The 108,142-nt window shown below is 42.7% G+C and overlaps 2 protein-coding genes, 1 long non-coding RNA gene and 1 pseudogene across 12 annotated transcripts; 2 read left to right on the forward strand and 2 right to left on the reverse strand.

Annotated features, from left to right (window-relative positions):
- Nucleotides 1–9,157: 9,157 nt before the first annotated feature.
- LOC147357549 (uncharacterized) lies at nt 9,158–12,698 on the reverse strand. The gene is made up of 4 exons (XM_086339563.1): nt 12,504–12,698; nt 11,577–11,688; nt 9,692–9,745; nt 9,158–9,447 (listed from the first exon to the last, which is right to left on the reverse strand). Exons 1-4 carry the CDS (start codon nt 12,623–12,625, stop codon nt 9,307–9,309), a joined length of 429 nt encoding a protein of 142 aa, XP_086195689.1. The 5' UTR covers nt 12,626–12,698; the 3' UTR covers nt 9,158–9,306.
- Nucleotides 12,699–12,752: 54 nt separating this feature from the next.
- On the forward strand, nt 12,753–21,120 carry LOC147357550 (uncharacterized). The gene is made up of 3 exons (XR_015141925.1): nt 12,753–13,009; nt 18,304–18,466; nt 20,339–21,120. It is a non-coding gene; the product is annotated as an uncharacterized LOC147357550 (long non-coding RNA).
- A 19,252-nt stretch (nt 21,121–40,372) lies between these two features.
- DDX6 (DEAD-box helicase 6) lies at nt 40,373–72,134 on the reverse strand. Of its 10 annotated transcripts, none has more exons than XM_086339566.1 (15): nt 71,896–72,054; nt 71,400–71,688; nt 67,951–68,420; nt 64,889–64,952; nt 63,902–64,006; nt 55,945–56,074; nt 54,927–55,073; nt 53,675–53,769; nt 51,610–51,732; nt 51,048–51,176; nt 49,932–50,048; nt 48,592–48,655; nt 46,284–46,385; nt 45,681–45,887; nt 40,373–44,677 (listed from the first exon to the last, which is right to left on the reverse strand). In XM_086339566.1, the coding sequence occupies exons 3-14, from the start codon at nt 68,148–68,150 to the stop codon at nt 45,712–45,714; spliced, it is 1,452 nt and encodes a 483-aa protein (XP_086195692.1). In that variant the 5' UTR covers nt 68,151–68,420; nt 71,400–71,688; nt 71,896–72,054; the 3' UTR covers nt 40,373–44,677; nt 45,681–45,711. The 10 variants fall into 10 exon arrangements, with proteins under 10 accessions (XP_086195692.1, XP_086195691.1, XP_086195690.1 ...); XM_086339573.1 differs by having other exon boundaries at nt 41,574–44,677; nt 45,705–45,887; XM_086339565.1 differs by lacking the exon at nt 71,400–71,688 and having other exon boundaries at nt 71,896–72,134.
- LOC147357552 (CBY1-interacting BAR domain-containing protein 1 pseudogene) lies at nt 71,511–98,202 on the forward strand (annotated as a pseudogene).
- The last annotated feature ends 9,940 nt before the right edge of the window (nt 98,203–108,142 follow it).

A 108,142-nucleotide genomic window follows, 5' to 3' on the forward strand; every position in this document is an offset into this window, starting at 1 on the left:
AGGTCCCTTTCATGGCCCCGAGGTTCCCACCTCAGGGGGTTACCATTTCCTTTAACATTTCAAACAGAAGGGCTCAAGATTCTGTCCCAGGTACAGTGTGAAAGCCCGGGACCCTTGTGATTATCTACCAGGAAGGCTGTGGGAGCACAGGCAGGAGGAAGACCTACCATGTTCAGGACATTTCCTGCGGGTATTGAAGATGACATAGGAGTTTGCCAAGGAAATGGACTGGAGACCATTCCAGTGTTGGCAGTGGCAGGGCAGCTGCGAGAAGCTCAGCCTGGCCAGAGAGACCTGGGGTTGGTGCAGGGGAGGGAAGCGAGGCAAGGCCAGAGGGACGTGTTGGCACCAGCCTGTCGGGGACCTTTGCCAAAGCCAAGGAGGCAGCGGGTTCCAGTGAGGGAGCTGGCAGAGAAGCCTGTGAGCCGAGGCAGCAGGATTTGATTTGCTGTAGGAAGCTCCCCGCTCGGCACCAGGGCAGGGGTGGGAAGGGGCGGGTGAGGAGGCGGCAGCCCAACCCAGGACCCCTGCCTCAGGCCCGAAATGATGGGGGGTCAGGTGGGGTGGGAAAGTGGTGCTGCCAGCCGGCCCCGCTTGCGTTTAGTGCTCATATGGCCTTGCCTTTGTGACTTGGGCTCGCTGCCCAGAGCGGTGGTGCCTGCTCGCTGTTCGCCCCCGGACGGGGTGGCCAGGCCTGTGCCTGCCCTTGCCAGCACCCCATCCTTCCCACCCCAGGAGTCCTCTGCTCTGCGGGCTCACCCACCTCCTTCCTGGCACCCCGGCCTCCAGATGCTCCCTTTACTTCCTTGAAAGTTTTTTCTTGTCATTAAATAGACACAGCATAAATACAAGCCATTTCAACCGTTTTTAAGCGCACAATTGGACTTACATCACATTCATGATGTCTGGCAACTATCCCCGTTATTTATTTCCAAGCCTCTTTGTTTTTATCATCCCAAACACACACTTTATAACCTCTAAGCAGTCACTCCTCAATCCTCTCTCCCCACGACCCCTGGAAACCACTATTCCACTTTCTGTCTCTATGAATTTGCCTTCTAGACGCTTTATGTAAGTGGAGTCATACAGCATTTGTCATTTCATTAGCACGTTTTCAAAGTCAGCCTATGTTGTCGCATGTATCTGGATTTCTTTCCTTTTTTTTTTAAGCTGAATAACATTTCATTGTATGTTTAGACCACATTTTCTTTTAGAGACAAGTGTGTTTGGGGGAATTCCCTGGCAATCCAGTGGTTAGGACTTGAGCTTTCACTGTTCACGGGCCTGGGTTCGATCCCTGGTTGGGGAATTAAGATCCTGCAAGCCTAGCAGAGCCAGCAAAGCAAAAACAAACAGCAACAAAAAAGTAGAGATGAGTGTATTTTTTAAACACTTTATTGAAGTTGATTTACAATGTTGTGTTAATTTCTGCTATACAGCAAAGGGAGTCAGTTACACACATAAACACATTTTTTCTTATTTTTTTCCATTTGGTTGATCACAGGATGTTGAATGTTTGTTTCTGTGCTATGCAGCAGGAGCTTGTTGTTTCTCCGTTCTACATGTAATAGTTTGCAGCTGCTAATCCCACATGCCCAGTCCATCCTTCCCCGACCTCTCCTCCCGCCTTGGCAACCACAACACAGTTCTCTATGTCTGTGAGCCTGTTTCTGTTCCACAGATAAGTTCCTTTGTAGACCACATTCTCTTTAACCATTCGTCTGTCATCGGACATTTGGTTCACTTTTACTTTTTGGCTATGTGACTAATGCTGCTATGAACACGGGCATACAAATATCTGTTCCTGGCCTTGCTTTCAGTTCTTCTGAGTATGTATCTAACAGTGGAGTTGCTGGATCATCTGTTTAATCTATGCTTAAATCTATATTTATGCTTAAATCTATATTTATCTTAAATCATATATTTATTAATATGCTTAAATCTATATTTATCTATGCTGGTCAATCTATATTTAATATTTGAGGAGATGTCAGATTGTTTCCCACAGCAAGTGGATTTTATATTTTCCCACCCTGGAGGCAGGATGGCTCCACTTCCTCCACACACTCCCAGCACTTGTTACTTTCTGTTTGTTGTTTGTAACGGCCACCCTAAGGGGTGTGCGGTGATGTCTCATTGTGGTTTTGATTTGTGTTTCCCTAATGATTACTGATGCTGAGCATTTTTTATGTGCTTATAGGCTGTTTGTTTATCTTCTTTGGAGAAATGTGTAGCCAACTTTTTTGACCTTAAAAAATTTGTAGTAAGCTTTGAAATCAGGAAGTGTTAGTTCTCTGACCGTGTTCTTCTTTTTCAAGATGGTTTTAGTTATTTGGGGTGTCTTTCAATTCCATGTGCATTAGAAGATGGCCTTGTCCATTCCTGCAGAAAAGGCTGTTGGAATTTTGATAGGAATTGTGTTGTATCTGTAGATCCCATCAGGTATTCAGGGTATCTTAACAATAGTAAGCCTTCTTACTCCCAAACTCTGAATGCTTCTGCATCCATGTAGATCTTTCTTAGATTCAGCAATGTTTTTTAGTGTTCAGCATACAGGTCTTCCATCTCCTTGGATAAACTTATTCCTGAGTATTTTATTCTTTTAGATGCTATTTTTTTTTTTTAGATGCTATTTTTAATGGGATTCCTTTTCAAGTTTCTTTTTCAGTTTGCTCTTTGCAAATGTATAGAAACTCAATTGATTTTTGTCTGTTATCTCGTACCCTGAAGCTTTATTGAATCTGCTTATTAGATCTAGTAGCTTTCCTATGGATCCTTTGGGATTTTCTATATGTAGAATCACATCATTTGTGAATAGAATATTCCTCCTTTTCAATTAGAGTGACTTCTATTCCTCCCCCCCGCCCCCCGACCCACCCCGCATTTTACTCTGGTTAGAACTCTGGAATAGTGTTGGATGGTGAAAGTGAACATCTTTGTCTTGTTCCCTGATTTTAGGGGAACGTTTCCAGTCTTTCACCATGAGTGTGCTGCCAGATGTGGGTTTTTCATAGATTCCCTATATTATACTGAGGAAATTTCCTTCTATTTCTAGTTTTTAGGTTTTTTTTTTAATCACGGATGGGTGTTCCGTCAGTCAGAGTTGTGTCTGATTCTTTGCGATCCCGTGGACTGCAGCACGCCAGGTCTCCCAGCCCATCACCAACTTCCAGAGCTTGCTCAGACCCAAATCCTTCGAGTTGGTGATGGGTGTTGAATTTGGTCAGATGGCTTTTCTGCATCAATTAAGGATCATGTGGGCTTTTTCCTCCAACTTCTCTGGTGGCTCAGGGGTAAAGAATCTGCCTGCCAATGCAGGAGACACACTTTGGATCCCTGGTTCAGGAAGATCCCCTGGAAGAGGAAATGGCAGTCCATTCCAGCATTCTTGCCTGGGAAATTCCAGGGACAGAGGAGCCTGGTGGGCTACATGCAAGTCCATGGAGTTGCAAAGAGTCGGACACCACTTAGCGACTTAACAACTATTAATGTTACACATACTATTAATGTACTTATTGGTGTTACATTAAGATTCTTATGTTGAAGCACCCTTGCATTCTCCGGGTAAATCTCACTTGCAATGTGTATAACCCTTTAAATATGCTGTTGGATTTGGTTTGCTAGTATTTTGTTGAGGATATTTTCATCATGTGCATAAAGGATATTGGATCATAATTTTCTTGTGATATCTTTATTTGGCTTAGGTGTCAGGTAATGCTGGTCTCATAGAAGGAGTCAGAAAGTGTTTTTTCCTCTTCTGTTTTTGGAAGAGTGTGAGGAAAGATCGGTGTTAATTCTTTAAATGTATGGTAGAGTTCACCACTGAAGCCCTTGTTCTTGGACTGTATTAAGGTTCTCCAGAAAAACAAACAAACCAAAAAGAAGAAAAGAAAACAGGGAGATACGAGAGAGGGAGAGAAAGGATTTATTTTAAGGAATTTGCTTACATGATGAGGGAGGCTGGCAAGTCCAAAATCTGCAAGATAGGCCAGCAGGCTGGAGACCCAGGGAGGAGGTGCAGTTCAAGTCTACAGACTCTGTGCTGGTAGAATTCTCTCTTTTTCTGTGGAGGTCGGTCATTTTTCTATTAAGGCCTTCAACTAATTGAGGGTAATTATCTTATGGAGGGTAATTTACTCAATGTCTACTGATTTAAAGGTTGCTACTGCTGCTGCTGCTAAGTCGCTTTAGTTGTGTCCGACTCTATGCGACCCCAGAGACGGCAGCCCACCAGGCTCCCCGGTCCCTGGGATTCTCCAGGCAAGAACACCGGAGTGGGTTGCCATTTCCTTCTCCAATGCATGAAAGTGAAAAGTGAAAGTGAAGTCACTCAGTTGTGTCCGACTCTTAGCAACCCCATGGACTGCAGCCCACCAGGCTCCTCCGTCCATGGGATTTTCCAGGCAAGAGTACTGGAGTGGGGTGCCATTGCCTTCTATCTCACCTAAAAAATATATTCACAGAAACATCTAGAATAATCTTTGACTTCATATCAGGGTACCTTGGCCAAGCTAAGTTGACACCTAAAATAACTATCACACAGAGTTTTATATGTTGAAAGGTTTTAAATTATAATTGCAAAGCATAGACATTACTTTGCCGACAAAGGTCCTTCTAGTCAGTTCAGTTCAGTTCAGACACTCAGTCGTGTCCATGGACTGCAGCATGCCAGGCCTCCCTGTCCATCACCAACTCCCAGAGTTCACCCAAACTCATGTCCATCGAGTCGGTGATGCCATCCAACCATCTCATCCTCTGTCGTCCCCTTCTCCTCCTGCCTTCAATCTTTCCCAGCATCAGGGTCTTTTCAAATGAGTCACTTCTTCGCATCAGGTGGCCAAGGTATTGGACCTTCAGCTTCAGCATCAGTCCTTCCAAAGAATATTCAGGACTGATCTCCTTTAGGATGGACTGGTTGGATCTCCTTGCAGTCCAAGGGACTCTCCAGAGTCTTCTCCAACACCACAGTTCAAAAGCATCAATTCTTTGGTGCTCAGCTTTCTTTATAGTCCAACTCTCACATCCATACATGACCACTGGAAAAAACCATAGCCTTGACTAGATGGACCTTTGCCAGCAAAGTAATGTCTCTGCTTTTTAATATGCTATCTAGGTTAGTCACAGCTTTTCTTCCAAGGAGCAAGCATCTTTTAATTTCATGGCTGCAGTCACCATCTGCAGTGATTTTGGAGCTCCCCAAAATAAAGTCTATCACTGTTTCCACTGTTTCCTTATCTATTTGCCATGATTGATGGGACCAAATGCCATAATCTTTGTTTTTTGAATGTGTAGTCAAAGCTACATTTTTTCCAGAAGTCATGTATAGATGTGAGAGTTGGACCATAAAGAAAGCTGAGCACTGAAGAATTGATGCTTTTGAACTGTGGTGTTGGAGAAGACTCTTGAGAGTCCCTTGAACTGCAAAGAGATCAAACCAGTCCATCCTAAAGGAAATCAGTCCTGAATATTCATTGGAAGGACTGATGCTGAAGCTGAAGCTCCAATACTTTGGCCACCTGATGCGAAGAAGTGACTCATTGGAAAAGACCCTGATGCTGGGAAAGAGTGAAGGCAGGAGAAGGGGATGACAGAGGTTAAAGTGGTTGGATGGCATCACCAGCTTGATGGACATGAGTTTGAGCAAGCTCCAGGAGTTGGTGATGGACAAGGAAGCCTGGCGTACTGCAGTCCATGGGGTCGCAGAGAGTCAGACATGACTGACCAACTGAACTGAACTGAACAACTCGTTATAAATCTGTTCACAGGTTCTGTTTCTTCTTGGATCAGTTTAGGCAACTTGTGTGTTTCTAGAAATTTGTCCATTTCATCTATATTATCTTATTTGTTGGCATACCTTACTTGTTCATAGTATTCTCTTTATTTTTGTAAGGTCTATAGTAATGTCTTCATTTCATTTCTGATTTTAATGATTTGTGCCTTCTGTCTTTTTTTTCCTTTGTCAATTTTTGGTTCTAGTAAAAATTTTGTCAATTTTTTTTAAAGAACCAATTTAAAAAAATCATTATTTATTTATTGGCAAGGAGGTGTGTTGGGAGGGAGGAACCTGTCCCCTCCCTGGCAGTCATACCTCATCCTGGAAGGTTGGAAAAAAGTGTCGCTGGGTCCCGGTCACTGCGGAAATGCACACCAAGTGGATCGACACCAGGCTGTGTGCCTGTGGCCCCAGCAATGAGTCCCTGCTGCCCAGTGGCCCCGTGCATCCCACTCACTCAACTGCCAGTTATCCTATCTCTTTCCTTTTTAAATGTGGACCTGTGCAGCTTCCCTGGTGGCTCAGATGGTAAAGACTCTGCCTGCAATGCGGGAGACCTGGGATCAATCCCTGGGTCAGTCAGATCCCCTGGAGGAAATGGCAACCCACTCCAGTATTCTTGCCTGGAGAACCCCATGGATAGAGGAGCCTGGTGGGCTGCAGTCCATGGGGTTGCAAAGGTCGGACCACGACTGAGCTGTAATTTCCCTCCAAGCACTGCCTTTGCTTCATCCGATAAATTTTGGTGTTTCGTGTCCTTGTTTTATTCATTTGTAAGGATTTTCTAATTTCCCTCATATTTTCTCCTTCGATTCTTTGATGGTCTAAAAAGTGTGTTATTTAATTTCCATGTTTGTGGAAGCAGTTTTTGTTTCTGTTGCAGTGTTTTTATTTCAAGCATTTATTTTTAATTCTTTTTAAGAATGTCCATCTCTCTGCTCACCGTGACCCATCTCTTTCTTGCAGGGTTACTTCTTTCATGAGAGCCCTTAGCATATCAATCATATTGTTGTTTAGCACAGGGAACTATAGCCAATCTCCTGGGATAAACCGTAATAGAAACGAATAGAAAAGAATGTATCCATGTCTGTGTCTAGGAGTCATTTGCTGTACAGTAGAGATTGGCACAATGTCGCAAATCAATTATACTTCAATTAAAAAGTTCCAGGCTCTGCTCTACAAGCGGCAAATCAGTGGAGGGTGCTCTGGACACGAGGACAGTGAAAGTGAAAGTGAAGCCGCTCAGTCGTGTCTGACTCTTTTCGACCCCATGGACTGTAGCCTGCCAAGCTCCTCTATCCATGGGATTCTCCAGGCAAGAATACTGGAGTGGGTTGCCATTTCCTTCTCCAGGGGATCTTCCCGACCCAGGGATCAAACCCATGTCTCTGGCATTAACAGGTGGATTCTTTACTGCTAAGCCACCAGGGAAGCCCAGAGTTGTTTTTAAATTCCTGGTCTAATAGTTCCTACATCCTTGTTATATCTGAATCTGATTCTGGTGCTTTCTCTGTTTCTTCAAACTGGTTTTTCTTTTTTCTTTTAGTATGCTTTGTAATTTTTTGTTGAAGGCTGGACATGGTATACTGGGTAAAAGAAACCTAATAGTTACTCCTGCAGAAGTTTTGACTTGCAAGGTTTTGCTCTGGTAAGTCGTGATTCTCTGTACCCACTTGTCTCTCTGATTTGGGGGCTATCAATTTGCCCTGTTACTTCAATCTCTGACCGATCTGAGAGTTGTTAATTTTCAGTGTTGTTAAAACAGACTGATGACTTCCAAGTTCCTTATGTGCTGAACTAAAAACTGGAAACCCTTGTTTGGTTTTTTAAAAATAATAATTTCTCTATATTCTTTATTTGGTGCAACACTATCATGTACTTCTTTTTAAAAAACATATAAAGGAGTCTGGAGGTTAACCTTTTTTTAAATTTATTTTTTTAATTGAAGGATAATTGCTTTACAGAACTTTACTGTTTTCTGTCAAACATCAACATGGATGTTATCTTTTTAAAATTAAATTAATTGCTTAATTATATTTTTGGCTGCCCTGGGTCTTCATTGCTGTGCACGGCTTTCCCTAGTCGTGGAGAGCGGGGGCGGCTCTCCAGTTCTGGTGTGTGGGCTTCTCACTGCAGGGGCTTCTCCTGCTGGCTCTAGAGCATACAGGCTTCAGCAGTTTCGGTGCACGTGCTTATTTGCCCCGCAGCACATGGGATCTTCCCAGGCCTGGGATCCAACCCATGTCCCCGGCACTGGCAAGCAGATTCTTAACCACTAGACCACCAGGGGAGTCCTATACGTTACTTCTTTAAGTATTTTACCTCCTTGGACATACTTATAGTGGTCACTTTGAAGTTTTCACTTTTAACTCCACATTTGTTCACTCTTACAGGCAATTTCTCTTCTCTGCTTTGTGTGCATGTGTGATACTTGTGTCTTTGCATGTCTCATAATTTTTGTTGTTGTTGTTGGGAAATAGACATTTAGGATAAGATAGCAGTGGCACCCCACTCCAGTACTCTTGCCTGGAAAATCCCATGGATGGAGGAGCCTGGTGGGCTGCAGTCCATGGGACTTCGAAGAGTCAGACACGACTGAGCGACTTCACTTTCACTTTTCACTTTCAAGCATCGGAGAAGGAAATGGCAACCCACTCCAGTGTTCTTGCCTGGAGAATCCCAGGGACAGCGGAGCCTGGTGGGCTGCCGTCTATGGGGTCACACAGAGTCGGACATGACTGAAGCGACTTAGCAGCAGCAGCAGCAAACCGGGGGACTATCTCCCTTTCCCCATGCCCCTCAACCACGGCTTGTTATTATTATCTGTATGTGTATTTGTGGAGTGACTGCCTAGTTTATTTTAGTGAAGGCTATTTCCCTCCCTTGGTGTTAAGCGTATGTTGCTTCTAGGAGGCTCAGCTTTGATTATACCCTTAGTAATCCTGGGATGACAGTGATCTTCCTTTCTTCCCCTGAGTACATTCAGCTGATAAAATAACTGCTGGCTGATTGCTCTATTTTAAAAAATCTCTAAAGACATAAAATGATCTAGACTAATGCTTTCAAATTTGAACTTCCCTGAAGGGCTAGTTTAGGAGGGCAGTGTTTGACACTGTTCTGATTCCACTTCTTGGGACTTGTGTCCCCTGGTTTCAAGGACCCCAGGCTGGGTGATTTTAAGCATTTTCAAGCATCTCAGCAAAACAATAATGCAGTTTTGGACTATGTGTTTGGGAGGCCTGGTTGTGAGCGGCATGGAGTTGGGGTTCGTGGGAAAGGAGACTAGGTCTGATTCATGATGCAGCATTTCCAGCCTATTAAATGTTCCAGGACAGATCCAGAGCCCAACCATGACCCCCAGATCCTTGCCCTGCCCCCACTCCGTTATGACCAAGGACTGGGCTGGGGGAGGGGACAAGGAGGGGGTGGGGTGAGCTTTCCAGGGATAAAGGATCCAGGCGCAGGAGAAGGTAGGGACACGTGTGGAGGTTGAATCGGCAGGAGCTGCAGCCAGATGGGGACCTGAAGGCCCGTCACTGTGGCAGGAGGCTGAGCAGGAGGGCAGCTGCGAGGCAGTGGGGCGCCAGCAGAGCGGTCTGGGCCCCTGAGCTCAGCCGGTCCCCATAGCGGTCCAGCAGCATCAGAGCCACACCATTGGTCCAGCCAAATCCCTCCTGGAGAAAGGTAAGGTCCATGGGGCAAGACCCCTGGGGCAGGCCCCCAAGTCCTCTTATGGGTTGTGGGATCCCCACCTAGAGGCCCAGGCCCCCCAGCCCCAGGGGTACCAGGGAGCACCAGTCGGGCTCCTCCCTGGGATGCAGCCTCCACAGAAGAAACTGAGGCCCAGAGAGGGGAGGTCATGGCCAGTTATGGGGACAGTACAGCCCCGAAGCTCCCTGGAGGATGTGGCCCACTCACCTGAACTTCATACTCCCCTCCACCACCTGGCTGTCCACCGTTGCTGATGTCATACTGAGGACAAGAGGATGAGCTTTAAGGTCAAGCCCTGCCCCAGCCCCCAACCCCAGGCCTCTAGGGAAGCAAGCAATGGGAGCCCCTTACAGGGAGAAGCTGCTCTGGCCAGCGGCTGAGCCCTGCAGTGCCCAAGAATGACCGCCAGGTGCCGCCACTGCCCCTGAATGTGCTGGGCACCGGCTTTGCAAAGTCTGACAATTAATTCCCCCATCTCGTTCTGGGCAGGAGGACTCTGAGGATCTTCTCATACAAGGCTTTTTTTTTTTTTTTTTTTTTAAGTCTTTTTCTGTTTTTTAATTTTTATTTTATATTGGATTACAGTTGATTAACAATGTTGTATTAGTTTCAGGTGTACAGCGAACTGATTAAGTTATCTATTCTTTTTTCAAGTTCTTTTCCCATTAAGGTTATTACAGAGTACTTAGCAGAGTTCCCATGATATACAGTAGGCCCCTGTTGGTTATCTGTGTTATCTATTTATTAAAAATTGGAGTATAATTGCTTTACAATGTTGTGTTTCAGCTTATATATATCCCTTCTCTCTAGAGCCTCCCTCCCTCCCACCCAGCCCCGATCCCACCCCTCTAGGTTATCACAGAGCGGAGCTCCCTGTGTCATGCAGCAGCTTCCCTCCAGCTCTCTATTTTACACATGGTAGCGACTTCACTTTCACATTTCACTTTCATGCATTGGAGAAGGAAATGGCAACCCAGTCCAGTGTTCTTGCCTGGAGAATCCCAGGGATGGGGGAGCCTAGTGGGCTGCCATCTATGGGGTCCCATAGTGTCGGACACGACTGAAGCGACTTAGCAGCAGCAGCAGCAGTGTATATATGGCAATGCTATTCTCGATTTGTCCCGTCTTCTCCTTCCCTCCCTGTGTCCACAAGATCATTCTCTATGTCTGTGTCTCTATACCTGCCTTGCCAATAAGTTCATTAGTACTATTTTTCTAGATTCCATAAATATGTATTAATGTATGATATGTTTTTCTCTTTGACTTACTTTACTCTGTATGACAGACTCAATGTTCATCCACATCATTACAAATGACCCAATTTCGTCCCTTTTTACTGTTAAGTAATATTCCATTGTATGCATGTACAACATCTCCTTTATCCATGCATCTGTGGATGGACATTTAGGTTGCTTCCATGTCTTAGCTATTGTAAACAGCACTGCAGTGAACATTGGGGAACATGTATCCCTTTGAACCATGTTTTTCTCTGGATATATGCCCAGCAGTGGGATTGCAGGGTCATATGATAGCTGTATTTTTAATTTCTTAAGGAACCTCCATACACCCGCTCCAGCATTTATGGTTTGTGGGGTTTTTGGTGATGGCCATTCTGGCTGGCGTGAGGTAATATCTCATTGTAGTTTTGATTCACATTTCTCTACTAATCAGCGATGCTGAGCATCTTTTCATGTGCCACTTGGCCATCTGTATGTCCCTTTTTTTTTTTTGGCTGGGGCAGGTAGTGTATGGGATCTCATTTCCCAGGCAGGACCCAAAATCGCCAGAGCCCCCAACCCAGGGAAGCAGATGTCTGAACCTTATTCTCCCAAGGATTGGAAGAGGCCCAGGTGCTAAGACCTCCTTCCTGGAACCAGAAGCCAAGCTGCTCTTAGTCTAGGTTGGCTTAAGGAGAGCGGAGGGTTGGTTCCCCTGACAGGTGGGGGCAGGAGTAACTGCTGAGAGGCTGAGAGAGCAGAGAAGCTAGAGAAAGGCCTCTGCATCCTTTGTTCTCGCCTCCCGAGTGCCAGGGAGGCCGAGCCTCTATCCTCGTGGGGTTGAGGTGGGGTAGGCCCCATCCCTGCCTCCCTACCTCTGATGACCAGGTCCTGCAGGGGGGCCCAGGCATTGGGGAAGTCCCATTGCTGGCCTGTCTTCTGGAGAGAGGTCGGGATTCCATACTGGTAGGTGAGGATCCGGCTGTCCTAGAAGGTTCCAGACATTATCATGGCTGTGGGTGGGGGCTGGACAGGGAGCCAAGAGGCTGGGCCCTCCTAAAGCCAGGTGACCCCTCCGGGGCCTTCTCTTCTCGGCTCACAGCCGCCCCCTTGTGGCCGAAGTGGGACCTGCAGGCTAAGACACTGGGTGGAGTTGGGATGTGTGGCTGCCACTTGCCAGAGGTCACAGGTCAGAGTCAGGGAGCAAGCAGGTGGTCCTGCCCCGGTGTAGCAGCCCACCATGCTGCCTCCTCACCTCCAGGTATTTCAGAGCCTTATCCACATCGTCCAGGTCAGACAAGCAGCCGGCCCAGAGGAGTGTGGTTAATGCGTAAAACTTACAAATCTTTGACGCTGAAGGACATATTAGAACCAGTCACCTTTCTCCTCGTCTCACAGGACAGCTTTCAGGGTGACCTAGCTCAGTTTCTGTAAATTTCAGTATTTCACAGCCTGGGAGTCATTCTCCTGGTGGCACTGGGTTTAGAAGGAGTAACCAGGGCCCCTCCTCGGACCCTACAGATACTCTCTACAAAGAACTGAGCAGGAGGAGGGCAATCTACTTCTAACTCCTCACCTCCTCCCTGAAGCCCTCCCTGCCTCCCCCAGGCAAACCGAGCTCATCCTCCACCCCCAGCTGCCCCGTCCTGCCCTTCACACCCCTTCGGACCCCGTGGTGACTGTTCACTCTGCTGCTGGGCTCCCTCTTGCCTGAGCTCCTGGGGCCAGGCCTCTGCTCAGGAACCATAATTGCTCCCTCTGATTCTGGCCCAGGCCTGTGCTCAGCATGGTCTGTTACGCACTTTCTCCCCTTTGGCTGAGGCTCAGAGAGGGCAGCCTTTTGCCCAAGGCTGCACAGCTCCTGTCCTCCAGCCCGGCCCCAGGGCCCTGGCACCCACTGCACAGAGCGCAGCTCCTGGGTCATGCATGTGCCGGCTTGGGCTGCTTCCTCACCAGCCCCCACTCAAAGGGAAAAACCTGAGCCCCATCCTCTGCTCCCCTCCAAATCTCCAACAGGCTGGCCTGTCTCCCACTAAACCCCCTCACCTGTGTAGTGCTGGGAAGGGATGAACAGAAAACACCTGACGTAGAGCAGCGAGCCCTGCTCTGACGCTCCCGCGCTCTCCCCGGGCACGCTCATCCACGTCTGCCTCACTGGAGAAAGCTGTTGGGGTTTCATCCACACCTGGGCCAGAACTGGGGGCCCTGAGCCTCTGGGCCTGGCTTCACGGTGGCCACAGAGATTTGGGGGGCACTGGGAGCCAGAGGAGACTGCCACCAGCTGGCTGCTAATCCTGGCTGCTGTATGGTGAGCACTGGGGTGCCGGGCTGAGGGGGTCCAGGCTCCTGCACACCGCTGCTCTTGCTGGGATTCTAGAGGCTGGCACGTGGGGGCCAGCAGACCAGACTCCCCATGGCCCAGGCCTGGACCAAGGCCACACGGCTGAGCAGCGCCAGAACCGGAGCCCAAGCCCGGGCTGCAGGGCCACCAGCCTCCGCTCCACACGGGCCCAGGGTGCCCGTGTCCTCTCTCCTGACTCCAGGTGAAGCCAGAGGTCCTCAGCCACCCCGAGCAGTTCTCGCTGATCTACTCAAGACACCCTTTATTGTGCCCGATGGGCGCTTTGTGGAGTTCCACTGGTGGCAAATGGCCGGGGACTGCAGGGGTGAATGAGGGGTTAATGGGGTGGGCGCCCTGACGTGGCCAGGGTATGCAGGACAGAGGGTGGCAATGGGTGATGCCTGAGCTCTCCTCCCCCAGGGACTCCTTGGGTGATGGAGGCTCTGCTCCTCTCTGAGGTGCCCGAGATGGTGAAGAGCATGCTGCAGAACTGACTCCCTGAAGTGGGCACCCCTCCCCATGCTGCCCCACAACCCCCTTCCTGAGACCTCCCAGGGCGGGGCTGGGGCGGGGCATCTGGGCTGAGGTGGTGCCCATCCCGGCTCCACAGCAGGGACCACATCGACACCTTGGCCTTAGAGCTGGACTTTTTTTTTGGCTGTGCTGGGTCTTAGATGTGACATGTGGAATCTTTCACTGGGGCACGCGAACTCTTAGTTGTGGCATGTGGGATCTAGTTCCCTGACAAGGGGTTGAACCTGGGCCCCCTGTACTGGGATGCCTGCATGGGTCAATCTTAGCCACTGGACCACCAGGGAAGTCCCTAGGGCTGGACTTTTGGGCTAAGAACAGGAGCATCTCCGTGAGCTCCGGGAGAAGAACTATGTCCTGAATCGCTATGAAGTCCCTTACGGGGGCCCCAGGGGAGAACCCACCTGGCCAGCCTCTCAATCTGTTGTATGTTCACTCCGGTTTGAGTGTCAGGACTTCCCTGGGCAGGAGGGTGGGGGACTGAGTCCCACCTCTCAGATGGTGAGCTGATAGCCCTGGGCGATTCAGGGCTGTGGCTCCCAGCTGAGCCAGCCTCCTGCCTGGGCATGGAGGGCCTAGAGCCCCAGTGCCAGGCCCCTCCGGGCTCCAGGAGTGCCGGTGACTTAGCTCCTCCTCTCAGATCGTGTGGGCTCCCAGGAAAGGGGTGTTGATCTGTGCTCTGGGGGCTGGATCACATCGACCCAGATGCTCATGTATCCTGGGCCAGGCCCTGCTCTGGGCCATACCTGGGGCAGGAGAGGCCCCAGAGGACCATGGGAGCAGGCAGGACACCACTGAGACCGGGGGCAGGGGCTGCATTCTGGTAGGAGGAGAGCAGAACACCCTGGCACTAGCTTCTTTGTAATTCAGCCTCCAGCCTGCACAACGCAGCACTGCCCCTCCTCCCAGAGCCAGGCCTGGAGCGAGACAAGGGAGCCTCAAGTCCCCCCCCCCACCTGCTCAAACCACAGCCACCTGTAGATCAAAACACGTCTTTTTTAAAATCCTCAGCTGCCTGAAAGATGTACATGGTTGGGGGTGGAGCTGAGACTACACACACGCGGTGGGGGGACTCCTGAGCGCCCTCAGACTTTGCACGTTTCTGCATTTCTGCACACGACAGCGATTTTTGCAGAAAGGTTGTGGAGGGTGCATCTGGGCCTGGCACCAGCCTGTGGCAGCTGTCTGTGGCTGCCTTTGTCCACCCAGGATGCCCAAACTCTTGTTCTCACCTCAACCACTGTGGCGGCTTCCTTTCCCCGTGAGAACAGGGACTCCCACAGCGCACAGAGGACTGGCCGTCTCCCTGCCTGGCCTTGAGTTCCAGGGCCACTGCCCAGTATTAGCAAAATTCACAGGCTCCCAGGTGATCCACTCAAGTCACACACCCTTTCTCCTGCCCAGGCTCTGTAATTAAGGGTATTAGCAATGTTTGTAAATCTCCATGAGAGAGGATTTCAACCAGAACTGGGCCCCAGGAGCCCCTGATTGAAGCCATTCAAGGCTGTGGGCTCCTGAGCCGCTCACTCTGCCATTCCAGGTCATCTGTGTATCACCTGAAGGTTTTGCTAGCCACAAGGGGTTGCAGACTCAAATTCCAGGACACAATTATGGGATGTAGTTGAGACTAAGGAACTCTAACTATGCAAGGAGGAAGATGCTTAGTGGGGCTGGGGTGACCAGAAAGCACATTCCTTTTTAAAAATTTGATTAATCAATTAATTACTTTGGCTGCTATGGTCTTAGTGGTAGCACTCGAAATCTTTGCATCATGCAGGGTCTTTCACTGTGGCGCACAGAATCTCTAGTTATGGCACACGGGCTCAGTAGTTGCCATGTGCTGGCTCAGATGCTCTGTGGCAGCTGAGATTCCTGGGACCAGGAATTGAACCTGTGTCCCTGGCATTGCCAGGTGAATTCTTAACCACTGGACCACCAGGGAAGTCCCCGGAAAACACACTCCTGTGTAACTGGGTCTCTGCTTCTGGCTAGTGTAGGGGAGTGTGGGGTCCTTTTTGCTAGATCTTCCAATTTCTCAACATAAGATGGAGATCCATAGTTTACATGAAATATTCCAATTTGTAAGTGTCTCGATGTCCCAAATTCTGACTGTACCTCTAGAAGTGCAAGCCTGTGAGTAAGTGAGGAGTAGGAAGAAGGAGACCTGAGCCCACTATAGGATTCCCTTTTCCCCACTGCGTCCAGAGCCCCACTGTTGAATGAGTCAGCCTGGATGCTCACTCCAAGTCATGTGTTGCCCTTAACTGTGTAATGTAATGTGTGTGTGCACACTCATGTCCAACTCTGCGACCCCTTGGACCACAGCCCACCAGGTTCCTCTGTCCATGGAATTTTCCTGGCAAGAATACTGGAGTGGGTCACCATTTCCTACTCCAGGAGATCTTCCCGACCCAGAGACCAAACCCACATCTCCTGTGTCTCTTGCATTGTCAGGTGGATTCTTTACCACTGAGCCACCTGGGAAGCCCTTTATAGTGAGATACTCTTAATACGTAAGGATGGAGATCCTTAATACGTAAAGATCTCTTGCAAATCAAAAAGGAAAAGTAATATTGTCATGCTTGGAAAAAATCTATAGAGTGACTGGATGGCCAAAAAACATGATGCTCTGTTCATTCTTTTTCTGGATCTGGTTCAGCTCTCAGCCCACAGGGACACAGCTCCTCACTGCCCTCTGTGCTCTGACCTTAGATGTTCTCAGCCAGGTCTCACCACTTAACTTGTCTGTCTAGTCCTTCTTGGCACATTTACAAGCAGATGCGTCACTGGTGGGAAAGATAATACTTAACTTATTCAGCTTTGGTTTTGCAGTGAAATGGCAGGCTACGTGGGGGAAGGACTGAGAGGGGGAACCCGAGAGGCAGCCCAGGCTTCTCTCAGCCCTCTCAGTAAGCCAACTCTGGCCCAAACTTGCACCCTCACGCAGTAAAATTGCTGCTCGACCCCCATTCTTGGAAGGCAGCTGGCAGGGGTGGGGGGTGAGTGGGAGGGGGAGAAAGGTTCTCCTTGCCTTGGTCCCAGAGTATTTCTTTGAGGAAGAAATACTGGTTTCCTTCTGTACTCTTCCCAGGGTAGCGATGTGACCAGCTTTTCTGAAGAGGTTGATTTCCCAGGCTCCCCTGTAGTGAGGGGTGACTGGGGACCCAGTTCTGACACACGCAAGTGAAAGCCACTGGAAGAGGCTCCTGGGAAAGCTCCTTCAGAGGAGAGACTCGGCCAGCTCTGCTTTTGGTCCTCTGCCCTTCCCCTTCCTGCCTTGAGCACAGATGAAGTGCTTGGATCTGCAGAAGCCACCTTGCAACCACAAGGCAATGAACGCAAGGCTGAAAACCAGAGGCTTAGATGGCAGAGCAGAAAGATGGAGAACCTGGGCTTGGGTTGTGCTGTGAGTCACACAGCCTTGTGTGCATGTTTTAGTCACTCAATTGTGTCCAGCTCTTTGAGACTCCACAGGTTGCAGCCCGCCAGGCTCCTCTGTCCATGGAATTCTTCAGGCAAGAATAGTGGAGTGTGTTGCCATTTCCTACTCCAGGGGACCTTCCCCACCCAGGAATCGAACCAGGGTCTCCCCCACAGCGGGCAGATTCTGTACCGTCTGAGCCACTTGGGAAGCCTTTATGGCCCTGGGCTCCCCTCAGATGAGAAAAAAAAAATGATTAGTTGTTTAAGCAGCTGGTGTTCAGATTTCTGTCCCTTCTGGCTGACTCCAGCTCTGGCAGGTCCTCTTCCAAGGCGTTCCGGTCAGTACTTTCTCCCTCATTCCTAGCTCAGTGCCCTCCTGGCCCGGCAGGGTGGCAGTGCCGCTGCCTGCCTGGCCTAACCTCAGTCCAGCTCTTTGTGGAGGGGCAGATCAGTCCAAATAGGACCAATCCCAGCACACCGTCCGCACAGTCTTGGAACCGAACCCCAGACCCCCTGCGTCCTCATCGGCACTTGTGCCAACAGCTCCTGGCCTCCCCACGGGCAGTGGAGCCGGGGTGGTGTGTGACTACGGATGGAAAGTGACGCTTGCAGCTCTGGGGGTGCTGGCGATGTTCTGTTTCATGACCCACGACAAGGTGTTTGGTTTACATGATCTGTTCACTATCGTTTGTGTTTTATGGACGTTCCCACTTTGCATCTTAATTCACAGTAAAATCATTTGAAAATTTCAGAGGCCATTGGTCAGCTGGATTTGGCCTATTTGGACAGGAGGGGGAGGGTCGGCGGTGGCCGCAGGCTGGACGGTCCAGCAGCGGCCTGAAGAGCCAGCAAGTGGCACCTCCTGGGGAGGGGCAGGGTGAGCGGGCAAGACTGAGCCTTCCATGGAATTGAGTGTCAGCCAGTTCATTCTCTTAGAATAGCTGCACACCTGCAAATCAGCAGTTTCTGTTGTGGTGAGAAGTATTAAAAAAACAAATGAAAGGGCGAGCTTGCCTCTGACACGCCAGACGCACGGCCCCGAGACTCATGCCACCGTCTGTCACCGCCCACGCGCCTTCCTCGATCCGTGCTGCTGGCACATGTAGGGCCCGTGACCTGTGACCCCACTCCAGCCCCCCAGGGCCACGGAGCCAAGCCTGCCTCTGAGTGGGGGTCTCAGTCACACACGGGCTCCCCGTACGGGCAAGTCAGGTGACCATTCTGAGCCTCAGTGTCCTCATTTGTGAAGTGACGCTATTATCTCTCCTGCAGGCGTGTTGTAAAAATTAGACGTGATGTGTTTTCAGGTACAGAGAGTCAGCCAAGGGCAGCGTCTGCTGTGTTTGTGAGTGGAGATGCCCTAGTTTAGTCCATCCCAGCAGCGGAGGGGAGGGAGCGGGACTGTTCTCTTCGAGGCCCCCTGCGGGCTTCACACCTTGTGGATGAGGGTCCCCGAGGGCTCGAGGGAAGGTAAGGTTAAGCTTCCCTTAGCCCCCACCCTCCCCTGGAAGACCTCCTTGTCAGCCACTCCCCATGAGGCTGTCCTTCCAGACCCTTCAGCTCTGAGCCTTGTATGACACAAACCTGCAGGGGGTGGTAGGCCAGCAGGTGTCCAGCGGAGTGAGCATCGTGCCAAGAAGAACTGGTGGTTGGACAAGCAAAGACCAATCTCCAGGCAACAAAAGAGGGCTGTTCTGGGGGCCTCGAAATCTGGGTAGAGTGAAGGGTGGCAGGGAGGCTGCTCAGAGCCAGCCACCCACAGCGGCCTGCAGCCCAGCATGGGGCCGTGGAGACCCTGGACTGGAAGGCTTCAGGATTCCCCGCAGAAGGCCTCCTGCGGCGCTCACAGCCCAGGCTCATGGCTTGTTAATGGCTGCATTCCTCAGGCTGTCTCTCTGCCGCTCCACTTCTGGGGTTTCCTGCAAGAAGGATGTGGTTTGGTCAGCCTGGAAAGGATAGGCCTGGAAGGATCTTCTGACATTGAAAGTTCCAGGCTCTACAAAGAAAGACATGTGGATGGCCATTAGGCACAGGAAAAGATCCTCAACATCACTAATTATTAGAGAAATGCAAATCAAAGCTATCTCACACTGGTCAGAATGGCCATCATCAGAAAGTCTATGAGTAACAAATGCTGGGGAGGGTGTTGGAGAAAGGGAACTCTCCTACAGCTTCAGTGGGGATATAATTTGGTGCAGCCACTATGGAGAATCGTATGGAGAGCCCTCAGAAAACTAAAAATAGAATTACCATATGACTCAGCAATCCCACGCCTGGGCATATACCTGGACAAAACTGTAATCAAAAAGATACATGCAGTCTAAGTTCATAGCAGCACTGTTCACAGTAGCCAAGATATGGAAACCTAAATGTCTGATGAGTGGATAAAGAAGATGTGGTGTATATATATACACAATGGAATAGCACCCAGCCATTAAAAAAGAACAAAATAATGCCATTTGCAGCAACATGAATGGACCTAGAGATTATTACAGTAAGTGAAGTAAGTCAGAAAGAGAAGGCCAAATACTGTATGATATCACTTATATGTGGATTCTAAAATATACCACAAGTGAACCGGTCTACAAAACAAACAAGACTCACAGACATAGAGACCAGACGTGTGGCTGCCAAGGGGGCGAGGGGTAGGGAGAGGGATGGATCGGAAATTTAAGGTGGGTAGATGCAAACTATTGCATTTAGAATGAGTAAACAAGGCCCTACTGTATAGCGCAGGGAACTATAGCCAATCTCCTGGGATAAACCGTAATAGAAAAGAATGTATCCATGTCTATGTCTAGGGGTCATTTGCTGTACAGTAGAGATTGGCACAATGTCGCAAATCAATTATACATCAATTAAAAAGTTCCAGGCTCTGCTCTACAAGCGGCAAATCAGTGGAGGGTGCTCTGGACACGAGGACAGTGAAAGTGAAGTCGCTCAGTCGTGTCCCACTCTTTGAGACCCCATGGACTGTAGCCTATCAGGGTCCTCTGTCCATGGGATTCTCCAGGCAAGAGTTCTGGAGTGGGTTGCCATTTCCTTCTCCAGGGGATCTTCCCGACCCAGGGACTGAACCTGGGTCTCCCGCATTTCGGGCGCACCGTTTACCGTCTGAGCCACCAGGGAAAGTTAATTCCTAGGTCTGAGTCTCCAAAGAGGCGATGGGTCTGTGTGGGGCAGATGGGGCTGAGTCACGACTCCTCCTTAGCAGGCATACCTGGCACCCTGTACTTCAGCTTACGAGAAACTCAAAGAGTATTGAAAAGTTGGGAGTGTAATGGCAAGAAACACGTGAATGCCTGCCACCTGACTTTGCCCTGTTTTCGTCTTTGTTTTTAGAGCTGAAACAGGTCCCTGCTTGCATTCCTGACCCTCCCAGGCATCACCGCTCTTCTGAATTTGCAGTGTCCTATTCTCATGCACGCCTTCATACTTTTGCTGTATGTATCGACAAACCACATGTAGTATTAGCTTTGCATGCTACCTTTCACTGTGGTAAAACACATAAAATAAAATTTCCCATTGAACATTTTCACCGTGGTTTATTGCACGCTTCAGTGGCACTAAGTACATTCCCATTGTTGGGTAACATCACCACTGTCCAGCTCTAGAAATTCTTAATCTTCCAAAACTGAAACTCTGTGTCCATTAGTCAATAAGGTTCCTATTCCCTGCTCCCCCACAACTTCTGGAAACCATCATTTTACTTTCTATCACAATGAATTAATGGTTCTTGGTATGAATAGAATCATATAATGTTTTCCTTTTGTGTCTGACTTATCTCACCTAGCATAGCATCTTCAAGGTTCCTGTATGTCGTAGCATGTGTCAATTTCTTTCCTTTTAAAGGCTGAGTAAATTTCATTGCATATGTCAGCCACGCTTTGTTTATTCATTCATTGATGGACATTTGGGTTGTTGCCACCTTTTGGCAACTGTGAATAATGCAACTGAACACAGGTATTTAAGTATCTGTTCAAGTACTTGCTTTCAGTTCCTTTGGGGACATACACAAAAATGGAATTGTTGGATCATATGGTAATTCTGTGTTTAATTGTTTGAGGAACCCCCTACTGCTTCGCTTGTTTTAAAATCTTATGTACTATGTATGGAGGGTATTGTACTGTGTCATTATCAATTCATTGCTTTTTTTTTTCTTTGGTGCTTGCATGTTTCTCAGTTTCAGCCGTATTAATACATAGATCTAATCTGAGAATCTGTGTCCTTTAACTTACAAGTATTGTCATTACTTGGACTTATTTTTACCATCTTATTATCTTGTGCTCCTCGATCTTCTCATGGGTGTTTCTTTTTTGTTTTTCTCTTGTTTCCTATATCAATCGAATCTAGTGAGCCTTTTTTATTTTTTTATCTGTTTTATTTTTTGGCGGGACCACTCGGTAGGCAGGACCTGAGTTCACCACGCAGGGATAGAACCCGTGTTCCTTGCATTGGTAGGCAGATTCTTAACCACTGGACCATCAGGGAAATCAGAGCCTCTTTTGTTATTTTTTTCTACTTTTATTCCTTCCTTCTTTCATTCATTTTCTTGGAAATTGTAGGTTTCATTCCTACTCTTTAGGGCTCCTCTCCCCTTCTTTTCACATGTACAGTGATTCTAGTTAATTAGGAACATGGCCGTCCCCTGATGGGGGAAGGGCCCTTGGAATACTTCGATCGCCTCCTCCACCTTCCATAGCACCATCCAGGGTTGTGGGTCTGCCTTAGTTTTCACACCTCCAACTCACTGCCATCACAGTTGCAGTTTTCCACGGTTGGTGTTTATATCCATTTACCCACATGTCTACCAGAGTGTATTTGCTCTCTTCATTGCTTTTTAAAAAAAATTTAAGTGTAGTTAATTTTTAATATGTTAGTTTCAAGTGTACACCAAAATGATTCAGTTGCATATATATATATATATAATTTTTTTCTTTTTCAGATTCTTTTCCATTACAGGTTATTACAAGACACTGAGTATAGTTCCCTGTGCTAAGCAGTAGGTCTGTGTTGTTGCTCTTCACGGCTTTTTTACATCTCACACCTTCTGAGTTCCATTTCCTTTCTCTTAAAATAAATGTGCTGGCAGCCCTAACCCGGTGATGTTATGGTGAAGTCTTTTCCGTCTTCATCTGAAAGGTCTTTATTTCACTTTCACTCCTTGCGTTGGGTTGTCAGCAACGCTGGCCACCAAGTTCTGTCCATCCCTGTGATGGCCATGTCACTCCTCCCAAGGAGATGGAGTTTATTTCCCCTGCCCTTAAACATGGGCTGGCCTTGTGACTTGCTTTGATCAGTAGAATGTGGAAGTGACCCCGTGCCAGGTCCAGCCTTAGGTCATAAGAAGACTGACTGATTCCACTTTTACCCAGTTGGGGTCCAAGCACCATGAAGCTAAGCCCAGTTGCCCCACTGAAGAGATAGAGGGGGCCTGGAGCATGACGATGACAAGGGGCCAGAGAGTCACCTGCAATCCCACCCCTTCCGCTGAGGGCCTTCGTGTGAGTGAAGCTGCCTCGTTTCTTCCAGTCTCAGATGGGCCACCCTAGACAAGGCCACACAGAAGGTAAAATGAGCTGTCCCCCCTCTGTCAAATTACAGAACTGTGAGTGAATACACAGGGGAGGTTGCCTTAAGCCACTATATTATGGAGAGGTTTGCTATGCAGCAAGAGCCAACTGGAGCCCTCTTGAGTGGTATTTTAGGGGAGTTTGAACTCCAGGGTGAGATAGTTTTTGTCAGCACTTTGAATGTAGCATGCCTCTGACTTCCGTCTTCTGTTCTGCCATCGAGAAGGCTGCTGTGAATTGTTTTCCTGTGTAGGTAATCTGTCAGGTGGTTTAAAATCATCTGTCTCCATTGGTCTGCAGTTTCTCTAAAACATATCTAGTAGAGTCTCCTTTTTCTTTTTCCTGTCAGAAATTATGCTGATATTCCTGCTTCTGCCTTCTCTTCCTCTTACTCCTACAAATATTTTTGGAGTATGTATTATGTGCTAAATACTATTCTAAGTGTTGGGAATTAAACTGTGAACAAAAGAGAGGAAGACTCTATTCTCATATGGGGGGGAGACTCTGTTCTCAGTCACAGCCTGAGAATGACGCCAGCGTGCAGAAGAGCAGAGCTGAGGTTTTGGGAAAAGCAAAACTTGAATGCATGGTTGAAACCTGCATCGTGCCATACCCAAAGGCAGCCCTACTCATTATATTTTCAGTAACATAGCGATCATTGCCCCTTGTTTCTTTCTTTTCTTTTAATAAATATTTTTAAATTATTTTGTTTATTTATTTACTTTTGACTACATTGGGTCTTTGTTGCTGTGCTCAGGCTTTCTCTAGTTGCGGAGAGTAGGGGCTACTCTCTAGTTATGGTGTGAAGCCGTCTCACTGCGGTGGTTTCTCTTGTTGCAGAGCACAGGCTCCAGGGCACACGGGCTCAGTAACGGCAGCCTGTGGGTTCTAGAGCACAGGCTTAATAACTGTGGTGCACAGGCTTGTTAATAGTTGCTCCTCGGCATGTGGGATCTTCCCAGGCCACGGATCCAACTGGTGTCCCCTGCGTTGCAAGGTGGATTCTTAACCACTGGACCACCAGGGAAACCCTGCCCATGGTTTCTTAAGATAGTTTAAAAAAAAAAATTATTTAGCGGCACCAGGGCTTGGTTGCGGCGCGCAGGATCTTCGCTGCCGTGCGGGATCTTGGTTGCAGAGGACAGGCTGGACTCCCCCGTTGTGGCGCTCTGCCTCGGTAGTTGTGGTGCGTGGGCTTAGTCGCTCCACAGCATGTGGGATCTTAGTTCCCCTACCAGGGATCGAACTCGCATCCCCTGCATTGCAAGGCAGATTCTTAACTACTGGACCACCAGGGAAGTCCCTTAAGACAGTTTTAAATGGATTTTTATGCCATTTACAAGTGAAACGGTACTAACTGATACCTATCCCAGCCCAGCCTGATCCAGATGTCCTTCCTCTGTGAAACTTTACATCCATCTTTTCATTTAATTTATTTTAAAATTAATTAATTGAAATTTCTGTTTCTATTTGATCTTGTTCCAAAAAAGAAAGAAAAAAAGATATAAGTACATTAACAAAGATGGATAAAACACAGGTAGCATAGTTTAGAAGTGTTACTATTCTTACCAAACCTGAAGAGGCATATGTTTCATTAACTCTGAAAAATTATCAATTGTTATCTCTCAGTAACGCCTTGGCCATTCTCTTTTGAAATTCCTGTTAGACAAACGGTAGACCTTCTCATCTTATTCTTTGCGTCACTTAACCTCTTTTTCGTAATTTCTATTTCTTCTTCTTCCTCTGGGTAATATTCTTAGACCAGTTTCCCAATTCACTATTTTTCTCTTCATTTGTATTGAATCTGGTGTTTAGCCTATTTATTGAATTGTATATTTCAGTTATTTTTTCATTTCTGGAAATTCTATTTGGTTTTTTTACATCTATTCATAGTATTTTATTCTTTTCTTATGCTTTCAATGCCTTATATGCATCTAGACATTTTAATGATATCTATTGTATAATATCTTTAGTCTTCATATAACATCTCAGATGCTTGAGAGTCTAATTTTGAGGTTAAGTCCGCTGAGTCTTTCATTATGATGGCTTATTTCCTCTTCCTTTCTTTTTTCCTTTCTTTCTTTCTCTTTCTCTTTTCCTCCCTCCCTCCCCTCTCCCCCCGCCTCCCTCTCTTCCTTTCTCCTTTCTTTCTTTTTTGTAATCTGGGTTGCAAGCTCATGTTCAGTGGGGCTTTATCCTTTGGGATTCCATGTGATCTGGGTTGAGAGCATGATATTCCAGAGTTACTTTGTGATTGCTTCTTTTAGGAACCCCAACAGTATCACTCACTATGAGAAGTTTTTTTTTTTTTAATGTTATTCTCTTGTCTTGTTGCTGGATCCTATTTAAATAATTATGAAGACAGCATCAACTCAAGCCCCAAACAGGAAACACAGACCTATGTTTAGAAATTCTAAACAGGAGAATTTCATTTTCTACCCAGAACCCAAGCTGAGACATCCTTTTTTGCTATGTTCCTGGACTAGGGAAGATTTGCTTCCCCAGATCACCTTTTCATTGAGGCTGTAACTCTCTGAGGACTATGGATCTAGGTGAGGACTCAGCTCCATCTTTCTACTTCACAGCCCTTGGGTATTATTGATTACCTTGCAGGGTAATTTTCTAAGTGATACGAGAACTAGAAGCATGTTCTGTTCTACTGAAGTGCCTCCGAAGGGGCTCCTGGAGGCTCCTGGATGGGGGCTGGTCATCAGAAAGACCAACCAATGATGAGAAGCTTGGAATTTTCAGCCCCACCCTCATCTTCCAGAGAGGAGGCAGGGGCTGGAAATGAAGTTAATAATTGATCATGCCTATGTCAGGATGCCTCCATAAAATCCCAATAGTACATATGGAGCTTGGAGAGCTTCCAATTAGTGAACATATGCACACGGGGAGGTTCTTTAGCAAATTTATTAAACCCAAAAAGGGGGATTGTTGAACTTCAGATCAATGCCAGTTAGTCAGAAGCACTGGCATCTGAAGAGTGTGTGTGTGTGTGTGTGTGTGTGTGTGTGTGTGTGATGGTGTGGCAGTCTTGTGGGACTGAGCCCTTAAGCTGTGGGACCTGATGCTATTTCTGGCTAGTGTCAGAACTGAGTTAAATTGTAGGACAAAAGCTGAGCGCCGAAGAATTGATGCTTTTGAACTGTGGTGTTGGAGAAGACTCTTGAGAGTCCCTTGGACTGCAAGGAGATCCAACCAGTCCATTCTGAAGGAGATCAGCCCTGGGATTTCTTTGGAAGGAATGATGCTAAAGCTGAAACTCCAGTACTTTGGCCACCTCATACGAAGAGTTGACTCATTGGAAAAGACTCTGATGCTGGGAGGGATTGGGGACGGGAGAAGGGGACGACAGAGGATGAGATGGCTGGATGGCATCACTGACTCGATGGACGTGAGTCTGAGTGAACTCCGGGAGTTGGTGATGCACAGGGAGCAAGTCACAGGGAAGGATTCATGAGGCCCCCTAGGGTCTGCCCACCACAATGTATTTATCATTTCATATCATTATGTATTCTATTAATGCTTCCATGCAATGTTAACAGCCTCACCACATTCTATTATATGGATGGACCATGAGTTAATCAATGCTTTATCATCAGACTCTGAATAAACATAAACATTGAAGTTTATTCTTTTTTCCTATTACAAACAATGCTAGAGAGAATGCCTTTATACTGATTTCATTATAAACAGTAGTATTATTTCCTCGGAATAAATTCCTCCACATGGAATTGCAGGGTCAAAGGATTCACAGAAGGTTTGGCTTTGGAGGCAACGAGCCTGCTTGTAGTAGAGGACAGTTCTCAAGCGGTAAAGTGAAGCGGCATGGGTTAGAGGTGGTGATGGCCATGGTGAGGAACTCGCTCTCACTTGGAAGTCGAATAACGCCCATGCTCTGAAAAGTGTCTGCTTTGTGGTTGCACAGCCTGCCCCGTAGAAGGTAGGCAAGAGTTTGTGTCTACAGTCACACATTCAGGTGTCTTGATTGTAGGTGAAGCTGAGACCAAGAGCTCTCCTGTCACAGCTGCAGCTGAACCACTGTCCCTGAGCACAGCTCACATCTGCCCGCGGCCCTTGGTTTGTTTGTGTTCATCCAGAATGAGTGACCGCCAGTGGGTGTGAGCCGGCCTCTCAGTCTCCCTCATTCCACCTGTCCCAGAGAGGAGCCCAAATGTAATAACTTCCTGGCAGCATGGGTCCCCAGGTATCACAGCACCTTAAACAATTTGGACTCCTTAAGCTTAAACAATTTGGACTCCTTTAAGAAAAGGAATCAAATTATGAATGCGAAACTAGGCGTAGAGCTGTAGAGAGGCTTGGGTTTATGCGTCATTGCCTTGGCAGGAAACCCACCCCTGCTGGCCACAGCTAGGTGAGCCCTGCCTAGAGTTCGATTCTGTTTATTTCCAAACATCTTAAATTAGATATGTTTCCTCCTTGCCTTTTGTGGTGTATCAACATTTAAGAATTGAGCAGGACTTTAATAAAATAGTCATTTGGAGCAAAACCTCTCCTGTTTAACCCTCTCCAGTGAAACCACTGACATGCATGACGGGCACACACACGGTGTCAAAACCCACTATTCTTGTTTGAAGTGCAGAGTCTGGTGCAACGGGAGGGTGATTTTCTAGCATTTATTGAGTCTGCCCCAGGCACTGTGGAAGGTCATTTCATTGTCTTATTTCACCCTTTTGCCTGCCATGGCTCAGACAGTTCTAGGGGCTCAAAGCAGCTCCCATTTAAGGGCAGAAAATGCCAGGACACCCCAAGTTGACGTTCAAACACAAAACCGTTAGAGCAATTGTGACATAAATCCTACTGCATCAGTCTGTCTCCCAACAGGAAACAGATGGCACATTCAAAATAGGATAATTTGAGGAGGGTTTATTTACAAAAAAAAGATGTGGGTATTGGGGAACCACAAGGATAGGGCAGTAACCCAAGTTTAGGAGCAGCCAGGCATGGCCATCATGAGGCTGGCAGTGGGTGGAGGAGAGCTGTGCTTCAAGCCTGTGGTGAGAGAAGTCGTGGTCATTGGTTGAGGGACTCGGCCAGCTCAAGGAGAGGGAATAAGTAACTGACCACATTCTATTTTCTCTCTCTCTCTCTGATCTCCTGTTGAGCTCTGCCAGGATGCTGAAGACACAGGATGTGGACCATACAGATCAGCCTCCTGGGTCAGAGGGCATGGCGAGGGGGATGTGGGGTGGGGTGACAGGGGGTTCTGGAGGGGCAAACAAAAGATATATGGCACAGTCCACCCCTTTGGCCCTCAGCATCCACTCTAGACCTTTGTCCACAGGAAAATTTTGTTTCCCCAACACAAAGGACTCATAAAGTCCCATCAGCTACTGTACCATCTTGGGGTGATGCCAGTTAGTTATGCTTCCAGCTGAAAGCACTGGTGTTCTTCAGATAAGGTAAGAAAAAGAAATAGTTGTTCATCAAATGTGGCTGCTGCATTCCCATCTCTATAGCTGACCCCAAGACCAAGGTAATCTTAGTTGCCTTCTTACACCTTCCATTCTCTGCTCTCCTTAACCTCTGACAGGATGTTTCTGGACAGGGTTCTTTTCTTTTTTTTGGCCTCGTGGAATGTGAGATCTAGTTCCCCAACCAGGGGTTGAACTGGAACCCCCTGCATTAGAAGCGTGGAGTCTTAACCCCACTGGACCACCAGGGAAGTCCCGAAAGGGGCCACTCTCATCTCCAGCTCTTGGTTCTTGGACCCGTGCATCTTGCCTATGGGGAAATGGCCCTATATATTGGCAACAGTTTAGGCGTGTACTGTATCTCGCAGGATGGCACCCCAGTCCTGCAGGATGCTGCCCCGGTCCTGCAGGACGCTGTCTCTCAGCAGGTGATTCCACCATCCCATCAAGGCAGAGTCTTCCAGGGTGCTGAGTGAGACCAGGAGTGAATCCTGAGTCTCACTACAATCAATAAACAAAGGGGCAGTTGGTGTAAACCTCCTGTAAGTTATCAGAACCATAAAGTAACACAATCATGTCAAATGAAGAAAAATGTACAACCTAAAAGTTGTAAGTTGTGTTTTGCTAGGGGACCTTGCTGAGGACCATAGCCTCTCAGATAGTTTGGAGGAACTGCTCCAAAGAGGTAAGAGAGGAAGCAGGATATATAGGAGATTTTGCTGAAACAAACGTGTAGTCAAACATTTAAAGATGACAATTAATCACAGAAAACAGGCATCTCAAGTTCATGGTTTTAGTGCTTTTCTCTGTATGGAAAGATGCAAGGGTCTGGGTTCATGGAAATTATTCCTTATGCTTGTTAACTGTCTAGGGCCATGTATGGTCAGGCCACTCAAGATGGCTGTTTTCCTGCTGTCTGTACATCTCCTGCTTGACCAGACCCTGCTTCACTCACGTGACTATCCAATCCTCTTAATTACAGGGCTTAATCAGTAACTATCAACATGCTTGCCCCCTGCCCTAGCCGCTGGTTTCCCTGGTAACTGATGAGCCAACCTTACGGCAATTCCCCCTATAAATGGTAGCCTCCGTCTCCCCTGAGTTGTGAACGTCTAGCCAGCTTCCACCTGCTGTACACAAAGTGGGTGTCACTCCAGGACCTTTTGCTTCAAAAGTGTAAGATCCCCTATCTAATAACCCACTGATGTCTCTGTCACTGTTTCTGGGTTCTTTGGTCTCCAGGCTGGGCAGTTATTATACAAGGTTTTCAAGCCTGCTACGTGGAGCCCAAGAGACAGGTCAGCCAGGAGGCCAAGGAAACTCCCTTGAGCGCTGACATGTCTAGAAATAAGGACGGGGAGCAGAAAGTTGTGGGGACAATCCCAAGGTGGCTCTCCACTAGCACGCGGGGCTCTGTGGCAGCTGACTGCCGTGAGAGACGTATTTCTCTTCCATTATATTCACAATATCCTGTTAACCTCAGAGTCTCAGTCTAGTTTAAAGGCAGCAGCCTTGTGCTGGTGGTTCATCTGAGTGCACAGGGATGGCTAGTGAGTACAGATAAAAGGCAAGGACCTGTATAATCTAAAAAACACAGGCATACTCCCCCGCTTCCTCCCGTATAACTAATAACATACATTTGCTGGTACATTGGTCACAAGTGATGAACCAACATTGATATATTATTAGTACCTAAAGTCCATGCTTTATTCAGATTTCCTCAGTCTTTCACTTACTCTTTATTTCACTTACTTCTTTATTCCAGAATCCTACCTTTCATTTCGGAGAAGGCAGTGGCACCCCACTCCAGTACTCTTGCCTGGAAAATCCCCTGGACGGAGGAGCCTGGTGGGCTGCAGTCCATGGGGTCGCAAAGAGTTGGATACGACTGAGCGACTTCACTTTCACTTTTCACTTTCATGCATTGGAGAAGGAAATGGCAACCCGCTCCAGTGTTCTTGCCTTGAGACTCCCAGGGACGGGGGAGCCTGGTGGGCTGCCGTCTATGGGGTCGCACAGAGTCGGACACGACTGAAGCGACTTAGCAGCAGCAACAACCTTTCATTTAGTTGTCACACCTCCTTAGGCTTCTCTTGGCTGTGACAGTTTCTCAGACTTTTCTTGTTTTTGACGCCTTTGATAGTTTCAAGGAGTACTGGTCAGTATTGGCCAGGAACATTTTTAGAATGTCCCTCAAGTTGGAGTGTCTGGTGTTTTTCTCGTAGTTATGTTGGAATTGCGGGTTTGGGGGAGGAAGAGGACAAGTGCTGTCCGCATTGCGTCATTTCAAGGGTACATACTGTCAACATGGCTCTTTACTGTTGATCTTGACCTGAATCACCCGGCTGAGTTATGTTTGTCCGATTTCTCTGCCATCAAGTGATTCTTTTCTTCTCTCCTTTCATTCTTAAAGAATGGAGAAGGTTCAAAAGTTTTAGCCTGGTTTCAGTTCAGTTCAGTCGCTCGGTTGTGTCCAACTCTTTGTGACCCCATGAACCGCAGCACACCAGGCCTCCCTGTCCATCACCAACTCCCGGAGTTCACTCAAACTCATGTCCATCGAGTCGGTGATGCCATCCAGCCATCTCATCCTCTGTCGTCCCCTTCTCCTCCTGCCCTCAATCTTTCCCAGCATCAGGGTCTTCTCAAATGAGTCAGCTCTCCACATCAGGTGACCAAAGTATTGGAAATTCAGCTTCAACATCAGTCCCTCCAATGAACACCCAGGACTGATCTCCTTTAGGATGGACTGGTTGGATCTCCTTGCAGTCCAAGGGACTCTCAGGAGTCTTCTCCAACACCACAGTCCAAAAGCATCAATTCTTTGGTGCTCAGTTTTCATTATAGTCCAACTCTCACATCCATACACGACCACTGGAAAAACCATAGCCTTGACTAGACAGACCTTTGTTGACAAAGTAATGTCTCTGCTTTTCAATATGCTGTCTAGGTTGGTCATAACTTTCAAGGAGTAAGCATCTTTTAATTTCATGGCTGCAGTCACCATCTGCAGTGATTTTGGATCCTGGTTTATGTATGTCCAAATGCCCCATCCCACATCTCAGAGGGCTCCTCCCTCCCCATCAGATTGTGTAACATGAGAAATCTGGTAGGCCGTGCATTCCAGTGGGTCCTGTGGTTCTATAATTCTTGCAGTCAGACCCAGGTCTTGGTCTTCAGTTTTATGTGCCCAAGGACCACATATGACTCCTTCAAATCTTCCTTAAGGCCTTCTGCTTCTTTCTGCATGCTCTATTTTTTTTAAAGAGCTTTCTCTGCTAAGTCATTTCAGTCGTGTCCAACTCTGTGCGACCCCATAGATGGCAGCCCACCAGGCTCCCCCATCCCTGGGATCTGAGGCACAATTGACCTACAATAAACTGCACATATTTAGAGTCTGTAATTTAGTATTTTAACAAGTGTATACCTGTGAAGCCATCATCACAATCAAAATACTGAACACATCTATCACTCTCAATGTTGCCTTGTATATCTTTATAATCCTCCCCTCCTTCCCACCTCTTCCCCAATAGGCAACAACTAATCTGCTTCTTGTCCCCAAGAGCTTACATTTTCTAGAATTTATTTTGTGTTTTTTTATTTTTTTAATTAAAATATAGTTGATGTCCAGTATTGTTAGTCTTTAGGAAGACTACATGATTCTGACATTCGCTTACAGTAGGAAATGATCCCCACAGTGAGGCTAGTAACCATCTGTCCCCATACAATGTTATTACAGTATTACTGACCATGCTCCTTATACTGTGTATGCCATCCCATGGTTTGTTTATTTTGTAAGCAAGGATTCGTATCACTCAATTCCCTTCACCCCTACCCCCACTGCCTTCCCCTCTGGCACGTGCCCGTTTGTTCTCTGTATCTTTGTCTGTTTCCATTTTGTTTTATTTTTTAGATTCCACGTGTAAATGAGACAAACAGTATTTGTCTTTCTCTGTCTGATTTATTTCATTTCGCATAATACCCTCTGAAAGTGTTAGTCACCTTGTCCTGTCTGACTCTTTGTGACCCCTGGACTATATCTCTATCCATGGAATTCTCCAGGCAAGAATACTGGAGCCATTCCCTTTTCCAGGGGACCTTTCCAACCCAGGGATTCAACCCAGGTATCCTGCATTGCAGGCAGATTCTTTACTGTCTGAGCCACCAGGGAAGCCTCTAATACCCTCTAGATCCATCCATGTTGTTGCAAATGGTAAATGTCCTTTTTTCTGATTGAGTAATAATCCATTATGTGTGTATGTGTATTTCAAGTGTTTATCCATTCACCTATCAATGGACACTCAGATTGCTTCCTTATCTTAGTTATTATAAATAATGTTGCAATGAACATTGGTGTGTATATATCATCTTGAATTAGTGTTTTTGTTTTCTTTGGGTAAATAAATACCTAGAAGTGAATTTGCTAGATCATGATGTAGTGCTGATCTTAATTTTGGGGGAAATTGCCATACTGTTTCCACAGTGGTTGCATCAATTTAAAATCCCACCAACGGTGCACAAAAGTTCCCTTTTCTTCACATCCTCGCCAACTTCTGCTGTTCGTCCTCTTTTTGATGATAGCCATTCTGGCAGGTTTGAGGTGATAATCTTATTGTGGTTTTGATTTGCATGCTTACTTGTTATTAATTAGTTGTCAGGCATTATTAATTTTAGTTTGGGTGCTGGATTTTTTTATATTCTCATAAATATTCTTGAGTTTTTTTTTTTCTGGGAAGCAGTTATTTTGGAAAAAGTTAAATCCTTTGGGGTCTTATTTTTTTAATTAAAAATTTTTTATATTTATTTATTTGACTGTGCGGGGTTTTAGTTGCAGCATGTATGATCTTTGAGCTTCATTGATGCATGCAGAATCTTTAGCTGTGGCGTGTGGGATCTAGTTCCCTGACCAAGGATCAAACCTGGGTCCCCTGCACTGGAAGTGTGGAGTCTTAGCCATGGACCACCAGGGAAGTCTCAGTTCTTGCTTTTTAATATGCATTGCTGCTGCTGCTGCTGCTTGGTTGCTTCAGTCATGTCTGACTCTGAGTCACCCTACTGCCAGGCTCCTCTGTCCATGGATTCTCTAGGCAAGAGTACTAGAGTGGGTTGCCAGGCCCTCCTCCAGGGGATATTCCTGACCCAGGGATGGAACCCAGTCCCCTGCATTTTAGGCAGGTTCTTTATCACTGAGCCACCAGGGGAGCCCTTAAGACGCATTTGGTGGGGACTTATCAGCACTCTAATGATTACTCATTACTACGGCAAGACCTTTCTCAGTACTCTACCCAATGCCTCATGAATCAGGAGGTCTGCCTGGTGGGTACAGGCACTATTTCCAACCCTGTGTGAGCTCTGGGCACTGTACCCCCCTAATCCTTTTGGGTGGTTCTTTCTCTGGTCTCAAGTAGTTTCCAGGCATGCTTGGGCAAATCAATGCTCAGCCAAAGACTCAAGGGGGATCCTCTGCATATCTCTGGAGTTCTTTTTCTCTGCAGCTCTCTCCTCTCTGACACTTTGTCCTATAGTCTCCATCTGCTCGCTCTTCTCAGAATCTCAGCTCTGTTTCCTCAAGCCATGTATCTTGCTGGGTTCCACTTGGGTTCCCTTCCCTGCATCAGAGCTGGAAAGCTTTCTCAAGGCAGTAAGTTGGGTGTTCATAATCACAGGGCTCATCTTGCCTTTCTACATATGGTCAAATGCTTAATAATGCAAAGGAGACATTTGAAAAATCTAGGTTTTGCAGCCATGGGCAGAAGTAGCATCTATCCACAAATCCTGTTTGTTCATTCAATAGTTATGGAGCCTCCATCTTTGGGTTTCACTGTCTTTCATCTCCTGGTGTCTTAAACTATTGCCTCATGTATTGTCCATTGTTGGCTGCTTTAGGAAAGGGAGTAGATTTGCTCACCATTACTCTATCTTGGCAGGAAGTCTTGGAAGGCAGTCCTCTTCTACTGCCCTCACTGGCAAGTTCCTAATTGTGTTTGCATGCATGTGTGCTAATTCGATCAGTTGTGTCCAGCTCTGTGAGACGTTATGTACTGTCACCCACCAGGCTCCTCTGTCCATGGGATTTCCCGAGAGTGGGTTGCCATGCCCTCCTCCAGGGGATCTTTCTGATCCAGCGATCAAACCTGACCTTTTCCATCTCCTGCATTGGCAAGTGGGTTCTTTACCACTAGCACCTGGGAAGCCCCAGTTGCATTTTTATAGCCTTTAATTTCTTCTCTTCCCCTACATGGTCTGGTGGTTTAGTTGCTAAATGGTATCCAACTCTTGCGACCCCATGGTCTGTAGCCTTCCAGGCTCCTCTGTCCATGGGATTCTCCAGGCAAGGATACTGGAGTGGGTTGCCATTTCCTTTTCCAGGGGATCCTCCCAAACCAGGAATCGAATCTGGGTCTCCTGCATTGCAGGCAGGTTCTTTACTGACTGAGGTACTACAAAGGAAGCTTATATGGTCTCAGTTCAGTTCAGTTCAGTCGCTCAGTCGTGTCTGACTCTTTGTGACCCCATGAATCGCAGCACGCCAGGCCTCCCTGTCCATCACCAACTTCCAGAGTTCACTCAAACTCATGTCCATTGAGTCAGTGATGCCATCCAGCCATCTCATCCTCTGTCATCCCCTTTTCCTCCTGCCCCCAATCCCTCCCAGCATCAGAGTCTTTTCCAATGAGTCAACTCTTCGCATGAGGTGGCCAAAGTACTGGAGTTTTAGCTTTAGCATCATTCCTTCCAAAGAACACCCAGGACTGATCTCCTTTAGAATGGACTGGTTGGATCTCCTTGCAATCCAAGGGACTCTCAAGGGTCTAGAGCCCTATATTAGCCAGGCTTAAATCGAGGAAGCAGAACTACAATGGATACTATAGAATGAGGAATTTATTAGAGGAATTAGGCTTTACTCCAGTGGTTTCCAGCATATGTTCCCTGAATCAACAGCATCAAGCCTCAGCATTACTTGGAGGCTTGTTAGAAATACAAATGTATAGGCCCCACCACAGACCTATAAACTCAGAAGCTCTGGGGGTAGACTCAGAAAGTTGGTTTTAATAAGCCCTCCAGGTAATTCAGATGTCTGAAGTTGGAGAGCCACTGTTTTACATAATTGGAGGAGAAACTGGGGAAGTAATGGTCCAAATGAGGCTATTAAAAAAAAAAAAAAAAAAAACAGGGGAAAATCACTAATTGACTCCCTTAATCACTAGTTTGAGTGAACAAATTAGTGCATTCACAGCCAAGTGGTCTGGCAATAGATCTGTGTTGCTATTGGTCAGCAGAGCTACCAATAAGGAAAAAGAGCTGGACATGAAGCAAGAACAAGAATGTGCAGCAAAAATAAAGAGCAAGGGGAAATTGGAACTTTCTGGCACCTCTCTCATCACCTCTGACCATGATAACCTTCAGATTGTGATTCCTGCTGCTTCAGTTTCACCTTCCAAATACTGTGCAAATTTTCTTTTGGCCAGCTCTGATTCTGAGCCAAATAGGGAAGGGAATTGTGGGAAATTTAATTTGAGCTTAACCAAGTTAGTATATCACAAATCTACCAAAGTAGAACTTAACAAGACAGGAGATTCTAGGAAAGGTAGTTGCAGGTTAGCTAAATGGACAAATTAAAAAAAAACAAACCACAACATTCCATCTCATGTTAATATGACATTCAGTCACTTCTATTAACCATTTTTTTTAAATTTTATTTTATTTTTAAACTTTACAATATTGTATTAGTTTTGCCAAATATCGAAACGAATCCGCCACAGGTATACCCGCGTTCCCCATCCTGAACCCTCCTCCCTCCTCCCTCCTCCCTCCTCTACCCTCCCTCTGGGTCGTCCCATTTTTAGCTTCCAAATTTAAAAATTAGCAAAATTATGCATCTGATTAAATACTCCACTGTCCAGCAGAAAATCAAAAGCATTCTAACCCTCTCCCAAAAGAGGATACAAATTCCTATATGTCATTTTATATTTTCAGGCAAGTTCAAGCCTTTTCTGGTGGGTCAAAACCCTTTTTGACACTTATTAATAAATCTTGTCTTCGATGGTAGGAGAATGAGAGGAGAAAAAAATAACTAGTTGATACATACCTAATAGATTTGTAATAAAATAAGGAAGAAATACTCATAAATATTATAATCTTCATTTCTACAACTAGTCATGTGGTCATATGGTATCAATAACTTTCTTCTTCCACTACCCATTCCGCATGTCCTTTGTCCTCTGCAAGTATCTTGGATAATCTTGATTCTCTGCCTTGACCCAAACCTTCTGAAGAGTCTGGACTATTACTAATCCAGTCTTTACTAGATTATTGTAGTTTTCCATTAACTTTTATCACATTATAAGGTATATTGAAAGTAGCCCCAGGAGATTTGCATTTCAGACAAAGTCTTCCTTGCTGTCTCTGTGTAATCACAACCCAATTTCTCCCTTTCAAATTAGGGTCACAAAGCAGCCTGTTGGTTGAGTAGCAGGAGAAGTCCACAGTAGGCAGAAGTCCAGTGTGGCAGGCTCAGTTTCCAGTTTGATGGAACTTCTGATGAGTTCTCTGGAGGAAGCATTTCTCTCTTGGGAATTAAGACCTCTGGTTTGTAATCTATTTTATATATAGTAGTATGTATATGTTAATCCCATCCTTCTAATTTATCCCTCCCCACTCTTACCCCTTTGGTAACCATAAATTGTTTATATTTGTGGATCTATTTCTGTTTTATAAATAAGTCCATTTGTATCTCTTTTTTCAGATTCCACATGTAAGTGATACCATATGATATGCCTTTGGCTTACTTCACTTAGTATAACTGGTAGATCCATCCATGTTGCTGCAAATGGCATTACTTCATTTTTTATGGCTAATATTCCATTTTATACACACACACACACACACACACACACACACACACTCACATTCATACCATATATTCTTTATCCATTCCTCTGTTTATGGATATTTAGGTTGCTTCCATGTTTTGGCTATTGTAAATAGTGTTTCTATGAACATTGGGGTACATTTATCTTTTTTAATTAGAGTTTTCTCCGGTTATGTACCCTGGATCAGCATTGCAGGATCCTATGGTAACTCCATTTTTAGTTGTTTAAGGAACCTCCATACTGTTTTCCATAGTGGCTGCACCAATTTAGATTCCCATCAACAGTGTAAGGAAGGTTCCTTTTTCTCCATACCTTCTTTAGCATTTAGTGTTGGTAAACTTTTCAATGATGGCCATTCTGACTGGAGAGAGGTGACCCTCATTGTAGTTTTGATTTGCATTTCTCTAATTAGCAATATTGAGCATTTTTTTCATGTGCTTTTTGGCCATCAGTATATTTTCTTTGGAGAAATGTCTTAGATCATCTGCCCATTTTTCAATTGGGTTTGTTTTTCTGTTGTTGAGTCGTATGAGTTATTTGTATATTGTAGAAATTAATCCCTTGTCACATCATTTGCAAGTATTTTCTCCAAGTCTGCAGGTTTACTGATTGTCACAGACCCTTGATTTTCCTGTCTCACCCTTTGCCTGCACTTATTCCCATGGTACTACCAACGAAAATCCGAACTGTGATGCCACCACATCCACGAACAGCCCATCCACCAACCCTGCTAAGGAGGTGATCATTGAGCTCACCAAATATAAATAACCCAATGCCAGAATCTCATTTTAAGAGTCTCTTTTCTGGGACCACTTCTGGTACCAATTATTCTGTCTGGGTCCCAACAAGAAACAGATGGCACACTTGTAGTAGGAAAATTTGAGAATTTATTTTCATCGTGCCTATTTACAAAGCTGTGGGTGTAGGGAAAATCTACCAAGGGGAGGGAACCAGAAAATGGAGGCAGGGTGACACTTAGCTGCAGAGATCTCCAGGTGAGGAACAAAGCGGCTAGAGGCATCTTGTGCATGCGTGCGTGCTAAGTCACTTCAGTTGTGTCCAATTCTTTGCCATCCAATGACTTCAGTTGTGTCCAATTCTTTGCCATCCAATGGACTGTAGCCCACCAGGCTCCTCTGTCCATGAAGTGGGTTGCCATGCCCTCCTCCAGGGGATCTTCCAGACCTAGGGATTGAATTACTCTTTTCTGTCTCTTATATTGGCAAGCAGGATCCTCACCACCAGGGAAGCCCTGAGGCATCTTACAGGCTGGGAATTAAAGGAATACAAACTCCCTCTTTGGGCTTCTCTGGTGGTTCAGACGGGAAGAATCCGCCTGCAATGTGAGACCTGGGTTCAATCCCTGCGTTGGGAAGATCCCCTGGAGGAGGGCATGGCAACCCACTCCAGTATTCTGGCCTGGAGAATCCCTATGGACAGAGGAGCCTAGCAGGCTGTAAGTCCATGGGGTCGCAGAGTCAGACATGACTGAGCAATTAAGCACAAACTCCCTTTCATCTAATTTCCTATGGGAGTCTCTGGGGAGTAAACCCAAATGCAAGCCAGCAATCGGGAAATATTTATGTGGCTCATCTTAGGCTGGACTGTACATACCCATTCTTTGAAAAGGCTGGTGGCTTGTCTGTCATTTCTTCAGTGTATTGTAGTGAAAACTGAATTTACAACTTCCTTGAAAGTTGGCAGACCTCTGGCCTGCAAGGAGATCCAACTAGTCAATCATAAAGGAAATCAGTCCTGAATATTCATTGGAAGGACATGCTAAAGCTGAAACTCCAATACTTTGGCCACCTGATGCGAAGAACTGACTCATTTGAACAGACCCTAGGAAAAGATGCTGGGAAAGATTGAGGGCAGGAGGAGAAGGGGACGACAGAGGATGAGACGGTTGGATGGACATGAGTTTGAGTAAGCTCTGGGAGTTGGTGATGGACAAGGGAAGCCTGGCATGCTGCAGTCCATGGGGTCACAGAGTTGGACACAACTGAGTGAACTTTGACTCCTCTTGCTTATTTAACTTATATGCAGAGTACATCATGAGAAACGCTGGGCTGGAAGAAGCACAAGCTGGAATCAAGATTGCTGGGAGAAATATCAATAACCTCAGATATGCAGATGACTCCACCCTTATGGCAGAAAGTGAAGAGGAACTCAAAAGCCTCTTGATGAAAGAGGAGAGTGAAAGCTGGCTTAAAGCTCAACATTCAGAAAACTAAGATCATTGCATCTGGTCCCATCACTTCATGGGAAATAGATGGAGAAACAGTAGGAACAGTGTCAGACTTTATTTTTCTGGGCTCCAAAATCACTGCAGATGGTGATTGCAGCCATGAAATTAAAAGATGCTTACTCCTTGGAAGGAAAGTTATGACCAACCTAGATAGCATATTCAAAAGCAGAGACATTACTTTGCCAACAAAGGTTCGTCTAGTCAAGGCTATGGTTTTTCCTGTGGTCATGTATGGATGTGAGAGCTGAAGAATTGATGCTTTTGAACTGTGGTGTTGGAGAAGACTCTTGAGAGTCCCTTGGACTGCAAGGAGACCCAACCAGTCCATTCTAAAGGAGATAGGTCCTGGGTGTTCTTTGGAAGATATGATGCTAAAGCTGAAACAGTACTTTGGCCACCTCACGTGAAGAGTTGACTCATTGGAAGACTCTGATGTTGGGAGGGATTGGGGGCAGGAGGAGAAGGGGACGAGAGAGATGGCTGTATGGCATCACCGACTCGATGGACCTGAGTTTGAGTGAACTCCGGGAGTTGGTGATGGACAGGGAGGCCTGGTGTGCTGTGATTCATGGGGTCGCAGAGTTGGACACGACTGAGCCACTGAACTGTTCTTTTCTAAAGCTGTTATGGCAGTTTGCCTTTCCACATGCATTTTACAATCAGCTTTTGTCATAAAGCTTGCTGGGGTTGACTGGAAGGAAATACAGGGAACCTATAGATGAAACTGGGAAACGGACAAGAGAGCTGTAGTACATGGGTTGAAGACTGTATCTTCAGGCCTGATTCCTCTCACCAGCGTTATCTTGCAGTTTTCAGCATACAAGTCCTGCACATACCTTGTTACACCAGTCTTTTGGGTGCACAGGTGAGGATGTCGGGTCCAGCTTTGTCTGCTTTTCTCCAATTACTGAGGTCTTTTGATTTCATCAGAATTTGTAGTTCTCAGAATACAAATTCTATTCACTAATTTTGGGGGGCAGGTTCTAAACAATTCTAGGGAGTAATTACTGGCAGTTCTCCAACATACTGTGGACCAACTCCCCTTTCCTGTTCTGTTTAGGCTATGAAAAATTAAATGCAAATGGAGAGACAGCCCTAGGGCTGGACAAAGGTGCTCTCAGATTTTATTGAACTGGGCTCAGAGGAGTAGTGCTGAGTCTTCTTGCTTTTCAGAATGTGAGTTGTTTAACTAAAATGACTTCAAGATTGAACTGCTGCTACTAAAGACACACCACACACATATCTGGAGTTCCAGTGGGCTTTTATTGAGATAAATTAACAAATCAAGATTTTATCCACCATCTTTTCTTTTAAATTCAGCAGACTCTGGTCAATATTATGTGTACATACAACGTAAGACATTCCAACAAAAACACAGCCCCACTGGAACATTTGCCAATTAACAGAAAGCCAATTTTCCCATTCCCCAGATGTTTTCAAAATTGAGTCCCAACTGTTCACTTCTCAGTGGAACTGGTCCCTTGTGGCTAGGGACACTGGTATCCTGTTTTTACTAAACAAAAAATAACTTGTCTTCGTTTTGTTTCAAAAAAGGGAATAGTGACTTTGTTTTCTCCAAGCACCCCTCCCCCACAACCACTGGTTAAAATACAGTAGCCTGTATCTTAATAGCCCAACCCTACCCCCTCCCTTGCCCTGCCCAGTACTGTCTACTGGAGAATTTAAATACACTTCTGTTGGAATCTGTCAGCTATGGAGGGGCACAGTCCAGGTGCCAGGCTAGCTCCCTCTGACCTCATGAACCTTTGGACACTTAACTCTTTACCTCAAAGATGAGTTTTTAGATCAGAAAGAAGTGGGTTTTCTTTGGAAGTTAAAAAACAAAAACAAAACCCAAAAAACTAAAGGTATGAAGTAGAACTACAGGCTTAAAAGGTCCACTAAAGTCACCAAGAAGTTGACTGCATCAGCTCCCATGAGGCCAAAAATTTTTGGCTTGACAAAGGTATTTTGCCAGAAAAATGATTCTACAACAGCTTAAGATACACAGAACACTGAAAAAAGTAGCAAATAAAAACAACATGGCTTAATTCCCAAGAATTTATTTCATCTTTTTGTTACTCATCTATAGTAAGGTCAGGAGTGTGACTAAAGGCAGTTTCTGATGAGGTCATGAGCTTCCAAAGTGTTTCTAAATCCTTAGTGCAGATACCCTCCCTCTTGGGGCAAAGTAACCTCCCTCCCACCCCTATTAAAAAAGAAAAAAGAAAAAAATTAAACCAAGTGATCAGAATGAGATGTTTTGATTCCAACAATGTACACTCAAGGCTTTGTGCTGAGTTGTCTGGTTCTAATCCAAGCATGATGGTATCAAACACAAAGCACAAGGCAAAGGAAAGATGCTCCCATCTCATTCTGAAAACAAATACTGACAACCAATCGCCTCCCCCCTCCCCCCCGCCCCTTGGGGCCAACCTGTAATGATGCTGGGACCAACCTGAAAATGATTTAGAGATTCTATTTAGGTTTCTCTCCCCCTTACTTCTTCCCATGGAAGATCATTTTAGAATAAATTTATTCCATTCCTAAGGGAAAAGGCAAGAAGGTTTCTCCATCGGAATGTAAGGAAGAGAGAGACAGCAAGCTGTGTAACAGTCCATAACTCATTACACGACTATATAACCACTGGTTAAACCAGGAGCTGATTGTAATTTAAATATTAAAAATAAGGGGAGTAGTTTTTATCCAAATGAACCACTGGAAAAATATTACCATTACTTAAACACCCAATACTGGAAGGAACAGAAAAACAACTAATAGTAACAATGCTCCTTATTTTAAGGGGGAATTGAAGAAAAAAAAAAAAAGACTAGGCTTTGACCTAGTTCGTAGAGCATCTTTCCATTTAACAATTCCTATTCAAGAGTCAAGCACCAAAACTGGACAGCTGCCTGTATAAGACTGTGTCCAATAGTGGTGTCCCAGATAGTTTTAAGTGCCACTCCTCATCAGAGGCTGTACTTCAGTAATACTTTCCATTTAAAGTCTGTGCTTTTAGAGGGACCCACAGGCACGTGGCACCAGGCAGAGCACAGTCTGAGGATGGCGAGAGACTGCGCTGTTGTTTAGTCACCCACTCTCTCTCTAGCGAGACACAAAATTGCGTTTATGAACTTTCCTTGTTTTTCTTCTATAATGAATGATCCCTCTTATCTCGCAAGAGATGGGGGGGGGAGAGAGAGCTGCATCAGTACAAGGGCAAGATTTTTTGGTCAAAAGTTGATGCCTTTTAAGTTCCCTCCCCCCACCCCTCCCTGGGAAAAGGTTACTTTCTTAATTAGGCCTTGCATTTAGTAACCAACATTGGCTGGAGACACAGTGTGGCTTGGATACCAGATAAATGAGTTATTCTTTTTTGGGTTTGTACTGTGCAGCTCTTGCTACAATTTTTAAGGAGTTAGGGCTATGTCTGATCAGGAGGCATCTGCAGGATTTTGATCCTCAAGGAATTTTGGAATTACAAATAATTTTGCTTAGAACTAGGCAGAGTCAAAAAAGCAACTTTGAATAACTGACTTCTTTATCCAGATGAGTTAAGCATGAAAGTTTATGTAAGACATATCCTGGAATATTTTAGGGTTTTAAAAGACAATGACAAATGAAAACCAATTTTTTTTTAAATTTTTTTTCTTTTTTTTTTTAATCCTAGATGCCTCCTGATTGACCTAGTATACTGGGTTAAAAGGGAATTAAAAACATTAAAAAAAAAGTTCACTGGTATTGATTCATCTCACTCCTTTTGCCTGGAGATCAGGCCAAACATCAAGCATGTTGGGAGGGGCACAATTTAAAGCAACACTATTGACTGTAAAGCATTTGCCAGCAATTTACAATGCAAAATGACAGGTAATTCTTGTCACAAAGCAAGAGAATGGCAAGCAGCTTTCTGCAGCATGAAAGTTAACAGCTCTCAGGGGTCGCCCGTTCCTGCAAGTTTATGTATCAAGGTGGGCAGAGGGCAACACACAAAAGTACAGGAGGTGATCCACAGAAAGTAAGCCCCAGAACTGCTGAAGTTACCAAAGCTGGTACTGGCTAATATTCTGAAATGCAAATCCATGCTTTATACATATACTGCTCAAAGACACTGCCGCTCAATCATATCCCCACACTGCAAGGCAAATTCTTTGTCCCCTTTTGCAGAGCTTGAAAAGTTTCTCAAACTTTTAAAAAAGGCTGGCGGGGAACAGTATCAGAGAGAACGTCTCAAAAAAATAACATCTTGAATTACAGGTTTCTGAAGCTTCCCTGTGCTCTCTGTCAGGCCTACTCCAAAGGTACTATGTGAGACAGTGTGGCAGCAGTGAACCGCAGACCTCTGGGTCTCTTTTCCAATGTAGGATTCCTGTAGAGGTCTGCTCTCTACAGTAAGAAGCCAAAATACTTTTTAGATTTAGTGTTGCGGAAAACTGAGCCCCTCTCATCTTTAGCTGCTCCCATAATCACTCTAATCCCCTTAATCCCAGCAACCTTCATCCAAAAAAAAAATATATATATATGTATATATATATATATATATATGAACCCAGAAAAAAAACCTATTTACAAAGTTTATACAAGTATACACACCCAATTTTCTATGGGACACGCTCTGCCACAGAGGAAAGAGGGTCAAAGGCTCTGACATGTCTACACATCAAGTGCCATAACTGCTAATGGAGGCGTATGTAAACCAGTCTTTAGTGTTCTGCTATAGAGCACAAAAGGCTTGTCATATGGCTCCTGCGATGATAGACTGCTCTTTCCTTTGGGAGCGATGATGTTGCATCTACTCAGCCCAGAAGAAATTTTTACTTGGGATTGTTTTTTTTGTTAAATACATGTATTTACAGTGCGGATGAACTGCAGTTGCATATCAACTCCTCCACATAAAGAAAAAGAAAATGGTGTTTAACATTACTAATACGTTTCATCTTCCAGCCCTGGGCTTGAGTATCGGGTAGAAAGGGAAGAGAAGAGACTTCAACTTGAAACCAAAATGAAAAGACGAAAATTTTTAAAATAAAGAAAAAAGAAAAAAAATACTATTGTTGATTCCTTGGGCTGTGTCTAAAAGATGATATTCTGAATGGTCTCATAGCATAAGGCACTTCGCACAAATAAGTAATAAGCTCTTCAGGCTTAAAAACGGATGAGTAACCAGGGAGAAGTTGAAATGCACTCAAGAGTCAGCTGTTGGAGAATTTTGAAATCGTAGACAAGCTTGTGTTCATCAAGGTTCTTCTCTTTTTAGGGTTTCTCCCCTTCTTTCTCTTCCTTCTTTGTCCCCCCTTCCCCAGAAAAATTTTTAAAAAACCAGCAGTTAGTGCAACTAATGTTCAGTCAGCACACAGTGCAAACAAGTGGAACAAAAAAGGTAAATTCCTTTTCAGCTTTTCTCTTCACCAGTTAAAAAAAAGAAATGTCTGAGCTCATAAGTCTTCATAGTTCCAAAATAAAAGAAGATGAAAAACCCACAAAGAGAAGAGCATTCCCCCCAAAATCGATGTGTCACAGATCCAAACGAGCCTTCCATAGTTTGTCAAAACCTAAAGAAAAAAGAAACCTAAAATTATCGCCAGTAAGCAATATAAACTAGGACACACACACACGTGAAGCACACATGAAGTAGGCGTTCACAAGTCCATCCCAAATGCTCTCCATAATAGCTTCTACTGAGCCTCTTTACACACTACAGAATCAGCTCAGGATTAAGGAATTTCCACTGGACATCCCAGAGACAGAATGAAATCCTGAAAGTACTGGTAGCAGGCAGTAGTCATCTGTGACAATTTTAAAAAGTTTTTTTAAATCCTATATGAACTCAACAGCCTGTCAGTGTACTAGCATACGTGAGCTAGTTTTTGTCCAAGAGTTTTGTGTTTGACAAGTAAATTAGGACAAAAGGTTAAAGTGAAGAGTTAATTTGGAGACTCTAAAAATAATGGGTAAAACGTTAACTGCTAATTTGAAAACTATCATCTCTGAAATCAGATTTTCCTCACAGGAATATTGGCTGTTTTGGAGGGTTTTTTCCTATGTTAATCAAGCCTTGTTTTAAGCATTTCTTCCCGAGTCCTATAGTCAACACAAGATGAAAAGGTGGATGCATGTGAGTCCAGCGGCCATTTAAAGTAAGGCAGTTAGTTATCCTCATAACCTGCTTATACCTTTACAATAAGGTTTTACAGATAATTTAACCTATTAAGGTATCCATTAGAAATTAAGAGTGAATGCTAACAGATGACTGAGTGATAAAGGAAAAGAGCAAAAATATTTTCATGTTCAAAATTGCTAATTTTTTTTGCTTCCATTATTTTAGAAGTCTGAATTTGTCTTAAGTACTGTTCATATACATTACTTAGGAAGACAGCATTCAAGAACTGCATTTATGGACTGGCCAGTAAGATCACTTCAACTGAGATACTTCCTGTTTACTGCCATTTATGTCAAGAGGTATTTCATCTTTTATGCTAATTGTATACGGTAGGACATCGCATCCCCCCTGGGGGAAGAGGACCTTGATCTCCTTCCTGGAAACATTATGCTTACTTGGCTATTTTCTCAGGTACACACATGCTTGTTAAGCTTTCTCATCTTCTACAGGCTCGCTGTGGTATTCTGCCACATACAGGCTCTTGTCAATGTTGCTTGGGATAGGTTTGATTTCTGTTCCCAGCTGCTCCTCAATACTTTTCAGGTTGAAGCGATCATCATATGTGATCAAGTTGATGGCTAAGCCAAGATGACCAAAGCGACCTGACAAAAAACAATTCTAATTAATGAGTTAAATATGGGAGTCAATGTGCAAGTACTAGTCTCTGTGGTAAATCCATATAGGATTAATGTTTTTATTTAGTGCCACTCATTCACAGCCTAAAGTAATAGTGTCAAAAGTTGCCAAAATACACAGTATAAAATACAAACAGTACAGTTACAAAAGTGAGGTTCTAATTTGTAAATCTTAAATTAGGCATCAGGTTATGTTAACTTAAAAATAAATGTTCTGGAAGAATTAGAAATTGATACATCAAAAAACAAGTTTAAATTCACTATTTTAATTGCTACCACACTCTACTTCACAAAAGGAACAAAATTTAGTGATTAAACTTCTCAAAAAACTTCCACAAAGAACATCTCCTTCCTTTTCCTCACCTGATCTTCCAATACGATGGAGATAGGTCTCTGCCAGCTTTGGGAAGTCAAAGTTTATTACCACATTCACAGCTTGTATATCAATACCTCGGGTAAACAAATCTTTAAAACAAACAAACAAAAAAACTCCATTATATCCTTCAATTTGGTGTCATAATACTCTTTAACATTTATTTCTAAAGGAACCTAAGCTTCACTCACTTCATGCAGTAATTCAAAAGGATCTGTAAATTACTGGCATTATTTCTCATGTGCATTAACCATAAGCAGCTTTCTGTTCACAAGTTACCTTTTCCCAGTGTTGTATCAAAGTTTTAAAAAATGGTCTGAGGTAACATAGTGCAAATCAAGGAAGGCTGAAAAAGATTATACACTCAAAAATGAGCTCCCAAGTATAATTTTCTTCACTCTATTTTTAAGTATTTAATTCAAGGTTAATAAGTTATTTTTAAAGTTCATTGCATAATGGAGAATACTTTAAAACAGAGGCAATCTACCAGCAGTAATTTATACTTTGTTCAGATTTCTTTAATCCCATTCTGCTGAATGATTTATAACAGGTCTGAGGTAAGCTAATATGCAAGACTATCCCTTCTACTTTTTTCCAGTCCCACAATTATTATGCTAATTTAGGCTTTGACAAATACACGCAGACACAACTCCAATAAGTTCAATAAGCTAATAACTAGGTTTCCCTGCACTTCTCAGCTCCACACGTCAAAATAATCCATGATGGTCAGACAAGTATTTCTAATATACTGGTTTGAATTTGTAACTTGTTATTTTCAACTGTCTCCAGATAAAATTTAAAATTGACATTCAAAGTCCTCTGTTCTATATTTTGGTTGTAACACATCTCAAAACTTCGACTATACCAACCTCACCCACTATACTTCTTTAAACTATCTTCTTAGCAATCTATAGATTACTTTTTATGCCAGGCCCCTAATGAAATATTCCTTCTTATCCAAGTCTAAAACTCATCTATAGCCTATAAATTACAATTTCATATTTTCTCAGATCACCTCAGCTAGTTATTTCCCTCTCCTATGAAAATTTAGGGTTATTTAATGTATATACCTCACACTTGCAAATTACTTTTACTCCCTTGGAGATCTAGCCCAATGCCTGTTTTTGTCAAATTTTACTGCCACATAGCCATGGCCATTTGTGAAATATACTGCCACTGAGGTAGAACAGCAGAGTCAAGTCACTTGTAACACAGACCACATAGTATGCAAAGTCTAAGATATTTACTACATGGACTTTACAGAAAAAGTTTGCAGGCCCAGCCTGAGGTTCTTAATGTCATCTTTTTATCTCTGATTAAACAACTACTCCTTGAGAGGGGTGGTACTTTGTATGTATTTACACATGTTACACATAAATGTTCAGTACTTATTTAACGATGTATTTGCCCACTGTTCTGAAAAATGAGAAAGAAGAAAGCACTGGCACTTCAAAACTTATCTGAGGGCAGCCTCAGCAAGTTAATGTAACCACAGCAGTAATTCCTAACAATGTGTGAGTTCTGTAAGTACCACCAACTCTTTCTAGGGGAAAAAAAGTATTTTTCCTTCTCAAGTAAGGAAATGGTTAATGGCAAACGGCACCTTTCTTCTTGTCTGTACAGCTGACCCTTGAACAATCAGGAGTTAGGGTCTCAGTTGAAAGTCTGCATATAACTTTATAGTTGGCCCTCAGAACCCATGCATTTCTGTATTTATCTCTGTGTATAGCTCAAAAATTAAAAAACAAAAAACTAGGTTCTTCCCTCTATCCAGAAACCTAGTTTAGATTATAAACCTAGTATCAATACTAAGACTATATTCCCAGTGTACAGACAGGAGGCTACTGAATCTAACTGTCCACACGCACCCCCAGTCCGCTTTTCTTTATGTAGTGAAATACACCAGAACACAAACTAGTCTGATTCTGGCAAAAGAAAGAAAGGCCATAATAAACATCCAAAACATAGTTTCTTAACATAATTCATTTTGCATATGCTAATAGAACTCACTCCTATATGCTAAAACTATTTAGAAAATACACAAACTCCAAAACTGGTTTAATAGGCAGAGATTAGGTAGGAGTGCCAAAATAAGTGTTTTGCAGTTTCAGGTACGGAACCTAATTTCAAAAGTTAACTACAAAAAAAAAAGTTACCTACAGCTCATTCTCAACTTCAGAAATTCTAGAAATGGTAGGAGAGGGAGCTGACTATGTAAGCAGCTTCACTGCAGGACAGGACCGAGAAAGAACAAAACTAGGAAGAAAAACAATGGGTAAAGGAATAGAAAATACCTACCAGTGCAAACAAGATTGCGGCATAAGCCATTTCGAAAATCATGAAACACACGATTTCGATGTTCCTAGGAATAAAGCAATGCATTTATTTGATTACAGCTCACACAAGCCTCCAAATTTCCATCATTTTTTTCTCCTACCCAAGCAGTTTCTTTATATCCAAATTTGTTTTCATGAATGAGAAAGGAGCCACATTCAATATACATTAAAAACAAAAGGTAGGAGAAAAAAAAAGTCTCCCGTGGGAATTAATAAGCAACAAATATACATGTATTCATATTATCTCAATTCTTAAAGGTATTTTTTTTTTGCTGGTGTGGGTTTTAAGTGACAATATTCACCATATTTACTTCTAAAATGTTTCAAATAAAAGATGCCAAAAGTTTAGCTTAACTGAAACATCTACTACTCATCTTTTCAGTTATTATATACAAAAGCTAAAAATAACTACTTTTCAAGTTAAATAAAAATGAAAACACACTAACTCAAGCAAAATCAATAAATCTACCATCTGGCAAACTGGTCTTTCTTTTCAATGCAATGTTCCTCCACTCTGAAATATTCTCTTCAATTGTATACACCATTTCTTGTGATAATTTTAATATTAGGTGCCTACATGATGGCACCTGCTGATCCATGACAATAAGCTTCTTTGAAAACCATATGTGAGCTGATTAAGTTCTTAACCTGTCAGACTACAGAAACTGCTTTCCTATCATGAAATTTCACAATGTTAATTAGCACATACAAACACAATATGTTGATAGTTTTGAATTTATTTTCTGTTAAATCAAGTTCTGAAACAGATTACATCCTTTTTCTAAAGGCAAACAATAAAGAGAAAAAGATGAACCTGAGAAGGTACACAGATAAACTAGAACCTTCTACAAACCTTCCAAAACTGTGGCTGAAAGTCACACATAAAGTGGCCTCCGAAATGTAGTATAACTGAAGACACTAAATTTTAAATAGTTTAATGTTGCTAGTGGTTACTGTACTAAACACTAGCCCAAATCTAAGATTATGGGGAAGGAAGGGAATAAAATCTCACATTTCTATTATGCTTGGCAACTGAGAAACTATTCATTCATACACAATCTCAATCTTCCTAAAACCTTGTGAAGTAAGGTTCTTCACATAACAGGGGTAATAATATACTATTACCCCTGTTTATAGTTAGGAAACCTTACCCCACAGAAGTTAAAATGAAGGGTCCTTTGCCTACTAAACAGTAATTTATTCTTAAACTCAGGGCACTTGGAAGAGCATTAAAACAAAATTCAAGAAATATTCAGAAAAAGCTTAAAAAAAAATCTATGTAAGTACAAGTTTTACACTCACCTGCCTCATTTTAGCATGGATATAGAAGCAAGAATAACCCAGTTGAGAAATCTTCTTGGCTAGCAATTCAACTCTCTGAGAGGAGTTACAGAAAATAATCGACTGGTTTATCTGAAGCTGAGCACAGGAGAGAGAGAAAAAAAAGACATAAGAAAGAAAATAAAATATTGACAAACAAATGTTGAAAACACTAAGAATTATAATCTCATGACACAGGAAATGCAAAACTATAAAAATTTTAAGTACTATTCATTTAATAGTAGTTGCAGTTAAGCACAGTTAATATACGACCACTCCCTCCAGGGGAAATAGAGGGTTAGGTTCCTGTGAGGAACTCGTAACTTTTTTCATCAATGGGTCAACAGATAATCTGGTTTTATGCATGTTACTGAGTATTTTTTGGCTGCACCACATGGCTTGCAGGATCCCAGTTCCCTAACCAGGGATCTACCCAGATTCCCTGTATTGACAGTGTGGAGTCTTAGCCACCCGACCACCAGGGAACTCACCCCATGTGTTACTGTTTTAAAGACACCTTATTTACTCATGGCCAACAGCACTATAACTCAGGTCTTTATGAAGTTTATCTAATACATTATCTCTTCTTAGGAGCACTGGACAACATGTCAGCACTATGCCTAAGGACCATTTAAAACAGTGGAATCAAGAAAAACGCACAAAAAAGTGGGGAATGTGGCATTAAATAGACTGTGAAAAAGGTGTTCATTTCTGAGCTCAAACAAGAGGGCAGGGATAAACAGCATGAAGTCTCAAATTTTTCACGTGTGTCTTCAAAGAGCATCTGAGTACTGACCTCAGGGTGACAAGAAAATTCTGGCAAGTAGGCAAACTTGCAAAAACACATCTACTTAGAACAATTATAATTACTGAGAATAATGGGATTACCTATAATTAAGGTCAAATTATTTTAGAATCAAATTAAAAGTGCCTATGACCTGTCAATGATACAGTATCAGCTTCAGATCAACAACTGAAACTACCTTTTAGGAAAAACTAAGGACTTTTTTTCCTGAAAATGATGAGAAAACTGATACAACTGTTTTATCGAGGTTAAGAAATGGATAACATTCAGCAGTTGAAGTCTAACTGGCTCACCCTGGAGAAAAGTGTGTTGAGGCAGTGTACTTTTTGGCGCTCAGTTACATATGCGTAGTACTGGGTTACTCCCTTCAAAGTTAGTTCCTCCATCAGGTTAATCTCATAGGGTTTTTGCAAATGGGAATTCTGAAGGAAAAAAAAAAAGTCTTATAGTTAAAGCAGAGTTTATTTCTTTAAATAAACTTTAACTCAAAATATATCCTCATACATGTCTGTCTGATAAACTTTTTTTTTTTATAAACTCTTAATTGAAGGGATGCAGCTCTTTAAAATATATAATCTGCCATTACCATAAAATGGGAGATCTAACGTTCAGATATACAGCTAAGTTATTACTATTTTGTACTTTAAATATAGGATTATGCTATAATCAATTTATCTAGCATCAATGGCTATGTCAGACACCAGCTTAATGAACAAGTAAAAATCAAAATACTTTTGTTATCTTAAAACTTGAAACCAGCATAAAATATACACTAGTAATATAATGTAATTATGGATAAAAGTACACTCATGGGCAACAGGAAGGTACTGCTTCTAAGTACAGATTTATACTCACCATGAACTTCTGTACACTAAGAGGGAAAGTAGCAGAATATAATAAAATCTGTCTGTTTTTAGGTAGCGTGAGAATAATATCCTCCATTATCTGCACAAAATCCTGTGACAGCAACTTATCTGCCTGCAGTACAAAGAAAAGATGATCTTAAACAAAATGAAATCATGTCTAAGGTTTCTGGTTAATAAGGAATCATTCCAGCAAGAGAGTTCACAGAATGTTCCTGGCTGTAAACATTATATAGTCCAAAGGCACCAACACACATTCAGTGATACAAAAAGGGGAAAGTCTGTAATACTGATCTAAGGGAAGAAGACTCCTAGACAGACATAATCCTTATTCCCATAAAAAATTTTAATGTGATTTCCATTAAAGAGACAAAATCACTACAGATGGTGACTGCAGCCATGAAGTTAAAAGACGCTTACTCCCTGGAAGGAAAGTTATGACCAACCTAGATAGCATATTCAAAAGCAGAGACATTACTTTGTCAACAAAGGTCCGTCTAGCCAAGGCTATGGTTTTTCCTGTGGTCATGTATGGATGTGAGAGCTGAAGAATTGATGCTTTTGAACTGTGGTGTTGGAGAAGACTCTTGAGAGTCCCTTGGACTGCAAGGAGATCCAACCAGTCCATTCTCAAGATCAGCCCTGGGATTTCTTTGGAAGGAATGATGCTAAAGCTGAAACTCCAGTACTTTGGCCACCTCAAGAGTTGACTCATTGGAAAAGACTCTGATGCTGGGAAGGATTGGGGGCAGGAGGAGAAGGGGACGACAGAGGATGAGATGGCTGGATGGCATCACTGACTCGATGGACCTGAGTCTCAGTGAACTCCGGGAGTTGGTGATAGACAGGGAGGCCCAGCGTGCTGCGATTCATGGGGTCGCTAAGAGTTGGACACGACTGAGCGACTGATGTGATCTGATGGTGTTAGAAGTACAGGCTACAGCATTAAACTACCTGTGTTTCAAACTTTTCAGGGATACAGTTTTTTGAGGCAGAAGCAGGGTGTATTTCCCTTTGCCTGGGAAATAATAAAAGCTATCCTTTTCTACTTCACCCACTCACACACACAAACAGAAAACTTGCCTCCTTCAATATTATCTATGTTGGGAGGTTTCTTAACTACTATTTCAGTTTCTACAATTTAAAAATCAAGATGTCTTCTTATTGTAGGAATTACTTTATGGGATAACTACCTTATAGGATTGTTGTAAAAATTCAATGAAAAAACACATAAAGCACTTAGTGCTAACACAGCCACTAATAAATGTTCTCTCTCATTACTCAAAGATAAAAACCTGTTTCAAATTAGACCAAGAGGAAACAGATCCAGTTATCTTAAAACAGACCACATAGGAAAATAACTTCATTTCAAAACACCAACACTGGGGGGTGTGGGGGTGCTCAAGGAGAGAATGTACACATACTTGGAGCCTGATGTACAGCAAAAACAACACAACACTGTAAAGCTATTGTCTTTCAATTAAAAATAAAAAAAAAACCCCCAAACATCAACACTGACTGCATATACATATAAAACACTTGCTTGCTAGGTCCCAAGAATGCAGAGCTGAGTAAGTTCTCAAAGGCACTTATAGTCTGGTGAAAGAACACATATAACAGAGACAAAAAAACAAACAATACAAAGCTGGATATGTTAAATAAGGGGTTCTTAAGATGCCTTTTTTTTAACATGCTTTTTAAGATGAATCACAAAATAAAGAGAGATGCAGAATGGGCTTGGCTTTGAGGTTATTCAAGAGAGATGCAGAATGGGCTTGGCTTTGAGGTTATTCAGTGACTTCTCACTGCAAAATAAAAATAAACTGACTTCCCTAAGAAAAAGACACAAGGCTGAATTATTCCTATAAATACCTATCATCTATTGCTTTTAAAAGGCAAAACATGTTTTAGAAGCAAGTTAGTTTGAACAAACCAACAAGAGTAGTGAATTTACTAGAAGGTCTTAAACACAAAGAGGTTATGCTTCATTCACTGGCAGTTATAAACAAAGCCAAATCAGTACAGAATAGTATGTTTCCAAATGAAAAAAACGTTACCTCATCCAATACTATCATCTGGACATGATCAACTTTTGCTACGCCTTTCTTGATAAGATCCAGGATTCTTCCAGGGGTAGCTATCACCACATGCACTACACAAGATTAGAAAATATGTATTTTTATTAATTTTAGTTGGGGCAAAAAGGATACAGTAAAGGTTTATCACATACATATTTTATCAGAAACACTGCTGCAGGAATAATACAAAGAGGCCAAGATGTGTTTTAGAATATGGATTTCCATCTCATCTTCAGTTGGCTAGAGAATACCAGTTAGTTTCACCTGTGCATGCAGTGGGCTACAGCTTTCCAATTCACCTGTTCCAAATAAGGAACATAGTTCTTTGCCTGAGGGAAACCCCCAGGGAAAAACAAAAAGTATGCTGAACTTTTGATACAGCTGCTGCTGCTGCTAAGTCACTTCAGTCGTGATACAGCAGCTTGCCTCTAATCTATTAATAGATCAATGGTCTGCAGAAGACTGTAACAGGATCAAGTAAGATGATCATTTTTAATTAACAAGGCAGTACAAAGAATATAGGAATTAAACTAATCAAGTAACAATCATATATAAAATCCTGACTAAAATTCAATGTATAACTTTAAGTGGATTTCAACTCTTGCTGTTTTCTTTTTTCACTAAACAATGTTATCATAGAGAGCTCTTCATGAAAATGAATACAGATCAGCTGCACTCTTTAATGGTATGTGGCATTCCATTCAGTCTATACCCCAATGTATTCAGCCAAATTTCCCTGATATTTAGTTTGCTCCAGTTTTTCAGTATTACAAACCACACTGCAGTAAACAACTTTGCATTTGTCCAATTATTTCTTCAAAAAAAGATCATTAAAAACATACATTTATAATTTTGAAACATAATGCCAAATTGCCCACCATAGAGATTGTATCAATCTATATCCCCATGTTGCAAGACAACAAATTTCTTCACAAATGCTTATTACTGGTTACTAGTTAACCTTTCCAATCTTAATTAATCTTGTCAATCAGATAAGTAGAATATCAATTTACTGTCTTTATATGCAATTTAAAAAATTATTAGTAAGGTTAAATATCCTTTCAATGACTAAAATAATTTTTTTCTTCTTGACTGAAATGGTCATTTCCTTTGTTTATCTACTGCAATGTTTGTTCCCTATTTTAAAAACAATTTTAATAAATTACTGAAAGGAAACACTTGTGTGTCAAATTACAGCCAGCAAGCCAGCTTACATCCAATCACTTCCTACCTGTGTCATCAAGCCTCATTATGTCATCCCGTAAATTGGTTCCTCCTGTGGTTGCCATCACTTTGGCCCCTCCCATGTGTTTGCTGACCTGGATGCAAATTTGACTGACCTGTAGAGCAAGTTCTCTAGTGGGAACAATCACCATTGCTGGAAAATATCAACAAACAGAAAAAAGGAGAGAGAGGAAAAAAAAAAGCCATGTATTAAAGAGTTTAAGAAGCTATAGAAATATTGCCTCTTATAATCGAGACACTCAAATGAATAAATTTCAAAAAAAGAACCTATTATAGTGCACCAGATTTAGACTTTTCCTCAGTAACAATGCTATACAATTCTTCTACTCCTCCTGGTTACAAAGCCTTAAAGGGTTCTTTGAGTTCGCAATTATTAGCTCAAAATATATTAATATTTTAGTAAGAGATCACTAGTTAAAATGCCCAAATAGGAAACTCCTGCTGCCCAGGTCTATTTATATCATATGAACATAATAGGAAGATGGCAGAATTATTATAGATCAAGAAAGCATGGGGAGAAAAAAATGGAAAATTTTAGAAAAAGCTTTAGAGGTGAAAACATAGATCTACTGGGTACAGCTATGGAAATGTGTTTCTTCCCTACTGCTTAAGATTTTAAAATCCCCAAGCCACAAGGCTTCAGAGAGAAAAAGTTCCTGCTTTTACAAGGAACTCTGCAGACACAGCTGTCACAAGAAACATTCTAGTTCCATAGTTTTAAGTATCTATTTCAGATAATTTAATTTCCCTATCCATAGGACAAATTCTTATTTTGCCTATCTCACTGGAATGTTGTTGTAACTGTATAATATGCAAAATAACCTTAAAAACTAGAAATCTCTTTTTAAAAAGTTAGGAATCATTTTTATAAGACAACCAGGCCAAAAGCTGTGAAAAGGGTAAATATTAATTTCAGATGATTTAAGTTCTGACTGAGTAAAGATGGTAATATCTTCTATATAGCTCCAAGATTTAAATCACCATTTATAGTTTAAACAACTAACCTTGTATATTGTCCTTCTTCAGGTCTAGCCGTTCAAGTAAGGGAATGAGGTAGGCACCGCTCTTGCCTGTTCCGTTTTTTGCTCTAGCTAAAATATCCCTACCAGATAAAGCAATGGGAATGCTCTCCTCCTAGAAGAGATCGAACAATGCTTATTACTTGTATGCATTGTTAATAACAGTACATAGGCAAGTTCTTCTCTCAAACACACTGAAAGTATATAAAGTTCCTTGGTATTGAAGTATTTTACAAAAGTAAAGACCAAATAAATTAGCAGGACCAGTCAACATCACCGTTAGTATCAACTGACATTTATCAGAACTACTCATAAAATACATACTAAATTTAGTAATAAAAACCTTTGAGTTTGTATGAGCAAACAACATACATGATGTTTGTGAGCATCAACAACAGAAAAAAGAGGAGGAACTTGGGATGACACAATAAACACATAGAGGAAAATAAGCAGAGGACATTTCACAATTAAAAACTGGAAGAAAAAACAGCACAAACAATATTCAAAAGAAGGACTATATGATATTCTGAGACTAGTAAACCAACTTGACCACAATGAAAAATTGTAGGTTGGACAATTTTATTCCTACATAAATAGGACTCAGCTGGAAAAGTTTAGTCTTGGGTCCTATCTTTTTTTAAAATTGTATTACATAATGACCAATGTCTGTCTCGCAGCCAACTTCTGTCCTGAGATGTGCCCTAACTTCTCGTTTTCAAATTTGGCCTACTCATGTGTGCTTGCATGAGTGTTTTGCAGAAGATAATATTTCTTATTAGGGCAAATTTCCTAGACAATAGCAAAGGATTCTCAACAATTACTAAATATTAAATACACATATACAGAGAGAAATTAAAAAAGGTAAAACAGGTATGAACAGAGGAAGCAGAACACTTCTATTTCTAAAACTATTTTAATTTCTACAACTAGAAAATTAGAAAAATAAATTAGGAAAAATATTCATAATCACTATAATAATCACTATAATTAGTTCTTTCTATGCTTGAGCTAATGACCAAAACAAATGTCTAGCAATTTAAAACTGTTACTGGAGAAATACCCAAGTCATAAGCATCATGACTTTCATTTCCTACCATGATACTTATTTTAGAACCCCAATCACAGGGGTCAGATGGGTTCCATATAATCAGAATAACTAACACTGTTGCCAGAACAACTGTGAAAATAGTTCAGTGACAACACTCTGTTATCTTACTCCGACAGCCAGCATTAAACAGTCTGCTTATTATGTAGGGTGAAGCAGGTCAAAGAAGAAAGTCTTGGTTTGACCCTCTGGTCTTAAATCCTTCCTTGCTTGAGCACATGTGTTACTCAGTCATGTCTGACTCTTTGTGACACTGTGGACTGTAGCCCGCCAGGCTCCTCTGTCCACAGGATTTTTCAGGCAAGAATATTGGAGTAGGGTGCCATTTCCTCCTCCAGGGATCCACATCTCCTACAGCTCCTGCTTTGCAGGGAGATTCTTTATCCCTTGAGCCATAACTCTGAGTCAACTCTATTAATCTTCAGTTGTCCCGAAGGGCAATTATCACATGGGTTCAATCTCTGTTATGGTTTTTAAACAGGTTACCAGTATACCACTCAGTTCAACAGCAGAAAAAGACTTTCGTCTCTCAGTGACTTCCTGAGTCAGGTCCTTTAAAAGGATAAGATATCTCAATGAAGTGAGACAGGATAGAATTAGATTGGGGGTGTCCTAATTCCTTTTTGGGGTTTACATTATGACTTAAAGGCCACTGACTTCTATTTCTCTGCTCTTTGACAGGACTTATGTTCTATAGAAACAGAAACTGTTTAAGGATAGGGCTTTAACAAAGTAAGCTAGCTAGCCTGTAAGTTAAGATGCACTGTACTTTGTTTCTTATGGTGGCTATTATGATTAGCAGTCAGAGAATTCAGTATATTCACACTGTCTCTTACCACTGTTTGCTAGGAAGATTAAACAATATGAAGTGAGAAAATTCAAATCAGATTCAGACAGCTTTGAAACTCAAGAGAAGTCATGGGGAACTGCCAGGGAGAAGAGAAGGAGAAAGGAAGCTAAAAATTTTAAAAACTTACTGTGATGGGTACTACACTTAGATATTTAATGTTAATTATATCCTTTCAAGTTAGGTTACTTTTCGTCTTACGAATGGCAAAATGGATCCTCAAGATTGTTTTGCACAAGGTGACTAAGCAAGAAATGCTAGAATCAGGATTTGAACTTAGGTCTGCAAATAAGAGAAACTAGAACCTCATACACTACTAAGTAGAATACATAGCCATTTTGGGAAATAGTCTGGCAGTTCCTCAAAAAGATAAAAAATTACCATATGAACCAGCAATTCTAGTCCTAGGTATATACCCAAGAGAAATGAAAATACTCCACAAAAAATTCTATATACATCAGTGTTCAAAAGAGCATTATTCCTAATAGCTAACAGTGGACACAACTCTACCAACTGAAGACTGGATAAACCAAATGTGGTATAGCTATATAGTGGGATATTATTCAGCAATAGAAAGGAATAAAGTACTGACACATGCTACAATATGGAAGAATCCTAAAAATATGCTAAGTCAAAAAGCCACAGCTGAGTCACAAAGAGCATGAATTTTATGATCCCATTTACATGAAATTGTCTAGAATAGGTCAATCCATACAGACAGAAAGTAGATTAGTGGTTGCTTAGAGCTAGGAGAAGAAGGGTAACTATTAAGTTTCTTTTTGGTGAAAATGTTCTTAAACTGATTGTAGTAATTGGCTGCACAACTGTGAATATAAAAAAAAAACCAAAACAAACCAACCACTGAACTGCATTACTTAAAATGTGTAAACTGTATCTCTGTGACCAATACCCTAAGGCAAAAAACAAGCATACAAAACACCACCAGAACACAAAAATCGAAAATAAAAAAAATCCCACGAACTTAAAGGTATGTCTGATTCTGCCACTTTCCAAAGTCCATGTTCCAGTTCCACTGTAAGATCTAGGGACTGAGCCAGTATGTATTTATTGTGTTTTAATAACCCTAGTATCCATTTCCCTTTCTTTGCTGTTGTTCAGCCACCCAGTCGTTCGACTCTCTGTGACCCCACTGACTGCAGCACACCAGGCCTCCCTATTCCTCACCGTCTCCCTAAGCTTGCCAGAGCTCATGTCCATTGCATCGGTGATGCCATCCAGCCATCTCATCCTCTTGACACCCCCTTCTCTTTCTGCCTTCAAGCTTTCCCAGCATCAGGGACTTTTCCAATAAGTCGGCTGTTCGCATCAGATGACCAAAATACTGGAGCTTCAGCATTCAGGGCTTCTCTGGCGGCTCAGATGGTAAATAATCTCCCTGCAGTGCCAGAAACCAGGCTTCGATCCCTGGGTTGGGAAGATCCCCTGGAAAAGGGAATGGCTACCCACTCCAGTGTTCTTGCCTGGAGAATTCCATGAACAGAGGAACCTGGCAGGCTACAGTCCATGGGGTCTCACCCGACTGAAAGACTAACACTTTCCCTTTCTCAGTAGCACCCTAAACTTTTTTCTGAGGAATTACGTTCTCTCCAGTCCCCAATGGATAGTCTAGTCAACTTCCGCAGCTAAATGGAGACACCAATTGCTTTTTAATTCCTAGGGTCAGTTGAACTTAAATCTTAGTTTCAGGGAGAACAAAATGGATACTGTGGAGGCAGTTATGATTAAGGTATCTACTGCTCCCTAGAAAAAAAAGGAGATGGAAGACAGTAATTTCAAAAATAGTATCTCCAGCCTAAGGAACACACTCCAGTTTTACCATAGTATCCAATGAAGACATGCATTTTTGAGAATTTAATAAAACAATTCTTTTAGCCATAGTAAATTCTGTTAGCAGGAGGAATGAATTACAAAAGAATTAAGAATGTTCTAACTCTTTACTATAAATTTGATAAATGACTAATTAGACTTGGTTAATGAAATAATTCCTAAAAATAACTTGAGATTCCCAATTTAATATGAAATTTGGTTGCCAAAGTTAACTTCTGTTTTCTCTCAAACTACCTGCTATTCCATCACCTTCTTATCTATAAAGTCCTCAAAAGTTGTGCCTAAAGTCTGGAAACAGCAAGAACTGTCATCTTTCAATCATCTCCAAGTTAATATAAGGTTTTGCATTGTTAAACAGAATAAAACTGTAGACTCCTAGGTACTCCAAAAAAGGCTCTGTTACTGTAGAGCTACGCCTTTAAAATGGCACGGTTATGGTACTGTGCATAGCATTCAGACCTAGAACTAGACTCACAGATGGCTGTAGCAAAGAAAGATGTGTGGAACCAATCTGTAGTGTATCTGGTTCCAGCTTGTCGGTGTAAAATTATATCCTCTCAAAAGAAGATTTTAAGTGCCTAATTTTCCAAAAATCTTATACCATAGCCAAAGTGCAACCAAGTTTCATCTCTAAAGGAGGTGACACCCATCAAAAGGCTTTTATATTTGGAGAGAAAAAAATGCCTGGATAACACGGTAAAACTAAGTACTATACAAGACAACAGACACATTTTGGGGCGGGGGGAAGAAAAAAGAAAACAATGACAAGAAAATAAGTAAGGAGAAAAGTTAGATAAAAATAGTAGAAGAATGCCACTCATGAGGCTGGATTTCACTAGAGAACCTCTAAACTTATTTTTGAAGTCCTAGTATTTATGGTTTGTTACACCGAGTCTAAAACACGTTATCTTATATTTTCCATGGATTCTCAGACAAAGCAATACTATAGGAAAAGTCAATGTGAACGGCAGTCTCAGGTATATATAATACCTTACATTCATACTGTGCTTGCTATTTCAAAATATACTTTGAAGCACTACAGATTCGTTTCTACCATTGCAATCGAGTCACACAAATATTTTTGTTTCCCAGGGCATACAAAAATTATGCTTACATTATACTCTAGTCCATTCAGTGTGCAGTAGCCTTGTGTAAAAAAACAACATACATACCTTAATTTAAAAATACTTTAATACTAACCATTATCTGACAACACAGGGTTGCCACAAACCTTCAATTTGTTTAAAAAACAAAAAGACAAATGCAGTATCTGCAAAATACAATAAAGCAAAGCACAGTAAAATGAGGTATGTCTGTACATTACATTTGATCCTCACAAAAAAAAACCCTGTGAGGGAGTTCATTTCTACCTTACAGAAAAAGCCATATGGTAGACTGGCTAAGTGGCTGGAGAGTTACTTGCCTATATGCCGTATCAAACTGAGGATGCAAATAACAAAGTGAATTTAAAATTTTAATACAAAGGTGTGAAACATGAGACATTAAGGGTCCATCAAGAATTACGTCTGCTAAATGAACCATATTTTTTGATAAAACTACTACATAAAATAAAAACCTGTAACATTTATTGAGCATTTATCTCTTGCCTGGAAAATCCCATGGACGGAGGAGCCTGGTAGGCTGCAGTCCATGGGGTCGCGAAGAGTCAGACACGACTGAGCGACTTCACTTTCACTTTTCACTTTCATGCACTGGAGAAGGAAATGGCAACCCACTCCAGTGTTCTTGCCGGAGAAGCCCAGGGACAGGGGTGCCTCATGGGCTGCCATCAACGGGGTCGCACAGAGTCAGACACGACTGAAGCGACTTAGCAGCAGCAGCAGCCACTGTACTAAGGATACTAACATGAGTTGCCTCACTTCATCTTTACAACAACTCTATGGTATACACTGCTGTATCAACTTTATAGGCCAGAAAGTTGAGGCTTAGAGACATCTCAAATAATCAACTTGGAAAGCCGCAGAGCTGGATTCAACCTGGGCAACCTGAATGCAAAGCCAGTACTCTCAAACAGTTCTCTAGACCAAGTTCACCTACAGACATCTGTTAATCGTAATTTCATCAAAACAATACAACTGAGGGCCTATTTCCTGCCACACACCTTGCTAAGTATAGAGTTACAAAGTGGAACGATTCAGTAGAAAAGTACCCATAAAACTTTTCATTCCTATAGATAAAACAGATTAACACGAACTACATTATAAAAAAGCAAATTCCTAAATATTTTTGGTCTCTGCACTCAGACTGCCTAATGAGGTATAACTTTATCTTCATACTTTTTCCAACCACAACAAAATTCTTCTAGTTTGTCCACAAAGGCACTCTCATTCCTAGGCAATCACTATTCTAGTTCTCCACTTGGAACATGGATCATTTCTTCCAGGTTGTTCCATTTTCTCCTAATGTCTACATATACGTGCCCATTATATCACACTCAAATTACCTGTATAATTAGCAGTCCTTTCCATCAGACTCTGAGTGCAGGAACCCTATTTATCTTGTTTATCATAACACCCTCAGGGTCTAACACTTTCTAGGTCACTTGACACATGCTTGTTCAATGAAAAAGTGCTCAATGATGTCACAGAGTTTGTCCTGAGTACAGCTTGGATTTGACAGCTTCAACTTATGTGAAGACAAAAGACACATCAAATTTGTATGTAGGTCTACATACGTGTGTATATATACATATATTTCCTTGCTCTTTCCACTTAAAGAATGCACCTAGTGTTTAGATCTTGGTCTCTAATACTATTCCCAACTAACTGGAATTTGAGTTCTTTGGAGAAACAGCTGATTCTGAGGCTGGGGAAGCGTAGCTGTACCGATAAGCTTGGCATCATGATATACCACCAAAAAGTGCTCAAGAAAAATGAAGGGGGAGGGAAAGGTAAAAAGACAGAGCACAGAGTTCAGTGACACTGCTCTATATGATCCTATAATGGTGGATACACGTCATCATACATTTATTCAAACCCACAGAATGCACAATATCAACAATGAACCCTATTGTAAACTACGGACTTTGGGTGATAATATGTCAACATAGGTTCATTAGTTTTAACAAAAACTGCTCTTGTGGGGAATGCTGATAATCAGGGAACCTATGCATGAATGTCACCAGGGATTTATGAAAAATTTCTTATGCTCAATTGCTATAAACTTAAAACTGCTTTACAAAATAGTTTATCAGAGGAAAAAAATCAAAGAGGCACATTACAAAAAACAAAGGAACTGGCTTGAAGGAGCTCACACTGGCCAAATATGGGACAATTCAAGCACAAAAATACCATTTAATAAAAAAGGAATTTATGAGTTACACTGATAATATACAGATACATCAAGGAGGAATTAGGGGAAAATTCTGATGAACAGTATATTGGCATTGCCTTAAATCCTCCCCACAGGCTGTTAGTTTCAAGGGGAGGGGGCAGGGCCGGAAATACGTAAAAATCAAGATACCATTTTGAAAGAGTAATCAAAATTAAAATCACCCTTGGAATAAATGAACACTGTAACTCCGAAAGTGACTTCTGCAGTATTCTGGCTAAGAATGCATAACTTAAATCAAATCACATGGAAACAGGAGACAAACTCAAAATGAAAAATGTTCTACTGGAATAAAAAAAGGAAGGGAGTTCTAGTTTTCACATGTCAATGTCATAAAAGACACCCCCTCCCCCCACCAAAAAAAAAAAAAGAGTAGGGAAAAACTTAACTATTAAAAGAGATGTAACAATTACATGCAATATCTGATCCTAGGATGGGTCCTGTACAGAAGAAAAAAAAAATACTTTAAGACAAAATTTGGGACCCAACTAAAAATCAGACTACAAATGACAGGTGAGTTAGAAATACTGCATTAAAACTGACTGAACATAACTGTACTATGTTTGTTCAAGAGAATATCCCTAGTCTTAGGAAATACACAGTGAAACATTTAGAGACAAAGTGCCAAGATTTTGTAACTTACCCTTTTAAGGTTCAGAAAGTGTGTGTTCATGTACAAGCATACATACATGTGCGCACACGCTGGAGAGCAATACTGGTTCACTAAACCATCAAAAAGTATGCAACACTTAATTCATAACATTACATAGGAGGTAAAAAGGGGAATATACCTGAATAGGAGATGGCTTTTCCCAGCCCATTTCAAAAATTCCCATCAGCAACTCCCGTTTCAAACAGTAATCTTCAAACTCATTTCCTTTTGTGGAGGTCACATCCTGGTCAAACAAAAACAGACAAGCATCAAACGAATGAAGTACAACTGTGTTCCTTTAGTAATTACCATGTTTAAGAAAGTATCTGAGAGACTAATTCTTTATCCCATTTAAAAAAATATATGCAGATTAGTTCTCTGTCCTAATCTACAGTTCAACTATTTCCGAAAAACAGCCACTCTAACACAAATCAGCCATTTAAAAACTATGTTTTGGGGAAAGACCAGCCACCCTGTGGTCATTTTCTGCTAGGGAGTGATGGAATACTGCTATTTCTATACAAGTACCAGGCTGTGAACTGTAAACCACAAGGTGTAAAGTCAAAACCTAGTTCTACCATGCACTGCCTACAAACATCCTAGTCTAAACCAGAGTTTTTCAAGCCCAGCACCATTGACATTTGGGCCAGAATACTGTTTGCTCTAAGGGGGCTGTCCTGTAGCATATCCTCAGCTGTGATAACTTATTGCTAAATGCTTCTGAGGGGACAAAAATCACCCTTGGTTGACACTGCTGGGCTAAGAGAACTAACCTCTCAACTTCAGTTTTTCCATCCACAAAAGGTGGATAAAACCTAGCCTGAATCTTATTGTGCTTCTAGAAACAAAAGAGACTTTTGAGAAAATGCCATGAAAACTATGTGTTCCACAAGTGAGATAAGATACACATATGTATAAACACAATATTTAATATGGATACACATTATTACCAATTCCTCCAAATAGTGGAAATTTTTGGCAATTAATCATATATAAGCTATACAATTTCAACCACTTAAACTTACTTAAGAGTAAACATACAGTGCCTACTATCATCATCAAGTAGCTACTTCACTTTTAAGAGTTTCCACATCATTTTTCCACTTGAATGTTACAACCAACTTACCGAAGTTTTGATTCTTAGATCCTTTGGAGGGAGTTTTAAAGTCTTTTTCCAGTCATCACCAGGTCTAGAGAGAATACAGTAAAAATGAAGTATCAGAGTTCACAGCATTACTTTCTAAAACACAAAGGTAATTCATCTTGATAATAATTTCTAAAAAGCACACTAATATATTGCCATTTACTTAAGAATACAGGTAACAACAGAGATAAACAACTCCAGAAAAAATACTCTTTCTTACAAAGCACAACAATCTAGGGAGAACTTAAAAAATCAAGAATGGAAGGAAAAAAAGATATCCATCCTCTTCAAGAGAAGCATGTTGTATACAGTTCAACTGTTTTCAAAACTGGTAACCCATGTGTTTTGTCTGACCTAAAATAGTACTACTTCATTTAAAGTTGCCAACATTAAAAAACTAGGATATTTTGTATAAAGTTGATTCTGGATTTTCTTGTGGGGGGGGGTGCAGGGCGGAAAGCTTTAGCAGCAACACTGGTTCCAAATTTCCACATAGCAACAGTTTGATAGGCGTTAGTAGCTAGAGTTTAAAATCAAGCACCTGATGCCTTTAAGTAGGTCAAGTCCCCTCTCATCTGGCAGTCCCCTGTGCTGATGCTGCTGCTAAGTGTCTGACTCTGTGCGACCCCATAGACGGCAGCCCACCAGGCTTTGCCATCCCTGGGCTTCTCCAGGCAAGAACACTGGAGTGGGCTGCCGTTTCCTTCTCCAATGCGTGAAAGTGAAGTCGCTCAGCTGTGTACGACTCTTAGTGACCCCATGGTCTGCAGCCTACCAGGCTCCTCCTCTAAGGGATTTTCCAGGCAAGAGTACTGGAGTCTGTTGCCATTGTCTTCTCCGGCAGTCCCCTATAGGCATCTGATTTTGTAGCTCCTGGTGACTAGTTAAAACCAAAGAATCTATAAAGTTTCAGACTTCAGTTCAAGCCTTGACTCTTCTACGTATCCGTTCTGTGACCCTGCAACAGTTACTTTTCTAAATCTCCATTCTCTTATATAAAATGAGATAAAAAATTATATAAAATAGCTTCTATAAAGCACTCAGCACAGTGCCTGGAAAAATTAGCTGTTAATAAAAAACACCTCTCAATCTTCTTTAATGGGGATGCTTGAAACCATGAAAGAAAAAAATTTTCTTTTTGGTCATGTAAAAACTTCAAGTAATATAATATCCAAAGCATCTAACAGAAAAAAGACTGTCAATAAAGCAGACAATGCTTTCAACTGTCTTTTAAGTTTTCACTGATTTAATGATAACAGCTCATAATTAAAGCCCCCCTCAAACATCTCGAGTATTCATTCAGGAAGATAAGGACATATTTTACTTAAAGCTTCATCCCACATAATCCAAGATACTCTATCACAGGAAACTATTTGCCACCAAATCCAAGAGTTCTAAAGCTTTTCACCCCAGTCTATAATACCACACCAAAGTTTCTGAGCATTTTCAGTTGAACATCCTAGTAGGCCAGCTTGTCACATTGTCAAATTCACTAAACAGTGGATAAAAATGCATACGATACAATGCAAAATCTTCCCACAAAAAAATTTATCATCTTAGAAAGTTAAAAATTTTTTAAATGCGAGATTAACTAACAGAGACAGGTATTAACTATCTCTGAGACATGGGATCTAGGAGTCTTCACAGAAAAGATGGTATTTCAACTGAAATTTAAAGAGTCACAGAACTGAAAAAAACCCATTTATCTAAGAAAAGCAAAAAAAAAAAAAAAAAAAATGGCAAAATCCACTGCAGTCTCAGAGGTTAAACATTAAATGCTCTCAAAATGGAATAATGCAGCTTTATGTTTCAAATTAAAAGTAGACTAAATGTTGCTAGTCTATTCATATTTTGTCAAGACGAACTGCAATTTAGAAAACATTTTTGATTTCTATACCAATTAAAGTATTCACCTCAAAAATAATAATATGCATTAATGCCAATTCTCCCAGTGATCAAATGAATTCTGTTGAAAATTTGGGCTATTTTTCTTTAGTAAATGCTTCTTTTAAGCATGAAAAAGACTTAGATTGTAATAAAACACATACTTTTTGAGTTTCATCATATTTCTAGAGGTTAAATCAACTTACACAGCTAGATTCTTAACAAAGACAAATACCAAATGGGTCAAGATTCTTAATTGTTAATTTTCTATTAAACTGATTCTTTGGAATCATAGTCACCATTCACAAACTTTAAAGTGTACACTTACAGATGACAGCCTGCTGCTGCTGCTAAGTCACTTCAGTCGTGTCCGACCCTGTGCGACCCCATAGACGGCAGCCCACCAGGCTCCCCCAACCCTGGGATTCTCCAGGCAAGAACACTGGAGTGGGTTGCCATTTCCTTCTCCAATGCATGAAAGTGAAAAGTCAAAGTGAAGTCACTCAGTCGAGATGACAGCCTACATGCTTTCAAATTTAAAAGAAAAATATTCCATAGTAAAATAAGGCTCTTAGTTTTTAAAAGTCTTCAAAGAGGTTTGGGACTATTCAGAGATGTGTTCCAAAGAGTTCAAAGTCCTGAGTTCCCCAACTGCTTGTTATTTTGTGTATGTGTAAAAGGAGAAAGCGTATTTTAAAAATAAATAAAATAAGACAGAAAAGCAAAGTGTCATAGACTAAAAGTTATGGATAAATTTTCTGAGTACTTTTGAAGTTCAGAAAGCTGGACAAGTCTTTAAGATTGGCTTTAACTGCCATTCACATTAGGATAAAGTCAAGTTATCACACTAGGAAAAAAGCCATACTGGCAAAAACCAGATAAATCTGAGCTCATTATGAAAGCCAGAATGTTTCAAAAAATATTCTATGCAAAATATATATTATCCATGCCTATGTTTGTTACTTAACGAACCTGAATTAATTATGACAGAGATACATTCTTCTATCACAAATACCTATTGACCATAAACAGTCAACTGTCCTCTATTCACAATCAAAATGGTTAAACTAAAATGATATACATAAAGTAGTCAACAACAAACTAGCAAAATATACCTCCTTGGTCCCCCAAGTGTGTTTATTATTTATTCTAACACTTACTTAATAGTGGTGGTCATACTCTGTGCTTGCTGCTGAGTGCCATTATTGATTGTGTTGGTGTTTTTCAGCTGGTTCATCTGTTGCTGAGTCTGTGTGCCCCCTCCTCCGGGGCCACCACTGGGCTTCACAGGGCCCCTCAGCTGACCATTTTGACTGGACAGACCCATTATAACAGGGTTCTCTGTTCTGGCCGTGCTCATGCTGTATTAATTTTAAGGATGTCTCTTTCAAACTTCAAAACTTTTGAAAGTCAGTAGAGAAACTGTAATAACAGTTTATTAGGCTCTCCAAAACGAAGAGATAAATATAAGTCTTGCTCAATATATGAGTCCTTTATTGCAATGCAGGCAAGCACCTGTAAGTCTCTGAACGGTAAGCAGCAGTAACTTGCTCTCATGCACGAATCAACTCTTTATTTTTTAAAAAGCCCTCTAACAAGGTTGAGTTATGTATCTGAATCTCACTTCAATCTGAAACAAAGAAAAAAAGTTAAATCAGTAAACACAGTAAATTTTGGGGGAAAAAAACAAAACAAAACACCCCTTTGTTGTTTCCATTTGAAGAACTCCTTTAGAAGCACTCCCTTCTTTTAAAGAATTAAGGATACAGCTGCATGTAGATCAAATCACTATCCAGGATAGGAAAGAGGATATAAAAAAAATGAATTGCTTCAAAAACCAAACCTGCACTGAGACAGATCTCATTTAAATTGTCAGTTCAAAGCAACCCAGAAAATATCAGGTAGAACAATACTGTGATTAAATTAGCATTAGCTGTCATATGATAATCTCTTCCCTTCAGATTCCTCCCCGAAGAATTCTCTGAAGTCCCTGCCACCTCTAAAAGTCAATGATTCATTACATTCAATTGCATTACAACTCAATGAAGAATGGCACAACTTAATTAATGTAAATCTACAAAGGAACAAGGCAAAACAATTCATTCATTTTTTTTTTCTTTTTCTGACAACTGAGAATCCTTGGAAGAGTTGAGCTTTTGATTTCACTTTGTGCTTTCAGAAAAGCATTATGTACGCCCTTATGAATTTCAACCAAAGAAGTTAAACCTGAAGAAAACTACATTTTCTTTTCCCCCCTAAGTTTTTGTCCTTTAAAACAATAACTAAAGCAGTCAAGGGACATAAATACGTCTACACGTCAAAATCTTCTGTTCAAAAAACAGCCAAGAAAACCTTTAGCTATCTTAAGTCTGACTACTACAGAACTGTTACATTTTAAAATATAACACTTTTCAAAAGTATGTCTCAACTTGAAGTAGCAATTTTTTAATTAAAAACAAAAAAAAAACCCCAACACTCCACAAAAAGGAAACTGTTTTTCAGTCACAAAGTCTCACTCAACTCTCTGCCACCCCACAGACTGCAGCATGCCAGACTTCCCTGTCCTTGACTATCTCCCAGAGTTTGATCAAACTCATGTCCATTGAGTTGGTGATGCTATCTAACCATCTCACCCTCTGTCGCCCCCCTCTCCTCCTGCCCTCAATCTTTCCCAGCATTAGGGTCTCTTCCAATGAGGAAATTACCTGTGCTTAAAAAAAAAAAAACAAATCTGTGAAAGAATAAAGACATTACTAACTTTAACCAAACTTTCTAGGACACCCAGAGTACTGATTAAGTTATTTTTAAAAATTATTCCCCAAATAAAATTATTTTTTTTTTAAAGTAAGACCTTAATTTCACAACCGCGGGTGGGAGGGAATAAAGGCCTACTCTGGTGTGTTAACACCTTTATATTTCTTACCGAAAATACAGTAGCTAATTAATTACTGTTCCTTCTGCCATACGCCAAAGCTACTCAAACAATACAAATTTTAAATTCTTTGATGTCTTTTTTTAAATTGAAAATAAAGTTGCTCAAAAGCAAATTCTGATTATCACATACACAAAGTTGTATATTTTGAAGTCATCCAGAGACTGACTGACCTCTTAAGCAGGGTAGTTAACAGCCACCTAATTTCAGTTCAAGGTAGTAGGTGGTTTCCTGTATTGACAGGTTTATATATGATCAGCGATATCACCTATTTCACACCCGAAGATTACTTATTTGCAAAGCACTAAGAGGATAAATAGGGCAACTTCTAAAGATTAAATGGTATATTACTGTCTATCATGCACATAAGACCTCGTATCTCCCTAGAGCCAAAATGTGACTATGTGAGAACTGCTCCCCTCTTAATTAAGCTGCACTGCAGCTTTACGTCTCAGGAAAAGAAATATTCCTCCTACCCCTTCCCAATTTAGATTTCCAAGTTGTATTTCTATATTTTCAAAAATACGAACGAAACAGAGACTAGTTGGGAGGGAACCCTAGCGGAGTTAATTACAGCACTTCCCAGACGGTAGTTAGCGACTGACAGTTTCACACCCAAAACAGTCTCGTCATCTCCAAAAAGACCTTTTGTTTGCAAATGCAGCGCAGTTTCTCTAAGCTCGGTCTGCAAGTTGGAGTGACTGTTCTATTTTGAAGGGGCAAGGGGACTGAGAAAGAGAAAGGGGAGTGAGTGATAAAGGAAAGAAGCTAATGATTTTGATTTGCAAGCAAATAATTGCTTGTTCCCCTCCCCTTCATACCCCGCTCCAAACCCCTACACACTTCAAGTCAGCTCCCTGGGCCCATAAACACAAAAGGGTTGGGGCCCTGCAATCGTATCTGCGCAACCAGAGCAGAGAACCAGCTCCACAGCTAGGGAACAATAGGGACTCCCCCCAAAAGAGAAACCTTTAAGTCAGACAGCCCCTTCTTTCCTCCGACATTCGGAGGCTCCATAATCACCCCGTTATCGACCTGCAAGGCCTTACTCCGTCAAGCAGCCGGTCCTCTTCCAAACTGAGCCCTCCGCTACAGCATATCCCTGCCGCCCCCTATAGGGCCGCCTCGTACCCTATAACCTCCGCCATCTCCCTAAATCCTTGCCGCCCCCTACGGTCCCACCCTCCCTCGTCACCCACAAAACTCCTCTGAGGAACTCTCTCGCTCTTCCTCCGGACCCCGCTGGGCACAACACTGCTCTGTGCTACTCCTCCCGGCGCCCCCACCCCACAGCTGGCGCCCGCCGCCCGCCTTTCTCCCCGAGGCCCGGCCAGGCCTCAGGCCTCCGCCTCAGAGCGCCCCCCACGCCATCCTGGGGGCTTCCTGCAGCCCCCGCGACACGGCCGACCGCCACCCTTCCACCTCACCCCACTCCCCGCGGCTCAGGCCCGAGTCCTACCACCGAGGCCACTCCCGCTCGGCACCCTCGGTCCTTTATTGTTGACTCGAAGCTCCCAAAATGGCGGCGGCTCCTTCCTCCTCGGAAACCTCCGCCCGCCCCCACCCGGCCCCTCGCTTCGGCCTCCTCCCGCCCCCGCCCCGCCCCCGCTCGGGGGGGGCAGCTCCGGCCGGCCTGCCTTTGCCCGCCCGCTCGCTTCCCCGGCTGCTCAGTCCTACCTCCGCCGCTGCCCGCTCTCAAGGCGCCGCCGAAGCCGCCGCCCGGACTGAGCTAACTCGGCTCCCCCGCCCCCTCAGTCGCCGACCGCCCCCCCCCCACCCTTTCTCCGCATGGCGGCCGCCGCGGCTCCTCCTCCGCGCAAAATGGCGAGCGCCCAGCTGCCGCGGCTGCACCCGTCGTGGCTCCTCGGCCTCCGTTGCTTCGCGTCAGGAGAAATCCGGGCCGAGGAGCCTTCCTCAGGAGAAAATGGAGGGCAGTGTTTTTCCACCGACGGGGAGCCTGCGGGGGCTGAAATGGAGGGGAAGTTGAAAGGGAAATATGGATCCCTTCAAAGAGAAAGGAGAACTGCCTTTCCACAGCTAAGGAGAAATGATCCGGGAATGGTGGGTGGTAAGAGTCTCCCCCCAAAGTGGAAGTCAAGGGCTTGGGACCCGAGGAGGATCTGCTTATTCCTGACCAAGGACCCGCTAGCGATTCGGGGACGAGAGAGCTGACCTGACATCTCTCGCGGGCCAGGGAAGCTGCTGCAGGTCCAAAGGGGCCGCGTCCGAGCCCCTCCGGGGCGCGCCTTCATCCAGGAACGCGCGGAACCAGTGGTCCGGAGGCGCCGGCACGCACCCGGGTGTGGGGACTGGAAAGGGGACCGGCCGGGACGGGTGCAGCAGGGAGAACCCCGGGGAGAGCGCGGGGCGGGGGCCAGGGGGCGCTGTGCGCGGGCGGGCGGGGGCGGGGGTGGAGAAGGCTGTGGGAAGAGTTGGGCGGGGGTGGGGTGCTGGGTAGCTGGGGTGCGACCAGGGCAGGAACCCAGAAAGCGAGCTTCGGAGAGGGAAGTGGGAGACTAGAGCAGCGATCCACGCTTTCTCAGCACTAAAGGGCAATTCTCAAAGAGAGGGAACCAGGGAGGCCGAGCCTCCCCAGAAGGAAGGAAACGCCGCTAGAGCCAGTTATGATGGGAATAGGAGTTCTGTACGGAAATGAACTAGAAGACCAAGCGTAATTCTTTCCCCAGCCTGACCCTCATCAGAAAGATATTTATGTATTTGTTCCCATAATTTTCATATTCTAGTGTCTCCGTTTATCCTTAACAGAAGTAACAGGAATGCAGTCTTGTTCCAGGTAAAACAAAAATCGGAAGCTAGCAAGTTGGCTAGGTTAAAGGAAAATAAAAACCTGGGTCTCACTCAACTGAGAGACAATATACCGGGCAATGACCAGACCATAGGTTCACAACAGAACTCCGACCCACAACCTCTGCTGAAACCAACACGCGAAGCCAAACCACAACCTCTGCAGTGATCAGCTCAGAATGAGCCAGACTCGGTCATTGACTTCCAGCTTCCCTAATCTTTGCCTGTGTTTCCAACTCTGGACCAATTAGAGAAAGCCAAATATGTTCCCCTAAACCAATCACGTTAGACTCCCCGCTTCTAGTTAGCCCGCCTCCAGCTTCCCCGAGTTAACCTCCAATCAGAGCAAACCCTGAAGCCTCCTTCACCCATCCCCACCCGCCCCTTTATTTTTAACTGTCGGCGTGTGAGTCCCCAGCTAAGTGAAGGTGGCTGGCTCTCTTACTGTAGCAAGCTTTGAGTAAATAACTTGTTCTTATTTGGTGGTCTTTTTTGTTTCCACACAGCCAAAGAAGAGGTGTTAAAGAAATGTGAAAAGGCTGTTGTTGAGATTTTTTTTTAACGGTCCTTTTAACAGTTTTTTGGTTTTGGTTTTTTTTTTTTAATTCTAAATTTGTAGCATGTGGTCGCCCACCCAGCTTTTAAAAAACCCACTCATCTAAAGGAAATAACCAACATCTTGAGTCCATACCGGAGAGAGAATGGCTAAGTGGTTGTTTAATAAAATGTTGAGGTCTGAGGCCCCACTGTCTTTCCATGTAGCAGGAATGTGAAGTGGAGGAGGACACGAAGTGAGTAGGAGGGAGAGGAGCCTAGGGATTTAAAACAGGCTACAGCCTACTCCGGTCTCTTTCTCCTAGACCTCTCAAAAAATGAGACCAGCCAAGGGAAAGGGGTTTGTATTCACAAATAAATTCTTACCTTTAAAGGGGGCCTGGCTGAGGTCATGACGAAAACCAAAAGTGAGAAGGCAACCAAGAGTAGAACATGAAATAGCTGCCCGTTCTCACCTAGGAATCCTGCCAGGGCTAACACCTTTAAAGATTCTGCATGATGTTTTTATAAGATCTCCTTCCGAGTTATTTATGTCAGCCCTTTTCAGTTCTCTGTGAGAAGTATGGACTGTATAGAATCAAATTATGAAACCTTAGATCTTTTCTCGGTTCAGTTTACTGATTGATGGATCCAATTCAACTATCTCAATACCGTTTTTCTCTCTAGTTCAAACAGATTAACAAAAATGATAGAAAATATGACACCTCATACACATTATAAAATTTATATTTAAAAATATTACATAAATCCAACCCTTTGGCCTTATTGAGTATAATATATTGGGGGATCTGTGGTAAATATGGTTTACTGAGGGTGTGCTATCCCCAGTGAGGTCACCTAATAATGTGTTTCCCAAAATGTATTGGTCATTTTTATTTTGTTTTTAGTCACTCTCACTTCCCCCTACTTTTTTTCAACTATGAAGCTGAAAGCTGAAGTGTTAGGCCTGGATTGTTGGCTGGCTCCTAGAGAATCTGTCTGTAGGAAAGATACCTTAAAAAAGAAAAAGATTCACAAATAGAATTGAGGTTTTCAGTATCTCCGTTTGAAACAACAGGATGTGTGTGTGTGTGTATAAGAATGAGATGCAACTGAAAAATACTACCTGGAATTCAATCATAGTAATGGGCCCTCCCAGCAAATACTGTTTGCCAGCTTCACATCTTGCCCTTGGCTATTTACTGAAAAATAACTAGACAAAAAATTTCAACTATAATTTATAATATTTAGAACCTAGAATTCTAAGTAATTTAAACCTGGAATATATACATCTGTGATACTATCTTAAAAACCCAAATGCTTTCAACAGGCTAAAATGGGTTTCATACTTTTGCTTTCTATAAGATTTTTTTAAGGAAGCGTGATGGTTTTTTTAAAAACTCAAACTGTAAGCAAATATATTCATTACCCAGAAGAAAAAAGGTTCATCCACACCACAGCCTAAAGAAAATGACTATATCACACCTGGCTAAGCTTTCTAGTACAGCATTTTCCTTCCTTCATGATTTGAATTAAAATGTTCTGATTTTCCAAAAGAAAGTTCAAAAAAATTCTTTTCCAAATTTGCTTGAGCAACATCTAATAATTACTAACTAAGGCTAATGAACCCAAAGAGCCAAGTACCATTTTCTTTGGACTTTAGAACTGGTAAAATTTGCCTCTTTGATTTATACACCAGAAGAAAATGAAGTAGCGTCAGCCTACCGAGAGCTTAGCAAAGATAGCCTCAGAGAAGTGCAAGTTGTGTGCCATGGGTACTTATTCATGTCTGACTCTTTGCAGCCCCATGGACTATAGCCCACCAGGCTCCTCAGTCCGTGGGACTTTCCAGGCAAGAACACTGGAGTGGCTTGCCATTTCCTCCTCCAGGAGATCTTCCCAATCTAGGGATTGAACCATGTCTCCTGCTTTGGCAGGCGGATTCTTTACCACTGAGCCACCAGGTAAGCCCTGGTGCAAGTACTCACCGAAGTTAATGCCTATAAAACAGACATCTTTAATCACTGAGAGAGCACACCGGGCACATTTTGTTGGAATAAATGTTCCAGAGTAAACTCAAGTTGAAAAGTAGGAAAACAGTATTAAAAACAAGGAGGAAAGTGAGTGCCTTAAACACATTTCCCCCAAACTACCATGTTTGGTCTGCAGAATTTTATTCCTTTTGACAGATAACATCTCCGCCTTCCCTGGGTACCACAGCCAGCTAGCTCAACTCACCTGAGGTGTCTTCTGACCTCCTCAGGTCCCAGGATTATTTATGTTCTGTTCATCACTCAGAGAACTCTAGCTGTAAATTTACCCTCTTGAGTTTTCTTTACTTACACCAGCAACTTTAACTTTCATTAATTTGAAAACAATGTGTGACTGGAAAGATCCTGAAATCTGGAAACTGATTCTTTAGGTATGATTTTAATTTGGTTTACTCAGATCAAGAAAGAATTGACACTGTCCCATCTATGATGTCTTGGTCTTCTCAGGTACTTTCTGAGTTAGCTTGGGGCAGTTGCTAACCGGTGATGTTGATGGGGACCCTGGCAATCCCATGGAATTGTTGCTATGTGCATGGTGCCTCCTTTGTACCCAGGACCTTGTAACAACATTATATTTCTGAATAACCTTCTCTGCCACAGTAGTTACGATCATGACAAAGTGCCTGGGCCTGATTTCCTGCCTCTAGTCAATTTGCAGAGCCTTCTATTGATCCTTGAAAATAGAACTATGATCTTAGGTACGAGTCCTGGGAAGATAGCCTAGAGCTGAGGGCTGGGCAGTCTGCAGCCCTGAATACCATGGGTGGGTGAAGTCACATCTGTGGCTTCCAGGACAAGACAGGGAACAAAGGAATAAAAAGTATTCTGTGCAGAGGTTTCCTCAGTGAACTTTCTGGCTCTTTACCTGCTTGATGAATTTTAAAGTTATTCTTTATCATGTCAACCACCTCCTGAATAACCCCTTGCATGCACGTGTGCATGCCCAGTTGTTTCGGTATGTCTGACTCTTTGCGACCCTATAGGCTGTAGCCCACCAGGCTCCTCTGTCCGTGGAGCTCTCCACGCAAGAATACTGGAGTGGGTTGCCATGCCCTCTTCCAGGGGATCTTCCTGACCCAGGGATCAAACCTGCGACTCCTGTATTGCAGGTGGATTCTTTACCACTGAGCTGCCGGGAAAGCCTGGTGAATAATCCCTATCTCCCAGTACCTTTTCACCACATGGCATCTACATTCTCTTGAAAGATTAGGCCTGTCAGTGTGCCTCTCCAGTCTGATTTCCCACTCTCTCTCCAATGCCTCTGTTGCTCTGGTCTCCTCAGGACCCATTCCCTCACCTTCCATTGTTTCCCTCGGAAACCCTCTCATCTCTTTTCCTCAGGGCCAATCTCAAGCCCATTCAAACCAGTAGATTCCCACAGGCTCCTATCTTCCCTCCTTTCTACTTCCTGCCCAATCAGAGCTTGGGTTCTAGAGTCAGTCAGATCTGGGTTCAAATTCCGATTCCGCCACTTGTTAACTCCATAAACTTGGGAAACTTTCTTAACATCAGAGCTTCAGTTTCCCCAATTATAAAATGGGGGAAATTGGACTTAGAGCTGCGGTGAGTGCTCAATCGTGTCTGGCTCTTTGTGACCCCATAGACTGTAGCCTACCAGGCTCCTCAGTCAGTGGGATTTCCCAGGCAAGAATAATGGAATGGGTTGCCATTTTCTACTCCAGAGGATCTTCCCGACGCAGGGACTGAAATCATGTCTCTTGCATCTCCTGCTTTGGCAGGTGGATTCTTTACCACTGAGCCAACTGGGAAGTCCTAGGACCTAGAGCTATGTGAGACTAAATGAGAATTTGCATGTGCTGTGCTGTGCTTAGCTGTGTCCCACTCTGCGACCCCATGGACTGTAGTCCACCAGGCTCCTCTGCCCGTGGGATTTTCCAGGCAAGCATGCTGGAGTGAATTGCCATTTCCTTTTCCAAAGAAATTGTAGAAGTTGCTTTATTTTTGTAGTTGGTAGATAGCCTCAAAAACCAATTATGTGGTGTTGCTATTATTGGCTTATCGACTTTCATCTGAACCTCAGCTTTTTCTTTCAGATTAGGCAATCTGTGGTGGGCCCATCAGTTCTCTTCCCCCAGCCTCTATTCTCTTTCAGTTTAGTGCCTTACCAACCTCAGTAAACAAGAGCCATGCTCCTGTTTCACAGCTTCTACTCGGGGAATGTTGGTGCTAGAGAGAGCCCTGAAACCAAGCTAATTGGCTCAACAACAAATTCTTGCTTCCACACATCAGCTGAGCCCTTTCTGAGGCCCTAGAAACTCTCTCTGGTAGTTCGCAATCAGGGCTAATCATTAGTGTCAACACAAGCACTTTTGAAAACATGGGTGCCTGGGTCCCACTCAGAGGAATTAAATCAGAACCCTTGGGGCAGGGGTCCAGTATAATTTTTTGCTTTAAAGTTCCCAGGAAGAGTATAATGTAGTCAAGGATGAGAATCGCTGTTGGGCAAATTTTCTCCCACAGCAGCATTCCAAACTTTTTCTTCTATTCATACTGCTGCTGCTGCTACTGCTAAGTCACTTCAGTCGTGTTCGACTCTGTGGGACCCCGTGACAGCAGCCCATCAGGCTCCACCGTCCCTGGGATTCATTCTCCAGGCAAGAACACTGGAGCAGGTTGCCATTTCTTTCTCCAATGCATGAAAGTGAAAAGTGAAAGTGGAGTTGCTCAGTCGTGTCCGAGTCTTAGTGACCCCATGGACTGCAGCCTACCAGGCTCCTCCATCCATGGGATTTTCCAGGCAAGAGTACTGGAGTGGGGTGCCATTCGCCTTCTCCATCTTCTATTCATAAGCCCACCTTAAAATCAAAGATGTTCCATAGACACTTCATTAACTTTCCACCTCCCACAACAGACTTCTGTTGATTCTGTCTTGGAGGATAAAGTATCACATTTCCTATCTCTAGAGTCTCTTAACTGTCACATCTTTGTTGTTTTTGCTATTTAGATGCTCAGTTGCATCCTACTCTCTTGGGACCCCAGGGACTGTAGCCCACCAGGCTCCTCTGTCCATGGGATTTCCCAGGCAAGAATACTGGAGTGGGTTGCCATTTCCTTCTCTAGGAAATCTTCCCAATCCAGAGATTGAACCTGCCTCTGTTGCACTGTTAGGTGAATTCTTTACCACTAAGCCACCAGGAAAACCCCCCTTCACATCTATCCCTTTTAAAATAAAATATACCGATGGTAACTGCCTTCATTTTTTTTTTTAAATTTTATTTATTTGGCTGCACTGGGTCTTAGTTGCGGCATGTGGGATCTAGTTCCCTGATCAGGGATCAAACCCAGGCCCCCTGCTTTGGGAGCACAATCTTAGGCAGTAGACCATAGTTCTTCCTCTTAACTTGAACCTGAATTCCTGTCCAGATTTTTCTTGATTCTAAACAACAAACAAAAATAGTCTTCCTCACTTCCATTACCTGAGTGAGAGGAGGGAGGAGCTAGCATTTACCTCGGGACTGACACTGCTGGGTGACACCATCCAGTTATGAAATCCTACCTGTCCTAGCTCTGGGGTATCACTTCCATCTCTCCTCTTCCATTATTACTGCCACTGTCCCAATCCAGGAGTTTTTTTCTCTTGCTTGGATTATTTCAATAGCTACCTGGATTTCTTGCTTTAACCTCTTTCCCTTGCTAACCCACCTTATACACTAGCATCGGGGTAATTTTTCCAGTCATATCAGTGTTCTGTTCAAGTCTCTTTAGTGATTCTCTATTGCCTACAGAATAAAATTTAAATCCCCTCCTTTCTTTTCACACTAAGTAGGGAGCCTCTGGAACCTCCTCACTCTAAACCTCATGAATGTGAGGCTGGTCCTACTGACCTGCAGATCACTGAGGTTAGACTCTACTTGAAAAGTGAAAAGTGAAAGTGAAGTCGCTCAGTCGTGTCCGACTCTTAGTGACCCCATGGACTGCAGCCTACCAGGCTCCTCCATCCATGGGATTGGATCTCTACTCTACCTGAGATTTTTTTTTTTTTTTTTTGTCTTTCAATTTCTCGATTCTTCTCATCATTCAAATTTCAGCTTAAATGTTATTGCCTCTGAGATGAACATGACTTTTTTTTTTGTCTGTGTCATGAGGCTTAGAGGGTTTTAGTTTCTCGAGACCAGGGTTGGAGGCCAGGCCCTTGGCAATGCAAGCGCAGAGCCCTAATCACTGGAACGACAGGGAATTCCACTGACTGTGCCTTTATAAATAGTCTGCTTCCCCATCCTGGCTTTCCTGGTGGCTCAGTGGTAAAGAATCCGCCTGCCAATGCAAGAGACACGGGTTCGATCCCTGGGCCAAGAAGATGCCCTGGAGAAGGAAATGGCAACCCATTCCAGGATTCTTGCCTGGGAAATCCCAAGGACAGAGGAGCTTGGCGGGCTACAGTCCATGAGGGTCACAAAAGAGTCAAACACGACTCAGTGACTAAGCAACTTACCCCCTCACTCTTTACCACATTAAGCTGCCTAAAATTATTTTGTTTGCCTGTTTATTGCCTGTGCCTTTGTTTGCATGTTTATTGCCTGTGGCCTCCCAAGCAGCAAGCCCAACTCAGCCCATTTCTGGTTTCACTGATGCATCCCAATTGCTCTTTTGTGCTGGCCACCACTTCAAGCTCTTTCCCTGCTGAGATAATACAACCTGGATTGTTCAGAGTAGTCTGTGTTTAATGCCTGGATTGCTCCACAGTCATTATTAATAGTGTTTCTGTTTTTTCTCAAAATTATTCCAACTTGGACAATAAATTATACAACCACTGTTATTTATAGCCTTGACCATAGCCATTTGTGGTTGTGTGCTCTCGCTTCAGTTGTGTCTGACTCTTTGTGATGCTATGGACTGTAGCCCACCAGGCTCCTCTGTCCATGGGATTCTCCAGACTAGAATATTGGAGTAGGTTGCCATGCCCTCCAGGGGTCTTCCCGACCCAGTAATAGAACCTGTAGCTCCTGCATTGCAGGTAGATTCTTTACAGCTGAGCCACGGGGAAAGCCTTCAGAGCCATTTGTACATATGTCTTATTTCTAAGCTCACTGAGGACAGGAAGCAAGTCATGTTCCTATGTCTTTCATCAATAACACATCGTAAAGTATTTTGTATAAATATAGTAGAAAGCTCAGAAAGTGTTTGTTAAATAAGACTGGCTGATACATTAAAATATCACATATGTGGAGAGTCTAGCAAAATATCTAACACATTCTAAGTATGTTAGGTTAAAACAAAAAAGATCAATATATGTTGGTTTCCTTTGCCCCAGTTGACTCCAAATGTCCTGTCTCCCAAGCTCTTTGTTGAGAGGCTGTGCCACATAATTTAGTATCCAGTTACACACTAGCTAGTTTGCTTTTATTGAGTTTTTTTTGTGTGTGTGTGATCATATTTCTTCTACTAGATTGGAAACTCTTTGAAGGCAAGCATCATTGTCTTATAATTCTCTATTCCACATAGCAAAACTAGTTCATGTTTATAAACTTGTTGATCACTAGGATTCTCCACACTCATTGGCTGGTAATTTGTAGGAAAGAGTGAAATGATGACCATGGTAGAGGTATCAGTTTAGGTGCCAACAATCAGAGGCACCAGGGTTGAAGATCACTTTCCCTCTTTGTAGATGATGCCTCTTGTGTTCTTCCAGCCAACAAAAGTAGGAGGAGTAGGAAATCCTATTCCTAAGGATTTCAGTAACATTTTCAGAGTATAGGTTCAAAAGATCAGGTAATAGTTATGCAAAAGCATAGTTGTCTTTTGGAAGTAGGGGAAGAATGAAAACTATGCATAGTGTTGAGACCTGACTTTGGAGTATGAGCTAGGATTGAATTCCTCAGCTATTTAACCTCCCTAAACCTGTTTTCTCATCTGGAAAATCAGGATGATACCTCTGTCTCTGGGGTGGTTGTGAGAAGAGTACATGAGAAATAACACATAAAATGCTTAGCAGAGGGCCTAACTTATTGCAAGCCTCAGTAAACAATAGCTATTTTTATAATGGGTGATCTAGGTAGCTAAAGGTTTCGATGCTAAAGGTGGGGTAGCTAAAAATATGATCGCTATCGAATTTTTAGTTAAACCTTGTTTCTAGTGTCAGTGACAGCTGTAATTCTTTACCTGTTTATTCATTCAACCATTTATTCTTTTGTTCATTTATTCATTGTTCATTCGTTTATTCTATGCCAGATACCAGGATTCCCTGGTGGCTCAGACAGTAAAGTGTCTGCCCACAATGCAGGAGACCCAGGTTTGATCCCCAGGTTGAGAAGATCCCCTGGAGAAGGAAATGGCAATCCACTCCAGTACTCTTGCCTAGAAAATTCCATGGACGGAGGAGCCTGGAGGGCTACAGTCCATGGGCTCGCAAAGAGTCGGATACGACTAGGCAACTTCACTTTCTTTCATGCCAGATACACAATAAAATGTTTATGAAATATTGTTGAATAAGGGTGATGTGAAGAAAGAAATAGGTGAGGAAGATTAAGAGGTACAAACTTCCAGTTACAAAATAAAAGAGTTGTGGGTGTGAAACGTTCAGTGCGGGGAATATAATCAATAACTATGTTCTTTGTAATGACATATGGTAACTAAACTTATTGTGGTCATTTTGAAATATGTAGAAATACCAAATAACTATGCTGTGTAATAGAATGAACATAGTCTTGTAGATCAATTATACTTCAAAAACAAACAATTAGGATTGACATATGTACACCACTATCTACAAAACAGATAACTAATGAGAACCTTTTATGTAGCACAAACAACTTTACTTGGTACTTTGTAGTGACCTAAGTGAGAAAGAACTCCAAAAAAGAGGGGATATATGTATACAGGTGGCTGATTTACTTTGCTGTCCACCAGAAATTGACACAGTGGTGTAAAGCACCTATCAGATCAGATCAGATCAGTCTCTCAGTCGTGTCCGAGCAACTATAGTCTAATAAAAAACAAACACATAAACCCATAGTGAAAAAAGTTCAGATTTGTGGTTACCAGAGAGGCAAGTTGGGGCAGGAGGAATTGGATGAAGGCAATCAAAAGGTATAGACTTCCATGCATAACATAAATAATTACTAGGAATGTAGTGTACGATATGATAAATATAATCAACACAGCTGTATAGTGTACAAGAAAATGGTTAAGAGAGAAAATCCTAAGAGTTCTTATCACAAGAAAAATTTTTGTTTCTATTTCTTTTATTTTATATCTGTAGGCAATGATGGATGGTCACTAAACATTTCATGATGTATGTAAGTCAAATCATTATTCAGTATTCCTTAAACTTATTCAGTGCTGGATGTCAATTATAAATAATTATAAATAAAGCTGGAAGGAAAAAAATTCAGTTACAATTAAAAATGTCGACTTATTTGTTGCCTTACCAATAGCTGAGAAAAGAAGAGAAGCTAACAACAAAGGAGAAAAGGAAAGATATACCCATCTGCAGACAGAGTTCTAAAGAATGGCAAGGAGAGATAAGAAAGCCTTGTTAATCAAACAATGCAAAAAAAAAAAAAAAATAGAGGAAAATAACAGAATGGAAAAGACTAGAGATCTCTTCAAGAAAATTAGAGATACCAAGGGAACATTTCATGCAAAGATGAAATATCCAATAAAGGACAGAAACAGTACGGACCTAACAGAAGCAGAAGATGTTAAGAAGAGATGGCAAGAATACACAGAACTATGCAAAAAAGTTCTTAATGATCCGGATAACCACAATGGTGTAATCACTCACCTAGAGCCAGATATCCTGAAGTGGGAAGTCAAGTGGGCCTTAGGAAGCATCATTATGAACAAAGCTAGTTCAAATCCTAAAAGCTATTTCAAATCCTAAAAGATGATGCTGTTAAAGTGCTGCACTCTATATGCCAGCAAATTTGGAAAACTCAGCAGTGGCCAGAAGACTGAGAAAGGTCAGATTTCATTCCAATTCCAAAGAAAGGCAATGCCAAAGAATGTTCCAACTACCACACAATTGTACTCATCTAACATGCTTAGCAAGGTCATGCTCAAAATTGTCCAAGATAGGTTTCAACTGTACATGAACCAAGAACTTGCAGATGTTCAAGCTGGATTTAGAAAAGGCGGAAGAACCAGAGAAAAGAATTCCAGAGAAACATCTGCTTCATTTACTAGGCTAAAGCCTTTCACTGTATGGATCCCAGCAAACTGTGGAAAATTCTTAAAGAGATGGGAATACCAGATCACCTTACCTTCTTCTTGAAAAATCTGTATGCAGGTCAAGGAGCAACAGTTAGAACTGAACATTGAACAATGAACTGGTTCAAAATTAGGAAAGGAGTATGTCAAGGCTATATATTGTCACTCTGCTTATTTAACTTATATGCAGAGCACATCATGCAAAATCCCAGACTGGATCAAGCACAAACTGGAATCAAGATTGCCAGGAGAAATATCAATAACCTCAGATATGCAGATGACACCACCCTTATAGTAGTAAGCAAAGAGGAACTAAAGAGCCTCTTGATGAAAGTGAAAGAGGAGAGTGAAAAAGCTGGCTTAAAACTCAACATTCAGAAAACTAAGATCATGGCATCTGGTCCCATCACTTCATGGGAAATAGATGGGGAAACAGTGGAAACAGTGAGAGTCTTTATTTTCTTGGGCTCCAAAATCACTGCAGATGGTGACTGCAGCCTTGAAATTAAAAGACGCTTGCTCCTTGGAAGAAAAGCTATGACAAACCTAGACAGTGTATTAAAAAGCAGAGATATTACTTTGCTGACAAAATTCTGTATAGTCAAAGCTATGGTTTTTCCTGTAGTCATGTCTGGATGTGAGAGTTGGACCATAAAGAAGGCTGAGCGCTGAAGAATTGATGCTTTCAAACTGTGGTGCTGGAGAAGACTCTTGAGTGTCCCTTGGACTGCAAGGAGATCAAACTAGTTAATCCTAAAGGAAATCAACCCTGAATATTTATTGGAAGGACTGATGTGAAGCTGAAGCTGTAGAATTTTGACCACCTGATGTGAAGAGCTGACTCATTAGAAAAGATTCTGAAGCTGGGAAAGATTGAAGGTAGGAGGAGAAAGTTAAAGTGAAGTCGATCAGTCGAGTCCGACCCTTTGCGACCCCATGGACTGTAGACCACCAGGCTCCTCTATCCATGGAATTTTCCAGGCAAGAGTACTGGAGTGGGTTGCCATTTCCTTTTCCAGGGGATCTTCCTCAAACCCGGGTCTCCTGCATTGCAGGCAGATGCTTTACTGTCTGAGCTACCACGGAGCTGACTAGGAGGAGAAGGGAACGGCAGAAGATGAGATGGTTGGATGGCATCACTGACTCAATTAATATGAGTTTGAGCTAGCTCTGGGAGATAATGAAGGACAGGGAAGCCTGGCATGTTGCAGTCTGTGGGGTCACAAAGAGTTGGACACGACTGAGCAACTGAACAACGACAACAAAAAATGTTGAATAAATAACAGAGTAATAAGTAACATGAGGAGATGATGACATTTTTGGAGATATGCTCTCAATGTTATCTCTGGATGAACATAAAATGCCCTGTGACTGAGGTCAGGTTGCTGTTTGCTGAAAGTGCAAAACCGGTGACTTCACCTACAGAGAACACAAAATATGTAACATTCCTTCAAGTCTTCTAACCTATTACTGACTGGCAGCAGATGACTGCTTCCCGTGTGTGTGCCTGCTCAGTCGCTTCAGTTTTGTCCTTTGCGACCCTATGGAGTGTAACCTACAAGGCTCCTCTGTCCATAGGATTCTCCAGGCAAGAGTACTGGAGTGGGTTGCCATGCCTTTCTCCAGAAGATCTTCCCAACCCAGGTTTCAAACTTGGATTTTCTGCATTGCAGGTAGATTCTTTACTGCTGGGCCACTGGGGCAGCCTGACTGCTTGCTATTTTGTGCAAAAACTCAAGGTTGCAGAGTTCAGTCCTCAGTTTCCCTTCTCTACCTCTAGACTCATCTTCCACAGAATCTAGCCTTACATCTTCCCTGACATTCCTTCCTTCTAATGCTCCAGGCAGAGTGAAGCACTCCCATTTTGGTGCCACCATTGTGCAAATTTCTATTACTGTGCACATCTCTTGGTATCAGAGATAACTTGGTTGTAGGTTCACAAGTACTGGATCTATCTATGCCTCATTCTTTATACGTCCAACACCTGACGTAAAGCCTGACATTTGATAGGTGCTCAGTAAACGTTTACTGAATGGGCTCTTGAGCAAACTAAACTGTACGTTCCCTTTAGTCTCCTTTTCAAAAATAATCCTTCCAAAGGAATTACATATTATCTCAATTTCTACTTCCTCATCCTAGATCTTTTCCTGATGTCTTATATCCAATGCGTCGCCAAGTCCTATGGGTTCAATCTCTAAAATATTTCCTGAATCTGTCTGCTCCTTATTACCCCATTGCCTCCAATATCAACCAGACAGAATTGTTTTCCACTGGCCTGTTTCCTCGGAGAAGGCGATGGCACCCCACTCCAGTACTCTTGCCTGGAAAATCCCATGGACGGAGGAGCCTGGTGGGCTGCAGTCCATGGGGTCGCTAAGAGTCGGATACAACCGAGCGACTTCACTTTCACTTTTCACTTCCATGCATTGGAGAAGGAAATGGCAACCCACTCCGGTGTTCTTGCCTGGAGAATCCCAGGGACGGGGGAGCCCGGTGGGCTGCCATCTATGGGGTCGCACAGAGTCGGACATGACTGAAGTGACTTAGCAGCAGCAGCAGCAGCAGGCCTGTTTCCTGCTGTTGTGTCCTAAACTGGGCTCCCTACTTGCCCCTTCTTGTCTTATCCCAATCTATTCTCCACACATCCTCAGTGATATTTTTCATGTAAATGACAGCGTCAGCACCTTGCATTGTCAATAGCTTCCCAACATGCTTAGAATATGCTCCCATTTCCCTTCCCTGGTCTGCAAGGGCCTATATTATCCAAGTCCTACCTATCCTTCCTATTTCAGCTCCTGCAACTCTGCTTGTTGCTCAGTCTACGCCAGCCACAGTGGCCCTTGGAAGTTCTTAACGTCAGCAAACTCTTTCCCCCCTCAAGACCTGCTGTTTTCTCTAACAGAAGCACTTCTCCTCTCTCCTTACACAGCTGGCTTCTTGTTCTTCAAGCAAATGTCATTCCTCAAAGACCCTCCCGAACACACATACACCCTGTCCTCTATCACAGGATCTTGTTTATTTTCTTCATAATTCTTATCAGAGTTCTAATTATTATATTTCATCATGATGACTTGGTTTGGGGAGGTGTTTGTTTGTTTCTGGCTGCATGGCATGTGAGATCTTAGTTTCCTGACCGTGGATGGAACCCTTGCCCCCTGCAGTGGAAACATGAAGTCTTAACCAGTGGACCGCCAGGGAAGTCCACCATGATTACTTGCTTACTGCTTGTCTTCCCTATTAGAATATAGGTGAGCATGGAATACAAAGTATATTTTATTCCCCACTGTATCCCAAGTGCTTAGTACAGTCCCTGGAGCAAAGAATATACCAAACATGTACAAGTGAATACATGAATGAGTGCCCTCACTATTTTCAGTGCAAACTGTCTAGCTTTTCTTTTAACTTGCAAATCGGTATAAGACTCCTCAGACTAAAAGCTAAAGATTTACCCTTGACTTTCTCTTCCTCTTGCAGCTGCAGCCCTGTTGCTTCTTCCCTTACTTGACCAAAGAGTGGATTGTCTGTCTAGACCTCATCCACTCCCACTCTGTGAAACAGCTCTCACTAGTACCATGAATGACCTCTTTGTTTTTAAATCCACAGACATATGCTCCACTTCTCAGCCTACTTGACCTTTCTACAGCCACACTTCCTCAATTTGGTTCCACAGAACACTGGTCCCTTGAGTGGCTCTAATGAAAAAGTGTGTTCCTGTTCCTCCTATTAAACACCTTTCTAGCATCCTGTGCTTCAACTCTGTAGCATTTAGCTCACTTGCAGTTAATTTGTTTAATTAGTTAATATCTGACTTTTCTGAGAAATGCAGGTTCTTGAGGGCAGGGACCCTTATCTGATTTTTACTGAATAGTCCCATATTCTAGAACGTAAAAGATGTTTGTTGAATTAAATGAACGAATGAATATGTTGCCTTCAGGGGAAATCACAATGTGAATATATTAAATGTAAAATCCTACACAGAAGAAATGTGTTCAAATTTATTTAGATCAGGATTTTCCAAACTCAATTGCCCATAGCTCTCTTTGTTCTCTCACACTCCCAGTAGAATACCAGCAAACATCCTGGGGGAATTTATAAAACACACATGGGAACATGTTACTCTCCAGTGTTACATTTTGTTGAATAATCACTGTTTCTCCATATCTTCCTCACCTGACTCCTAAGGACTCCACTTTTCCTGATTCTCTTTTTCCTTCGCAGATGATCTCACCCATCATGAGGTCACCAGGTATTCAGTGTGTTGTTAACCACCGATTGTATAACCAGGCTTGTGTCCCATCTAGTGACTAGATACATCTATCCTGGCTGCCTCACTAGCCTTTCATCCTGTGTCTAACCCCCGCAACCTTCCTGACCTTCTTGTATTGTATATCTTGGTTAAGGGTATCGTCATTCATCTAAGACAGAAACCTAGAGGTCTAAATTAAATTGATCAACTTTATTTCAGAAATACTGTTTATAACTTGGGCTCCTCTGGTGGCTCAGGTGGTAAAGAATCCACCCGCAACGCAGGAGATCCAGGTTCAATCCCTGGGTGGGGAAGATCCTGTGGAGAAGGAAATGGCAGCCCACTCCAATATTCTTGCTGGGAAACCCCATGGACAGAGGAGCCTAGTGAGTCCAAGGGGTCGTGAAGAGTCGGAGGCGACTGAGCAGTGCAGCACACATGCCCGGTAGCTCAGCTGGTAGATTCTGCCTGCAATGCGGGAGACCTGGGTTCAATCCCTGGGTTGGGAAAATCCCCTGGAGGAGGGCAACCCACTCCAATATTCTTGCCTGGAGAATCCCCAAGGACAGAGGAGCCTGGCAGATTACAGTCCATGGGGTCCCAAAGAGTTGGACATGACTGAGTGACTAAGCAAAAAACAGCCTATGTGGAAATACTGACACATTCTGGGGATAGAACAATAAAACAATAAACCAGTAATTATAATTATGTGTGATAAGGGCTATTATAGAGGAAGTAGACCGAGTTCCCTGCAAGAGTCAGCAGGAGGGGGCACATAACTGGCAGGGTTTTCCAAAAGAAATTAAGTCTAAACTAAGACAGAGGTATGAGTCAGAATTAGCCAGATGAATGGGGAGGGGAAAATGAGAAGCCTGGAGGCAAGACGCAGTTTGGCACATTTGAAATAAAAGTAGTTCCAGTTGGCAAGAGAACAGAGCTGTGGGGAAAGATGAGGCTGGAGAGAGGTGGGCAGGGCCAGATCGTGCAGGTCTTGTAGGTCAGATAGAGTTTGTAGTTTACCTGAGGGCAATGGAGAAATCATTTAAGCAGGGAATCAGAAGCTCAAGTGCCTTCAGGGGAAGGCAGGTGGCTTAAATCAATGTCCTAGAGGAAGCAATGGGGCCCACAGACTGCCAGAGTCCACACTCCCCTGAAAGCACTCAACTTTGAATTTTAAAACTGTGACCTGGACAAGAGCCACAATCACACTTTTTTTCTTTTTTAATTATTTGGCTGTGCCAAGTTTTAGTTGCGGCATGTGGGATCTGTAGTTGCAATATATGGGCTCCTAGTTGTGACATGTGAAATCTAGTTCCCTGACCAGGGATAGAATCTGGGCTCCCTGCATTGGGAGGGCGGAGTCGTAGCCACTGGACCACCAGGGAAGTCCCTGCATTTGTCTTTTAGAAAAAGAAATTAGATGCATGGAATGAAGCTAGGCAAGAGGCAGGAAGGTCAGAAGGCAGTCCAGGTGAGAAATGAAGGTTTGAATGGGAATCAAGTGTGGAGGGAGAGAAGTGGTAGGTTCTAGAGATATTTAGGAAGAAGAATCACCAGGCCTTGGGGTAAATTTGATCTGTGGCTAAGGGATGATGAAGTTTATAATTTTATATTTTATGTCATGACAAGAAAAATTTAAACAAAAATTTTCTTTGCCCATTTGAGCTTCCTCCTTTCCCTTTGGTATGTATTGTGTATCTATATTAACTAGATCTCCTTAGGAGATAACATCTTTCTTGATCTCATCAAGGGTCACAACTCCTCAGGAGATATCCTTCCTTCTTACTTAAATATTATAGCCACAGTGACCCATAATCTGGATTGTGTAAACTGCAAATAATACATCATTTAATATAATAGAGCCCTCTGTCTCAAAAACTGATATAACTGTGTTTTGACATTTAATGGGCTGAACTGTTCTAAGCACTTTCTGAGAGGCTGTTCCCAAGTTATACTTTGGCTCAAATAATTATTCGTCAACAGGGAGAAATCAAGATTTGTTTATTACTGTTATTGTTGCTATTGCAAAATGAGGATTCTATAGGACAGTGAAAGAGATGGCAAATAGGTCAATGGTAAGAACAGCCAAATGGAAAGAAACACAAAGAACTAAAAAGATGAGGGGTTAAAAGAAGATGCAATTAAAAAAAATTGTATTTGGGCTTTTGACCTTGATACTGAGTCATGAAGGCAAATTAAAAGCCTGAAAGTTCAAACTGGAGTTCCAGTAAGCAACGCCAGATTAAACACGCATTTAATTCCACTTCCTTTCGAAACTCTACTAAAATGACAGAAAAGAGACTGAAACAAAACAAAACAAAACCAAACACTGCTTAAGAACAAAGAGAACAAGAGAGGAGAGGAACGATGACCAAATTAGCAGAACCAGGGAAGTGGCTTCCTAAACTGACAGAGAAAGGCAAGAAGCAACTTGGATTTCCACCCCACAACTTGCAAAGGCTCAGGAACTGATGACATTGGTACCTCTTGAAGTTGTGGAGAGGAGGGACTATGAACAGGAGATGGATTGAGAGTCTGGGTAAAATGCTGTTAGACATCCAGAATTGCTCACTGACCCCAAATGGCTGGGCAACCTCTCCTCTCATTCCATCAGAAAGCTGGAGGTCTTGTTTCTGGAGCAGGTAAAAGAGACAAAAACCTAAAGATACAGCCTTTAGCTGTTCCTCAAAGAAACAGACCTGCAAGATCAGTAAAGTACCTAGATGATAAGCAAACACTCCCCTCCACCCACCCACCCCCACATAGACAACCAAGAACCACTAGATATCTGAGAATGTCCTCTTATGTGAAGATGAGACCAGAACAAATAGAAAAAAACTACTTACAGAAAACAGATTAGGTAGACACCTGCCTCCTGTCTTCCTCTCTTCTATTCCCCTTCACTAATTTAGTCCCAAAGCCATAGGTATGAGCAGATAGATATCTATGAGGGGTTGGGAGAGGTGGTATTAAAGCAGGGTGGGCAGGACTTTTGTTGGGTGGGGACAGTGGTCATGACACTGGCAGCCAGGTATAGGCTGTTGAAGTCTAAGTAGAGTGACAAGGAATCCACATAGGTATCGAGCCCAAGTCGGGTAAAGAGAGTATTTGCAGAGGGAGTGGGAGTGGCAGCAGCAGCTGCCTGCCAGGGTATTAGAAGTGCGATGAGTCAGACAGGCCATCAAGCATTGAGGCTGCTGCTGCTGCTGCTAAGTCATGTCCAACTGTTTGAGACCCCGTAGACTGCAGCCCGCCAGGTTCTTCCTCTGTCCATGGGATTTCCTGGGGAAGAATACTGGAGTGGGTTGCCATTTCCTCCTCCAGGGGATCTTCCCAACCCAGGGATCAAACCTAAGTCTCTTGCATCTCCTGTACTGGCAGGCAGATTCTTTACCAACTGCATCACTTGGGAAGCCCAAAGCATTGAGGGGTAGGTGGCAATAGGCCCAAGCTTGGTGTCAGAGCCTGGGCAGGGCAAGGAGAGTATTTGTCCAGGAGAGGCAGGGGCAGCCATACAGTTTGGGAGATCAGAGTTTGAGCAGAGTAAGGAGTTATGTCCATAGCCAGTGTGATATGTTAAGCCAAAAGGGAGGGAAGATGGCATCTGAATGGGGTGGGGGCTGGATGTGACAGTAGCCCCGAACAGGTTATGGGTATCTAAGTAGAATAAGAATGACTAGAATCCGGGAAAGGCAAGTATCTGCAAGTGGAGTTCTGGATACACATATTTTCTAGCTGTATCTGCTGAGAGAGAGCTTGGAAACAACAATGCGTGCACGCATGCGTGCTGTCACTTCAGTGCTGTCCGACTCTGGCTGGCAACCCTATGGACCTCTGTCCATGAGATTCTCCAGGCAAGAATACTGGAGTGGGTTGCCGTGCCCTCCTCCAAGGGATCTTCCTGACCCAGGGATCAAACCCGTGTTTCTTATGTCTGCAGCATTGGCAGGCAGGTTCTTTACCACTAACACCACCTGGGAATCCCGGAAGCAACAATACTCCAATGGCAATTAACACCTCTACTGCCCAAATCCTGGTGTCTAAATACCATCCTCAACTAAAAGAAACCTGGGACCCTTGAGGAAATGATTGATTCCAGAGTTGAGATAGGGAATGCACAAGATAAACCTGGACCGTCTTTCTGTGTCAGAAGTAAAGAGATTCTTAAAGAATAATGCAGACAAAGCAAAAGAATATAAAAGGGGCTTGACAGGGACTCTCATTAACAAAATCTGAGCATCAAATAAATAATGACAGTCAAAGGTTATAATACATTGAATAAAATAGGAATCTATACGTCCATCAGATCAGATCAGATCAGTCGCTCAGTCGTGTCCGACTCTTTGCGACCCCATGAATCACAGCATGCCAGGCCTCCCTGTCCATCACCAACTCCTGGAGTTCACTGAGACTCACGTCCATCGAGTCAGTGATGCCATCCAGCCATCTCATCCTCTGTTGTCCCCTTCTCCTCTTGTCCCCAATCCCTCCCAGCATCAGAATCTTTTCCAATGAGTCAACTCTTCGCATGAGGTAGCCAAAGTACTGGAGTTTCAGCTTTAGCATCAGTCCTTCCAAAGAAATCCCAGGGCTGATCTCCTTCAGACTGGACTGGTTGGATCTCCTTGCAGTCCAAGGGACTCTCAAGAGTCTTCTCAAACAGCACAGTTCAAAAGCATCAATTCCTCGGCGTTCAGCCTTCTTCACAGTCTAGCTCTCACATCCATACATGACCACAGGAAAAACCATAGCCTTGACTAGACGAACCTTTGTTGGCAAAGTAATGTCTCTGCTTTTGAATATGCTATCTAGGTTGGTCATAACTTTCCTTCCAAGGAGTAAGCGTCTTTTAATTTCATGGCTGCAGTCACCATCTGCAGTGATTTTGGAGCCCAGAAAAATAAAGTCTGACACTGTTTCCACTGTTTCCCCATCTATTTCCCATGAAGTGATGGGACCGGATGCCATGATCTTCGTTTTCTGAATGTTGAGCTTTAAGCCAACTTTTTCACTCTCCACTTTCACTTTCATCAAGAGGCTTTGTAGTTCCTCTTCACTTTCTGCCATAAGGGTGGTGTCATCTGCATATCTGAGGTTATTGAGATTTCTCCTGGCAATCTTGATTCCAGCTTGTGTTTCTTCCAGTCCAGTGTTTCTCATGATGTACTCTGCATATAAGTTAAATAAACAGGGTGACAATATACAGCCTTGACATACTCCTTTTCCTATTTGGAACCAGTCTGTTGTTTCATGTCCAGTTCTAACTGTTGCTTCCTGACCTGCATACAAATTTCTCAAGAGGCAGATCAGGTGGTCTGGTATTCCCATCTCTTTAAGAATTTTCCACAGTTTATTGTGATCCACACAGTCAAAGGCTTTGGCATAGTCAATAAAGCAGAAATAGATGTTTTTCTGGAACTCTCTTGCTTTTTCCATGACCCAGCAGATGTTGGCAATTTGATCTCTGGTTCCTCTGCCTTTTCTAAAACCAGCTTGAGCATCAGGAAGTTCACGGTTCACATATTGCTGAAGCCTGGCTTGGAGAATTTTGAGCATTACTTTACTAGCGTGTGAGATGAGTGCAATTGTGTGGTAGTTTGAGTATTCTTTGGCATTGCCTTTCTTTGGGATTGGAATGAAAACTGACCTTTTCCAGTCCTGTGGCCACTGCTGAGTTTTCCAAATTTGCTGGCCTATTGAGTGCAGCACTTTCACAGCATCATCTTTCAGGATTTGGAATAGCTCAACTGGAATTCCATCACCTCCACTAGCTTTGTTCATAGTGATGTTTTCTAAGGCCTACTTGACTTCACATTCCAGGATGTCTGGCTCTAGGTCAGTGATCACACTATCGTGATTATCTGGGTCGTGAAGATCTTTTTTGTACAGTTCTTCTGTGTATTCTTGCCGTCTCTTCTTAATATCTTCTCCTTCTGTTAGGTCCATACCATTTCTGTCCTTTATCGAGCCCATCTTTCCATGAAATGTTCCTTTGGTATCTCTGATTTTCTTCAAGAGATCCTAGTCTTTCCCATTCTGTTGTTTTCCTCTATTTCTTTGCATTGATCGCTGAGGAAGGCTTTCTTATCTCTTCTTGCTATTCTTTCGAACTCTGCATTCAGATGCTTATATCTTTCCTTTTCTCCTTTGCTTTTCGCTTCTCTTCTTTTCACAGCTATTTGTAAGGCCTCCCCAGACAGCCATTTTGCTTTTTTGCATTTCTTTTCCATTGGAATGGTCTTGATCCCTGTCTCCTGTACAATGTCATGAACCTCATTCCATAGTTCATCAGGCACTCTATCTATCAGATCTAGGCCCTTAAATCTATTTCTCACTTCCACTGTATAATCATAAGGGATTTGATTTAGGTCATACCTGAATGGTCTAGTGGTTTTCCCTACTTTCTTCAATTTAAGTCTGAATTTGGCAATAAGGAGTTCATGGTCTGAGCCACAGTCAGCTCCTGGTCTTGTTTTTGCTGATTGTATAGAGCTTCTCCATCTTTGGCTGCAAAGAATGTAATCAGTCTGATTTCGGTGTTGACCATCTGGTGATGTCCATGTATAGAGTCTTCTCTTGTGTTGTTGGAAGAGGGTGTTTGTTATGACCAGTGCGTTTTCTTGGCAAAACTCTATTAGTCTTTGCCCTGCTTCATTCCGTATTCCAAGGTCAAATTTGCCTGTTACTCCAGGTGTTTCTTGACTTCCTACTTTTGCATTCCAGTCCCCTATAATGAAAAGGACATCTTTTTTGGGTGTTAGTTCTAAAAGGTCTTGTAGGTCTTCATAGAACCGTTCAACTTCAGCTGCTTCAGTGTTACTGGTTGGGGCATAGGCTTGGATTACTGTGATATTGAATGGTTTGCCTTGGAAATGAACAGAGATCATTCTGTCGTTTTTGAGATTGCATCCAAGTACTGCATTTCGGACTCTTTTGTTGACCATGATGGCCACTCCATTTCTTCTGAGGGATTCCTGCCTGCAGTAGTAGATATAATGGTCATCTGAGTTAAATTCATCCATTCCAGTCCATTTCAGTTCGCTGATTCCTAGAATGTCGACATTCACTCTTGCCATCTCTTGTTTGACCACTTCCAATTTGCCTTGATTCATGGACCTGACATTCCAGGTTCCTATGCAATATTGCTCTTTACAGCATCGGACCTTGCTTCTATCACCAGTCACATCCACAGCTGGGTATTCTTTTTGCTTTGGCTGCATCCCTTCATTCTTTCTGGAGTTATTTCTCCACTGATCTCCAGTAGCATATTGGGGCACCTACTGACCTGGGGAGTTTCTCTTTCAGTATCCTATCGTTTTGCCTTTTCATATTGTTCATGGGGTTCTCAAGGCAAGAATACTGAAGTGGTTTGCCATTCCCTACTCCAGTGGACCACATTCTGTCAGATCTTTCCACCATGACCCGCCCGTGTTGGGTTGCCCCACGGGCATGGCTTAGTTTCATTGAGTTAGACAAGGCTGTGGTCCTAGTGTGATTAGACTTACTAGTTTTCTGTGAGTATGGTTTCAGTGTGTTTGCCCTCTGATGCCCTCTTGCAACACCTACCGTCTTACTTAGGTTTCTCTTACCTTGGGCGTGGGGTATCTCTCCACGGCTGCCCCAGCAAAGCGCAGCCATTGCTCCTTACCTTGGACGAGGGATCGGCGGCTGTGACGGGTGGGCTAAAGTGCAGGCGGCTGCGATGGGCGTGCTACTGATATAAAAATGAATAAATAAATGAATGGGTAGAAGAGAAAATTTTCCTTACTTTTAGAATGACAACTAATAAATTAAAAGGAATAATAAATTGAAAAATCACCATTTGGCAACCATCATAGTAAAAATTCATTAAGCCGAAGAAACTAACGAGTAGAAGTTTGAAGAGGAACAGGATATATATATGCAGTCTCCAAGTAGCTCTACACAAAATGTTTACTAAATTACACAGGGCAAAAGAGTAACTTCACATGGAGAAACCTAGCAGATACCACTTTAACCAGGTGATCAAAACAATCTCAAAATTGGGACACATTGAAACCGATTATTACCTGGGCATTAACTGATGAGTGTGTGTGTGTGTGTGTGTGTGTGGTTAGTTGTGTCCAATCTTTGTGACCCCATGGCCTGCAGCCTGCCAGGCTCCTCTGTCCACGGGATTTTTCATAGCAAGAATACTGGACAGGGTTGCCATTTCCTCCTGCAGTACTGGTGGCACCAGTGGTAAAGAACCTGCCTGCAGGAGATGCAAGAGACACGGCTTCAATCCCTGGGTCAGGAAGATCCCCTGGAGAAGGGAATGGCAACCCACTCCAGTATCCTAGCCTGGAAAGATCACATGGACAGAAGAGCCTGGCAGGCTGCAGGCCGTGGGGTCACAAAGGTTGGACACGACTGAGCATGCGTGCAGGAGCAGGCCTCCACTATTACTTGATAGAGGCGATAAGGACACATCATCACTTCATGATGCTCTTGCTCCCAAAAACCATAGCCTGAATTCCATCATGAGGAAACTCCAGCTGAGGGACATTCTATTGTCGAGATTACGAAAGCCAAAGAAATAGTGGAATAATTGTTTTAGACTGAAAGAAACTAAAGACACGTGACAATAAATGCAGTGTATGGTCCTGGATTGGATCCTTTGTTATAAAAGGCAGCGCTGGGACAACTGGAGAAATTTAACTGGGGTCTGTGGGTTAGATGGGGCTTCCCTGGTGGCTCAGAGGTTAAAGCATCTGCCTCCAATGTGGGAGACCCGGGTTTGATCCCTGGGTCGGGAAGATCCCCTGGAGAAGGAAATGGTAACCCACTCCAGTCCTCTTGCCTGGAGAATCCAATGGACAGAGAAGCCTGGTGGGCTACTGTCCATGGGGTCGAAAAGAGTTGGACTTGACTTCACTTTCACTTTCACTTTGTGGATTAGATGGCAGTCATGTATCAGTATTAATGTGTTGATTCTAATGATATTGGTAGGTAGATCTTGTTTGAGGAAATACTCAAGTACTGGGAAAATGGGTATGACACCCACCATTGGCAATTTACCCATGATGGCAATTTACTCTCGAATGATTTAAGAAAAATTTTCTTTAAACTATTCTTGAGGGGACTTCCCTGGTGGTCTAGTTGTTAGGACTCCTTGCTTCCACTTAGGGGTCATAGGTTTGATTCTTGGTTGGGGAAATAAGATTCCACATGCTGCATGACACAACTAAAAAGCAAAACAAAACAACCCATTCTTGTCTTTTTTTTGAAAATTTAGACTTCTCTTACAATAAAAAGAGAAATTAAATTGAAAATATATCACTAATATCCTCAGAGAAATAAGTAGCTATCAAATTAATGAAACAAGAACAGACACTATGAAAAGAAACACTCAAACAAAAAAGAACTCTTGCAAATTAAAAATATGGGTGCCCCCGGGACACTTCCGGGCACCGAGACTGTCATTGGGCCCAGCCTGGGGTCTCTAGTTGTGAGTGAGGCGGCATGTTGAGAGCAGCTTGGAAAACCAGGACTCTCAAACCAGACAACTGCAAGATGCTGTCACAAATGTGGAGAAACATTTTGGAGAGCTGTGCCAAATCTTTGCTGCTTATGTGCAGAAAACTGCCAGACTGCCAGACAAAGCGGACCTCCTGGTGAATGAAATGCACGTATATGCCTCTACTGAGACCCCGCGTTTAAAGCAGGGCCTGAAAAACTTTGTTGAGGACTTTGCCAAACGTCGAGATTATTGACGAGCTGAGCTTGAAAGACTTGAAGCCGAAGTAATTGAACCTTTGAAAGCTTATGGAACCATTGTAAAAATGAAGTGAGATGATCTCAAAGCAACATTAACAGCAAGGAATCGAGAAGTTAAACAATTAACTCAGTTAGAAAGAACACATCAGAGAAACCCATCTGATCGACATGTTAATTCGCAGGCAGAAACTGAATTACGAAAAGCTACGATGGATGTGACCCGAACAACTCGTCATCTGGAGGAAATTACTGACAATTTTGAAAAGCAGAAAATAAAGGATATAAAGACTGTATTTTCAGAATTTATCACTATCGAAATGTTACTTCACAGAAAAGCTTTAGAGGTCTACACTGCTGCCTACCAAAATATACAAAAGATTGTTGAAGATGATTAGAGGTTTTCTGACATTCTCTGTATCCACAAGATTATTCATCCCGTTTAGATATTGTAAGAGCAAATTCAAAGTTACCTCTTCAGAGATCATTGTCAGCTAAGTGTGTATCTGGAACAGGACAGGTATTGACCTCTCCACTAAGAAAGGATCAACAAACAGAAGATGATGATGAAGAGGATGAAGATTTAGATGTTATAGAAGACGAAAATTAAATTTCTTGAGTAAACTTTGCATTTCTATTTTCATCTTAAATGACCTGGAATCCAGAATTACTAAAATTGTAAAGCATAATACTGGCTTGATACGTTAAACCTCAAAATTAAATCCTATTGGGAATTTAGAAATTATTAAAGGAAATTTATGCCAACCAAAAAAATATATATGATAGCAGAACTTTTTTGTCTACTTACAAACCGTCACGATAGTAAAGTATTGCACATTTATTGACTACTTTCCCCACACTGCACATTTCATGACTGTGACTCATTTATTTTACAACTGGAAGTTTGTACCTTCTAATCTCCCTCAGCTATTTCTTTCCTCCCCCCACCCTCTTCAACTCTGGCAACTACCTGTCTATTCTATCTGTGACTGTTTCTAGTTTGTTATATTTATTCATTTGTTTTGCTTTTTAGATTACACATATAAGTAAAATCATACAGTATTTGTCTTTCTCTGCCTGATAACAGAAATTTAAAAAAAATACACAACAGAAAGCTTGCAAGACAAATTTGAGGAAATCTTACAGAAAAAATTATAAAGATAGATGATAAACGGGTTAAAAAGCAAAAACAAAACAAGCCCCATAATAATTGGGTTAGACCAGGGGATACAACATCTGAATAATAGGTACTCAAGAAAGAGAACAGAGAAATCAGAGAGGAGGAAGTTATCAGATGAACAGTTAAAGAATTGAAAGACGTTACTTTCCACATTGAAATGTCCCACCTAGAGCCAGCACAGTGCGTGAAAACAGACCCACAACGAGAAATATTACATCTTCGAGGTACACCAGAAAATCTGGGATAAAGAAAAGAACAGATCTGAGAAAGGAAACAAAACTAATTAAACATAGAGAAAGACTTAGGAATCCAAATGATTTGAGACCTATTAGCAGCTACCCAGAACTCGAAGGCAGTGAAGAGATATCTTTAAGATTCGCCAGTCCAAGTTTGATGCACGATACTGGATGCTTGGGGCTGGTGCACTGGGATGACCCAGAGGGATGGTATGGGGAGGGAAGAGGGAGGAGGGTTCAGGATGGGCAACACGTGTATACCTGTGGCAGACTCATGTTGATATATGGCAAAACCAATACAATATTGTAAAGTTAAAAAATTAAAAAAAAATAAAAAGATTCTGGGGAAATATTACTTATAGCCTGTTGCTGCTGCTGCTAAGTTGCTTCAGTCGTGTCCGACTCTGTGCGACCCCATAGATGGCAACCCACCAGGCTCCCCCGTCCCTTGAATTCTCCAGGCAAGAACACTGGAGTGGGTTGTCATTTCCTTCTCCAATGCATGAAAGTGAAAAGTGAAAGTGAAGTCGCTCAGTCATGTCCGACTCCTAGTGACCCCATGGACTGCAGCCTACGAGGCTCCTCTGTCCATGGGATTTTCCAGGCAAGAGTACTGGAGTGGGGTGCCATTGCCTTCTCCGACTTACAGCCTAGAACCCCCCAGTATAGCCCAGCTATCCATGATGTAGGAAAGCAAAGACATTTTCAAGCATGCAAATTCTTCAAAAATTAATTTCCCAACTACAGGAAATGGTGGCTGTATTTAAGAAGTTATTGAAGGATGTACTTCACCAAAATTAAGAAATAAACCAAGGAGGAAAACATGGGCTGAAAAGACACAGCTCAGGCAAAAGTGAAGGGAATCTGAGGATGATGGTGAAAAGAAGTCCTGGGCAGACACTGTGCACTTGCGGGCACAACAACCAGTCCAGATTGGAGTGGGTCCAGAGACTCCCAGAGAGATGTTGGCAAAACGAAAGCACTAGAACATCCAAAGCACTTAATGTATTGAGTGAGGATTTCATAGTGGGGGCGGGGGAGGGGGATGTTTGGAGCTGAATTAATATGTACCTAGAAACTAAGCATTCAAACAAATAAACTGAAATTATTAACTTCCAGGAAGCAAAAAGTTTTGCAAGAAAGGAACACTAATATGACATTATATGACTCATTTATGAGCAGTATTTACAAAGCCTTAATGACTTATTAAGGCTTCCCAGGTGGCTCAGTGGTAAAGAATCCGCCTGCAATGCTGGAGAGGTGTGTTCGATCCCTGGGTTGGGAAGATTGCCTGGAGAAGGAAATTTGGCAATGCATTTCAGTATTCTTGACTGGAAAATTCCATGGACAGAGGAGCCTGGCAGGCTACAGTCCATGGGGTCGCACGACTTAGGGACTAAACAGCAATGACGATGACTTCATAATCTTAATAAGTCTAAATAACTAAAATTATGATATAATTATATTAGGGAATGAGGAATGGGACATACGAACCAGTGGTAATGGTGGTGGTGTGTAAGTGTAAAAGAGAGATAAATCTTCAGAGATAAATCTACTGAAGCCAGTAGAAAATATGTAAAACAGAAAAATCAGTAAGTAGCAATATAATCATGTTTTTCAAAATATGCTGGAAAATACAAAGAAATCAGTTAAAAGCGTAAAAAGTGAGGCAAGAAAATGGGTTGGAGGGAGCAAGAGACTACTATTTTTGTTTCTTGTAATAAGTCTTGCAAAATGTTTAAACATAGAAAGAAAACCGAAAAAATAGAAAGGGAATTGTCTGGCAGTCTGGTGTTTAGGACTCGGTGGTTTCACTGCTGTGGGCCCAGGTTTGAGCCCTGGTGGCAAACTAAGATCCCACAAGTGTGCATGGCTGGGGAAAAAAAAAAGAAGGAAGAAGGAAGGAAGGGACAGAGAGAGAGAAAGAGGTGGGAGGGAGAAAGAAAGAAAGAAGAGGGAAGGAAAGAAAGAAAGGGAAGGGAAGGAAGGTAGAGAGGAAGTAAAAAGAGACTACCCATTGGGGGAAAATGTTCAAAGTGAAACTATGGAAAACTTGTTTTGAGAGTCTTAATTTGTTTTGTTTTTGGCTTTATTTTTATTGATTTATTTATTTTTGGTTGTTCTGGGTCGGTGTTGCTGCTCTCAGCCTTTCTCTAGCTGGGAGGGGTGGGGGCCCACTCTCGAGTTGTGGCCCATAGACTTAATTGCCCCTCAGCATGTGGGATCTTCCCAGACCATGGGTTGAACCTGTGTCCCCGGCATTGACGAGCAGATTCTTAACCACTGGACAGCCAGGGAAGTCCTTGAGAGTCTTTGCTTTTAAAAATCTGTCCCCCAGGCAGTCCTGGAGCTCCTACTGACGGGATTCTTTCCCTGAATGGTGGAAGTTTCTGAGCTGTGAGTTGCAGAGGATAGAGTCAGGCCGCAGCAAATCTGTCCAGAGGCATTGAATGTTTAGACCCCATGGTGTCTTACTTGAGGGCCCTTTCTCAGAGCATACTTTCCCTTGTTTTATATGCAATTTTAACACATTTGGTTACTAGGAATTTAATATAACCAAAAAAAAAAAAGAACTCTAGATTAAGAACTGTGAGACCTGGGTTGAAGTTCTCTTTCTAGTTACAATGACGTGTATTAATTTGTGAGCTAAATCATTAGTTTCTCAATCTGTAAAACCAATAATAATATTCCTATTATCTCAAAGTGTTGATGGGAAGTTTGTATTTGTCAGAACTCTTTTGGTTACAAATGACAGAAACTCAGAAGCCCAACTCAGACCAGTTTAAACACAGCAAAAATAAATGAAAAATGGATATGTATGGTGGAGTGAACTCGTGCAAGCTCAAAAGTCTAGAATTCAGATGTTTAGACAATATTGTTTCAGGTCTATGTCCCTCCATCTCCCAGCTATTTTTCTGTATGTTAGGATCTTGGCAGTAAGATAGACGGGCAGCTCCAGGTTTACCCGATTTTATAGCATTAAGATTGGAGAAGGCAATGGCACCCCACTCCAGTACTCTTGCCTGGAAAATCCCATGAACGGAGGAGCCTAGTGGGCTGCAGTCCATGCGGTCATGAAGAGTCGGATACGACTGAGCGTCTTCACTTTCACTTTTCACTTTCATGCATTGGAGAAGAAAATGGCAACCCACTCCAGTGTTCTTGCCTGGAGAATCCCAGGGATGGAGGAGCCTGGTGGGCTGCCGTCTATGAGGTCACACAGAGTCGGACACGACTGAAGTGACTTAGCAGAGCAGAGCAGAAGATAATCTTCAGAAGTACTGTTTCCTTGACCAATCTGAAAAATCCTAGGACAGATTCGATAGGCCCAGTTTGGGTCATGTGTCCATCCTTGAACCAGTCTTTGGTGAGGGAGATGGAGTATTCTGATTGGTCAGGCCCAACCCTAGCGCTATTGACAATGACGTCAACTGCAAAGGTCCCATAAGCATTTTGCAACTGCTAAAGTGTAGTGCAAATGTAAGTAGCATTTATCATCTGCTGATAGTAGATTAGAAACTGTATTAGAAGGGAAGACAGTCTGTCATAAGTAAGCTCTACCTAAGAGCAAAGAGAAGTGGGAGCCAATATTAGGGAAACTGATAAGAAAAACGATTAAAATCCTATATGAAACTTTAGACGTGCAGTATTCTGAGACATTTGTTGTACAAATTGCTTTATAATCTTTACCCTATTGTTATCAATTGAGCAAATTTTTGTGTATGTTGAAAAATTAGTGCTTGCCTATGTGTTTAACTTGTCCATCTACAATGACTTTTCTCGAAGTTTCCAGATAGTTGGTGATTTAACAGGGACTCTGTCCTAGAGAAAAGTTTATCTCATGGGGAAGATTGTGTAGATTTATTACATGGCAGTGCAGAATCAGAACTAAATCAATCTTTTACACAATAAACTCTACACAAAAATGAAGTTTTCACTTCCACTCTCAAAGACAGAATATTGAATTGGGTGGGTCTATTGAAATAGGACAATACTCATGTTTTCACGTTAAGCTTGCTTGGCCAGATCTGCTGAGCTAAAAATATACCCACTTTACCTACGTATAGTATGTAAATACATCTCTCCCTGGAGATCTGGCTTTAATCTTTTGAGTTCTCTTTTGCAGTTTCCTTTTTAGCAGAGTGTATGTTGGTGGGACCTGCCCCTGGCAGCACAAAGCACAAGGTTTTTCTTGGATTTTCATATCGACAGTGCTTATCACAGAAGATGACATGTTTCACCCTTTCTCCCATATCACACACAGCTCTGACATTAGATTCACCTGTTGCTACAGGACATTCTAGGAGCTTCTGTTCAGTCGGATCTCCTCCCCAGCTGATCTATATCTCAACTCATTAGGAATGTCAGTATACATCATGTAATGTCTGTGATCACAGCTTGTCCCAAGTTATGACTTTATTAGGAAGAAGAAGAAGGAGAATGAGGAGAAGGAAGGAGAAAGAATGGATAATACATAGTTCATTTATGAACTTTCCAGATTTTCATCGCTCCCCTCAATCCATTTGCTCTAATTCTTTTTTTTTTTTTTTAATTGGAGTATCATTGCTTTACAATGTTGTGTTGGTTTCTGCTGTACAACAAAGTGAATCCCCTCTTCCTTGGATTTCCTTCCCATTTAGGTCAACACAGAGCAATGAGTAGAGTTCCCTGTGCTGTATAGTCTGTCCTCATTAGTTACCTATTTTATACATCAGTTCAGTTCAGTTCAGTTGCTCAGTCATGTTTGACTCTTTGTGACCCCATGAATCGCAGCATGCCAGGCCTCCTTGTCCATTACCAACTCCCAGAGTTTACTCAAACTCATGTCCATTGAGTTGGTGATGCCATCCAGCCATCTTATCCTCTGTCGTCCCCTTCTCCTCCTGCCCTCAATCTTTCCCAGCATCAGGGTCTTTTCCAATGAGTCAACTATTTGCATGAGGTGGCCAAAGTATTATAGTTTCAGCTTTAGCATCAGTGCTTCCAATGAACACCCAGGACTGATCTCCTTTAGGATGGACTGGCTGAACCTCCTTGCAGTCCAAGGAACTGTCAAGAGTCTTCTCCAACACCACAGTTCAAAAGCATCAATTCTTCAGCACTCAGCTTTCTTCACAGTCCAACTCTCACATCCATACATGACTGCTGGAAAAACCATAGCCTTGACTAGATGGACCTTTGTTGGCAAAGTAATGTCTCTGCTTTTCAATATGCTTTCTAGGTTGGTCATAACTTTCCTTCCAAGGAGTAAGTGTCTTTTAATTTCATGGCTGCAATCACCATCTGCAGTGATTTTTGTGCCCCCCAAAATAAAGTCTGACACTGTTTCCCCATCTATTTGCCATGAAGTGATGGGACCAGATGCCATGATCTTAGTTTTCTGAATGTTGAGCCTTAAGCCAACTTTTTCACTCTCCTCTATAGTAGTGTATATATGTCAATCCCAATCTGCCAATGCGTCCGTCTCACCCACCCCATTTCCTCTAATTCTTCATTTTATCTAGGTCATTCATTGTTTTGGATCACTATTTTGTACCAATTTGTATGTACCGTGCCATGCTCAGTAGCTCAGGTGTGTCCTACTCTTTACAACCCCGTGAACTGTAGCCCACCAGGCTCCTCTGCCTATGGAAGTTTCCAGGCAAGAATAATGGAGTGGGTTGCCATTTCTTACTCCAGTGGATCTTCCCAACCCAGGGATCAAACTGGCATCTCCTGCATTACCACTGGGAAGCCCACCAATTTGTATACATGTCACTAATTCCTTGAAGCTCTGTGCTGTTCATCTTCTTATAAAAATGGATTACTATTTACTTACACAGTTTTAATAGAAAGCAAAGTGTCAATACCCAAAGTATTCATAATTCTAATATATTTAGCGCCACAAAAAAAATGGAAGTCTTTGCAGGAGGCAATCCCATTGGTGAGAGGTTAGTTTCCACAAAGAATGTATAACTTGGGAGGCAAATAATTATCACACACTGAAGAGTGCTATCACACCAGGAGAGGGAGATTAGGAGAGAAATTTAAGGGTGCAAAGAGAAGGGGGGTAGGTAGGTTGGCAGAAAAAGGTGATGGTTAATTGCAGAGTTATGGGAAGTGGCCATGAGGGAGAAAGCAGAGGGATAGAGCTCAGGGTGGAATTCAGCAGTCCAACTAGGGGAAAATAGTTATGTTTGTTTATGTTTCCATGGCAACCAAAGTACCTTAGAAATAGGAAATAGGCCAGGTGGAGAAATAAAGAGAAGTGCAAATCCCCAAATCACAACATCCTTAATTGGTTGCAGATTTTCTTTGTGTTAACTTTATAGAGATCACTTGTTTTTAGATTTCATATTTAATTTTTTTCTTGCAAGATACCTATTTGTTTGGGGGAAGTTAAGAACTACCTCTGAAGAAAGGGGTTTGTATACTGATTTCATTTCCATTCAGTCCTGGAATTTTATAAAATAGATATTATTCAAAATGGAGATGACTGGAACACTCTTCTTCATATTTTTAACTTCCTTCTTGTAACAGGTCAGGAAAATCCTCTAAAAAGTCTATCCAGAGCAGAGCAAAGTTGGTCATGGACATGTGACTGCTGACATGTTAGCATAAATATATCTTGTCAATTCAGAGTTAAACTGTAATCTCCTAGTGCTGTGCTCAGTAGCTCAATCATGTCCAACTCTTTGAAACCCCCTGGAATGTATAGCCCTACAGGCTCCTCTGTCCATGGAATTTTCCAGGCAAGAATGCTGGAGTGGGTTGCCATTTCCTTCTCCAGGGGATCTTCCTGACCCAGGGATTGAACCTGCATCTCCTGCATTGGCAGGAGATGGATTTTTTACTGCTGTGCCACCTGGGAACCCTGGTCTCCTGGTAAGGGACTATATATTTACAGGAGGCCTACACTCTTTCCATGCTCATCTGTCCTTCACACTGACACTGGAATTATCTTACATATACTGTTTAATGGCCTTCCTTTGCCTGCAGAATATAGGACTAAACTCTAAATGCATTCGAAACCCTCCTCAATCTCCTTGATATTCTCATCTCTGATTATATTCTTCATCGTTCTTCTCCATCAACTTATTTTCCAAGTCTCAGTTCAAAGCCACTACCTCCATGAAGGGGCTTCCCTCGTAGCTCAGTCGGTAAAAATCCTCTTGCAGTGCAGGAGACCCGGGTTTGATTCCTGGGTTGGGAAGATTCCCTGGAGAAGGAAATGGCAACCCACTTCAGTATGCTTGCCTGGAGTATCCCGTGGACAGAGGAGCCTGACAGGCCACAGTCCATGGGGTCACAAGAGTCAGACATGACTTAGCAAATAAACCACCACTAAAAATAAATGTTTAGTTATTTTCCTGTCTGTTTCTTCCTTTATAATGGAAGTTCCCTGAAGGCTGCTTCCAATCTTTTTTTTTTAAATAAATCCTTATTTATTTATTTTTGGTTGCACTGGGTCTTCGTTGCTGCACGTGAGCTTTCTTTAATTGCGGCAAGGTGGGGCTACTCTTCGTTGCAGTGTGTGGGCTTCTCACTGCAGTAGCTTCTCTTTTGTGGAGCACAAGCTCTAGGGCATGTGGTTTTAGTAGTTGCGGCCCACGGATCTAGTTGCCCTGAGACATGTGGGATCTTCCTAGAGTAGGGATCGAACCTGTGTCCCCTGGATTGGCAGGCAGGTGCTTAACCACTGGGCCACCAGGGAAGCCCACAATTTTAAAATCTGTTAATATCATTCTTCCATCTTTCCTCCATACCTATCATTCAACCAATCAACAATCAACAAATATTTATTGATCACTTAATCTGTGCCAAAGAGTGGGAATGAGTAATTCTCCTTTTATAATAATAATGGCAATAATTAAGAAGAGAATAATGGTTAATGTTCACCGAGCACTTACTATTGTATCATATACTGTGAGAAGTTTTACACTTTTTGCTTTGAAATAATTATAGACTCACAGAAAGCTGAGGCAGTAGAATATAGAGTACTATTTGCTCTTCATTCTGCTTCCCCTATGGTAATATCTCATAGAATTGTAGCACAATATGAAAACCAGGACATTGACATGGAACAATATTTTAACTAGACTCTGGATCTGATTCAGCTTTTGCCATTTCTTGGTATGCATCCTTTCACATGTTTGTAGTTCTATGCAGTTTTTAAACCACATAGATTCATGGAACCACCACCGCAGTCAAGATAAAGAACTGTTCTACCACCACAACAGATGCGCCCTTACTTAATACTTGTGAGCAACACACACACATCATCCCTGACGCAACAGCCATCAATCATCTCTCGCTCTCTACAGTTTTGTCATTCAAGAATGTCATTATCAATGGAATCATATAGTGATTGACTGTTTCCATATTTTATGTTTTTTAATTTTTTAATGAAATGCAATGCTGTGTTAGTTTCAGGGGTACAGAGAAATGATTCAGATGGGTAGATAGATTTCTTTTTTTAATTTAACCTTTTAAATTAATTTATTTTAATTGGAGGATAATTACAATATTATGGTGTTTTTGCCATACATCGACATGCATCAGCCACAGGTGCACATTCTGTCCCCCTATCCTGAACCCCCCTCTCACCTCCCTCTCCACCCTATCCCTCTGGGTTGTCCCAGAGCACCAGCTTTGAGTGCCCTGCTTCATGCATCAAACTTGGCACTGGTTGTCTGTTTTACATATGGTGATATGCATGTTTCAATACTCTTCTTTATGATCATCCCACCCTCGCCTTCTCCCACATAGTCCAAGAGTCTGTTCTTTACACCTGTGTCTCTTTTGCTGCCTTGTGTATAGGGTCGTCGTTACCATCTTTCTAAATTCCATATATATGTGTTAATATACTGTTTTAGTGTTTCTCTTTCTGGCTTACTTCACTCTGTATAATAGGCTCCAGTTTCATCCACCTCATTAGAACTGACTCAAACGTGTTCTTTTTTATAGCTGAGTAATAGTCCATCGTGTATATGTACCACAACTTCCTTATCCATTTGCCTGCTGATGGACATCTAGGTTGCTTCCATGTCCTAGCTATTGTAAACAGTGCTGCAATGAACATTGGGGTACACGTGCCTCTTTCAATTCTGGTTTCCTCACTGTGTATGCCCAGCAGTGGGATTGCTGGGTCCTATGGCTATAGATAGATTCCTTTTCAAATTATTTTCCATTAAAAGTTATTACAAGCATAACCTCTAATTCCCTGTGCTGTACAGTAGGTGCTTGTTGGTATCCATTTTATACATTGTAGCGCTCTGCTCAGTCAGTGAATCGGGTCTGACTCTTTGTGACCCCATGGACTGTAGCCCATCAGGCTCCTCTGTCCATGGAATTTCCCAGGCAAGAATATTGGAGTAGGTTGTCATTTCCTTCTCCAGGGGATCTTCCTGACTCAGGAGTCAAACCTGCATCTCCTGCATTGACAGGCAGATTCTCTTCCACTGAGCCACCTAGGAAGCCTATAA

The sequence above is a fragment of the Bos grunniens genome, chromosome 15, assembly GCF_055505025.1.
Source record: "Bos grunniens cultivar Pamir isolate PY7600 chromosome 15, Bosgru_T2T1.0, whole genome shotgun sequence".
Lineage (NCBI taxonomy): Eukaryota > Metazoa > Chordata > Mammalia > Artiodactyla > Bovidae > Bos > Bos grunniens.

Coding starts and splice junctions, on each gene's coding strand:
- DDX6 (XM_086339565.1), bottom strand. CDS start 68,150: ATGAGCACGGCCAGAACAGAGAACCCTGTTATAATGGGTCTGTCCAGT. Junction 50,049..51,047: donor TCAACACACTTTTCTCCAGG/GTGAGCCAGTTA, acceptor TCCTGTGCTCAG/CTTCAGATAAACCAGTCGAT. Junction 46,386..48,591: donor CCGCAATCTTGTTTGCACTG/GTAGGTATTTTC, acceptor TTTGTTTTAAAG/ATTTGTTTACCCGAGGTATT.
- LOC147357549 (XM_086339563.1), bottom strand. CDS start 12,625: ATGACCCAGGAGCTGCGCTCTGTGCAGTGGGTGCCAGGGCCCTGGGGC. Junction 11,689..12,503: donor CCTCAGCCAAAGGGGAGAAA/GTGCGTAACAGA, acceptor GGAACCTTCTAG/GACAGCCGGATCCTCACCTA. Junction 9,746..11,576: donor GCAGGACCTGGTCATCAGAG/GTAGGGAGGCAG, acceptor TCTTGTCCTCAG/TATGACATCAGCAACGGTGG.